The 144,179-nt window shown below is 37.9% G+C and overlaps 1 protein-coding gene across 1 annotated transcript; it reads left to right on the top strand.

Annotated features, from left to right (window-relative positions):
- Positions 1-56,512: 56,512 nt before the first annotated feature.
- PDZRN4 (PDZ domain containing ring finger 4) lies at positions 56,513-116,880 on the top strand. The gene is made up of 8 exons (XM_063309344.1): positions 56,513-56,557; positions 61,576-61,829; positions 69,977-70,079; positions 93,404-93,502; positions 95,014-95,076; positions 105,646-105,747; positions 108,746-108,862; positions 114,969-116,880. The coding sequence occupies exons 1-8, from the start codon at positions 56,513-56,515 to the stop codon at positions 116,481-116,483; spliced, it is 2,298 nt and encodes a 765-aa protein (XP_063165414.1). The 3' UTR covers positions 116,484-116,880.
- Positions 116,881-144,179: the final 27,299 nt, after the last annotated feature.

Below are 144,179 nucleotides of genomic sequence, written 5' to 3'. Positions count from 1 at the left end.
CATTCCTTTTGAAAATATATTTCTAAGTATCAGGACTGTTTTTTATGAGTAAATCTAAATCTTGTTTTTTTTCGTTTATCATGCTTAAAAAGTGAGCTATCAAGAAATTGGATAAAAGTTTTTGCTACTAAATTACTAAATAAGTGGCACAGATATGAGAATTATTATTTTTATATAATATTTTATATAGTATATAAAATTGTAAAGTATTATAAATATTAAATAACATTTATGTGATATTTATAATATTACATTATCAAATTAAGTCTCAAACCATCCCTTTAAAAAGTTCCTAATGACAGTACCTGTTTAATCTTCTGTTATAGTGATTATAGAGTCATCAGGATGTATCATTAGAAATAGTCACTAACGTCAGAGCCAATGCAAGAAAACAGATTAATAAAAGTTATCAGGTGGCTTTATGGTAACCACTGGGTTGTAAGTCCCAATGGTTTGAGGAATTCCTATGACTTGCTTGTAGAACTCACTATGGGACTAGATAGTTTTGTGATTTAGGAGGGCCTTCCTCAGTACCAGAGGCTGAAAACAAATTATATGTTACTTCAGGTCTTTTATCTTTTTATGCTTCTTTTTAATGACTGTATCCATCCCCTTATGCTGGTCTGCAATAAAAATTGATTTGATCTGGCTATGGTCTATGCCTTAATCTCCCTGTGGATTGACTTTCACCACACAATTGGCAGGAAGTACCACTATGTTGGGTCTCCTGAATCTCTCAATTACTTTTAATAGCCTTGTTCATGTTATATATCTGGACTGTTTAGTGGAGTCAGCTGGAGGGCTTTATAAGAGCTGATACTTTGAGGAGGAAATCTGAGAGCATTGAAAAAATAATATAGAGTTTTTCAGTATGTAAATGGTAGATAGCTCTATTTCTTGTTTCAGTCAAAGGAAGGCAATGGGATTCTTAAATGAGTGTCTGACAGAGAAAGCAGTTCTGAGCTGGAGGTTGGCAAGCAAATCAAAATTTAATCTAGAAACCATGGAGGTAAGCTTAATTTGAGAGATATTAATCTGGAGGTGGTTTTGGATAGAGTCAAGAACAAAGAGTTCTGCAGTTTGGATAAAATACCAATGTTTTGATGGTGGAGCAATGATCCAAATAGTCATAAGGATTTCAGTAGTCTTAGGTTGTTTTTAGCATATCTGAAAAAAGCAAAATTGCTGGCTTCTCCCAAAATCAGTTGTCTTCTCCTAGCCCTACTTGCTGTCATTCCTCTGTTATATTTTTATGTATAGCATTCTGTTTCCAAAAACAGCCATCCAGTAGCAGGATAGAACACCTCCTCATTATTTACCCTCAGTATTTGTTAATCAGAAATACATTTGCTTCAACAAATGGAAATTTCCATCAACCCATCTGACATATTGTATTAGTACTCATCTTCCAGGTGCCCCCCAGCTTAAACACCTGTAAGCTAAAAGCCATTACTTCATCTTCTAGCAATTAATTGCATTACTGAATTATTCCTTAGATGAACGTGTATTCTAGAATAATATATAAGAAGGGAAAGCTAATTTGTTTCTACAAATTTGCTACTTTATAAGCATCTTATATCTCTGTCATCTGTTCTAGTTTTTCCTCTAAGCCAAAAACACACACAGAATCAGCTGGTTTAACATTTAAAATTGTACAATAGTTGAGTTTCTTGAAATAACATTTGAAAATCTCAGACTGATATTCCCAAACAGTTAATTGCATTGGTTGTGCATCTGTTTGTTTTACACACTGAATGTGTTTTCTGTTATAATGAAATATAATTTTATGTTATAATTAAACTTAAAAATCATGCTACAGTGGAGAGAATTGGTAATTATTTAAATTCCCTACTTACCTGTTTTTGTATAAAACTTTTTATGCACCTGCAATTATAGTTAAACGTTACTGTCTTCATTTGGGAAAAATGTCTTGTTAGTTGGTAAAATTGGCAGTGGAAGAATACCAGATTTATTTCTAAAAGTAATACTCTCCTTGAGGATATAAGAAAGACTGTGGAACTCTGTTAAGCAGGAGATTAGGATCTACAATTGGAGCCAATGGAAAGCTGGATGCTGAAGGATTTTCACATGGATCCATTGTAAACTTTCAGTTAGAAGCTATTATCATTCCAGCTGCTACCAATGCTTCTGAAATGCATTCACCTTGCCATAATTTTAATGAGAAATAATCTATGTTGACAACTCCTAAGCATAGCCTTTATGTTCATAGGTGCTGAATTGCAATCTGCATGTTTTCTTGTCGTATTACTTCATGCCACTGCCTAAAATCTGCAACATAATTCATAGATTTAATAATTGGATTTTGAATAGTATGATAGGCATGGGAATTACTAAATTCTTTCAGAGCCTGATTTACTTAGAACGTTACCCAAATTAGGTTCCACTCCATTCTTTTTTGGGGGGAGGTGTATTTCAATCTTTTAATTATTTCCCAGAGCCACCACTTTATCCTTTATATTTTGCTTAGTCCCATCTTTCTGTTGCTGCAGTTGTGAGGGTTTTTGCCATGAACATTGACTGACTGATTATTTGAAACATATAATTACTTAATTCAGTAGTCCATTGGTGAATAATGTGTTAGTGGGAAGGCAAGATTTTTTCAATTTACATTATTTGATTTCTGGGCAAGAGGGAAAACTAATGAAAATGAAAAAATGAAAAACTAAAGAAGCATGGCGCGGTACTCTGTTAATGGCCAATAGCTGAGCACTGTTTGGCTGAGAGATGTTTGCCTATTGGCTAAGCAGGTCATATTCTAATTCAGGGTTCTCCAAAGTGGTCAGTAGTGACCTCCAAGGGTCAATGGGATTATTCAAGGGGTCAGTGTTGTTGTTGTTGTAATCTACAGTTAGATTCACAGTCTAGGACTGGTGGAAACTTAATAATTCAAGTCCTAACCAAAGACCTAAAATTATTAAGACAGCATCTAAGAATATAGGCAGTTCCAAGCAGGGTGGTTTTTTGTAAAATTAGGGTGTTCAGGTCCAATAAATTCAATATTTCCAGATATCAAGGGAGTCCTTTAGGTATTGCTCTGAGATCCCCAATCATTATTGGTATAACAATGGATTTCTTTTTCCATAAGTGTTCAACTTTGATCTGCAAGTCCCAGTATTTCATAATTTTTTCCAATTGTTTTTCCTCAATCCTAGCATCTCCTGGTATAGCAACATCAATGAACCAGACTTTCTTCTTTTCAATAACTGTTATATCAGGCATGTTATGAACAAGATGCCTATATGTTTGGATCTTAAAGTCCCATAAGATCTTAACCTGCTCATTTTCCAAAACCTAGATTATTATTTGTAGTATTATTAGTTAAAGTAGTATTTATTATATTTATAAAATAAATGTTTGGAGGTCGATGAACAATCTGAAACTTGATGAAGGGGTTGATGAGCTGAAGAGTTCGGAAACCCCTGTTGTAACTGAATGCCAGATGGGGTCTATAACATTCTGATGACCAAAATAGTAAGAAGAGCCCACTGAAGACCTGCTTCATTTTAGTTCTGAAACAGAACATTGGTTAACAGAACAACTGGTCACCTGGAAGTGTCTTTAATCAGTTTTCCTGTCCTCTCTCCTTTCCCCCCTCTCTCTGAGAAAAGATGTATGGATAACAATTGCAGAGTTCTCCAAAAACTTCCACATTTTGTATTTGTATAGATCTGTGAGGTCTGTGAACCCTATGCAGTGTCAAAAGACAGATGGCATCATGTGGACAAAGAGTGAGGCTTTGGACAAAAGGGTTAGGAAGAGGAGAGCAGATTTTGTGACTTGGCAGGTCATTCCCATTGCGCCCTGCTGTTTCTGATAAGAATGCTTTTGACAGTGGCTGAGACCGCTGTTGACACACCTCTGTGCTTGCTGCAGACTCACTGAGCTTTTGGAAAAGAATGATAAGAAACATAAAGAAGAACTAACAAAGCACCTATGATGAATACAGTCATTTGCATTGCAGCACAAAATAGCTTTGCTCCTGATGGCAGAATGTTGTGCTAAGTACAAATATTTAAAAATATAACATCAGTGACATCTATTTGTAATGGAACAGTATGGTACAAATAAATTTCTATTTCTTCTGTTATTTCAAATATATCCAGCATAAGGAATTCTTATATTAAACATTTCTTGGTTATTTTTTAATTTGATAAATTAGTATCACTTATTTTGTGAAATTATCCCTTTGTTTGCTTTTATGCCTTGTACACCACTCAGACTCACTTTTTGAGATGGGCAGCCATATAAATTGTACATATAAATAAATACATCAACAAACAGTTTTCACAGCGTTAAAAAAAAACCTAACCAAAATATGCAACAGTGTAGACTATAATAACTGCTGTGTAACCTTGATGTTTTTGTAGGTCTATTGTCTGGACCAACTGGAAAACAAAACCTTTTTCATTCATAAGCTATTTTGAAGTCAAGAAACATGAGAGTTCACAAGTTATACAAGCAGAACAACCAAACTACTATAAATCAGTTACATTATTGGATATTCATATCAAAATATATAGCAAACACATCTGTTTCCTCTAATTTACTTCATTTTTAGTCTATAGTGTACATGTGAATGGGTGTGCTGTAGAATGTAGCCTAACAAAGTAGTTAGAAAACTAATCATGCTCCTGGTTTGTTTGATGGGATCTTCACTGACTATGCTCTGGCACTGCATATAAATGCCTGTATATTTTGCAACAGAATTGTCTACCTGTACATTATTCTTCTTCTCAGGAAGATTTTAAGAAGAGGCTGAATATTCTGTCAAAAATATTGTAATTGGTTTCCCTCACACATTGCAGAGGGTTTGACTAGCTGATCTATATGGTCTTTCCAACTCCAGAATTACATATTCATATAGTCACTCAAAGATGGAGATAATTTGGCTACCAAACATTCCTTTTGATCACATATTCTGGAAATAAGTAGCATAAAAATAAGTTTATTAGTCTCTTACAAAAATATCATTAAGTGATGCTATTTACTCAGAGTAAGTATAATAGTTGCCTCTCTATGGATTACACTGTACATAATCATATAGGGAAAGACCAGTTTTTACTGGCCTTTTCAACATTTCCAGCATATCTACTGGCCACCAAAACAAGCACTAATTCAGTAATCCAACTTTCTCCAACCTGCTAAATACTTTGGATAGGCTATCTGAAATAAAGAAACCAAATAGAGAGTCCCCCCCTTTGGGGGAGATGGGCAGTAATAGAAATTTGAATAATAAATAAAATAAATAGTTTATTTAATACATTCTGTATGGTTGTTGCTGCTATTATTTGTTGCATGTGCATAATTCAATTTAATGTATACTTTTGTATCTTTTAAAACAATTCTGCACATACTTTTAATGTTGAAAAGCTTGTGTACCCAATTTCTAAAGTAAACATTTAATAGTGGATATTTCAAAAATTGGTAATGTTTTCATAAAAGTTAAGCGTTTTTCTTACTCCATTGATTCCAGTTCCAAATGTAAGCATATATTTATACTATTCCCAGTTGAAATCAGTCAAATCATCAGCAATTATTGCTGTGTTCCTTAGCATTCCTCGAATGATGCAGGAAAAATAGACATCAATGAAGGTTATTATTTTTTAAAAAAATCAATTTTAAATATTAAAAATTAAAAATATTACTTCTATCAGTTTCATTAATAGATTCTTATGTTACTCCAACATCCATCTACAGTTGTTGTTTATTCGTTCAGTCGCTTATGACTCTTTGTGACTTCATGGACCAGCCCACGCCAAAGCTTCCTGTCGGTCGTCAACACCCCCAGCTCCCCCAGGGATGAGTCCGTCACCTCTAGAATATCATCCATCCATCTTGCCCTTGGTCGGCCCCTCTTCCTTTTGCCTTCCACTCTCCCTAGCATCATCATCTTCTCCAGGATGTCCTGTCTTCTCATTATGTGGCCAAAGTATTTCAGTTTTGCCTTTAATATCATTCCCTCAAGTGAGCAGTCTGGCTTGATTTCCTGGAGGATGGACTGGTTTGATCTTCTTGCAGTCCCAGGCACTCTCAGAATTTTCCTCCAACACCACAGTTCAAAAGCATCAATCTTCCTTCTCTCAGCCTTCCTTATGGTCCAGCTCTCGCAGCCATATGTTACTATAGGGAACATCATTGCTTTAACTATGCGGACCTTTGTTGTCAGCATGATAACTCTGCTCTTAACTATTTTATCGAGATTTGTCATTGCTCTTCTCCCAAGGATTAAGTGTCTTCTGATTTCCAGACTGCAGTCAGCATGTGCAGTAATCTTCGCACCGAGAAATACAAAGTCTTTCACTGGGTCTACATTTTCTCCCTCCATTTGCCAGTTATCAATCAAGCTGATTGCCATAATCTTGGTTTTTTTGAGGTTTAGCTGCAAGCCAGCTTTTGCACTTTCTTCTTTCACCTTCATCATAAGGCTCCTCTGTTCCTCTTTGCTTTCAGCCATCAAAGTGGTATCATCTGCATATCTGAGATTGTTAATGTTTCTTCCAGCAATTTTAACTCCAGCCTTGGATTCCTCAAGCCCAGCATGTTGCATGATGTGTTCTGCGTACAAGTTGAATAGGTAGGGTGAGAGTATACAGCCCTGCCATACTCCTTTCCCAATCTTAAACCAGTCTGTTTTTCCGTGGTCTGTTCTTACTGTTGCTACTTGGTCGTTATACAGATTCTTCAGGAGGCATACAAGATGACTTGGTATCCCCATACCGCTAAGAACTTGCCACAATTTGTTATGGTCCACACAGTCAAAGGCTTTAGAATAGTCAATAAAACAGAAATAGATGTTTTTCTGAAACTCCCTGGCTTTTTCCATTATCCAGTGGATATTGGCAATTTGGTCCCTAGTTCCTCTGCCTTTTCTAAACCCAGCTTGTGCACCTGGCAATTCTCGCTCCATGAATTGCTGAAGTCTACCTTGCAGGATCTTGAGCATTACCTTACTGGCATGTGAAATGAGTGCTACTGTTCGATAGTTTGAACATTCTTTAGTGTTCCCCTTTTTTGGTATGGGGATATAAGTTGATTTTTTCCAATCTGATGGTCATTCCTGTGTTTTCCAAATTTGCTGGCTTATAGCATGCATTACCTTGACAGCGTCATCTTGCAAGATTTTGAACAGTTCAGCTGGGATGCCGTTGTCTCCTGCTGCCTTGTTATTAGCAATGCTTCTTAAGGCCCATTCAACCTCACTCTTCAGGATGTCTGGCTCTAGCTCACTGACCACACCATCAAAGCTATCCCCGATATTGTTATCCTTCCTATACAGGTCTTCTGTATATTCTTGCCACCTTTTCTTGATCTCTTCTTCTTCTGTTAGGTCCTTGCCATCTTTGTTTTTGATCATACGCATTTTGGCCTGGAATTTACCTCCAATGTTTCTAATTTTCTGGAAGAGGTCTCTTGTCCTTCCTATTCTATTGTCTTCTTCCACTTCCACGCATTGCTTGTTTAAAAATAATTCCTTATCTCTTCTGGCTAACCTCTGGAATTTTGCATTTAATTGGGCATATCTCCCCCTATCGCTGTTGCCTTTTGCTTTCCTTCTTTCTTCTAGTGTCTTCTAGTGTCTCAGCAGACAGCCACTTTGCCTTCTTGGTTTTCTCTTCCTTTGGGATGTATTTTGTTGCTGCCGCCTGAACAATGTTGCGAACTTCTGTCCATAGTTCTTCCGGGACCCTATCTACTAAGTCCGGTCCCTTAAATCTAATCTTCACCTCCGCTGCATATTCCTTAGGGATATTAGTGAGCTCATATCTAGCTGATCCGTGGGTCTTCCCTAATCTCTTTAGTCTGATCCTAAATTGTGCAATAAGAAGTTCGTGATCTGAACTACAGTCAGCTCCAGGTCTTGTTTTTACCGACTGTACAGATGTCCGCCACCTTTGGCTGCAAAGGATGTAGTCAATCTGATTTCAGTGTTGTCCATCTGGTGAAGTCCATGTATAAAGCCATCTCTTCGGTTGTTGGAAGAGAGTGTTTGTTATGCAGAGTGAATTGTCTTGGCAAAATTCTATCAGCCTATGTCCTGCTTCGTTTTGTTTTCCCAGGCCATGCTTACCTGTAATTCCAGGTGTCATTTGACTGCCCACCTTAGCATTCCAGTCTCCCGTGATGAAAATAACATCTCTTTTAGGCGTGTTGTCCAGTAGGTGCTGCAGATCCTCATAGAACTGCTCTACTTCAGCTTCTTCAGCATCTGTGGTTGGGGCGTATATTTGGGTCACTGTGATGTTAGATGGCTTGCCCTGAATTCGAATTGAGATCATTCTATCATTTCCATCTACAGTACAGAAGGACAAATTAGGTATACTGGGGGTTAATTACAATTAAAATTAACTTTGCTTAGTCATCTGCTTTGTTAATTAGCAATGATAAAGAATCACAGAAACAACTTCAAGAAGTAACTGGACTTACTTAATCCTGGTGGATTTAGGAAACTGGATAGGCACCAATGAAAGACTCCTTTCTGTGAAAGATTAAAAAGAATTTCAAATCATGACAATGGCTCATTATCAAACCTTGGTAGAATTGCTGCAGTCTTCTTTAAACTTTATGTTCGCTTCAAAGGCTCCCAAGCACATTACCTACTACTTGGTTTCATATGCTGTATAATGGAGAATTTTTCAGTATTTATACATAACTATTTAAAAAAACACAAAAACTGTATCTAGGCAAAGCACACAATATAAAAATTGGTCTACTGGTTACTCTATTATGGTTACTCACTGACATTACCAGAGGGTAAAGAAATTAATATTTACAATCTTAGATCCTTCCTTAAAACTTGTTTTAGAAGTTTGGAAAAAGACTGTATTGAATGTGTTCAATATAAGAAATGGGAGGACTGAGGAAATGATAGAATTAGACTTCTTTATAGTAAATGGAAACTCCTCTGCTGTTGAATATAACTTGCAAAAGAATTAGAGGTTCCATTTTGCTTTAGTTTCAGATGAATCAAATCAATTAAAACAATTAACATTGGAAGACTGTGGTGCATCTACTTCATTTAATGAAATCTGAGGATAACATGTTCTTGGCATTTATTTATGATTGTGGGAATATGATTTGGAATGGAACTTACTGGGACTTTTGTGATATAGAATCCCTTTTCAATCAGTTTCAGGAAGGTCATCAAGAAGTGACTACAATATAGTCTATATAGACTACAGATAATCTATAGCTGCCAGAATGCCATGTTAAAGTTATACAATATTAATTATGAGCTTATTTATTTATTTGATTGATTGATTGATTGAGAGGCCAACTGCATAAGACTATGGGCAGATCCCAGCATTAAAAGGTAATAAAACAGTAAAACAGCAAAAAACATAAATCATGCTGAGTCCAAACACGCATTTGTGTCTGTACCCAAGCAAAGCACATGGGTTTAAGTCTATATACAGACTGTCTGAATGTGGCCGTTCTGTGCATGGAACATTTTGCATAACCCAACTTTCCATATTGTTTTGTCACAGTTGTAAGTAGACTGCTATGTATTTTTGGGAGCACTGTCCAATTCACCAGTCATTTTGATTAACTGCTTTCAAGAAATTGAAAAGATCATTAGTCCTTCACAATGAATCCTTTATCAACTTTATTTGTAAGACATATACCTTGATGACATGCCAGTTAATTGATTCAGGTCTCCCCCCCCCTTTTTTTTTTTAATCTCAAAGCCTGGGAAATTAATATAATATAACATCAGTGAAATGTGTGGTATCTCCCAAAAAGAAGAAAAATTAGAAATATAATTCATATAGTATATTTAAAAACATTTCATATAATAAATTCTATTAATAAAATATATCCAAGGCCATTCTTCATCCAGTATGTCATAGTTAAGGATTTCTTCCAGTTTTTCATATATTCCAGTTTAGTAAAATACAGAGTACTTGTCAGATCAATTTTGTTAGTTGTAATTCATACCTTAGAAATTTCAGTGTGAGCAGACTCAGATTTATTAAGAAGCATAGAAGGATGTGTGAGATACAATCTAGGAGCATTTCTCAAATAGACGGTAATAAAACATTTTAAATTAGGCAAAAAAAAAATTAATGTATGAGAAAACCAAAATGCTATCCATCTCACTATTTAATAGGAGGACTAATAGATTACACACTTTCCATTATAATTAATGGAGCCTGTCTGTACAAGAGGTCTAGTTATTTCAGTGAGACTTGGAGAAGTTTCTGTAAATTGTTCATTCTGTTTCTTATTCTGCTTCCTTTAATGAGAACCAGAATCTGTCACCTGGGGTACCCTCATCATTCTTCTTCCAAAAGAAATGGCTGAGCTAGGCTTTTCTTTTCTAATTCATATTGTCTATACAGCCATGAAAACCTCTATTTAAAGAATTCATACTCTTCAGAACACATGTAAGATACTGCAGTCATTCTTTTGTGAGATAGTCTGTATGGTATGTACCAGAAGAGTACCATTTTATCCATTCCCTTTCTCAAAGCTGAGCATGCAGAGCTCCTTCAATCTAGGCATTCATTTCCAACTGCCAAATCATCATCATTATCCTTCTCTGAACCTGTTCCAAAATCCATTAATACTTCTTAAAGTGTAATGTCCAATATTTGAGACAGTATTTGAGGAGGGGTCTGAATAATGCAGTTTAAAGATGAGCAGTTATTTCTCTCATCGAGAAATAGTTCTTCTTTTAATGTAGCCTAAAATTGCAGTTGCTTTTACTTTCAATGTGAACACTCAGTTTTATTAAGAAGCATAGAAGGATATGAGGTTTACTTGCAACCACATTTTACTGCCTATTGACTCATACTCATTTGAAATCAACCACTATTCCAAGATCTTTTCCACAAGTACTGTTGCCAAGCTACATACTCTGTACATTTGATTTCTGTTTCTAACTGAAGAAGCTGTATTTGTCTGTCTTAAATGTTATTCTGGTCTTTTCATCTTATTTCTTTAATCTATTGTAAAGGGAAGAGGGAATGGTCTTGAGGGAAGAAGAGCCACTACCAAGGCAATGGTCAAATAAAAGGGGCCTGAGTCCGGGGCAAGAATGTAGCATGAGTAAATATCTCAGCCAAACATCTCCCTAGTTCACATGAAGATAAACAGAGGAAGGGGAAAAGATGTTCAGGCTTGCAAGAATCTGCTATTATAGCTTTACTGTACAATAAAATACATGCTTATGTGGCATTGGTTTCCTAGTCTGATCTATCCTGAAGGGCTGACATCTATCAAAGATAATTTTGAATGTTATTTCTGTCTTGTATGGTAATAGTTGTTCCACTTAGTTCGTTTCAGTTGCAAATTGGATTAGGATTTCCTCTCTTTCTTCATCCAATTTATGTTGAAGAATATGGGCCCAGAAGTGAGCCTTGTGATATCCTAGATCAGTGTTTCTCAAACCTGGCCACTTGAAGATGTGTGCACTTCAACTGCCAGAATTCTCCAGCCAGCCATGCTGAAGTCCACACATCTTCAAGTGGCCAAGTTTGAGAAACACTGTCCTAGATGCTTTACTCCAGTTCGATGAGGAACTGATAACACTAAAGCTGTATGTGAATTTACATTAATACTAGAATTGTTCTGTTCTTGTTTACTTTTAATATGGAATTTACTGTAAGACCTGACAAGGAAAAGGAAAATAGGTTATGACATTTTTTAGGTCAGAAATTACAAAAAGACTCTCTATCTCTTGATGATAAATGGGAGCTGCTTGTCTTAACCAGTTTAGGTTGATTAGAAAACCTTTTTCACTTGTGCCCTTGCTGAGTGAAGAGGCTTTTCAGCTGCATGAAGTATAATTGTTGTACAAATGACCACCTATTGATCTCTCATTGACAGATTTAGAAATACAGTGAGCTGTGAATTACTGATGTGATGCAGCATACATTTAATTTATTAATTTATTTTTTATACTGCTACCTTTCAAAGTGACTCCTGGTGATTTATTGTATAGTAACGTAAAGCATAAAACAGCCAAACCAAAACCCAACTTGGCATCCTTAATTGATGGCAATAGCTGCTACATAACAAGGCTCTGCAGAGCAGTTCAAAATTGACAGCCTTCCAAATGCAGCAGGAAGGTGCCATCCAAATTTCAGGAGTGGGGGCTGTCCATAGGAGACAGACAGCAACAGAAAAACTGCCTTTATTCCTACCTTCAAACCTCACATATGGAGGGGACCTTAAGCATCTACATCCATATAAATGGACAGGATGCCTCAGCTCTACTCAAAGGTGATGTTATTTGAAAATCAATCAGTCAAAAAGAGCTTTATAAGTTTAAACTGGCACTTTGGATTGTATTCAAAAGCCTATTCAGAGTGAATGCCATGCCTGAAAAATCAATGCTATATGGCTGGAATGGCAGCTGCAGTTTCTAGGCAGCTGACAATCTCTACCTGCATTTTGGGCAGTAGCTGTGGGTGCCAGTAACCCCTCAAGTCTGGAACCAACTCCTTCATTATCTAGACAAAGGCTACTTCTGTCTTGCTTGTTCTGCTTCAGCCTGTTCAATCCTATCCACTTCTTCACAGCCTCCAGGTACTAGCCAAAATTTCCTCCACTTTTCTGGGCTCAGCCTGGAGTAGGTGAGTAGGTAGGTAGGTAGACAGAATTATCATCATACTAAAGATATCTCATTAAGGCAGCCAGTTTGGTGTAGTGCTTAAAGGCATCAGGCTAAAAACCAGAAGGCTGTGAGTTCTGATTCTTCTTTAGGCATGAGGCCAACTAGGTGACTTTGGGCCAGTCACCTTCTTTCAGGAAGAAGGCAATAGCAAATGTTCTGAAAATGTTGCCAAGAAAATAGCATGGACTCATCCAGGCAGTCACCAGGAATCAAGACAGAGTTGAAAGCATACTCTGTGTGTGTGTGTGTTTGTGTGTGGGGATATGGATGGATGGATGGAATAGATACTTCACCTGAACCCAACAGATGACCTTTTCCAATGGCTTCATAGTTTAAACAGTAGAAGAGAGTAGCCAGAAACCAGCAGAATCCCCAATAGGAGCAATCTCTCTCATCCCCACTGGAACTGTTCACTTGGGTAGGAGTAGAACTCATTGTAATATATTATGTCCAATCCTTGTAGGCCTCCATCAGAAAAAAAATTATGGTTCCCATCCCATGTCCAGGCCTAAATGCTGCCTGAAAGGGATCCAAATACTCTGCTTCATCTAGGGTGGTCTGCATTGAAAACCTACCATTTTCTTTATAAATGTCTCCCCAAACAAAGAATTAGAGATGAGTTAGAAGGCCATTTCAAGAAGATGTATGCCACTGCCTCACCAATGAATCATTGACCACTGCTCGGAATCAGTGATTCACACAGAGATACCTGTGGCAATCTGGATGAGAAAGGTGGGGTAGAGTTCATGTTGCAGAGCTCCTATCATATTTTTTGGAGCCAAGAAACTGAAATATGCTGTAAATTTGGCTCCAGTTTTGGTGGAGTGGTGCTGAAGAAGCTGCTATTTTTGGGAATCTGATATCTACTGTATGTACTATCTATAATTAGTATTTTCTTCCCAACAGGGATGTCAAAGCATAATAATCATAATCATAATCATAATAATATTCTTGCAATAAAAAATATAAGGTAAAAACAAAAATGAAACATTCTCTAAAACAAGTCAAAACCATACTAAAATCCTTTAGAAGATCAGTGAAATTAAACAACCTTATTGCACGTCTAGAAGTCCCTAGGAATGGCATCTATCTTGGGAAGGGAGTTCCATAGGTGGAATATTACTTTAGAAAAGAGTGTATCTGAACCTATCATTACATCTACTAGAGGTATAAGCCAGGCAATCTGATTAATATATATTGTGTGCAGATTAATACAGAAAGATTGATTCATGGCCATTTCTAGAGTTCCTTTTTTTTTCATTATGAATTTTATTAAGTTTGAAGAGAAAAATAAAAGCTAGGAAAAAAAACTACAAAAAAAAAAACGAAGAAAAACTAAAAAGGTGTAAAAACACAAAAGAAAATTTTTTACAACATTACAGAAAGATGTGACTTCCGACTTTTAACAGCAAGGATATACAAAAATTTTCCTTTATTAAATAAAGAAAAGAAATTCATATAAACCTCCTAAACAACTTCCCCCTGCCAAATAACACTTACTTACTTATTCCCTTCATACTACTATTCTGTACATTTCTGTCTACTATAATAAAAGTCAAATTAAAAGCACATAAATTGTCTGCCATTATACTAAATACAACAGTTTTAATAATCTTAATAAACCCCAAAAAGAAAAGCAATTTGAGACAATGACATTAAATCAAATTATTTAAACCATCAAAATAAACATTTTTACCCTAATAATCTTAATCCATATCCTTAAAAACAAATAACATCAGTCAAACCCTAAAAGTGATCCAGATAAACGTTCTTTAATCCTTATCCCACTTTAAAATAAACCAAAGCATTTACATATCCCCACAATGTGCATAGAGCTTTTCTCTTGAAAAAAATCAAGCAACCCAACTGCCCCCCTTAAAAATTCCAACTTCTCTTCAGAAAACCTCCTATAATGACCCCTTTTTTCCATGATTTTTACTAATTGCTTTTTTCCATGATTTTTACTAATTTCTCCAGCTCCGCTATCCAATCTTCCTCCAGCATCTCAACAGAAATCCCAGTCTCATTCTTAGAAGAAACATTTCTATCACTGTTGAATTCCTCAGTTTCATCCACTAATTCCCCAAACAGATAACACATTTTAGAACTTATATTTTCCACAATGTCCTGAATGTCTTGTATAAAAACTTGATAGGAGTCAGAAAAGTTCTGTTTAAAATCTTGGTGGCAATCAGGAAAAAAATCTGTTTAAAATCCTCCATGTCTCACGCAGTGGATTATGGCACCCCCTAGGAGCTTAACCAGCAAAAGTCAAAGATATGAAAAAGTTCCAAAGTATATTTACACAAATTGAAAGTGAGATAGACAGTTCCCAAGGGAAAGGGGAAACATGTAGCTGAAGGTTTAAATCAGCCGATTCAACATGTAGGAAAATGCTAATATCTTCAAATTTAATATCAAAATAATAACAGGAAGACAAATATTTACTCTCAATCCTCCTTTGTATTTGGAAGGAAATCAAACCAAAACTTTTTAAAAAACCAAAACGTTTTTAAAAAGTAATCCCAAAAATAATGATAAACGCCAAGAGAACCCACTTCTCCTTGCTGTAGAAAACCTCTCTTAGGGTATGCATACTTAAAAATATGTATAAATTTGGTGATTTAGAAGTGGGGTGGCTGGACTTAGTGTCCCTTTAAGGCTACAGTGCGGCTTGGAAAATGGTGATGTCCTAGGCTCCCAGCTAGCTCTTACCATTCGAGTGTGAATGCTGGTTGCGATCTTCTGGCTGCAAGCAGCTGTCTGGAGGGCAGATGGGGTGATTCCTGGTGTTTTCCTTATCCGGAAAAACACTCCTGCGCTTCAGGAAAAACTGCCTGAGCCTGAAAAATATCGCCGCATTGTCAGTTCCTCCTGCTGAGCCTGCAGGCACAGCTGCTCAGTCCACCATGTCCCCACCAGAAGTCTGCCATTTCTAGAGTTCTTAATTGCATGGTATCCATTAGTATATTCAGTCAAATGCAGCTTATCTTCAGATCTTCTAGGTTAACATAGGAACTAGCAAAGGTTATATATCTACCTTCCCTTTGTAATTAGAATCTTATTGCCTCAAGAGGGCTATGAGAGAGAAGCTGTGAGATAACACATCTTATTTAACTTAACTTGTTTTGTTTTAAAACACCGACACCTCTACAGGTATTCTTTCCCAGCTGTCATAGATATTCAGATTAAAAAAAATATGGGCTTAAATCATGCTATTCTCTGGGGTTTTCCTGAAGGAAAGATTGGAACTTTAAACCCTCAGGATTCAGAAAATTATGCCTTTCCTTCCTTATATAGTATGGAATTCCATATTCTCTTTCATGGCTCACCAATGGAGAATGACCACTACAAAAGCCTAATGGCTATGTATGGCTCAGGGTTTATTACAAAAATCAGAAAAAGCGAATGCAGTCTCTGAATGGCATTCAGGGTTGGTTGGTTCTGCAGTGTAGTTATTTTCTGTGTTTCCCTGAACTGTGCAAGAGGAAAATCAGCTTTCATCCAGAACCTTTTAAAAATATTATTATATAGAACGCTACTTCATCTGGTTAAAAGCATGGGCCAAAAGAGCGTTGCCAGACAATTATAAAATCATATGAGGATGGCATGACCTTGGCAACTGCACAGCATATAAAAACTTTTTTGTAGGTCAAGGACATTAAGAAATAACTTCAGTAAACCTAATTTCAGTAAAATGAATGCAGTTGGAATTACAGGGTTCTTTCATCAACCTGGTAATGAAGTCTTTTTACTAGCTGAGATTTCTGCTAATAAATGAGAGTCCTATCTGACTGAATCCCCAAGGCAGTACCTGTGAGTGCCACTGCACATATTCACCTTTACCAATAAGTGTATCTGTCATCTTTTTTTGTCCTGTGTAAATGGATCAATATAAGAAGTCAGAGGATGAGCTTCTTCAGCCTGTCTTCCATTTATTTTTGGGATGGAGAGAATGTTCCAACCTGTACAAGTCAATTGATTGGTCTATGTATGCCAATACTGTGCCATCTACAATGGCTGTTGGACTCAATTCAAAGTGCTGGTTTTGATCTTTAAAGCCCTAAACAGCTTAGGACCAGGTTACCTAAAAGAGTGCCTTCTCACATATGTATCCACCAGGAACTTAAGGAGATCTATTGAGGGCCTCCTCTAGGTCTCCCCATCAAAGGAAGTGAGGTGGGCCACTACAAGGGAGGGAGCTTTTTCTGCTGTAACACCCCATTTATGAGATTTCCTCCCCAGGAGGCTTGACTGGTGCCCACATTAGCATCACCATGGCACCAGTGAAGACCTTTCTATTTTCCCAGGCTCTTTAATTTGCTTTTAATTGTATTTTAATTTACAATTTTAAAGATTTTGAATGACCACCTTGCTGATGCCTAGTTTATGTCATATTTTCATTTTGCATTTTATTTGATTCTATTATATATGTTTTTTATTGAAAATGTATCTTTAGTGTGTTTTATTGTACACTGCCCAGAGAGCTTTGGCTGTTTTGGTACTTTAAAACAAATAAATAAATAAAAATAAATAAATTTTAATTAATTGACTTGAATGAGGGATATACTAAAAATTCCCTCTCTCTTTTCCTGTCACTTTCTGTTCTCTGTTCCTCTTCTCTGTTCGTCCTCTTCTCTATTCCCCTCTATTGCGCAGCATGTGTATTTATTTGCCCCCTTCTCTCTCCTACACTTACCGTTCCTTTGTCTTTCTGCTGAGTTCAGGTGAGGTACATCTGACCCTCCACCATCACCCCTACCACCACCACCACGTTTACTTGACTTCTCCATCGCCCTACCTCTGTTTCTTTAGCTATGTTTTCTCATCATTTTTGTTAAGAGAAAAACAGAATAAGATTGAGACCAAGTGTGTTCTCAACTTCTTGTCACAGCAAGCTGATGACTAACCATATCTTTCCAAAATGTTAGTGAGCTATGGTACTTTTAAAAAATGCAAAATGTGATTAAAGGCCCCCAAAGTATAGTATTGTAGTAATATTTTCATTGTTTCTTGCCAATACTTGCTTTACTGAAGATTTGCAAGACTGATTTTTCTTTATAATTTGAAAGCCAGAAGGATTGCCAGAAAGAATCTTATCCTGTGTGAACTTTGTGTTAAGATTACTCATTAGAAATTCACCAGCCTTGTCTAGAAGGTTTTATCTTTATTTCTATTTGACTATTGAGGCATTTGGGCAGCTTCACTTTAAAGTGTTAATTGCTTTGCCTAAAGCAGGCTTAAATCTTAAATTAGTATTGAGTGTCATGACTAAACATGTATCCTCCAGTAACAAGAACAACTTGAATTTCTGGAATAATCTATTCCTTTGAGCTAATAGTTTCAAATTCAAATTCCATCAGCTTCTAGTTTATTTTTTCTGTTTTGAAATGATTTCATTAATTTAATTGAGCTGCTTTGATATAATAGTGTTTATGTTTTTCTACATTATACAAATTTGAATTTTAAAGAACTTAATCTTTTCCTACAGTGTTTGTTGAAGAACGTATGTTACCTTTATTTAGGCAATAATTCATTTTAATACCTGTGTAAATCCCCCATTGTCTGCAGTCTACAATGAATTGGTTTTTTCCAGCATATTTTATTTGCATCCTAACCTTTTTATTTACCCCAGGTGGATTTTTTTGAAACAACGGATAAACCTAAGTTAGATCCATATTTTATTTTCATCAGAAATGCTAGGCATGGTGGGGAAAACAAAGAAGCTTCACCAGCAAAAGAAATAGATGAAATCAATAGTTTCCAAATCATAGCTTTGAAACTGAAACAAAGAAATGAAATAAGGGTTAAACTGAAGGCTGAAACAAGGAAAGGCTTTTCCTTGCTATCACAGGCTTGTTGAGAGATCAATTATGAAGAACAACTGATTCTCACCATAGGCTAAATCAATGCAGATCAGCCCTGATTCTGTTTGAAGAGGGTATGATTCAGATTGGTATATTCAAAGGTAAATACACACTTATACAGCTGGTGTTAACTTTGCAGTTGTGTAAACCTTGCAAAGGCCGCTTTAAAAGTTTGAAAACAAGGCATACAGACCATTTGGCATATGATTCAACTGTCTTGCCTTTGAGAAAAAAAAATCTATCTGCTTCCACTGGTAATTGGAAAGATCAGTATGAGTATCAGGGGATCTTTAAAATTAGAATTAACTGATATTCTCATATATGATATATTCTCTTAAACTAATGAATGATAACTAACATTCAGTTTTAATACCAGAAGCCAGAATAGAAGTAATTGTGTGTTACAACAGGAGGTTATAATTAACATCTTTATATATGTAATAAAAGCAATTTTCCAGAGCTTCAGTACTCGTAATCAATACATACTTTTTATGACCATGTTCTTAATTAGTCCATGTTTATCTAGATTGCCCAATTCATAAGCAGTAAATGGAGCATGTCACTGAATTCTTTCCAGTATTCAATGACAAATTATGAAATGTGAGAAAACAGAATATATGGTTTCCTGTCCAACACACTTAAAATACAATTTTCGAAAGACTTGGAAAAAAAAAAAGAACGTTAGGAGAATAATAGGAAAATAACAGCAACTGTGGCAACTGTACACACAACCTTATAAAAAGCTTTGTGTTGCATGTTACTTCTAGTTCTGTTTTCCTTATTTTTACAATTGAAAAAAGTAAAGATCTGACAGTATCTCAAAAAAATACACCAAAATGAAGAAGTCTTATATTGAAGGTTTTTTTTTTTTTTTAATTCAGACTCTTGCTATAAAATAGTAAGGGGAAGTGTAATAGTAATGAAATAGCATACGAAATCAGATGTAATACCTTTCTTTTAAATACGGTTAGAATCAGCTGTTCTGTTATAGGAATATATTGTTGTTATTGTTACTGTTATTTTGTTCCTCTTGGAATCAGTTTTGGTATACTGTTTAGGTTCCCATTTTACAGAATGAACCAATGGGATACGTGTCCTTGCGCATTGTCAGAATGTAACAAAGATCACTGTATGTCAGATCTAGCTTCTATAAGTATACTGGAAGCTGCAATGTCATTGCTGTACAAAGACTGAGAATTACTATCATTGTGAAGATATGGGTCTCACAGCATCACAAGATCTCTAGGCGGCTAAAAGCTGCTTTTACAATAAATCTTTTAGACAGCTTTACATGCAGTTTTTGAACTTCTGGCTTGTACTTGACATATGATAGCTCCATGAAAGGACCAATCTGATAATTGAGTGCAGCTACTTTTGAATATAGCTTTCCTGTTATTTTAGGAAATCAGGAACTATTAACAAAGAAAGCCACAACAGAAAGTCTCTCCATCATTTGCTGATGAGCAGAATAACAGAACTTAACCTCTGTCAAAGGAAAATAAAATGTTCAACAGATTATTTGATTGGTATAGAAAACACTGAATATGGAATATAACCCAGTTGTTTGTTTATAATTTAGACTCTGACTTTGTGTTTTAGTTTAATATAATTGTACAAAATGATCCCGGTATTGGTTTAACAAAACTATATGATGAAAGGGTGTGAAACCTATTGGGGTGCCTTCTCTGTTACCAAGTTGTAATCATGAAATTCTTAGCTGATCTCATTAGCAAAGGCCATTCTGGTTGCCTTCTTTTGTAGCCTTTTAATATTAGGCTGACATCAACCAGAAGGGTCTATTTATGTGCCTGACACACCTTCAGACAGAACCTAATCTAATAACCTCTGAAGCCATGGAAGTGAGGCTGACCTTTTAACTGCATATAGCTTCTCCTAGCAATTCAGACGGGCTTCCAGGAAGAAGGTGGTTTATGACAGCAGTATATGAAAAGTAAATTGACAAGCCCAAGCACCTTAATGGTTCCAAACTACCTGGTAATAATTGTAGAGCTGGTGCCTGCCTGGCAGCTTCAGCTACCCATTAAGCATCTGCTGGAGCTGGAAGCTTGGTACTTAATTGGAAGGAAGGAGATTCAAAGCAGATATTATTATTATTATTATTACTATTACTATTATTATTTTGCTGACCCAGATTTATCAGTTAAGCTCTGCCATCATCCATTGTGTTGTCTTCCCCCATATGTGTCTCTAACATGGAAAGTAAAACAGACAAACCAGGACATATGGAATAGCTAGCATTAAAGACCTTTTGCTGACCCTGAGTCTCAGGACAAAATTATCAGCTTCTTTATCCTGTGCATCTAATCCCCTTTTTGCCACCATGTATTCACATTAAGATATATTGTCTACCTCACAAAAATAGATCAATTTTCTGTTATCTTTTACCTAGAACTGATTGTTTAATTGCAGATTAAAGATTAATGCCAGTATAATTATTCCATGAGGATACTTCAGAGAAAAGCACCCTGGTCAGGTAACCAGCATCCATTTTTCAATTTGTCCATAAATTTGGCTTGGAATTAAATAGTAAGGCCCTCTTATTGCAATACTGGTCTCTGAAGGCACTCACGGGAATGAAAATAAATGAACAGGCTCTCAAATAAAGCATGCTTCATTATGGTTATTAGTGGACCAGTCCTCAGCAAGATTGAAAGTAAAATTGTCATCTCCAAGAACGTTGGCACATGTCTGCAGAGGGAAAGGTATGGAAAGAAACTAGAAAGTTTCTGTGAAATCGCCTCTGCAGATGACAAAACTGTTATTTTTTTAATTGTCTGGCCTTCCATGACACAGAGCAATGTGTATTTCTGTATGTAAAAAATAATTTCAAAATCACTAATTATTTACAGAATAGTTAATATATACAGGCTTTGCAACTAAAAAAAATCTCACCACTCATAATAACAGTCAAAACAATGAGCCTTTGTTCGGTGGTGCATTTAGCGCAACACATTTTCATGATAAAAATGTATGAAAGTATCAAAACTTTGGTATTGTATTTTTAGGAAAGATTTTTGGTGGTTAGTTGATTTTTCTTTTTTCTGGCTTTCTGTTAAGTTTCTTATATATTAGTTTTCTTCCTGGCTATAAAACAGATCCAGAGACAACAGAATTTACCATAATTTCTGGACTCTTAATCTCATATATATCTTATAAATTCAATATAAACATCCATTTTTCTACTAGCCTGCAGTCACATAATTATCTCATTTTGTGGCATTTGACTGAAGAGAGGTCTTTCTGTTGCTAGCATCTGTATGAAATTTAGAATGTCATAGCAGTTCTTTTCACTATGTTGGGAAGTGTGCTTCAGATTATCCATTGATAGTGGTGCTTTGCTTTGTTTTCCAAATGGAGATGTTCAACCAGGGAGTTTGAAAGTCTGTGGGCAAGCAAATAGCTAGTTGGCATAAAAGATTTAAATTCTGCAATCAGAATTGTACTTGAGTAATTTAGAAAGTGTAGCATGAGTTCTCTGATAGATACTGTTGTATGTACAGTTTAAGTCTCTAACACCTTTCCACTGCATCATCTATGCAACTATATAACAGCTTCAGCTAAATTTACACTAGTCTATCACGTAAAGCTCAGAAAATAATAAAATTTCAAAAAGATAGGAAATTGTGCTCATGATTTGCTCTCAAAATTTCAAATGCACCAAAAGGTTGAAGATCTCCTTATTATGTCAAAGTAATTTCAGATTCAACATCTGTTATGGTAGATAGACAATGTGCTTTCTTTCTCTTGAAGCGCTTAATTTAAATGTAACACATTCACCTGAAAAAGTAGGATATCATCTGTCTTTCTTGTATTTGGGTCAGATTATACATTGTGAGAAACTGATTTCCCAAAAAATATAATAATGACCTTAATTTATTTCTCTGGATATTAGAGTGTTTTCCAGAACATGGTCACCTGATATGACCTCAGATGCAGTTTGGAACAGATCCCACCAAAATAATCAATCTTATCTAAGAATGTCTGGAATTTAGTTGTAAAAACACATGTTCAATTGCCTTTTCACAAATGGGAGATTGAAGAATTGTCAGTACATATGAAGATATTCTTGATCACCTATTTTTCAACACCAGGATTATAAAGCATTAGTAACTGCCCTCAAAGAAGGGGTCATTCTTTTAATAGAGTCTAATTAGCTGTTATGGGAGATGCTCAAGAACACCTACTGTACATCTTTTAAGGCATTCTTCATGTTCACATCCAAAATTTTGGAATTGCTACAATAAGACTTCTCTGGACTTCTCATGATGTTGAACATTTAAAAAAGAATTTAATAATTTGATTTTTAAAATGTGTCATCAAATAATGTAATGAGAGCCTATTCTCATATTCACCATATTAGTTTGTTAATCTGCTGTATCAGTAAAATTCTATAACTAGAAGAAAATGAAGATGATGAAACTTAAAGAATTTTCAGACATCTACTCTTCAGTAATTGTAGTGTCCATGTTTTGGCTATTAGAAGCATTTTATTACTTGAAAGCATTTAAATTACATAGTTTTAATTATGTAATATGCTGTTTCTAACACTTCCTTTATATCCTCTGACCACTAAGGCCATCTCTGTGTCCAAAAAAGCTGATATCAACAACTAAAACTTACCCATCACAAATGGATCAAACGACGATCAGAAGAGATCTAGTATTAGATTTGCATAACTTTGACATGAAATAAAAATATATGTAAGCAGTTTTATATTCAATGTATGTCACAATTTGATCATTATTTATTTATTTATTTTTCTATTCTGTCTTTATTATTTTTATAAATAACTCAAGGTGGTGGACATACCTAATACTCCTTCCTCCTCCTATTTTCCCCACAACAACAACCCTGTGAGGTGAGTTGGGCTGAGACAGAGTGACTGGCCCAAGGTCACCCAGCCGGCTTTCATGCCCAAGGCAGGACTAGAACTCACCGTCTCCTGGTTTCTAGCCCGTTGGCTTAACCACTAGACCAAACTGGCTCTAATAGGGATAGACCCCATCCACCTGAGATGGGAAAAGGATGCACCATTGCTGATCCCAGGGTTTCTCCCTACTACATGGTCTTTCTGCACACTCTTTCCCCAGTGGTAGCAGCAACGCTTACTTGCCATCCGGTGAGTCTCCAGATGATCACTCTATAGGCATTGCTTGCTTATTTATTTATTTATTAATAAATAAATAAATAAATTTCCCTGGAGCTGATACTAGAGAGAGTGGAAGGCAAAAGGAAGAGGGGCTGACCAAGGGCAAGATGGATAGATGATATTCTAGAGGTGATGGATTCGTCCCCGGGGGAGCTGGGGGTGTTGACAACCAACAGGAAGTTCTGGCATGGGCTGGTCCATGAAGTCACGAAGAGTCGGAAGCGACTGAACGAATAAACAACAACAACAAATTTATAAATTTATTCACCTCCCATCTCTCTCCAACAGGGGGACTCTGGGCGGCTTACAATAAAACAAGATTAAAATATAAAACCATTACAATTAAAATAAAATTAAAATATAAATATAAATATAATAAAATCTGCATGGCAAAGAGATCTTAATCAGACCTTCAGTGTGATAGGTCCCTCCAGATCACCTCATGGCGCTAGCCATCCCCAGGTGTAATTATTTGCCCTCCCATTCCAAGCCTGTGTACAAAACCAGGTCTTTAATCTTTTGCAGAAGTCCAGGAGCGAGGGGGCTTGTCTCACCTCTGGGGGAAGGATGTTCCAAAGGGCGGGAGCTACAGCAGAGAAGGCATGCTTCTGAGACCCCGCTAGATGGAATTATTTTATAGATGGGGCCTGTAACATGCCCTCCCTGCATGACAGGGTGGGGCGGGTAGATGTAAGAGGGATGAAACAGTCCCTCAGATATCCTGGTTCCATGCCATGTAGGGCTTTAAAGGTGATAACCAACACCTTGAATTGGACCTGGAAGCAAACTGGGACCCAGTGCAGCTCACGCAACAGAGGTGTTATGTGTGCAAATCTTGGAGCACTCAAGAATGTCCGTGTGGCCACATTCTGGACCAGCTGTAGCTTCCAGATATTTTTCAAGGGTAGCCCCATGTAGAACACATTACAGTAATCTATATGGGAGATAACCAGGGCATGAGTGACTGTTCGGAGGGCCTCTCAGTCCAGGAAAGGGCGTAACTGGCGCACAACATGAAGTTGCACAAAGGCCTTCCTGGCCACGACTGCCACCTGCTCTTCGAGCAGGAGTTGTGAGTCCAAGAGGACCCCCAAGTTACACACCGGATCTGTCTGGGGCAGTGTGACCCCATCCAGCACTGAAGATGACAAGTTCCTGGGACACGAGGTGTCATTAATCCACAACCACCCCGTCTTACTAGGGTTCAGCCGAAGCCTGTTGTTCCCCATCCAGGCCCCTGGAGCCCCCAGACACTCGGAAAGGGTGGTCACGGCATCACCCACTTAAGTGTGTTCTTAGAGGGACACACTATTTGATACCCATGGGAGCTAGCTTATAATGTATCACTCTGTAGACCTCTTAAAATAATACTAGAGTGGGTGGCAAACTTCCCTAGAGTCATTCACCAGGTGTGGTGAGTGACTGATCTGGGCAGTGGGTACAGAAATCAGTAGGTAGGGATCATCTTGGTATCTGTGTCTGATGATACATTATGAGAGACAGATAGGGACCTGTTTGTCCTGGTCCGCTGGTCTGCTGCTGCTTCATTTCACCTAATAGTGATGACTTTATTTTATTGAATAGTAGAACCAATTAGTATAAAGCCTCATTCTAGAAAATCTACATTGACCATCCAGAAAATTTTCATTGAGTGACGCTATAAAAATATATTATAAATAGCAAAACCACTCATTGTATACAAAGTGTGTAATAACCACACACACTGGATCCATAAGTTATTAGGCTTTTTTCTAGCTTTCACTGTAACCATAAAATCTTGAGCTGACCTATATCTGACAGCTTTAGCTATGTATATTAAAATCCTCAGAACAATCATTTCCCTGGTATAAATGTCCCTTTAAAAAAAACAAACTACAGATATCAAAGCAGAAAGAAGATGTTCCATCCCCACTGATATTTTTTATTATCCTTTTAATATGTCTTAAAATTTAAACAGGACAGAAGAAAATAAGTTATAAGATCTAGATAGAGGCAAACCAGTGTGCATTATGTTGGTATACTGGCATACTTTGACAACCTTCTGTTCAGTTGTTCTGTGAGGATTGACTTTATATCTGAATTGCTGTATGGAAGTGCCTGTAAAGATAGGATTACATCTACTGTAGAACAGAGTTTAAATGTTTGTCTTGCATTGGACAGGATGCACTTCAACACAAGTTGGTTAGGCCAGCTTGATTGAGCAGAAGCATCCTCATAAGCAGGATTAGCTAGGTCCCTACCTAATGTGAGGAGACGGCATTTTCACGATCAGTTTTTACACTGCTTATTGAAAGTGTATATTTCATGATTAAGTTTAAATTAGTGTGAAGAATACAGACTCTGTGAAGTGTTCTTGAGAAGAATTACATAAATAAGTGTATAAAACCTAAGGCAGATTGTTCCTAAGCAACAAGGATCATATTATTGCAGAAACTGGAAAAAAAAAAAAAAAGAGTGAACTTGGCAGCTTTTTAGATAAAGCTGGTGTTTGCAAACTGAAAATGATATCTAATTGGTGCTGTAAAGTGGGTAGCCTGTTCAATTAGGGGGAAAAAGAACTTGTCAGGCTGGATATTCAGGGAAATGGAGATTTGTAGATATGACCATCAAGATGTTTGAAATAAAGCTTCACATATTGCCCACTTCTACCAAGTAAAAGGCGTTTGCCTCATTTTTTGGCTATAAGGGCTGGAAAGGATGTGTGTGAATCAGACCTGTTTATTCTGGACACTTCCTAGTGTAGGTAACCAGGGCAACTTACCTACTTAGCAAAATTTCAGTGGCAGTCTTTCCAATTCAGGGAACTGAGCTAGATAATATTGCAAACCATGTCCAGAACAAGAAGAAAACATTGATGAGCTTTCTTTTAGTAATTAGTTTGCTTAAAAAATTTTATATATATATATATATATATATATATATTTAAAAACTGCAATCAAGACAGCTAGATAAAATCAATAAAATTATCTAAAACACAAATACAGTACAAGACAGCTATAAATCTATTATTTATAGAGCATCTAGCTAGATAAAAACAATTCACTAAAAAGTAAATACTCGTGCCAAAGTTTGCTTTAAAGGAAGTTTTTAAGGAACTTGTGAGGGCCAGAAGTTGGTTTTGGGTGTTGGGGGTGTTCCAGTGCTAAACAGACCTCCTTTCTGTTTCCAGTGTGGACATTTCAAAACTGTGTAATACAGATTGCTGTATATTCAGGAAAAGAAACAGTATATCAAAAGTTAAACTTAGTATCAGTACATTTTATGTATTAAATATTTGATAGCATGAGCAGTAACTGGAAACCTGGAAAATATCATGTACAGGAGAGGATTATGTATGAATGAGAAATAATGGTGGCTCTCTGTGCCCCTCAATTAAAGTTGTCAGGGACTGTAAGTTCTGCCAATATTACTGATCAATATTCCTCCAAATCACTAGGAAAGCTCTTGTTATTCCAAATATTGACATATAGTAAGTTCTTATTATCAGTATTACATAGTATTCCATCTTAAATCATGGTGTTTTTGATTAGTCTGTGTTTCTTTAGGCTTGTGAGCTTGAGACAATCAGCTGCAGATAGTTTTCATGTAAAGTAAATTACCCTACAATTTTTGATCATGCATAAAGCTTTCTTTTAAACAGAGGAAGGGACATGGAAGGGACTATGTTAGAAGCAGCTGCAGTAGAACAGGAGGCATGTCTGGAATGTCTGCATGTCTCAGGTGAACAATACTTGCTTACTAGCATTCAACCAGAGATAACCATACCAACAGTATTACCTAAATTTCTTAATTAAACTGAAGAAAGCAATGAGGCATGGATTCCTGGATTAGTTGATTCAGAAATGTTGTCTTTGTAAACTAGATGAGTAGGAAATCTGTATCATTAAGCAGAGAGACGAAGGCTTATGGGCACTGGTGCAGCCACCTGCTCTTCTTTTCTCTTAGACGACAAAGCTTTTGTTGTCTAAATGAATATGTTTTATTCTAATAACTTAAGGTGAAGAAAGGAATAGAAAGAGAAACTCTTTGATCACATGTCTGTCCTAAAAATAAATGGCTAGGAAAGCAGGGTCATATGTACTTTCACTTCACTTAAGAATGTGTCTTTTCTTCACCAGTACTTTTGTTTTATTTGTTTGTTTGTTTGTTTGTTTCTTTATTTATTTAATATTACCTCCCATCTCCCCTGATGGGGGACTCTGGGCGGTTTACAATTAAAATGTTTATATATTCTCCATGGATAGGATCTCAAAGAAGCTGGTTTCAGAGATACAGAAATTATAAGCACGAAGAATGCTGTGACCCATCTTCTGCATCCATTGCTTAGTTTAGCTAGAGAATCTGAAGTAACTGGAAAGCAGCAATAGAAGTTCACATGATCAGAATCCATAAACAGATTCTTGATAACATGGAATTGTGTATGGTTACATTTCTAGTTGAGATTTTGGAAATGGGGACACTGGGTCACAACCCATATCCTCTTTATGCTGCATGCATACAGCTTTTGAATAGCAGCATAGGGCTTCAATTAATTGAACTTGCTTTCTGTTGAAGCCAATAGGAACAGACTTAAGTGATGCCTAACTGATTCTGTATGTATCTGATTCATCTAACTGAAGCTAAACTTCAGGGGAAAAAAATCTCTCCAAATAAGATTTTCTACCATGATTTATTATTTATTTTTGCCTGCTGCTGAAGAACCACAAAGCACCTAAATGGACAAAAAGAAGAGAAATAAAGTCACAGGTCCCATATTTTGCATTATCCATATGGTTCAAAGGAAGAAAGAAAGAAATATGCTTTTGGGTTCCTGTCATTCCAGACAACTTCAAAAAAATCTAATATTACATATCCAAGAAAGCCTTTGAGCAGAAAAAGGCTGCAGAATCTAGACAGAATATATTTTCCTCCTTGAGAGCATTGTTGCAAAATACATAGAATTATTGGATAAGATCCTGTTTGCAGTGATGTTTTAATATTCCATTTGAATTCTTTTAGCCTTTTGTCTCAAGATTAGCAACTATTGCAAGAGGGAAGAGCATAATCTGAGTAACTATTATTTCAGAAACCAGTTGCATTATTACTGTTAATAGTATTTGTCCACTGTGGCCAAAGCCCGCCCCACTCAAACTATCCTAAAGGTGACCCCTATCCATTACATTTTCTCTAATCCCTGCAATAAATAGATATAATATATTACTCTCTCTATATATTATGTGCACTGCTTCCAGGGCATGCATGCTAATTTCATGCTTTTTGAAGCTGAAATCTTGGAGACTTAAGAAATTCATAGCTTTGCTTCTTCAGTAGACATTTGCAGAACTGCATTTTGAGTGAATTTATATGAACCTTAGATTTTTTTTTAAATAAAAGCGTTTAAATAAATAAATAAATTAGAATGACTGCTTCAGTAAGCGTTTTTAAACGTTTGACCCAAATAAAAGCAATGTGAACACATAAGCCACTTCATCTTTTTTAAGTTGAAATAAAAATTCTATCAACTTCCCAGGTTTGCCTTAATAACTCATCACAGACAAACAACTTGTTGCTTCTCTGCCTATCTCTTGATAACAGTCAATGGATTGGCAAGAATCTCTCTTATAAGCTGCTATTCTAAGAGGATGTTTAAAATTGATTTCTGAAAATAGTGTTAATTATTTAATAGTGAAATGATCTTGACTCCAAAGCTTGGGCGGGATAATCCTTTTCAAAACCATCTGGCATTCTACAAATTACATATTCTGTTTCTCAGAACTATATATTTATTACCAGAGGAAAATAGATTATTAATTACAGCCAAAGGCTGCTTTGATTAAATATACAATTAATTAGCTATGCTAAGCCAATCCCAAAGCTCCTAATGTATTCAGCCGGGTGATTTTTCCAGTAGTTTTAATTAAAATTGTTCTTTAAAAAATCAGAAGTTAGCTGCATATGCACTTAAACTGAAGTTAGCTCTTCAGTATTTTGCTGCTTCCTGTATGCTACCCAATTAATCCTTAGTGATTAAATGTACATAAAAATCATCTGAATGGAACACAATCCACGTAGAGCTTATCTTCAGACTTGGCATGATTGTTTTATTGGTTGAAAATAATTTCCAGAGGCTCCAGATGTTAATTGAGGCAGACATACAGAAAACATACTTCCTGGCATCATCAGGAAACTACATTATTCAAGAAAGTACAGCACCTACAGAAGGCACCATGTTGGGAGGTTCAGTCCATATATTCATAATGTGATGGAGAGTTGGAAAAGACAATGGGTCACAAGGTATGGAAAAATATTGTTCATTCTTGAATCATTGATGCTGAAATTGTATTCAGTTTAGAACAACTCTCATGGTGGCAATATTAAAATAGGAATAGATGTTGCCAGCATGAATGTTAAGAACCTGATGTTACAACGAAAAGACTTGACCAAGATCTAGATGCAATCTATCCTAATAAGCTGGCAGTTCTAATGTAGATCTTTTAATGCCCTTACTCTTAAACAAGAGGACTTAAATTTCTTATCTGCATGACCTGCCATTTATATAATTCTTAGACCTATTAAGTTCAGTAATTCAGACTTCTGCATAGTATGCATGCATTCAGTTGAAAAAATTCCTGCAATAGTTGTGTTTCAATTAGAATTATGAATGCCACTAATTCTGCAATACAGTACCTTGACAATGTGCAATCTATTGTATTTTTTCTTTCTTTAAGATATATTCTCTTTCTTTAACTATCATATATTATAATTCATTGGTGTATAACCTGCAGCCCAAGGGCTGTATGCCAGGGAATCAGGTATGGTCCCTACATTTCACCCATATTCTGTTGTCTCCCAGCAAGAAAATCTTACCTTTTCACCACTACCTTTCTGGTAATTTTGCAACTTCCTCTGTATATTAGGTTTGTGAGTATGTGGATGAAAAGTATACACGAGAGAATAGACTTTTGGGTTCATATTTTAAATTTATTTTAACTCTCGAAATCAGTTGAAATATTAGAGGATGGTTATCATTAAATTATTAAAGGAAATAAAAGTATCAATATTAATATAGTATCTTATTTTTCCCTATTTGTTTTTAGAATTGCTTAAATATCCTTCCCTTCTGCAGCACAGCTCTTGATATATTGTTCAAAGTCACCGGCAGCCCTTGTTATATGTGTATGGCCTTGTGTATGGCCCTGTTATAATTATTATGCCATCTTCTGTAAGAAGCATCAGTATATTCCTCAAAGTGAAATCAGGAAAAATAATTTTCTGGTGCTATGGAATTGCACATGTAATTATTATAGAGTATTATATGCAGCCTTGTTTTATAACAACAACAACTCATATTTGTAACTGAACAAATGTAAATGCAGCAGTCATAGCAATGTGCACAGGTATTATTCCTATTCTGGATTGAGGGATAATTCTATCCTACTAACAAAAATATTCATAATTAATAGTATATGGTCTTGTAGTATTGCAAAAAAAAAAAAAGCTTTCATTGGGCTTGTATTAAGGATGATGGGCTTCTGAATGGGACTCAGGTGGTCTCTTGATTATAGTTTTCTAGCCTATACCAAAAAGGAATCCTTCCAGTTCAGCTAGAAGGAGTACACTAAGCTTGTATCATCTGGGAATTCATGTTTGCAGATTTCACTTTCTCCAGAAGCTGCATCTGGGACTTAGGTTCATTTGTGGTGCCAAGTTTGTCTGGTGACCAGAGACTGTAGTGCTTTTATTTAATTGTGAGAAAATATGGCAACATCAAGTATCATATTGTTGAAGCTGATTTTCCAGTGTTAAATAAGCCTCAGATACTAATACTTTAATACAAATCTGAAATCATGATGTTTTTGAACATCTGGATGATTCAGGCATTATTTTAGAATGTCTGTTCAATTTTTTAGTATTAATTTGGATTTTATGTCCATATGCCTATATAATAAAAAAGGCTTTGCATTTAGAGTTTTCCAACCAAGAATCCTTTTAAAAAAGTAGATGGCAAATCTGTGAACTAAATAGTTTCTTATGGATCTTTCCCTATAAAAATACCAAATGCTTTTATTTTGCCACACAGATGCACATGTCCCTTCTAATATACTTAATTTTTAAAGTTAAAATTAAAAAATAAATTCTTTGATACATATTTTTAAAATGTGTATATTTCTGGGAAATATACTCCCAAGCAGTTAATGTTTAAAATAATTAACAGTATGAACCTTTAAGTCTCAACTCAGGAGTAAGTTCCATTGATTTATGTACTATTATTACTATTTTTTTTTATTATTGTTTAATATATATTTTATGCCACTTCCCATACAGTTAGCTCAAAGCAGGTTACCAAAAAACTCCAAAACCCTATTTTAAAAAAATATATTCATAAAAAGGTGGGAAGCTGGGGAAGAGAATACTGCATCCAGTTCTGGTCACCACAATACAAAAAAGATGCAGAGGCCCTAGAATGAGTGCAGAGAACAGCAGCAAAGATGATAACAGGTCTGGAAGCTAAATCCTATGAAAAACAGCTAAAGGAACTTGGTATGTTTAGCTTAACGAAGAGAAGACTGAGAGGAGACATGATAGCAGTCTTCTAATACTTGAAGGGCTGCCACAGGGAAGAGGTAATTGATTTATTCTCCATAGCAGCTGAGGGTAGAACAAGAAGCGATGGATGGAAGCTCATCAGATGGAGATCCAACCTGGAAACAAGGAGGAATTTCCTGATAGTGAGAACTATTAAGCAGTGGAACAGCTTGCCTCCTGGATTTATGGGTGCTCCATCACTGGAGGTTTTCAAGAAAAGATTGGACCACCATTTGTCCAAGATGGTATAAGGAATCCTGCCTTGGGCAGGGGGTTGGACTAGAAGACCTCCAAGGTCCCTTCCAACCCTATGATTCTATGATTCTATGATGATTCTATGATTCTATGTTAATAAAACAAAAATAAAACCATTCATATATAACATTCATACATGAAAGGCCCTGGTGAAGAGGCGGATTTTCAGTAGGCATCTAAAGGATACAAAAATAGATGCCTTTCAATTTAGATGGTGGTGGTAGAGGAGTATATATGATACTTTGTCAGTTAAGGAATGGGCAGATGATTTTAGCAATAATCCAGGTCTGTAATGGGAAGGACATTAGGTTTGATGTAGTGCTTATACACTATATGATGTTCGTGATAATGGAGAACTGGATTCCATTAGATATATCTCGAAGTCTTCGTGGTTAGGATTGGCTCTTTGAGACACATTTCTACTGCAAGAAACAAGTGCATTTTACAAGATGGTACCTATACATATGTAAAGCAGGGATGGGCTACCTGAGTCAAACCTCAAAATTACAATGGCCAAAACTCAAGGCAGGAATCTGAAAACCTGTAATGTAATCCTCAGAAAAGTCTTAACATAGTTTATTTTTTTTAAAATAAAAATTAAAACTTCCACTGCTGAAATTGAAAAAAACAGAAAAGTATTATGAAAGAACAACAACAGCAACAACGAAACCTTGTGCCACTCACTTTGCATCATTGACATACTCATTATGAACTGAAGGGTTGCCATCCTTGTGAAAAGCAGGTGCTTCCATGATAAATTCATATAACTAAATATTGAACAAGATGACTTTCAGTTTCGCTAGCTTACATGTGCAATTTCAAGGAATGATACACCAATTTAATAAAAATAGATAAATGGTTTTAGTTACATAATACAGATATTGTAGACTGGATTTAGTTACCTTTGCTTTCTAGACGTTTTGGATTGGGAGTCTCAGTCGGCATAACCTATGATCAATTGTGGTCTAATTCAGCTGGATAATATGAACTATCTGCTTGTTTTGGATGAGATCCAGTGTTTGTTCCATCAGCAAGAGTACTCTGCCTGGTAGGAAAGGAAGAACAGTTTTCACTCCTTTCTCTTGTACAGGAAGTAACCATCAGTGCCATCTTCCCTGCTATTCTGCGGAGTTCTCGAACTCTTTGGAGCAGACTGGGTGGGAGTCTAAGAAGAGTTATGGGGGAGAATAACATTATTTAAAATCTTCTTGCTCATTATATGAATATGCTTGTGTGTGTGAGTACACATACACACATATACAGAGAGAGAGAGAGAGAGAGAGAGAGAGAGAGAGAGAGAGAGAGAATGATGATCTGACCAGCCTTCCTACTTCATAGGAAGCAGATTTGGGGTCAAACCCATTATTTTATCATTCAGTCCCAAATAGGACATCCATTATTGCTTAACTTCATTTACTGTCATTTAAGAAACTATATCTCAAGCCTACTATTCTGAAATAACAGGTGCAGTATAGAATTATTCCATGTACAAAAGCAATGTGTTCTTAGGCTACTTCTGAAGTCATACAAGTATTTATTACATTGTAATTACCTAACTTTATATAGGAAAAACAGCACATATGAATTTGCCTCAAGGAATTTTAGCCATAAACATATTGGGTAATTTACAGGTCATAGGGCTGTGTACTATTGAAGTGTCAACTGTACACCTCAGATCTAGCCACTTTTGTTATATTTCTCCCCATACTATTGCTTGTTGCAGGATGATAGAGGACTAAACAAATACTATCAATATTACTAGCTGTCATGGAGTCCTTTTTATTGAATGACATATGTAAATTATGAGGGATTTAAGTTTCCAGAAATCAGTTCTTCATAGAAAGATTGAACTTTTTTAAATAAAAAAAAAATCTCTCAGGCAATAAAACCCAAGGAAAGCAAGTACTGGAAGCCCATTGTAATGTAACATGAAACCTCTAGAGATGGTGTAATGATTGCCTTATCCCAACGAAGTCAGTCTCACCAGGGATTAGTGAATAAAACTGATTTATTGAAAGGATAGTATGCAAATACGAAGAAAGCTGAGAATAAGCAAAAGCGTGCCAAATACAAACTAAAAACCCTCGCCTCCAAGCCGATCCCGCCCCCCACCCCAACATCGCAACCACCCCTTCCCAGCGTTGGCAAGCGTCACACATCTGCCTGGGAAAGTAACCTTGAATACATGTCATAACCCAAACACACATTCCTTCAGGGCACAGAGATAACACCCTGGCAGGGCTGGAATTCCCCACCCCGCAGGTGATAGACACAGGTCAGAAACATGACATGCGAAACGTTACGATGTATGCAAACCATTGGAACGATGAACATGACATATCGCCCCCCTTAAAGAAACGAAACGAAATCAAGGAGCAGGTTTATCGGGATAAGCAGCGTGGAAATGGGCAACCAGAATAGAGGAGTGAACATCGTGGGCAGCAACCCACTCAGGATGGGGGAAATGCTTCCAGCGAACCAGGTATTGTAAGACAGAACGACATCGTCGGGAATCCAGGATTTCTCTGACTTCAAAGTGTTGCTGACCATCAATCATGATAGGCGCAGGAGGAGGAGGTTGTGGATGCCAGCGGGCTGATTCATTGAAAGACTTAAGGAGGCTGCAATGAAACACAGGGTGCAAGCATTTAAGATTTGCAGGCAAATCCAATTTAAAAGTAACAGGATTAATTTGAGCAACAATAGGAAAAGGACCAATAAATTTAGGTGCCAACTTTTTTGAAGGTTGTGTAGACTTGATGAATTTGGTGGAAAGATATACCTTATCACCCACTTGGAAAGATGGTGAGGTGGACCGTTTGGAATCTGCATGCCGTTTATAAGTGGCTTGGGCATCAGTAAGCGCCTGCTGTATTGTTGGCCAGGCAGCTGCCAGGCGTGCAGCCCAATCAGCAGGTGAAGAGGGGGGGGATGCTGGCTTAGGCAGTTCTGGGATCGGGACAAAGTCACGGCCAAAAACGGTATGGAATGGCACCTGGCCAGTGCTTTGATGAACGGCATTGTTGTAGGCAACTTCAGCAAATGGTAGGAGGTCAACCCAATCATCTTGCTGATAATTGACAAAAGCACGCAAATATTGTTCAAGTGTAGAATTGACCGCCTCCATATTTCCGTCAGTCTCCGGGTGCGACGCAGTTGACAATGCCTGGTTAGTACCCAGTAATTTCATAAATTCCCGCCAAAACTTGGACGTGAATTGTGTGCCCCTGTCCGTCACCAAGCGGGCGGGGCATCCGTGAATTTTGTACACGTGTACAATGAAGAGGCGGGCCAGCTGTTGCGCAGATGGGATGGAGGTACATGGGATGAAATGGGCTTGTTTAGAGAAAAATCTTTTACCACCCAAATGACAGTTTTCCTCTGGCTGTGAGGTAAATCAACGATGAAGTCCATAGAGATCTCCTCCCAGGGGTGGGAAAGATTAGCCACAGGTTGTAACAAGCCCTGGGGCTTTCCCACTTTTCGTTTAGAAGCAGCACATACTGGGCAGGAACTGACGTATTCTTTGATGTTGCGCCTGAGCGTTGGCCACCAGAACTGGTGCCTAACCAGATGAAGGGTCTTCCCAAACCCAAAATGTCCAGCCACTCTGACATCATGGGATCGTGACAGAATGGTTTTGCGTAACCCTCAGGCACATAGAGACGATCATGCTTCCATGCAAAAGCCTGTTTAAAAGTGACCTCGTTGAGGTTTGCTTGCAACCAAGTGTCAGTTTTCAGCTCGGACAGAAACTGTTGTTGCAAGTCTGAGGGAACAGGCAAGCGAGGTGAAACTGAAGCATCTGTTTGCTGCGCTCGAGTTTGGCTGTGAGTCACAGCTGCCAGACTCATTTGGGGCTCTGTCCAGAGAGTTCCCACTACATCTGGCACAGTACTGGCATCCTGAGGCTGGCGCGATAGTGCGTCAGCCAGGAAGTTGGTTTTCCCAGGTATAAATTTCAGTTTAAAGTCAAAACGACTAAAGAATTGAGCCCACCTAATTTGTTTTGGGCTCAGTTTACAAGACGCAGTCAGTGCCTCCAGGTTTTTATGATCAGTCCAAACCTCGAAAGGGTGGGTAGCCCCCTCCAATAAGTGACGCCAGCTTTCCAAAGCAGCTTTAACAGCAAAAGCCTCTTTCTCCCAAACGTGCCATCTCCTTTCTGTCTCTGAAAATTTATGGGAGAGGTAGGCACATGGCTTTAACTGTCCGAGGTTGTCCTTTTGCAATAACAGAGCTCCAATAGAGAAATCAGAAGCGTCCACCTGTACTACAAATGGTTTGTCAGGATCAGGATGCTGCAGAATAGGTTCGGACGTAAACAGCTGTTTAAGGGTCTCAAAAGCCCTCTGGCATGCGGGTGTCCATTTTAGCAGCGCTCCCAGATTTTTCACCCTCCGTGTATCTCCCAAACCTTTAGTTTTGAGCAACTCAGTGAGGGGTAGCGCTATTTCCGCAAACCCCTGGATGAAGGGCCGATAGAAATTTGCGAATCCAAGGAGACTTTGTAGCTGCCTACACGTGCGTGGCGGCTCCCATGCCAAAATGGCTTCAATTTTAGCGGGATCCATTTCAATTCCCTTATCTGAAATCCTATAGCCCAGATAATCAATTTGCGATTTATGAAATGCACATTTAGACAGTTTAGCATACAATTCCGCCTTTCTCAGTTTGCTCAGTACTTGTCTGACTAGATATACATGTTCTTCCATCGTTTCAGTATATATTAAAACATCATCTAAATACACCAACACCCCTTTAAATAGGTGGTCATGCAAGACCTCATTGATCAGTTGCATAAAAACTCCTGGCGCTCCCACCAATCCAAATGGTAGCACTTTATATTGAAAAGCACCCAAAGGACAATTAAACGCAGTTTTCCATTCATCCCCCTCCCGTATGCGAATACGGAAATATGCCTCCCTCAAGTCCAGCTTAGAGAATATTTTCCCCTTTGCCAGATGTGTTAGCATATCTTTTATCAGGGGCAAAGGATATTTATTTAATATCGATACTGCATTGAGCCCACGGAAATCGGTACACAGTCTCAAAGTGCCATCCTTCTTTGGTCGAAACAGTACAGGTGCGCCTACTGGAGAGCTGGCTGGTTCAATGAAGCCCCTAGCTAGATTTTTGTCAATGAACTCTCGTAGTGTTGCCAGCTCCTTCTGGGTCATAGAATAAATTTTAGGACTAGGCAATTTCACATTAGGAACAAATTCTATGGCACAGTCAGTTTTGTGATGAGGCGGCAGCCGGTCCACCTCTTTTTCACCAAACAAATCTGCAAAGTCCTGGTATTGCTCTGGCAGCCCTTCCAGCGGCTCGAGGACTTGCAGAGAAGTGGTTGCTGCCCGTCCCACCTCGTTGTCGTCTAGTTGGTCTTTAGCAGGGGCTTTATAAAATCCATCTGCGAACGTCACCGTTCGATGCACCCAGTTTATGGAGGGATTTTGCCGTACAAACCAGGGCATCCCTAAGATGACCAAAGGTCCCCCTACCGGTGCCACAATAAACGGTAATTTTTCCCAATGGCTGCCCATTTGCAATGCAACCATCCCGGTAGAGTGGGTAACTGGTTTCCCCCCTGCCATGGTCCCGTCCAACTGGGTAAAGATCATCGGCCGCTTTATAGGGAATGTGGGTAACCCCAACGCAGTAACCACATCGAGGTGCATCAAGGACTGTGAACACCCCGAATCAATCATGGCCCACAGTTCTATAGTTCGGGTGCTGGACCCCAACTTCACCCTAACGGTCAGGGTAGGGAAATCCCCACTCACCGAAACATGGTCGTGCCCATCTTCTTCTTCTTCCACCTGCCCCACGGCGCCCTTCAAAGCAGGTGGCTGGCGTTTCCCGCCAGCTCCTCGGTCTCCTGTCCCCTCTCTTCTCCAAAGAAGGGGATGCCTTCAGGTTCTGCCTCGGCCAGGGCGGCTTTCATCTTCCTTGATAGGGATGGCGATTTCCCAGCCGGTTTAGCTGGGCGATTCTCAGCTCGTCTTTTTGGGCACGCCGCCGCTCGGTGCCCTTCCTTCCCGCAGCGCAGACATTGCCCCTTAGCAAAGCGACGTTCCCTCTCCTCCTCTCACGAACGCTGGCTGGGTCGTCCTGAAGAGATCGGAACGCGGGCGCTTTTGATTGTTCTGCCTTGCTTTACTGCCTTGCGATGTGCAAAGGTTTCCAGAGCGTTTTCAGCACTGCCCACTAGTTGAATCCACCCATACAAAGTCTTTGGGTCATCACGCCCCAGAGCCCACCGAAGGACCTCAGTTTCTAGCCCATCTTTAAACAGCTCTACTAGGGTAGACTGGGAGCAATCCTCAACTTTTCCGGCCAGTGCTTTGAATTCTAACGCATAGTCTGCCACTGAAAGCGACCCTTGGGCAAGATTCTTCAGAGCCCATTTCGCCCTTTCTTGTGCCAGAGGGTCCTCAAAGTGTTGTTTTAGCGCCCACAGGAACTCCTCGAAGTCTTCTAGCTCTGGGGCCTCTGCTTGACACAGCTGGACGTACCAATCCGCCGCCCTCCCCTTCAACCTATTTGCAATGGCATTGATTTTCCCCCTCTCGGAGCGGAAGCTCTGCTCCCAGTCCTCCATGTAGCTATTAGCATTGGTAATGAAGAAAGACAGCTTCGTAGGGTCGCCATCAAACTTCACCGGAAAGGGGGGGGTCTCGCCACCTCCAGATGTTCGGCTTTTCCAGTAACGTCTAGGGTCCTCCTCCCTTTTGCTGACTGTCGGAACCGAGTCCGACCTCTTCCCTGCGGATATGGGGGTGGTGACTCAGGGTTGGCGCTCTGATCCCTAGTGCCCTTTCGTCTTCCCTCAGCCGACCCCGACTTCCTACGGCTATCCTTTAGCATCACCGCCAAAGACTCCAACTTCTCCTCTAAAGCCTTCATTCGCGCGGGGGTGACCGATTCTTTGGCCGCACCGGTTACCACTACCACTGTGGGTGACAACGGAGGTTTCCGGACCTCTTGGGCGTCCCCTACAGCGGAGTCCTCGTCCTCGTCCCCCGTTCTATATTCGGCCCCTGATGTGCCCGTCGTTTCCGACGTTACCAACTGCTCGCCAGGTTGTAGACCCAGCTGTTCTCGGCGTGCCGCCCTCTCTGCGCGGGCGCTCTGGGCCACCCTCACTGCCGTGGTGTCTGGCTCCTCTTCAATCCACTCGGCTTCTCGTAGTACAGACATCGCTAGCGCTCCCCGTCACAGGTAACCTGGCTAGGGGCTAGCGGGGTAATTTTTTTATGATTCTCAGCTTTATGTAATGATTGCCTTATCCCAACGAAGTCAGTCTCACCAGGGATTAGTGAATAAAACTGATTTATTGAAAGGATAGTATGCAAATACGAAGAAAGCTGAGAATAAGCAAAAGCGCGCCAAATACAAACTAAAAACCCTCGCCTCCAAGCCGATCTCGCCTCCCACCCCAACATCGCAACCACCCCCTCCCAGCGTTGGCAAGCGTCATACATCTGCCTGGGAAAGTAACCTTGAATACATGTAATAACCCAAACACACATTCCTTCAGGGCAGCACAGAGATAACACCCTGGCAGGGCTGGAATTCCCCACCCCGCAGATGATAGACACGGATCAGAAACATGACATGCGAAACGTTACGATGTATGCAAACCATTGGAACAATGAACATGAGAGACGGTGGCAGCTGAGCTTTTACCATAATGTTCTCATATCCTTGAATTAGTAGCTATGAAGGGATGGCATGAATGGGATGGGGGTTGAGCATTCATCCTTGCCCTACTTAACCTCTCGGTGGCTTTTGATACCATCGACCATGGTATCCTTCTGGATTGGCTCAGATTGGGAGTGGGTAGCACAGTGTTGTGCTGGTTTGCCTCCTTTCTCTGGGGTCAATTCCAGTCAGCGTGATTGGGAGGAGAGGTCCTGCCCTCGGCCCCTACTATGTGGGGTGCCACAGGGTTTGGTGCTCTCTCCTCTCCTATTTAACATCTATATGAGGCTACTGGGTAAGCTCATTCATCGCCATGGAGTGAGATATCATCACGCTGATGATACCCAATTACAGTATATATCTTTGCCCCTGGTGAATTAAGCAATGCTGTGAATGTCTTATCCTGATGCCTGGAGGCTGTGAGCGTCTGGATGGGGAACAGCAGGCTTCAACTGAACCCTGGCAAGACTGAGTGGCTTTGGGTTTGGGGGCCTTCTAGTTCTAGGACTATGCTATCTTTGGTGCTGGATGGGGTTGCCCTGCCTCAAACAGACCCTGTGTGCAATCTGGGGGTCCTCCTGGAGTAGGAGGGCATGGGAACGTAGCAGTGCAGGGAGTTATGCATGCTCCCAGAACGGCACTTGTCACACCTCTGCTCTGCAAGCTGCATTGGCTGCCAGTTTGCTTCCAGGTCCAGTTAAAGGTGCTGGTTTTAACCTTTAAAGCCCTTCATGGCATGGGACTAGGTTATCTGAGGGACCGCCTCTCCCTGATTACATCAGCCCATCCCATTAGATCTGCAGAGAAGGCATGTTGGCGGGTACCATCTCCCAGGCACTTACATTTGGTGGGTTCCAAGAGGCGGGCCTTCTCTGCCATGGTGCCCACTTTATGGAACATTCTTACCCCCAAAGTCAGGTTACCTCCATCCCTATTATCATTCTGGAAGTCCCTCAAGACCTCATTATGTCACCAGGCCTGGGGGTCCAAGGGAACCAATGATATTCTAAGATGGCTCCACTATTGTGGTTGATATAATCACTCTCTCCATGGCTTGTGGTTTGTATTTTTTAATTTTTAATAATATTTTAATTTTTAATAATGATTGTTTTATATTTTATAATGATTGTTTTTATATATATGTTGTTTTATTTGATTGTTGTACACTGTCCAGAATCACTTCTTGTGAGATGGGAAGCCATATAAATTTGATAAATAAATAAATAATCTATCTATCTATCTATCTTAGGGAAATTTTACAGAAATGTAAACCTGTAGACTAATGGGATCACCTAGACAAATCCAAATTGAAACTTGTCATTGACGTACTTCCCTATTTTATATATCTAGAAGACTCAGGACATACTCATATTTCCAGCATTAATAGTACAGATACAGCTTACTATCCATTCGGCAACCTCATCTGAAACAGACAGAACAGTTAGAAACTGAAACACACCTTGGGGGCAAATCCTGACAGACTTCTGTGTGATGCCAGACAAAGGTTTAACATTCTGAATGTCTTGATATGGTTAGCAAAAATTCCTGCTGTTTAATAAAATTCACATCCCACAAATAAATGCTGATCCAGAAGAGCAACATTCATCTTACTAATGCAACTGTCAACACCCCATGGAGGGTGTGGAGGTTTATAATCCGATTGGGAAAGAGTATGGTTGCTATGGGTCTGTACATATTTGTGCTCCAAGGATTCAAAGATGTTACTAGTTACTAGATGTTAGTTCAGTACACCCCATTGACACAGTAAGTTACTTACATTTGATGGAGGAGATTAGACATTATGTTAAGATTATGCTAGACATCTGCCTATAATTGGAAATGTATGCCATATTTAGTTCCCTTTGTTCCTCCGCAATACATAAAACATCTGTGATGTAATATCGTTTGGATATCAGTTGAGGATAGGTCTCCTCAATTGCTGAAACCAAGAAGGTTTGCACTGCTCCCATCAACTGTTCTTTTGGGGGGTGGAGGTCATCTGAAGACTCTAATCTGCTGGGTTGTGTGGCTCAGAATACAGCCTTAGCTGTATGCATGAACCTTCTGTACTTAATGGAATATTTTGGGGGGGAAGGACGGAAGTTGTCATAAGAATGACGGGTCTTTTGCCTGGCTGAGCTGCTGTGTTCATGTTCCTGGAGCTTGATATTGAGAAGTAAATGCTTCATTGTTTGATGATTAAATATACTTCATTGAATTTTCTACTTGCTATTTATAATCTACAACTTCTTTTGAAAAAGATTGGCATGTTTTCTCCCAAACCCTACCAATTCATTTACAAGAAATTAATATTAAGCTATGGCTGGAATGTCAGTTGTCTAAACTTATTAGAAAGAATATATGGATAAAAATATCCATATAAAAATGAAATTCAGTGTGTGTTACTTATGAGCAGGTATGCACTGATCTGCATTGTGATTGTATTCACCAAGTATATAAACAAAGTCTCCTTTATAGATTGAGCATATTTTTTCCTTTTGTTTTATGATGCCCTTTTTGCAGTGTTGCCTACCTATCTGTGCCAGCCTGATTACATTAAAATATTTACAGCCCACCTACTACCCTAAGAAGCTCAAAGCAGTTCCTACCAGGAAGCAAGAATCATTATGTGATTTCTCCTATGCTTCCCCATACCTCTTCTTCCCAAAATGTGTGTGTCAGTATAATGCATATACTTCCTAGTTGGTGGCATATGGCCAATAGTATGTTGCCATGCAAGGTAGTCTGGATTGGATATCCTAGTTTACAAAGAATACCCTGAGCATCCTAGGAGTCAATTGGGTTTTGGTGTTGCTAGTGATACTGTATATGGGCTAAAACGTGCCAAATCTGATTGGAACTGTATTTGTCATTAGCAGGGAATACTGCATCTGGCACAGGTGTGACTACCGCTGGTAACCTAATTTACACTTTCTTGTTAAAAGAAAGCTTTACTTAACCAAAGCCATTGTGACTGGGCTGTGGTCAACATCTATGAGACTTTCTAGTAATGACCATGGCATATGGAAAACTGTTTTAGAATGTAAGGAATAAGAGGAATTAACAAGTGAAATGAAACAAGTAGATACAGTATCTGTGGAATTAAGCAACAGGCTAGAAACCAGGGGGCCGTGAGTTCTAGTCCTGCCTTAGGCATGAAAGCTGGCTGGGTGACTTTGGGCCTGTCACTCTCTCTCAGCCCAACTCCCCTCGCAGGGTTGTTGTGGGGAAAAGAGGAGGAGAAAGGAGTATTAGGTATGTTTGCCGCCTTGAGTTATTTATAAAAATAATAAAGGTGGGATAAAAATTAGATAGATAGATAGATAGATAGATAGATAGATAGATAGATAGATAGATAGATAGATAGAAAATATTCCAAAAGAAACCTCTAAAGCAACCATGGGGCACTTAAATGTCTGGAAGCTGTTATTTCTGTCAAAGGGAGTATTAGAAAGAACTGGATGACAGGTGTCCTTTTGCATAGAATTGTATGTAAACACTGGGAAAAAATGGTGGTTGACATAGCAGGGCAAGGTGCAAAAGAGAAGTTGCCTGAGTCTTTGGGCCCCAACCTACTTTTTATGTAAAAAGTTTTATGAGAATACGCTGCCCTTTTTATTATTTCTCTATATCCTTGCTTGCCTGCCAGTACTTGTGCAGATAGCAGATATAACCTTCATACCGAGTCACCTAGGAATTGGAACAGATTTACAAATATCCTCCCACTTTGCCCAGTTTTGTGCTACCATCTGCACAATACACTGCACCATTACTTAGGTTTAGAATTTTTTAACATAGTATTTTATTTTGATTTTAGTATTTTTATTCTTAATTTTAGATCGTATCATACCAATTGTTTTTCTGATATACATGCATACATACATACATACATACATACATACATACATACATACATATATGATTGTTACTATTATATATTTGGATTGTATCTGGCCTTAGGGCTGTAATAAATGTGTTGTTGTTGTACAGATTTATGATTATGCCCTAAACACTATTTCTGCAACAGTAAAAGCATGATAGCAAATTGCCTGTTGTGTTGTTTTTCATTCTAGTGCAAATTTTAAACAGGGATGATTTCCCAAGAATATATTTTGGCCTGTGTTCAAAGTATTATGTTTTAATCAAACCCATCTAAATTATTTGACTGTGAGAAGAACTTGTCATATATTTTCCTTAAACCTCTTGAAGCCAAAGAAATAACCAAACTGAACTTAACCTGTATTTATTTTATAATCTTTGTAATAATGGTGGGCTTAGAGAAATAAAGCTGTCTGGTTGTGAAGAAATAGACTGGTTTCTTCAACTATTAACTGATCATTTTCTGAGAGGGGCTTTGAAAATTGTAACAGGCTTATGGATGTGACACATAATAAAACCATCCCAAGGTCTACATACTGTTGTTGTTGTTTATTCATTTAGTCGCTTCCGACTCTTCGTGACTTCATGGACCAGCCCACGCCAGAGCTTCCTGTCAGTCGCCAACACCCCCAGCTCCCCCAGGGACAACTCCGTCACCTCTAGAATATCATCCATCCATCTTGCCTTTGGTCGGCCCCTCTTCCTTTTGCCTTCCACTCTCCCTAGCATCAGCATCTTCTCCAGGGTGTCCTGTCTTCTCATTATGTGGCCAAAGTATTTCAGTTTTGCCTTTAATATCGTTCCCTCAAGTGAGCAGTCTGGCTTTATTTCCTGGAGGATGGACTGGTTTGATCTTCTTGCAGTCCAAGGCACTCTCAGAATTTTCCTCCAACACCACAGTTCAAAACCATCGATCTTCCTTCTCTCAGCCTTCCTTATGGTCCAGCTCTCGCAGCCATATGTTACTACGGGGAACACCATTGCTTTAACTATGTGGGCCTTTGTTGTCAGTGTGATGTCTCTGCTCTTAACTATTTTATCGAGATTTGTCATTGCTCTTCTCCCAAGGATTAAGCGTCTTCTGATTTCCTGACTGCAGTCAGCATCTGCAGTAATCTTTGCACCTAGGAATACAAAGTCTTTCACTGCTTCTACATTTTCTCCCTCTATTTGCCAGTTATCAATCAAGCTGGTTGCCATAATCTTGGTTTTTTTGAGGTTTAGCTGCAAGCCAGCTTTTGCACTTTCTTCTTTCACCTTCATCATAAGGCTCCTCAGTTCCTCTTCACTTTCAGCCATCAAAGTGGTATCATCTGCATATCTGAGATTGTTAATGTTTCTTCCAGAGATTTTAACTCCGGCCTTGGATTCCTCAAGCCCAGCTTGTCGCATGATGTGTTCTGCATACAAGTTGAATAGGTAGGGTGAGAGTATACAGCCCTGCCGTACTCCTTTCCCAATCTTAAACCAGTCCGTTGTTCCATGGTCTGCTCTTACTGTTGCTACTTGGTCGTTATACAGATTCTTCAGGAGGCATACAAGATGACTTGGTATCCCCATACCGCTAAGAACTTGCCACAATTTGTTATGGTCCACACAGTCAAAGGCTTTAGAATAGTCAATAAAACAGAAATAGATGTTTTTCTGAAACTCCCTGGCTTTTTCCATTATCCAGAGGATATTGGCAATTTGGTCTCTAGTTCCTCTGCCTTTTCTAAACCCAGCTTGTACATCTGGCAATTCTCGCTCCATGAACCGCTGAAGTCTACCTTGAAGGATCTTGAGCATTACCTTACTGCCATGTGAAATGAGTGCCACTGTTTGATAGTTTGAACATTCTTTAGTGTTTCCCTTTTTTGGTATGGGGATATAAGTTGATTTTTTCCAATCTGATGGCCATTCTTGTGTTTTCCAAATTTGCTGGCATATAGCATGCATTACCTTGACAGCATCATCTTGCAAGATTTTGAACAGTTCAGCTGGGATGCCATCATCTCCTGCTGCTTTCTTATTAGCAATGCTTCTTAAGGCCCACTCAACCTCACTCTTCAGGATGTCTGGCTCTAGCTCACTGACCACACCGTCAAAGCTATCCCCGATATTGTTATCCTTCCTATACAGGTCTTCTGTATATTCTTGCCACCTTTTCTTGATCTCTTCTTCTTCTGTTAGGTCCTTGCCATCTTTGTTTTTGATCATTCCCATTTTGGCCTGGAATTTACCTCCGATGTTTCTAATTTTCTGGAAGAGGTCTCTTGTCCTTCCTATTCTATTGTCTTCTTCCACTTCCATGCATTGCTTGTTTAAAAATAATTCCTTATCTCTTCTGGCTAACCTCTGGAATTTTGCATTTAATTGGGCATATCTCCCCCTATCACTGTTGCCTTTTGCGTTCATTCTTTCTTGGGCTACTTCTAGTGTCTCAGCAGACAGCCATTTTGCCTTCTTGGTTTTCTCTTTCTTTGGGATGTATTTTGTTGCCGCCTCCTGAACAATGCTGCGAACTTCTGTCCATAGTTCTTCCGGGACCCTATCTACTAAGTCCAGTCCCTTAAATCTATTCTTCACCTCCACTGCATATTCCTTAGGAATATTAGTGAGCTCATATCTAGCTGATCTGTGGGTCTTCCCTAATCTCTTTAGTCTGATCCTAAATTGTGCAAGAAGAAGTTCGTGATGTGAACTACAGTCAGCTCCAGGTCTTGTTTTTACCGACTGTACAGATGTCCGCCACCTTTGGCTGCAAAGGATGTAGTCAATCTGATTTTGGTGTTGTCCATCTGGTGAAGTCCATGTATAAAGCCGTCTCTTCGGTTGTTGGAAGAGAGTGTTTGTTATGCAGAGTGAATTGTCTTGGCAAAATTCTATCAGCCTATGTCCTGCTTCGTTTTGTTCTCCCAGGCCATACTTACCTGTAATTCCAGGTGTCATTTGACTGCCCACCTTCGCATTCCAGTCTCCTGTGATGAAAATAACATCTCTTTTAGGTGTGTTGTCCAGTAGGTGCTGCAGATCCTCATAGAACTGCTCTACTTCAGCTTCTTCAGCATTTGTGGTTGGGGCGTATATTTGGATCACTGTGATGTTAGATGGCTTGCCCTGAATTCGAATTGAGATCATTCTGTCGTTTTTTGGATTGTATGCAAGCACTGCTTTAGCCACTTTACTATTAATTATGAAGGCTACTCCATTTCTTCTGTGGTCCTCTTGTCCACAGTAGTAGATCTGGTGGTCATTTGATGTGAAGTGGCCCATTCCAGTCCATTTCAGTTCACTGACGCCCAAAATGTCTATCTTTAATCTTGACATCTCACCAATAACCACATCCAATTTGCCCTGGCTCATAGATCTTACATTCCAGGTTCCAATGGTGTGTTGATCCTTAGGACATCGAATTCGCCGTTCACCACCAGCACCGTCGGCTGCTAGCCGTCCTTTCGGCTTTGAGCTAGCTGCGTCATCACGTCTGGGGCTAGTTGAACTCATCCTCTGTTCCTCCCCAGTAGCATTTTGACCATCTTCCGACCTGGGGGTCTCATCTTCCGATGGTATACCGACGTATCTCTGGTTGTACTGATCCATTTAGTTTTCATGGCAAGAATACTGGGGTGGGTTGCCATTACCTTCCCCAGGGATCGCATTTAGTCTGACCTCTCTGTCATGACCTTCCCGTCTTGGGTGGCCCTTCACGGTTTAGCTCATGGCATCATTGAGGTGCTCAAGCTCCAGCACCACGACAAGGTAATGATCCTTTGCTGAAGCTACATACTGTACTTTGTTAAAACCTACCATAAACTGTTTTTCCTTGAAAAGAGCACCATATAAAATTTATGCTAAATCTCATCGGTATGGTGTGGTATATTGCTGGCATGAAAATTATTAAATGAACCAGTTGAGCTATGAGGGAAGACGGTACAAAAGTCCATGTTCAGTCAAATGAAAGTTATATTCCATCAATTTGTTCCCATTATGGGCATCTGGGAGGAGTCAAAATCTGCAAAATGGTGGCCTTTGTGATTGAAGCTCCAGCCATTTTGTATCTGTGTGTGACATCACCACACATCCCAAAGGAGTGGGTTTTATCACAGTACCATGTTTACCATCTTGCAGATTTTGACTCAGACATTCTCCCATGGATGCTGAGGTTCCCATTGTGGCCAGCTAGATACTTCTGAAAAGCCCATGAGTGGCCCATTTGAGGTCAACAAACACCCTTTTTTTCCTATATTCCAGCAGTTGGAACTGAGAGACCCATTACCTTTAATACTAAAGGTGATGCCTAGATATCATGACTAATGGATCGTAGCAGCCTTATCTTTACTGAATTATTCTCCATGATCATCGGCTTCAAAATGTGCACCACTATGTGGCATTAAATGATTTCTATATTGGATCATGAGGTTTTATTTTATAAAACTTAAGTGAATAAGAAACAAGGCAGGACTTTATTTATGACTCTTTAGTAGGTTTTTACCCTCACTGAGAGATGGAACAAATTCTGATTTTTTTTCTTTCTGTATCTGGGCTAATTGGTTTCTTAAACCTGAAGGAACAGATTCTTCCTGGCTTTGAAAGAAAGAAAGAAGAGCTTTGAAAGTAAGAAGAGCTGATTGCATTCAATCATCTGTTCCATCCAAAATGAGATCAACCCAGAGGCCATTAGGCTTTTGAAACAATTTGGCTTTTCCAAGATCTGCAAGTCACTAAGTATATCTTTTCCAAGATCTGCAAGTCACTAAGTATATCAAGGCTATATGGCCTTCCAGATGATACTGAATTCTGATTCCCCTCACTCCTTTTCAATATGGCTCATAGTGAAGGATACTGAAAGTTGCAGTCCAATATGTGTCATGCATGCATTGCTAAATTATAACTAAAATAATGTTCATTTTTCTCACATTCAGCATTTAGCTACATATTTACTTGTTTAAAAAAATCTCCATCTGTTTGGGAAGTAATGATGTGATTCCCCATGAGATGAAGAGGAAAGACATCTGTATGAAGCAACAGTATATGCTTGAGTCTCCTGGCATCTGCTTCACCTTCCTCTGCTGTTTTATGATATTTAGATGGTGCTTGTTTCTTTCCTTGCAAATATCCCTATAGGAATGGATTGTACCATACACTCACTGTTTTTTCACAGGAGGGGACAGAAGATTAGTGAAGAAAATCTAGATAGGCCTTCTTGTTGCAGTGTCTTGTTCCTGGTATGTTTGTTCTTTATAAAATGGCTAAGACTTTGTATAAACAGTTAAACAATAGTAGCTTAGTTTATTAAGAATAACAAGAATATATAAACTTCAGTCTAGTTTCTCCTTCTCATATGCTGGAAATAAAGGTACAGACACTTCAAACTTCTTGCCTCTTCAAACTCTATGACCTTTGCTAAAGAAGACTTGCACACCTGAATGCTTTTGCAAACTGGTGTTTAATTGATTTACAATCTCACAGGCGCTTATCTGTAATCTGATGTAGTTCAGGAAAAAATCAGAGCCTAGGCAACTTGTACATTCATGGAGACAGAGGATGATGGCAGGTCTGTAAATCAACCTAGTTAATATTCCACCTCCCAGATTCCAACAGCCCTAACATGGAATTATTTAGCAAGAAAGATCCTTGGTAAGAACTTTCAGAGGCCAGGCTCTTTGTCAAGGTAATGTCTATCAGACAAACCTGAAAGTTTCATGTCAGTGTATTGGCCACACATGAGACTTCTTTTTCAGCTGTACTAGCTTGTCACCTTAGCCTTCATTTCTAGTGTATCACTATAACAACGTCATGCCCTTTCTTGTAAATATGGATTGCTCCTTAACCTTGCCCAAATCCTTCCTTCTCAGCAGCGGTTGATAAATTATCAAAGCCATGCTGTAGTGAATCAATAATTATCTGCGTAGTGGCCAGCTTTCTACTCATTCTACTGCTGACCCACAGTAGTCTTGTGATTTGGTGTGTGTTCTACCATATATGGTATTAGCTACTCCTCCTAACTTGCTCTTTTGGGGCACCACATTATTACATTTTACCTATATAGATATATTGCTTTTTTTTTAAAAAAAAAAGCTCAATTATTTAAGCAAAATTATTTCTTTTTGAAATGACATTTCAGAGGGCAGTAATATATATTTTCTGACCCTAAATCATTGATAAACAACTTGCTTTTCTTCCACTTTCTCATTTAGTGTTTTGATGTATTGCCATTTTTAAATCAATTCAGCCTTGCTGAAAATTGTTCAAAAATTCTTCTGCAGTATGTATGTTAACAGACCAAACACAGTAGTAAACTCTACTGCAAAGGAAATATATATTTGGTTATATATTTGGTACATAGAATTTAAAGTAGAATGAATTCATATTCTAGATGAAAACCAGAACTGGTATTATTTCACATAGGATGTATCCATAGGCATCTTTAGAAGTAAATATTCATAATGTTGTAGCTTTTCAGACTTTTTCTATGTACTTAAAGGACTAACACCTCAATTTCACTTCAAACACATGCAGTACAATACATTAACCAGCAGGAAGTTACAGACTTTTATAATGAGCCAGGAATCCCTGCTGTTTAATGTATTTGCTTTATGTGTGTAGAGAGAATAAAAACATGTTATTAGCACACTATCTACCTGACTAAGCTCTCAGTTCTAGTGTTTTCGACAGCAGGAAAACACTACCATTGTGGGGTTCACCCTAGCACTCTTGTTCTCAAGCCTGTCTCTCAATTCTTTTTGTGCCAGTGGATGGGTGGCTTTTTAAGAACAAGGGGGCTTGGGGATAGGAGGGTGATGCTATCTACCACCATGTGCAATAGTCCTAGTGAGGCTTTCCTTGTACATAGAAAAGATGCATTTCATCACTGATCTGTCTCCAGCAATCACTGACCTTTGTCCACTAGTCATATCTAGGTCAGATTTGCCTTTGTAATTGGCAGTTATCTTGCGTTGCAGGTAGACTTCTTTTCCTGCTACCTGAGGTTTATGTTGCTGCAGATCCCAGTTCATTCTAACCAGTGGCACAGATCATGGGTCCAGGCTGCAATTGAACCCAATTCAGCAGCCTGCTAGAACCACTGAAATGGTGCCGAGCTTATAACACAGATTAGAAGCTGGGACAGAAAAAGAAAATTATCTTAGATAGCTTCAATGAGCATGCCAGAGAAACACAGGTTATTGTTCTTACACATTCAGCCCTCCCAAGCATAAAGAATCACATGCTTAGACACATTAGGTTAAGAAGTAAAAAGAAGCTTACTGACTTTATTCTCTGTTGCTTCTGCTACATCCATCTTAGTGGAAAAAGATGAAGTTCCTTTGTTCTTCTTTTCTTTCTAATTACATAGTTTGCTCTAAACTCTCAGCCATACAGCTGCCAAGAGGTGTGTGAAAGAAAGGGCAGAATCTCTCATCAAGGCCCAAGCACATGGCCCTAACGAAGAGAGCAGCATCCATGCTGCCTCTCCCTGGATGGAGAAGAGAAAGAGGAGAAACAGGAAGTGGGAGTGGCAACAAACAGCTTCCTCAGAGTTGCATTTTGGGCAATTTAATTTACATGTTAATGAGGCATGCTGGATTTGCCAAAACTTCCAACAGCAATGAAGGGCCTTTTCATCAAGCAGACCTCTTCATTTTTCATGCACCTTTTCTGCTTAATATGGGTAGAAGAAAGAAGGCAAGCATACTGAAAATGAGCACAAAATACAGTAAATATTATAAGTTTCTGGAATGATTTTAACCTAAAGAACAATAATAAAATAATAGGTAACTTGTGTTTTTCAAAGATTGATTGAAATCCTCAGAAGGGATCATTTACAGTAGACACTCCAGTCTCGTGCAGAGTATCCCTCTTCTGCTTGAACATGTCTGATATTTGGGAGTTTGCTACCTCCCTCATTCATATTCAACTGGAATCTGCCAGTCTTTAATTCAAAATCATACCTTATACTCTGGAATGATAAGGAACAGATCAAGGGGTTCTTCTGTGTGACACCTCTTCAGACATTTGAAAGTATTGTCAGTCATCTTTTTCTCAAACCTAATATCAAGATTCTCCAGCCTCTATCAAAGAGACCTAAATGTAAAGTTGAAAGAGTCACACTGCATCCTAGCAGTAGTCCAAATGTAAAATATGAATGTTCGTGTCTTATACTACTTGTCCAACAGTGTTTCAGATCTGGTTTCTGAAAATAAACATTTTAAAATATCTGTTTAAAAGTAATAACTGAATTTGTTTAAACACTGTGTTATGGAGTAGGTATCAAAATATTGTTTCATTGTTACTGAAGAAAAGAGAGGGAGAGAAGAGAGATAGCCAGAAGACTTTGTAAAAAGGCTGCACATTATTATGCTAAGGATGAAAAAGAGTACTTAGGGTGATGAAAGAAGGAGGTCATCTAGTTCACTTTCAGATGTTGAGGTTGCCAAATTTCCCTGGTGGCCTGGCCTTTTTACCGCAGTTCCATGTCAGTGACTAAGCCCAACAAGTGCCAGGGCAAAATCAAATACCAGAATTGATTGTCGAAAATGATTTATATACTTCTACTTCTCAGGTGTGAGATATTTGCTTATATTTTGCAGTGTCTCTTATATACACTTCCTTGTGGCAAAGCTCTGCCTTTCAATTTAACATCTTTGCAGCAAGAATCCTCAGTTATAACATTGTACATTGAGCAGAACAATTTATGGAAGAAAATTAACAAGAAAAAAAAATATTTCTAGTCAGAATAGAATGTACCTGATTTTTTTGTGTAGCTTTTTTGTCATCAGAGTTTCATGAAACTGAAATATGATATTAGAATTTCAGCAAAATCCCATTGTTTCCCTCCACCCTGAATGGATATGTTTTCACTATCTTGTTCTGCTTACTACCTTCTTTTACCTGATAAATGTCCTTAAGAGATTTCTATTACTATTCAGAGCAAAATAAAAGTGTCTGAAAAGAGTGCTAACATTTCTTATCTAATTTTTAATCATATGGTGACATAGTTCTCAGCTCCAGTCATACGTTCTCTGAAGGTTAGATCTAATATAACTCACATGAGCTTTCATTAATATAAGAAAACCTCTTGCTCTTCATCTTGCTACGCATTCCCAAATCCAGAAATATTTGGGAGCATACAGAAGGCACATGATTTTCATTCCATTCATGGATGGACAACATTGGATTCCATCTTTCCCACGCAAAAACTTTGTTGAACTTAATAGGACTTGCATTCAACATAGGATGGCCCTTCAGATGGCCCTTAAGCAAGACCAATTATGAATAATTTTCTGTAGAGATTCTGATGTTTGTAAAAGCCTGAGCATAAAGCATTTCTGGTGTGGAGTTTCATATAAGGAAGAGTTAAGAAATTTGGGTGAGTACTTATATGTACATATCTTAGCATTAGCAGATAGTACTGCATGTGCTGTGGATATGATTTAGGCTGTTAATCTACACCTTCTCTATATTAAAAAACAACATTTAAATGAAAGCCCTGATTGACCAAAGCCATCATAGCCAGTGAAGAACAATATTTGTGGCCCCATCAAGTGATGACCACCCCTTGTGGAGGACTGTAAATGGTTAACTGCATGAATTGAAGGAAAGGAAAGGAAAGGAAAGGAATTCTGTGTTTTAGGGAAACCAAGAGCTGGTAATAGTTGCATATTAACTCTAGTGAAGGTTGAGAATGGAAGAACCAAAGATGAGTTTTGGAGAAAATTGTGGAACATTCCAAATGAATGTGATCTGAGGGAGAAAAAAATATTCTGCTAGGTGATGAAAGGATGGTAAAATAAAACGAGAGAGTATAGAAAAAAGTTCAGAAACCCAAGATTGAATGAGAATGGTGACTGGTGAATACCTGTTTTGAATGTGTGCTTTAAGCATAAATCCATTCTTATGTATGCATTTATTTATTTACTTTTCAAATTTCTATTACCATCCATCTCCCCCAAAAAGGGGGACTCTGGGCAGTTTACAGTAAAATCAACAATTAAACCATTAAAATATAAATTACAGTATAACAAACAAATAAATAAGAATAAAATAGATACAAAATCCAAGGGGTGAAGATCTTATTCTTTGGGGAGAGATCTACGGTGCTAGCCACCCCCAAGAAGAACTGTTGCCCCTCCCACCCCAGGCGAGGTGGCAGAACCAAGTTTTCAAGTTCTTCCGGAAGGCTGGGAGCAAGGGGGCCTGCCTCACCTCCAGGGGCAGAATGTTCCAGAGGATGGGTGCCACTGCAGTGAAGGCCTGCCTCCTGGACCCCGCCAAGTAGAATTCCCTTACCAGTGGGGTTCGCAGTATGCTCTCTCTGCATGACCAAGAGAATAAATATAAAATCCAAAAGGATGATTGATTTAATAATTCATTATGGAAGATTGAGAAAATCAGTGAAAGATTCAAGAGATAAGAATTCCTGAATAGGGGGTAGGATCAAGAGAGGATTTGGGAGAAAGGGATGTTAAAAAAAGAAATGAAAGAAAATAGAGTGGAAATAGAATAACAGCAGGAAAAGAAGTATGAGAAGTCGTATGAGTCCTGAATGAAAAAAAGTACTAGAAAATAGATTAATTTCTGACAGAATGAATGGAAGGTGTAGGAACTGCTTGGAATAGAGTGAAAATATGGTATATAGTGATGCAGAAGTATGTGGAGTTATGCTACTGGGAAGTGTAAAAAAGAATTCTTGATGAAATGATGAAAGAAGCTCTAGATGAGAAAAGTTCATATAAAAGAATGATCACTGCAAGTGAGGAATCCAAGGCTGGAGTTAAAATCTCTGGAAGAAACATTGACTATTCTAAAGCCTTTGACTGTGTGGACCATAACAAATTGTGGCAAGTTCTTAGTGGTATGGGGATACCAAGTCATCTTGTATGCCTCCTGAAGAATCTGTATAACGACCAAATAGCAACAGTAAGAACAGACCACGGAACAACGGACTGGTTTAAGATTGGGAAAGGAGTACGGCAGGGCTGTATACTCTCACCCTACCTATTCAACAATCTCAGATATGCAGATGATACCACTTTGATGGCTGAAAGTGAAGAGGAACTGAGGAGCCTTATGATGAAGGTGAAAGAAGAAAGTGCAAAAGCTGGCTTGCAGCTAAACCTCAAAAAACCCAAGATTATGGCAACCAGCTTGATTGATAACTGGCAAATAGAGGGAGAAAATGTAGAAGCAGTGAAAGACTTTGTATTCCTAGGTGCAAAGATTACTGCAGATGCTGACTGCAGTCAGGAAATCAGAAGACGCTTAATCCTTGGGAGAAGAGCAATGACAAATCTCGATAAAATAGTTAAGAGCAGAGACATCACACTGACAACAAAGGCCCACATAGTTAAAGCAATGGTGTTCCCCGTAGTAACATATGGCTGCGAGAGCTGGACCATAAGGAAGGCTGAGAGAAGGAAGATCGATGCTTTTGAACTGTGGTGTTGGAGGAAAATTCTGAGAGTGCCTTGGACTGCAAGAAGATCAAACCAGTCCATCCTCCAGGAAATAAAGCCAGACTGCTCGCTTGAGGGAATGATATTAAAGGCAAAACTGAAATACTTTGGCCACATAATGAGAAGACAGGACACCCTGGAGAAGATGGTGATGCTAGGGAGAGTGGAAGGCAAAAGGAAGAGGGGCCGACCAAGGGCAAGATGGATGGATGATATTCTAGAGGTGACGGAGTTGTCCCTGGGGGAGCTGGGGGTGTTGACGACCGACAGGAAGCTCTGGCGTGGGCTGGTCCATGAAGTCACGAAGAGTCGGAAGCGACTAAACAAATAAACAACAACAAAACATTAGATAGATTGTATGATACAACAGTGAGTATGGATCTCAAATTAATGTATTGTATTAAAGACCAAAATATTGTGTTTCATAGGAAAATAGAGTGAACAATTACAGGTAGTCCTCAGGTTACAACCATTTGTTCAGTGACTGTTCAAAATTACAACAGCACTGAATGAGGGGAACTTATGATGGCTCCTCAGACTTCTGGCTGTTGCAATGTCCCCACAGTCATGTGATTGTGATCTGGGTGCCCAGCAACCAGGTCACAATTATGACATCACAGTGAGCCACAGTCATGCGATCATGATTTCTGACAGTCCCTGCCAGCTTCCTACAAGCAAAGTCAATAGGGAAGTGATGTCATACTTTATGACTGTGTTGTTTAGTGATAGAGTTCTCAGTCCCAATTGCTGTAACCTGAGGAACTCAGGTAGTCCCCAGTTTAAAAATGAGTTCCGTTCCCAAAGTCTGTCCTTAAGTCAAATTTGTAAGCCAGAACAGTATTATTGTATAATACTGTATAAGTAGTATTGTGTAATTAACTTGAACCACTGTATATTTAACTCAAATCATTGTGTATTTAACTTGAAATTTGCTACAGTACACTCTGTTTTTAACTATGGGTTGTCCATAAACTGAACATTCTTAACCTGGGGAATGCCGTTTAGACAAAATATCAAAAAACTGGAACAAGTTGATGAGGTAATGATGATGATTAATTACATTTATATCACATAAATATCTTGACATTTAACATAATATAAAAAGGAGTTTAACATCCAATGTAGGAATAAAATCAGCATTAAACAACATTATGATAAAATAACAATTCAATAATAAAACAACCCAAAGACTAAAACAGATGACCCAATTATAACACCCACTGGAACAGTTCTGTTTTTAGCATCTTAATACAATCAGGGAGGAGACCAGGCAGATTTTCACAGAACTGGTGCTGCTATTGATAATTTATGTACCTTGGATAATGTTGGTATAAGCTACTTTTAGCTATCTTTCCTTTTCTTTTTATGCCTTTAAGTTCTTTGTATACTGTTTCTTACCCCTTTTCTGCACTATGCGTAACATTGCTTAACATGAAGGGAAATAACATGCTAGGGGTGTGTGTGTCTGTGTGTGTAGGCATGTGTGTGTGTGTATTTATATATAGAGAAAGAGAGTTTGGTCTAGTGGTTAAGGCTATCCCAGTCTTAGGCACAGCAGCCAGCTAGGTGACTCTGGGCCAGTCACTCTCTCACCCCTAGGAAGAAGGCAAGGGCAAACTACTTTCAGAAAAGTTGCCAAAAAACCTGCATGTACTGAATTATATAATATAATAATATATACTGTGTTATATAATATGTGTAACAGATGTACAGGACATTATTCTATGATACAAATTTATACAAACAAACCATAGTTTAAAGAGGAAACATAGTTAATGGTGAAGTCAGATGGAAATGAAATATAGGATCTATAAACACTGATAAATGGCTTCTTGAGAGCAACTTGTGGAAACATTCCTGAGATGTAATACTGCTTATTTGATTTTGTAACTTGACCACTAACTTTATGTTAGATATAAGGAAATTGAATAAACTGATGGAGTCCACTATACAATCCCTATGCCATAATAACATTTGTAATGATTTAATATACTACAAACCCTTTGTTTTTTTGCTGTAATATGTTAACACAACTATTTTTTTCTAGAAGATAAAACCACTCGGTTAATTCTTGGCTAACATGAAATTTCAACAGTGACTTTCTGACTCACTACCAAGACTTCCAGCTATTAGGTCACAATCATTGCTTTAAATGTTCTTTTACATATTTTTGTGTTGCTTTGTTTGGGGGAATTCATGCTGTTACTCTTCTGATTCTAACATGGCCAAGGGGAACATTCACAGCACTGACAGATGCAATGTCTACTTCAGGAGCCTCGCCGAACATGACAGCCCTTTCACTAGATATGGATATGCCCATAGCTAGGAAAGCACTGTCTCTTAGGATTAGATGTCCAGAACTGGCAGAGGAAGCTATTCTTGGTGCCAAATAATCTTGCCTAGCTGTTGGCAATGTTTTTGCCTTTTTGATGTCATCTCACATCAGCAACATGGAGCGTGTGTATCTGTTGCTGTGCTTGATTGCTTCTAAATTCTCAGTTTGGATAAGTATTTCTCTTAAAAGAGAAAGGGTGGTAGGAGGGGGGAGAGAAGAATCTGTCTCATGCCTAGCTACACTCTATAAATGGCTAATTTAAATAATGTGCCAACAGCAGCAGTTTGAAGTAACTTGACAAGTAGAAAGGTCACCATATCCATAAGTTACCTTACCATTTGATCAGTGGATGCTTTTTTGAAAGACTTTAAGTCTCATTATTCACTGCATATAAAGTCACAAGATATAAAAAGACTTTTTGTAGTAATGAAAGAACTCCCACAATTAGCCAGAAGGCAACCATCTATCTTTTTAAACTGCTCAGTTCAGAGAAGACCTGGAGTGTCAAGCATTGGTAGAGGATGAGTTGTTATGACAGTGATAAGTGGCCCATTTATTCCTCTCTGCTAGTTGTTGCTGTGTGCCTTGTTGGATCTTTTTTATTTTTTAAGGAAATGCTTTGGAAGAAAGGGAGGGGGGCCTGTAAATAACAAGCAAGTAGAAAACTGAGCCATTTATTGCGCTGAAAATATCTACCTCAACAGAGGTAAACTTTTAGCTATTTTTCAAAGTTATTATTGCTTCCCTTACATTAAAACATTAAAATATGTGTATAGGATAAAAGAGATGAACATTATAGATTTCAGTACTTCACCTACAATATGCAGGTGAATGATTTGCAAGCAAAATAAACATTTTTAAAGTTTGTAATAATTAACTGAGAAATTCTAATTAGGCTAAATGATGACTTCATGTATTTTATGTGTATTACAACTAGGTGAATATATATCACCATCAGGCAGAATTACAGTAATTAAAAATCAGTTGGTCAATATAACAAGCAATTTGCATATTAAATTCACTCCAGACTCATTAAGTCACCATCTGGGAAAGCCTCACATTTTGATTATCATCTGGATGTCGTATATGCCGACTGTATATATTCCAGATTCTCAACAGTTCATTTTGTTTTGTGACAGCATGAGCATCCAATAGAGTATCTTTCACTGTAGGGTGGATATTTTGAAATGGCACCTTGGAGATGAAGATGAATTAGGAAGTTTTCTCTGTCCTTTTTCTCACTGTTGATTTTAAAGTCAGCAATGACAATAATTAATTAATTAACCCTGTTTATATATAATATGCATATTCTGAGATTTCTTTCAGGTATAGCATTGGTAATAATCAAAGGCCCTTTGATTATTTCCAGACATAGTTCCTAATAAAACTCAATGCCAAAAATATAAAATTATCCCTGAATGAGTACTGCTGCATTTTCAAAGGTGATTTTGTATGAATGACTGTAATCATAAAAGCTCTCCCTCATGTAACGTAATAATGTGATACTTGATCATCTACATTTTGTAAGCATAGTTCTTTGTCTATTTAATTCTTATTGATAAAACTAAATATCTGTAAAGGCAGTTCATTTTTCCCAGGAATAACTAGAATCAGTAATAACCAAGGTTAATTTAACAAAAGAAAACAAAAAATGAGTGTGGTGAGTCAATCATGGGTCTGACATTCTAATCATAGCCATGTGGACAACCTTGTATAGGTATTTGCTATGGATTATATCAGTTTACAACCTAGCCTTCCTTCCCTGTGTTTCATTCCACAAATCTGATTTGTGTTTGGCAAAGCCATTGTGTAGTATAGGGCTGTCTTTGAAAATGGCAGTCTGCCAATGTTAGTTGGTTGTTTAAACTAGCATGTGGATGTTTGTGCATTAATGACAAAAAAAGCTGTTTTCTTGTGATATATATATATATATATATATATATATATATATATATATATATATATATATTGTATTGATGAATGTGTGCCTGTGGCTGGATTTAGGGAGTTAATCAGAGAGTGGTGGCACTTTTCCAAGTGGCAGTCACCAGCCACTCTGGGGAACTTTTTAACAAGTGGCCTAGGCTTCACAGTTTATCCAAGAGGCAAAAGGAGTTCATTAAACAAAAGCATTATTAAACAAGGCAGTGATATGGTCTCTATGTGAAGAAATATGTTCTTCACTTAACATTCACAAGTTGCTTATAGATTAATTATCCCATCTGTTCCAACACATGTATTCCAATCTCTTTTTTGAGATCAAAGCAAGCAATGGCAGAAGCCAATATCTCTAGAATATTAGACTGGTTGATGACAAGTATATCTGCCTTTTACCTATCTAATCCAGTGGGTGAATAGGTATGTGTGAACTGCACTGTTCAGAGGATAGTCTAGAAGTGAGTGACAGTTCTTCTTCATTATTAGTGGCTATGAAACTATGAAAACCAAGATTCTAATCCTTAATTTTTAAAATAGTTTTTAATGAAAAGTTAACCCACTTAGCTGTCATTATATTACAGTTAAGCTGTGTAGCTTTTCTGTTGAATTGTACAGAATTTATAAAATGTGTGACCTTTACACAGAATAACTAACTGTGTTGATGAACTTCAAGTGATGATTAAGAGAAGAAGGACTATGTCCTAAGTGTTTTATATTTTACAAGGAAATCACATGAGGATGAAAGAACTCTAAAGGTCATGATTTTTATTTTTAATTTGGGAGGGAAAAGTTCAGTGAGAATTTGACATGTACTGTGAAATGAAATAATTTTCTTGTATAGTATCTTGTATATTCTGATTGAAACAATAGAATTTATGGGGAATCCCAACCTTAAGAAATTAGCTGAATCTTAGCAAGTTGCCATTAGACCTTCTGTGTTCTATAGGGCAGTTAGTTAGGGATCTCCTGCTATATTCTGTAATCAGAAAGTTCAGATTGTTTGAGAGGTAGTTACTGATATTTTCAGTAGCCACATAGAGAGCTTTCTAAAGAAGAGCAAGATAAAATAAACAAGTGAATACATAAAATATAGTTACATTTTTAAGCAATTATCATGCATTCAAGCTGACTATATTATGCCCATTTCAGATGTTGATAGCTGAGACTAATTTGGCTATGTTTACAAAGTGATTGTATATTAGATCTTCTTTTAAACCTCTCTTTTCACATTTAGTGAATGTATTTACAGATCCCTATAGTAATATAGACTTAAAGGCTTAGGAGGCCTGATTTAAGGTATCATATTAGTAATTCATTTCAGAGGAAAGAAACAGAACCTTCTTCTGTTGATAACCAACTGAGTATTTAACACAACATTATCCTCATCAGATACAAAATGGGCTATGAATTACTGGAAAGAATGAGATTAGAAAAAAGATTTGCATCAGTTTCTTCAGCTTCATGTCTTGTTCAGTATTGCCCAAGAGTGATAGTTAAGTATAGATATGGATCATTTCAGTTTGAATATTTTAAGACTATGGGGCCCATCCAATCACATCTTATTCTTTCTGAAAATGGAAGATAACGTTGATTGTGTGACACAGGTGTTACATATTTTGCTTTTTAGTTATCCAAATATTTATATCTACACCCAGTTTCTAACTGTATGTTATTAGTACAAATTATGAAACTATGATTATCACAATGTTCTACCTCATATACACACACACACAAACACACACACACACACACATACTAATTTATGGAACCTTTGTTTTGCTTAGGTCAACGGGAAAGATCTATACAAAGCTACTCATGAAGAGGCAGTGGAGGCTTTTCGAAATGCAAAGGAGCCCATAGTAGTCCAGGTTCTACGACGAGCACCTATTATTAAAACATATGGGAGTGCACAAGATGTTCAGCTCATGGATGCTAGCACACAGACAGATATTACGTTTGAGCACATTATGGCTCTGGCCAAGTTAAGGCCATCAACACCTCCAGTACCTGACATCTGTCCCTTCCTGCTTTCTGACAGGTATGGAACAATATTTAGCTATCAAACTGTGCAAGAAGTCCATATTACCACTGATTTATCATAAGAACATAAGACTCTGTCTTATACTGCATAAAGCAATTCATGAATCTAACCAAGTTTTGTCATAACTGATTGGCTGTAACCCTTGAAGGTTTCAGGTAAGATTTTGCCCAGCATTACGCAGAAATGATATAAGCTGGAACCCAGGACAATAAAGCATTTGTTCCACCCCTGACCCATGAGTCTTCCCAGTTTTGGAATTCTCAGCTGTTCTCCTGTTCAGACTATGAGGCGGCCAGACAGAATTATTATCAAAACTCTTTATTTAAAACAACTACTTACAACAGTAAAGTCCTGGTGAATAAATAAGGCAAAGCAATTTCAGTCAAGGCCACCCAGGCAATGATGGATGAACAGGCAAGGCTGCAGGATCAAACTGTGGCAGAACAGCAAGACAGAATTCAGCTAATTTTCTGATCGAAGCTGTCAGGCTTGGTGAAGCTAGAGTGTATGGCAAGGCAGAAGCTGGAGCCAAGGTTCTGTGAGCTGGCACGCAGATAGGACTGGGCTGACACATGGAAGCTAGGCAAGACTGGACTGAAACCTCTCAGCAAGGCTTGGCTCTGGAGGCAAAGCTGAGCTGGACTGGAGGTGAGGCTGAGAACTGGAAGCAAGGCTGGACTGGACTGGAGAATCTAGGCGAGTCTGAGGTCTGGAAGCAAGACTGGACAGGACTGGAGAGTCTAGGCAAGGCTGCAGACTGGAAGCAAGACGACTGGACTGGAGAGTTTAGGAAAGGCTGAGAGCTGGGAACAAGACTGGACTGGACTGGAGCTCTAGGCAAGGCTGCAGACTGGAAGCAAGACTGGACTGGAGAGTCTAGGCAAGGCTGCAGACTGGAAGCAAGACTGGACTGAACTGGAGAGTTTAGGCGAGGCTGAGAGCTGGGAACAAGACTGGACTGGACTGGAGAGTCTAAGCAAGGCTTGAATCTGGGAACACACCTGAATCATGCTGGAGCAATGCGATGAGGCCTGGAGCTGGACACAAGGCTGTACTCAGCAGGGATGGCAAGGAGAGGCTCTACTGGAGCAGCTTGTGCAGAAGATGGTTCTACAGTGGTAGAAGATACTGGCGCTGGTTCTACTCTGGCTACAGGCAAGGCTTCCAACACAGGTAATGGCTCTTCTGCAAACGCTGTGAGCTCAAAGGATCAGTTATCTCTGGCAGCTTGCTCCTTGCACACCTGCCTTTTAAAGTGATACCTTTTGCGACTTTTGTCTCCTGCAGCCAATCGAGCTGCCTTCTGATTCATGCGCTTCTCAGCTCTCCTGTCTTGAGCGCTGATTGGGGAATTCAAATTCTCCTCTGGAGTTTGTCCAGTCTGTGTTTCCAAATTCTCCCGCTCTGCTGAGTCACTTCCTGGTTCAGCTTCTCCAAAACTCTCCTGGTGAGTTTCATTTTCCCCTTCTGACTCCATATAACTTTCATTGAGTCAGAAGCAGGCTCAAACCCCACACTATCCCCTTCCCCAGAATTCCCCTTCCTCAGGAATTTTGGTCCTGGTTTTTGAGGGTAACGTAGGTGGAATTGACACACTTTTCTTGGAGCATGAACATCTGAGGCCACCTCCCAAGAGTTCTCTTCAGGCCCGTAACCCTTCCATTCAACAAGGTATTGAAGCTTCCCATGTCTTCTGCGGGGATCAAGAATTCTGGAAACTTCATATTCTGGTTCACCATTGATATAGATAGGATGTGTGGCAGGTCTAGATATTCTCAGCGGGCTTGGAGGTGCAGTAGGGACAAGCAAGGACTGATGGAATACTGGATGGATCTTCATGTGCTTAGGTAGTGTGAGGCAGAATGCCACTGGATTAATGATTGCCTCTGTAGGAAAAGGCCCCATGAACTTGTGGTCCAGTTTCTTGGAAGGGAGTGCTGAAGGCAGGTGTTTAGTTGATAACCAAACATAACCCCCCATTGCCAATTGGTAGCCCTCCTTCAGATGGCGATCAGTGAAACATTTATAAGTGTCTTTGGCACAATCTAGTTGATCTCGAAGTGATGACAGACTTGGAGTTCTTCCAAAAAATGGTCAGAGGCAGGGACCAAAAAATGTGGTTCCAAGGGAAACAGATGTGGATGGAATCCATATGTGGCCATAATAGGCATTGTCTTGGTGGATGAATGTACAGAATTATTTTAAGCAAACTTTGCTAAGGCCAGTAGCTCAAACCATTTGTCCTGTTGATATTCATGTAGCACCTTAAATATTGCTCTAAGATAGCATTAACACGTTCAGTCTCCCCATCTGATTGGGCATGATGAGACAATGAGGTTTCCTGGAATTCCTAGACTCTGAAGAAGTGCCTTCCAAAATTTAGTGGTGAATTGCACATTGCAATCTGAAATCACTCTCTTGGCTAGCCCATGAAGATGGAAAATATTTTGAATATACAATTGTGTGGTCTCTTGGGTGGTAGGGAGTCCTGGGCAAGTGATAAAATGCACCATCTTGGTCATGCTGTCTACTACCATTAGAATGGTCATGGCTCCATTGGATTTCGGAAGATCAGTGATAAAATCCATAGATACTGACTCCCATGGTTTCTCTGGCATAGGAAGTGGCATGAGAATGCCTTCAGGTTTGCCTATCTGATGCTTTGCTTGACAGCACTTAGGACAAGACATACAGTATTGCTTGACATCGTTCAACATGCGAGGCCACCAAAATTCTTGAGACAATAGATTAAGAGACTTGGAAAACCTGAAATGGCCTGCAGCTGGATTGTCATGACACCAACAAAGTATCTTTTCGCGAAGTTTTCCAGGGGGTACATAGTAGCGACCTCAGAAACATAGCAGTCCATGAGCCCAACTCCATAATGCTGCTTGCTCACCTGGAAGTTGTTTTAACTCACTGTTCTGTTTCTGCATGAATGGGTCATTTTGGTGCTGATCCTGGAGCTGTTGCATTAGGTCTTCACCGAACTTGGCTGCTGCGAATTTCTCTGCTGGAATTATTGGATGAGGAGGTAGTGGAGGAGTACCTCTTTCATATTCTGGTTTTCTAGACAGAGCATCTGCTCTTTGACTGTGATCACAAGGAATGTATGTGACTCGAACATTAAATCGTGAAAAGAATATCAATCAACGAATCTGTCATTGATTCAAGTTGCACACTGTTTTTAGGTATTCTAGGTTCCAATGGTCTGTTTTCACTTTGACTGCATGCCGAGCTCCCTCCAAATGATATCACCAGTCTTGGAATGCTACCTTGATTGACATTAGCTCTTTCTCCCAAATGGTGTAGTCACCCTCTTCCTGCGAGAGTTTTCTGGAGTAATATGCACATGGACACAATGTCCCAGTTTTAGCATCCTTCTTTAATAGAATGGCTCTGATTGCCACCTCTGAAGCGTCAGTTTCCACAAAGAAAGGTTGACTAGGATCTGGATGTCTAAGAATGGGTTCAGTCATGAATGCTGCCTTGAGTCGTTGGAATGCTTGCTCCTCAACTTTGCCCCAGTGGAATCTGGATCTCTTCTTGTGCAAGTCCAAGAGTGGAGAGGTGAGCTTGGCAAACTGTGGAATAAAGGCTCTGTAATAGTTAGCAAAACTTAACAGTCTCTGTATGTCTTTAGCCCTCCAAGGAGATTGCCAGGACTGAAGGGCCTCTATTTTGCCTGGCTCCATTGCCAGTCCAGCTTGAGATATTCTATGTCCAAGGAAATCTATAGTGCTCTGAGCAAATTGACATTTTTCTAATTTTGCATACAAACAATTCACTCAAAGATGTTGCAACACCATGCATACATGCTGATAATGTTCAGATAAGGATGAAGAGAATATCAAGATGTTGTCTAAATAAATTATCAAATTTCGATCCAGCAGGTCTTTAAATATGTCATTCATGAACTGGATGAACACTCCAGGAGCATTAGATAGCCAAAAAGGCATTACTGTATATTCGTAATGTCTGTACTGAGTGCAAAACTCAGTTTTCCATTCATCTCCTTTCTTTATTCTCAGATTATATGCCCCATGCAGGTCCAACTTGATAAAGATTCAAGCTTCCTGGTTCTCTCCAGGAGTTCAGATATTAAGGGCAAGGGGTAGCGATTCTTGATAGTTAATTCATTTAAGTGGCGATAATCACAGCAAAGATGCAGCTCACCAGATTTTTTTTTTTTTTTTTTTAAAGAGCACAGGAACAGCTAGAGGAGATGTTGAGAGTCAAATGAATTTTTTTTCAAGTTTGTGTCCAGAAATTCACATAAGGCTGGTCTCTCTGATTTAGAAAGGGAGTATATTCTTCCAGTGGGAAGCTTGGCACCCTCCACCAAATCGATGGCACAATCGTACAGTTGATGAGGCAGCAGCTGATCCACTCTTTTCTCATCAAAAAAGACGAGAAATCTTGCAGCTGCGGAGGAATCAAGGAATTCTGAAAATTGACTTGACTGGATGCTAGAGTAGTGACAAGATGAGAAGAGCATCACTGACCTGGGAAGGTTACTGCGGTTCTGGCCTATTCGATGTGAGGTTCATGAGTTTTCAACCACTTCATCCCCAATATGATGGGAAATTGAGACGTGGCAGCCAGGAGAAATTCAATTTTTTCTGAATGTTCCCCTATTTGCATGGTCAGACTACAGGTTGCACTGGAGACAGAATCACAGTTCAGTGGACAGCCATCTATAGTTTCCACCAACAATGGAGGATGGATGGACTTCTGAGGAATCCCCCACTGCCTGGTGAATTCAATATCTGTGAAATTCATGGTGGCTCCGGAATCAATCATGGCTTGAGCTTGGATAACTGGATTTTGAGGTAGATGTAAGATAACTTCCACGACTAAGTGTCTGGAAGAAGAGAGGCAGGACAGCTGATTTTTGCCTGAAGCTGCCCAACTTAACTGTCACTTTAAGTTGGGTGGGACCCATTTCCCGACAGCGACTGTGGTTTCTGCTTGACTGGACAATTCATGGCTAGGTGACCCGGACCACCACAATATAAGCACAGTCCTTCTCGTCTTTGCCAGTCCTTCTCAGAGTCCATTAGTTTCGGTCTTGCTCCTCCCAATTGCATCACCTCCTCCATGGCAACAGAATGCCCTTGGTGAGGTATTGGAGGCACCCCGATTCCGGCGTGATAGAAGGCTTTATGTTGCTGCAAGCGCACGTCAGTTTTTAGGCACAAATGCATTAAGGCTTGTAAGGAAGACAGACAGTCCGTGTGGGTGAGCTCATCTAACATTTCTGCTTCCAGGCCTTGTTGGAACTGGTCCACTAGTGCATCTTTGTTCCAATTAAGGTCCTGAGCAATTATACGGAAATCACTGATGTATTCCGCCACAGTTCTTCTTTGCCTTAATTATCGCAACTGCCTACTGGCAGTCTGTACCTTAGCGGGATCGTCACACATCATTCTCAGCTGTTGGCAGAACCCATCACAGTTGTCCAGTAAGGGACTTTACTGTGTGATGATTGGTGAAGCCCATTTTGCTGCTGATCTGGAAAGGAGACTGATGACAAACCCAACTTTGTGGTGGTCAGATGGAAAGTCCTCCGAATGAAGGCTCAAACATAGTTGGCACTGCACAATGAAAATTGGAAAGTTCTTCAGGGTTCCATCAAATTTTTCTGGGGTTACTACTGGGCGTTTATGATGAGGTGTGGTGGCTGCAGCAGCAGGTTGCTGGTTCTGCAGTTGGTCTATTTGGGCAGTTAGCAGAGCAACTTGCTGCACCAGTTGTGTGTTGTCCATGCTGGCTGCTTCCTCTGGCAGGAGACAATCTGTCCTGTTCAGTCTATGAGGAGGCCAGACAGAATTATTATCAAAACTCTTTATTTAAAACAACTACTTACAACAGTAAAGTCCTGGTGAATAAATAAGGCAAAGCAATTTCAGTCAAGGCCACCCAGGCAATGATGGATGAACAGGCAAGGCTGCAGGATCAAACTGTGGCAGAACAGCAAGACAGAATTCAGCTAATTTTCTGATTGAAGTTGTCAGGCTTGGTGAAGCTAGAGTGTATGGCAAGGCAGAAGCTGGAGCCAAGGTTCTGTGAGCTGGCACGCAGATAGGACTGGGTTGACATGTGGAGGCTAGGCAAGACTGGACTGGAACCTCTGGGCAAGGCTTGTCTGGAGGCTAAGCTGAGCTGGACTGGAGAGTCTAGGCGAGTCTGGGCAAGGGTGCAGACGAAGCAAGACTGGACTGGACTGGACTGGAGAGTCTAGGCAAGGCTGAGAGCTGGGAACAAGACTGGACTGGACTGGAGAGTCTAGGCGAGGCTTGAATCTGGGAGCACACCTGAATTGCGCTGGAGCAATGCGACGAGGCTTGGAGCTGGACACAAGGCTGTGCTCAGGTGGGATGGCAAGGAGAGGCTCAACTGGATGGCTTGTGCAGAACATGGTTCTGTGGTGGTAAAAGATGCTGGCGCTGGTTCTATTCTGGCTACAGGCAAGGCTTCCGATGCAGGTAATGGCTCTTCCGCAAATGCTGAGAGCTTGAAGGATCAGTTGCCTCCGGCAGCTTGCTCCTTGCACACCTGCCTTTTAAAGTGATCCCTTCTGTGCCTTTTCTCTCCTGCAGCCAATCGAGCTGCCTTCTGATTCATGTGCTTCTCAGCTCTCCTGTCTTGAGTGCTGATTGCGGAATTCAAATCCCCCTCTGGAGTTTGTCCAATCTGTGTTTGCAAATTCTCCTGCTCTGCTGAGTAATTTCCTGGTTCAGCTTCTCCAAATCTCTCCTGGTGAGTTTCGTTTTCCCCTTCTGACTCCATATAAGTTTCATTTTTGGAGTCAGAAGCGGGCTCAAACCTCATAGCTGTGACATAGGGCAAACTAGCAGGACCGTAAGGGAAATGCCAGCCCTGTTTAAGAAAAAGTTATTCCGATGTCTTGAAATCCTCCTTAAGAAAGATTAGACAAAGATGGAGGTAGATAGATATTAAAGATATGCTATATTCTAAAAATGGATGGTGAGGAATAGTTGTGGAGGAGTGTTTCTCCCTTGATACCACAAGACTTGGAGTTAATTTCTGCAAGAAACAGATTGTGAGATTAAATGAACCTTTTGTCTGATCCAGCAACCACCTTCTTAGGTTCTTATGCAGTGCTGAAAGTTCCTAGTTTTTCATACATAAGTATGAAGGTTATAATTATGTGGAAAATATATAGTTGTAACAACACAAGCATTTTCTCGGTTCAGATGCCTACACTATTAGTTACTCCTGCAATTACCCATCTGAATTTAAATTATCGGTTTCATTAATTTTACAAAAAAAGATGTGTTCGTGTATGTGTATGAATGCATGTATGTATGTATCCCAATTAATTATTTAATTCTTTCTCTTTTAATGTGGTTTATCTGTACCAAACTGAAGAGAATAAAATGTTTCTACCCCTTTAGTTCTTTCTTAGTGAATCTTCCTCCATAGAGTGAATTGTTATCGTTTCTTCCAGCTGTTACTCTTCTAGGCATCATTTTTAAGTGCCAAGAAAGGTACATTGATTTTATCTTGCATGTGCTTTTTTTTTTTCATTCACATCCAGGATGCCCTTTAGCTTTGCAGCCTTAAAGGAAGAAGTATGAAGAGCCCTATTTTTGCCCAAAAAGATAAATGGAAGAACAAACTAACACTTTCATCTTTTTCTGAAGGTCCATCCCATCCTGCCAACTATCTATCCAAGTGATACTCCTAACTACTTTTATTCACAAAACAGTGTGAAATAGTCATAACAGAGATATACACATCCATACAAAACCTTTCAGCAACAGCTAATACAAGCCAGGGAAGTCAACAAAATCTCATAGTACTCCTTCAGTCCACAGCCAAATACTTTCTGCACACTGTGTATAATTATTTTAAAATATAATTTGCCCAAAATTATTTGGTCTGCTCCATATTTGAAGCAACACTGAGATTTAATCTCCCATTTTCATTCAAGATGGTGGCCACAACTGTACAGTTGAAGCCCTGCCCCTTTTTAAATGCATGGTATATAAAAGGAGGTGGGGCTGCATTCACTATTTGGAACACTTTTATATTCCAAATATAAAATAGCTTATTCACTGGTTTTGAAAATATGGTGTTGTACCTGACCTGTTTTTCTGCTATTTTATTCCATGTAGCTGCCATTCTCTTCATCCAGTTGAGCATGAATTCTATGAAGGCAGTGAGTATCTATCCAACCTGCCTGCTGATGTAGACAGAACTGGGGACTTTGAGTATGAGGTAAGAGAATTGTTACAGCCTTCCATATATACATATGAAGACACATACAGAAACATATTATTTATATATATATATATATATATATATATATATATATATATATATATATAGAGAGAGAGAGAGAGAGAGAGAGAGAGAGAGAGAGGTATGTGCTTATATCTACGTACAGTACAAGGCCTCTTTTTTCTCATAACAACTCTGAGGTAGGCTGGGCTGAAAGAGAATAAGTGGTGCAAAATCACCCAGTGAGTTTCTATAGTTGAAGTCGACTAGAAAGTGACAACATTCTGGTTTTCATGCACACATGCATTTACATGGCATTTTACAAAAACCATAAAAAGCATAAAAAAGAAAACAAAGTATTTCATATATAAATATAAATATATATAAAATCCCTTCTCCCCTCTATGGGTGGGATGTGTCTTTCTCAACCTTGGATCCTCTTCCAGAGGCCTGGGAGTTTGAGGGTTCTGCACAGTATCTTAGCTGTTCCTAGCATTGCATTGTTCTAGACAGAGAGCTTTGATCTCCTTCCTGGGATCTGTTGGAGCCACTCTCCCAGCTGAGGAGTCACAGCCCTGAGTGCTCCTACCACCACTGGGACCACTTTGGCTTTCACTTTCCACATCCTCTCTAGTTCCTCCTTCAGGCCCTGGTACTTCTTCAGCTTCTCATACTCCTTCTTCCTGATGTTGCTGTCACTATCACCACTGCTATCTTCTGGTCCTTGTCTATTACTACGATGTCCAGTTGATTGGCCAGTATCTGCCTGTCTGTCTGGATCTGGAAGCCCCACAGGTTCTTAGCCCTGTTATTTTCCATGACCTTCTATGGAATCTCCCACCTGGACTTGGGAGGGTCTAGTCCATACACTGTGCTGATGTTCCTGTACACAATGCCAGCTACTTGATTGTGCCGTTCAGTGTATGCTGTTATATCTATATTATATATAGATATATAATTTTAATAAAACCACATATTTCTGTTTGGTTTCATTTACATATATGCAGTGAATCAGATCTATTTGGGTCTGGCAAAGAGTATATGAAAGCTGAATATTGTGAATACTGGGTGATGGATTAATCAGGCTGAATCTAAATACAAAATATAAAGCTTCCTTGGTTTTATAGGTTGACCAAAATATATAACTGATTTAGGTTTCTACTCAGAAGCAAGCCCCCTTGAATACAGTAAGGCTTATTTCCAGGTAGGTAGATAAAATAAGATGGCAGGCTTCAATATTTGATTGCAAAAGAGAGTAGAAAAAATATTTTTTCCTTGCAATTGTAGCTTGATCTTGCAGGAGCATGAGTTCAGTTCACTCCGGATCAAGGCCCAAGAGCTTGAAAATGTCTTTGTCTAGTTCCTTTGTGTGAAAATTCCTGAATATAGGACAATGGGAACATTCAAGCAGAGCCATGAATATCTTTATCTATTGTGTATTTGTTATATTAAGGTGGCTGTGTGAGCTGTTTAAAAAAGCTGTGATGTATTGTTCAAATAACAATATACTTTTAGAAAGGTTTTCTCTTTATCTGATTTTCATTTCAGAATCTAAAATTCTTCCTTACCTTGTCATTCAGTCTATTAATTTTAAACTAGTGGCAAAGGGACAAGTATCCTCTTTTATTATATATATTATATACCAAAATATTGTATGTAATATTTTTAGTATAGATTTGAACCGCAAATACGTAAATTTTTTTTTTTACTATTTTTCATTAAATAGATTTTATACTGTGGCACCTGGAAATAAAAGGGATGGGGGAAGCAATTTATGTTTCTAGTGTTTGTCTTACCTTCAAACTATGTAATGAAACCTTGCTTGATATTTGGAAATCAAATAGACTAGCTGAACCTTTGACAAATAAGAAAAGGAGTACCTTTAATGGCAATCCCTTTAGAGAAGACCAGGATGCCTACAGTTCTTCCCTTAGTACAAAGGAAAATAAAATAAAATACTTTTGGCTAGAGTGTACACAGGATTAAATTTTATTTCTAACTTCTGAAGAACTCAGTACAGCATTGGTAAGAAAATAGATTGTCCCTAGCCTGGTTTTAGAAGGGGGGGTGGGGTGGAGAAAACAACTTTTTTTTTCCTTGGTTAATATCGTTTTAGTGGTTTACTGAGTTAAGTTGTTTAAAAGTGTACGTACATAAAATCAGTTGCAAGACAGCAATGGTTTATAAAAATCAATTTAAAAGTCCAAGCCATACAGTTAAAAATGCTAAACAAGCTGTTTTCCATTTAATCAGGATATTGCTGATACATTAAAAATGCAACCAAACTGTATATAAAACAGAGATAAATACTGTAATCAACCTCCTTTATAACTATTATTAATCCATAATAATATATTATTATAATAAGAGCTAGCATAAGTATTGTAACAGTGGTAAATGGGCAGGTATGTTTTCACTAGCCTGTAATCACATTATCATAATCATTAACTTACTGTTGGCTATGATTCAATAGCCCAAGGCAAACTCACCAACTAACTAAAATAAAACATATTTCATATGGATTTTAAATAAGGAAGCAGCTGTCTGGCTTGCAGTAATGAAAAAATGTTCCAAAGAAAGGAATATTTATCTGACCAATTAAGATCAGAAAGATGGCTTTTAAGCCTTTGAAAAGAGGAGCTCCTATTCAGGCTTCTCTTTGGTTTACCCTAAACTTAAAGACACAAGTTAAACATGTACTAAACACTGCAGAATTAAGCACTGCACAACTGGGTAATGCAATTTGGTGGTGGTGGGGTGTTGGCTTAGCACGGTGAATCCACTCCATTATACAAACTTCCTAAGAGTGCCTGGTCACTGTCCAACAGTCTGTTGAAGTTGATGGTTCCGATGGCTTGAATGCTTTACTGCACTGTTTATTATTTGTTGCATCTATGTACATATATACTCCCTCTTCCTAGTCCGTTTACAGAAAAAAGTACAATAGAATGCAATGAAACTCATGAAGCAGGGAATGTAAAAGGCACTCACATTATCAAACTCAGGTGAACAAATAAAATCCCAAACAAAAATGGCAGCCCAGCCTCACCACTAAAATTCAAATGCTTGCTTAAACAACATTGTTTTAACCAACTTGTAGAAGGCCAATAGCAAATGGGCCAACACACGTCTGATAGCCACCAAAGAGAAAATCTGCCTTTGGGTTCATTTTCCCCTTAGCTTTCATTGGGCCAGAACCTTAAGCTTCTCTTCCCTTGCTAATTTCATAAGACGCAAGAAAGACAAAGTCTATTTGAAGGAGACAGTTCCTACGCTAACCCAGGGACATACCATACAGTCCTTTATAAATTAAAATCTGAATTGGCCTGGAAAGCTATTGGCAACCAGTGCTGTGACCCAACCAATGGTGTTATACTGCAGCAGCAGCAGCAGCAGCAGCAGCTCTTCCCTCCTAGCAATCTGGCTGCTATATTCTGTACCAGCTGTACTTTCCAAATAGTTTTCAAAGGCCTCTTACAGTAACCTGAAAGTGCTGTGATAAGGACATGAGAAATCCAGGTTTCTAGCTCCAGGAAAAGGTGAGCAAATGATCCCCAAGCCACAGCCTCTGCCTGCTGCTCCTGCAAAACTCATCACACCAGGAATACTCACAGATCAAGGATCCACTACTTCATAAGGAATATAAGCCCATCTAGAGCCATCACCATAACTGAGTAATTGTTCTAGGCACCTATTATGTTGTTTCATTTCCCTGAGCATTTCAATAAACCAAAAGACCTAGAATCAGCAACTAGAGCATGGCCACATGTGGGCTGTCTGGTCTAGCACTTTGGTAATAACCTCCACATTCTGAGAAACATCAACATTAGGCCTTCCAAACTGTTTGTTCAAGTGAAGTAGTTGTCTAAGGCAATTAATCTAGTGGGCAAGAAAAATAGAAGGTCTGCCCTAAACCCTATTATCCTAGCTTGCTTCCTTCTGGTGCAATGGAGTATGCTGTCCCTGCACTGGTACTGAATGAAGATCTGCTTCATCCTCGTTAGCTTTTGTATGTGCAAGGAAGAGACGGTTTCACCTTATGCTCACCTTAAAGCAGCTCTGCCTTCCATGATTGCACTTTGTCAAGGTTAAAATAAAGCAGTGGGAAGCTGAATGCTATAATGGCTCTACCAACTGCTCAGATCTACTGGCTAACTGCATATGTAACGTACACAGCATGCAAACTGTTCTAAAGTCTTCATTAATTACTTCATTTTGCAGTGGAATTAGCTGCAAAATTAGATATTTCCAGATTTACTCAAACCATCTTTGGTTTCATTTTTCTTGATGGTCTGTCAATAAGTTCAAGGTAACTATTTAAAGCCTTTTTAAAAACAGCTTCCAGTGAACCTAACAGACTGTAACAGTTCTGTCTTATCTTGTGGATGCATATTTAGAGTCTTTTCAACACATGGGTTATTTGCCCACTAGACCAAGGCAGATTTGTCTATCTTGTAAAAGACATGTTTATGGATTTTTTACATAGAAAGATTACTAAATTGATAGTCTGTAACTGGTCCTGTCAGAGCCCTTAACCTACTCTTTGCAAATGGTGCAGTTGGTTTTATAAATATGGCTGTGCTTCATTTATGCTTGAAACATTTTATAAATTTACATCTGATAAATCAACTTCATATGAAAAAAAATAAGTAATGCTAAAGTCCACCCTTACATCTACAAAGGGAATAGCCCACATTAAGTTTAAACATGATTCAGCATGTATCTTTTAAAAAGTCACTGTTTGTCAGCTGGGTGGCCACATAAACCTTATGAATAAATACTATCCAATAATGTGATTGGCATGGACCTCAGCCTTGCTTCATATGGCAATTACTAGTCTGTAGGCTCTGATCTATGTATATAACATCTTCTTTACTCAACACAAGTTGGGGTTTTTTTGAGATTCTGTGGCTATATTGTGTCAGCTGCTACCATTCACAGGCAAATTGGTTTCCCTAATCCAGAAATTCAGAGATCTAAATTTAATACCAAAGAGAAGCAACAGTTGGTGGTTGAAAGCAAGCAAAATAATTTATCTGAGCCCAATATATATTTACATCTTAGCTAAGAACTACTGTTACTACTATTCCCCATATAAAGCTTGATACAAATCAAGACACCCTGAGCAACTAAAACTCAGGTTCCAAATTCTGCAGCCACCAGGATTAATTTAAAATAGAAAGACCTGAAGAAATATTGGGCTCTTTAACTGCAGTCATAATAAAATATATATTTGTTGTAACCCAGACCAGTCTGAGGTATGATCAGAGTTATAATTTTCATTGCAATTATACCTAGAACATCAGCAGAGAAGGGAAGGAAATGGATCAATATGGTTAGGGCAAGGAATATGTAAGAAAACTGGAACTGGGTTTTGTGCTATATTCAATGTAGGTTTGTAATGGAAGAATAAAACTGTTCCTGAATATTAGTGTTGAGTATCTTTAATTGGATGGTATAAGATGCTGCACCAGAATAACTGTTCATAGATTAAACTGATAAGACTATATACAAATCTATTGGTCATTCTTAATTCTGTACCAAAATAATAAATGTCTTCTTTTTGTTTTAAAATGCAAATGTATTTTACAGCCATCAAAGCTGTAAAGCTTCCTTGTGTGAATTAGCCATCATTTCATTCAGGTTGCTCATTTGCAGAGACCATGATTCGGATGGAGGTTGCACTTTGAAATTTGAGGGTAAACTGAATTGAATTATGGGGGGAGTGAGGGTAATTGTTATAATAAGGAAGTTTAAATTTGTAGCTGCTTTCTTTTTTGGTACAATGGGGTAAAAATACACGGGATAGTAAACTTTTTAGAGAATATTAACCAGGTCAAATGTCAACCAGATATCTTCAGGTGTCTCAGTGCAATAAAATTTTGGAATATTCCCCTGCACTTTTTTTTGGAGGTACAGTTAGAAGGGACAGCATAGCACCCCTAAATTATCCAGCAAAGAGCCTACTTTGTGCTGGTTGAGCAAGTGCAGAAAATGTCCTCTTCCAACTTAAAAATAAAACTTTTTGAAAACTATAAAAAATCAAATATTTTGTTTTCACTTGCTTGTCAGGCTTGGAGTTGCAATGAAGAATACCACTGCTTTGCCCTTGCAGGGTGGTTTAGCTGTGCTGCTTCTGATCCCTGGGCTTTCTGGAGTGCCAGGAAGGTTGTTGACAATAGTTGACACGGGTGGGGTGGGGTGGGGTGGGGGGGAGGAACCTTGTCAGTGGAGTGCAGACTGGCAGAGGAAAGGTTGGCCTCTTCAGGCTGGATTCATTTGTGTTAGACTCGTGAGTTGCTGACAATATTGTTAGCTTGCTAGCTGGCTCAGGCAGCAGGAGCAGTCTGGCCCAGGGCAATGAAACGCCACACAGAGAGGCTGACCACAGAGAAAGCAGCCTTTGCAGCGTTGCCCTTTCCAGGATAAAGGTTGTCGGGCTTTTGTAAGCATTTCCCTGGGACCTATTGGCTTACTATTGAGGGACTTACATAAATACTGAGATTTATGTATGTATTTATTAGAGTTCTACTTTGCATTTGAGGTGAGTTGGGCTGAGAGGGAGCAAATGGCTCAAAGTCATTCTGTGGCTAAGGGGAGACTAGAGCCCGAGTTACCCACTCCTGGTCCAACACATCAATTATTAATTATGTTGAATTTAAGAGTAAGGTTTGATCCAAGAGCGCATACTGGTCTCCTCTGTGTTGAGCCCATATTCAGTGCTGAGAGCTGAGCTGAGGACCCAGTTGTGTTGGCCGGACCTTCCCTGAGCAAGGCAGAGTGAAATTGAAGCTTTTCACTGGGCACATTGTAGGAACTGAGAGCTGAAAAAGTGAAAGAAGCAAGCTGAAAGCAGTGTTGACTTTCAATAGAAGAGAATATATGTAGCTCAGGGTTGAACTGGGGAGCACTTGGTGCTCTCTGAGCTTGGTTGTTTGCTTGCAAACAACCAAGCTCAAGAGCACCAAGGACTCCACAATGTTTACTGTGCCACACCAACAGAGTTGGCCAAATATTTGTTCAGTATGAGAGAGCCCATTATGCCACTCAGCTGCTCTTCACATTCTCCATGGGTGAAAGTGAAATTGCAGCATTGTATATTATCTGTGATATCACAGAAGGAGTAGAAAAGCCATCAAATTTGTGAACTGCTTCACAAGATACTCATCTGCTTTGCGGCCACCTGATTCAATCCATTGTTCAAAGCAGGTATCCTCTTTGATTTGCATAGGCTTGATTAATAGGTTTGCATATGCCAGCATAGGCTTGCATAGGCTTGATTAATCAAAGCTTTCTCAAATTAAAGCATCTTTTGGAAGCTTGGCATAGGCTTATTGGCCAGCATTTCCAATGGTTCGAAAAGCTAGGAAATGTAGTTCGGTAACATGTGGAGATCAGAGGCTCCCACCCTCTTTTGTAAACCAACTTGGTAATGAATATAGATAGCCAATTCTCCATTCTGCTTCGTGACATTTTTTTAAATTATCTGGACATTAATGAATCACTGAGGTGAACCAGAGTAAACTTAGTTTGCATCATGTGTGCTTTTTTCCCCTTAATCTTTGTATTTATTTAGAAGTGGTCATCACCATTTGGGGAGAAGAGCCTGGCATTCATTGGTAGTTGTCACAAGTAATGAATATCCCAATTTATGGTGCTTGATACAGGAGTATTAGTGATGGGAGCAAAACAACAGCAGCAGCAGCACAAAAATTGGCATGGGTCCATTTATCTGTACCATTACTAATAATTCTGTTGCTCTTACCGCAAAGTAGGGAACATATCAAGCTACTGAAGCTCATTTTGTTTGACTGATTGCTAAAACAAGTACAGAGGTGTTCCTTATTTTTACTTGAGAGATAAAGAAATTTTCTTTATCTGCATAAGGAAATGAAAAAAAGTGAATTTAATTTTGGAGTAGCTTGTTAAGCATTTTTATGCTACCTTTATCTGTTTTTCCATGAGGAAGATGCCTGCTTGCTGCACACTCTTCTGTTACATGAAAGAACAGGTGAACTTCATCCAGTTTTCTGCATTTACTTTTAGCCTACCTTTATAGACTACTAGAATAGTTCTAAATCCACTGAAAGAAGAGACAGTTTGTAACATGAATTCAATAACTCCAATAAATATAGAGATTAGTAATAAATGAATTGTGAATGAAAACAGTCTCTATTATTGAGGTATAAACCCCAATGCATTAGTACTTTGGAAATAATAGGCTTTAGTGACAGTATTCTCACACTGGTATTTTCATTTGCACTTTAGGCAGATGTAGTTATGCCATGAGAGCCAATGTGGTGAAATACACTGGGCTAGTGCCGGCAGACTGTTAGTTCTGGTCCTGCCTTAGGCATGAAGCCAGCTGGATGACTTTGTGCTGATGTATAGCGAGTAGGGAATGGCCTTGGAGGACAAAGAGCCACTACCAAGGCAATGGTCAGATAAGAGGGACTTGAGATGGACCAGGAAAATAACTTGAAAAAGTGTCTGAGACAAGCCCCTCCCTAGTTTACATGAAGATGAAGTGACGGAGGAGGAAGCACATTTGGACTTGCAAGACTCTTGCTATAGCTGTTACAATAAAAGTAATCCTGACCTATATGGCATTGGTGTTAGTCTTATCTATTTGTGTTAGGGTGATAGCCAGTCACTTTTTCTCAACACTAGGAAGAAGGCAATGCCAACCACTTCCGAAAATCTTGCCAAGAAATCTGCAGGGACTTTTCCAAGCAGTTGGCAGGAGTCAAGATTGACTTGAAGGCATGCTCACACACAGCTATGCCACAGAAATGCTAGATAGACATGAGCAGTGATGTAGTCCTGATTACTGAAATGAAAATGTTATGCTTGCCATGCAGAATCCTATCCCATAAAAATGCTTTTGAGTGACCTCTGTATGGGAGCTATAAAGACTGAAATGGTCATTAGTTGGGCATTTTCTCAGCATTAGGCATATGTGAGTACTCTAAACTGCAGATCAGGCAAATAAGCAGATTTCTAACAGCTGTCAGGTATACAAGTGCTGTGCTATAACTTCACTTAATTAACATACTGAAATATTTTTTCACTGAGTTTTAGCTCAAAAATGTTCAAATATGTGGAACTACAGCACCTGTAGCAATTTTGAAATTGCTGTTGTGTTCCACAAGGGCTAGAAGGCTGTTTCTCAGAGCATATGCATCCACATCTGTTTACATCTCCTGCAGTTTGATTGGATGGCTATGATGCTATAATAAATTGATAGATCTTCTTTTCTTTAAGCCAAAGAAGCTCAAATGTTATTTGATCAGTAAAATAGAGGACACAAATATTGTTGGATGATCATATAAATGATGCCTTCTATTATTATACAGTCAATACATGGTGAACATTGTGCCAAGGTAATGGTGTTAAAGATAACTACCACATAAATATCCTGTATAACTAAAGATCATTGCTTATAAAAGGACAATACAGTAAGAGCTGTGGTTTCAAATGAATTATAAATTTGAAAAAGAAAACAAGAGTTTAAATATTTTGGAGTATAGTGGCTAAAATACAAATCACTAAGTTCCATATTGTGCTATGAATTCACTTAAATTGTTTTCAGCTTCTTCTTTGGTTCATTGTGTGCAGCTGATAGTAGTAACTGATCTTCCAGGGCTGTTGTAAGCTTGATAAAATAATACAATATTTTGTGGTATGTTTACATATTTATTGCTGTATTTTGAGCACATTTAGGCATGCACTTTTGATTATCTGCTCAGAATTCAACAAATTTATTTCCTTTGATAACTTCCTCATTTATCATTTATGTATTAGATATTAGATATGTTTGCTACCTTGAGTTGACCTGTGTGTGTGTGTGTGTGTGTGTATGGATAAAAATAAAAATAATAATTTTTTTAATCTGTTCAATTGTGTCCAATTCTCGGAGACTGCCTGGATGAGTCCCTGAAGTTTTCTTGGCAGGTTTTCCAGAAGTGGTTTACCATTGCCTCCTTCCTAGGGCGAAGAGAAAGTGAGTGGCCCAAGGTCACTAACTGGCTTTGTGCCTAAGGCAGGACTAGAACTCAGATCTCCTGGTTTCTAGCCTGATGCCTTAACCACTACTCCAAGCTGGTTCTCTAAATAATAATAATAATAATAATAACAATAACAACATAATAATAATAATAATGTCAAGAATTAGAAATTATTAGGGTTAGGGTCTGCCTAGGTTGTTCATTAAAACTCTACACACAGTACTGCTACTGTCTATTGGTGTGTTGCTTCTCCTTTAATGAACCTATTAATCTGCATATTTAGAAACAATTTAATACAAAAGTCTGAATTTCAATCAGCCACACATGGCATAAAGGGACTGTTTCTTGTACTGCACAGGTTTTGGAAATTAAAATTAAACCTAACCTAGTAGTAAGATAGACTATTTGAAGGTAACCAAAGAAAAATGGGTGACATACTTCAGAGTATCGCAAGTACACAAGGTTTGAATGGGGAACCCAAAATGTCTCCAAAAATTTAACAAAATTATATTGTTGAAATGAAAAAGGAGAAAATTATTGAATATATGGAAAGCACTTGCATTAATTGTACTTAAATGATTTAGTTATATTTATATTTCAAATAAATTAAAACAAAACTCTTTGTCCAGATTATACTTTTGGGAGTATTGATCACAGTTTGCCACTAATGGCTCTTGTCTCAAAAAAAGGTTTCGCACCTGTAAATTATACATTTCACTGTTCTCCATGGCTGCTGAGTACCGAATCCTGATGTCTTGCCAGGCAGAATAATGGAATATTCTGGCAGAATCTAGTATAGAAACTGAAGTCAGCACTCTGTGAAGACATGTCAGCAGTGAAGCAAGCTTGTGCTCCAGCTGTTTACTACATCAGTCATAATAAAATTCATCATCTTATTGTTGGTTTCTCTCAGTTTTATCCACTTAACTAGTAATGGGAAAGGAGACCTATTATAAAAAGTGAGTAAATATAAATGATTGATAGCAATAGGATAGCTATGTCCCATGATCTTAGAAAGATTTGTATTGTCCTACTTATATTTATAGTAATATAAAATATGTTGATACTACAGAACAGCACATTCTGTGTGCTCTGAGTGGTTATTCTAATATTTATTTATTTATTTAGTAGAGAAGAATGATGCATGTGTCTTTGGTACAGAAGATCATTGTTATTCTTGACTTAGAAGCAGGACCTAATAACTTCAGTAGGGCTTATTTTTGAAATAAGCTACACTGTGCTTTATGTGAGAGCAGATATTATAACTGTAACAAAGGGAGGTAGCAAGGTGAGAAGATCTGTCACCAGCAGCCACTAAAGCCTGCCAGACCCTTCCATGGGATCTCTATCTTCACATCAGCATTCCAATATTCTGGTGGCTATGTAGAAAACCCCTTCCTGAGTGATAAATTCTGTAGTACCATTTGCCCATCTACCATCTTGTCTTCATGTATTTATTAATATATTTGTTCATACTGTTCTTTCATTCCAACATGTAGGAGAGGAAGTGAGCATGGTGAACAGTGTTCATCACCAGTCCTATACCAGCCTACCAATTCTTTCCACAGGATCACCAATCTCACATCTCCTTCACTTGAGCTCCAGGGTGTCTGGGAGTAGCAATTCTTCCAGGTGATACAGTACTACCCAAGCAGTTAAATATGATGCTACCAATTAGTGTTTGAATGAGTTTTTAAACAAATGACTTCAGTTTTCCCCTTTCGGTGAATGTTACAAGGCCCAAGTGATTTTGGTGTGCATGCACTAACTTATGAGTCCAGTACCTGAGTAATTTTTAAAAAAGGATTTTTATTTGAACAAAAGAAACATAGTAGGGATTTGAGAGAATAGTTTAACTGGAACAAACTATACTGTCCAGACTCTATATTGATTGCAGTGGTATATAAATACTGATAAACAAACAAATACATGAGATTTCAAAACTTGTATTCCAAGACCAGCATTCCAAAATCTTCATGTAAAATGAGGCAAATGGAGAAATAATGAAATCCTCACAGAATTAAATCAATGTCTTCTGCCAACTGTACCTTACTGGTTCCCATTCTCTCAGAGTTTTCTGAGCTTTCAATCTGAATCCTTAGGCCCAGTTACATCAAATCTACCTGCTTCACACAGGGTCCCCAAACCAAACTTTCTCTCAGAATATTCGCCACATCCTCTCCCTGACTCTTATTGAGGAAGAGAGTGTTTTGAGAATGGTTCAAAGTCCAGCCAACAGGGCACCCAGAATAAGACTCTCCTTACTCCATTACAATAATTATCTGGGGTATTGTGTTATATTAATTAGCACTGGAAATGTTAGAAGAAAAATATTTGAATTTGTTTTAAAAATGAAATTATAAGTTTTGATTATTTGGGAAAAAGTTAAAAAAAATTCTTTTGTCAAGCACATGAGCTAGCTAATCTCTCTGAGAGGGCTGCATGAACTCACATCCATTTCCTGTCTTTGTTCTTCACATTCTGTGTTTTATGTAGGTGGGAGACAGATTACATTACAGTACATATCAATCTGGTAAATGTTAAATCAAGAGAATATAAGACAATCCAGCAATGTAATCTTATAACTGTTTCCTCAGAAGTATGCCCCGTTGGGTTCTTCTTTCCAGACAAGTGAATTTAAGGTTGTTGTCTAAATAATAAGTATGAATAAGGTAAGAGATAGCAAAGAAAAAAGACAGGGATGAAGCTTTAAAAAAACACAAAGGATTTACAGAAGGGACGGGCAAGTCTTCAGTGGCTTCAGTCTACACTTTTTTATTTTGGTTTGTATTTTTGGAGGCAGACTGGGGCCACAGTGAGTGGAATAACAATGCTGTGATGTCTCACAAGTGAGGTGGGAGAGTTGCTTTTGTTTCTTTTAGATACAGTAAGCTTTTCCAAAGCCTTAGACACTATTTTGGTTTTATAATCATCAAACACCGTCAGGAAATCTCATCCCCATTTACTAGTGTTTTGCTGCCTAACTTTGTCAGTGACCTCAGTGTCTTAAAAGAAGAGTTTGGGGTTGCATGTATGCAATGCATGAAGTATAGGCTCATCAACACTGGTTTAATATCAAAGTTGTAAAGACACTATTTTTCAGGCTGTTTTATATCCTTCCAATAAGTTAAGAAGCTTATCTTGTACCAAAACACACTGTGCTTAGATGGGTGCAATCATTCATACGTTATCTTTCTTCAAGAAGTTGGAAATACACTACCAATAAAAAGAAGAAAAAATGGAGTTCAGCTAGCTATAGCTTACCAGAAAATGTGCTGACAGCTGTTGACATTTTTGCAGCCAAGAAGTCTGTAATCTTTAAAGATTTCTTTTCTTTGTTTGGTTTGCTTATGAGATGTGATTGCTAAAGACTCTACTGGAGCTCTATAAGCTTGAGACTTAAATGTGCTTAAAAAGCACATCTCAGCAAAGCCAGACCAACCGGTTGACTTTTCTGCAGGCATTAATGTCTTGTGTGCTCACACCCCATTAGCCTAACTGTATAGAAATCTTGTAGTAATAGCTCACTGCACAAAGTAACCAATACATTCCACTAGAGAAACTCTTGCATTTTACAAAACCAGGCCTTCTCAACATTGCTTGTGAACCCTCTTATGGTATTCTGCAATTTGCTTTCAATCTACTTATCATTTCCTATCTCAGAAGAGGGCAGATGTGAAAGTTGTGGTTTTCTTTACTGAGACCTCAAAATCCACCAATCATCATCTAGGGCAAAATAAAGTCCAGGGAAAATGGTGATGGGAAAGACAGATCAATTTCTGCAAACATAAATGTTCTTACTTTCTGTAGCTTACAAATCCTAAAATTGGCTAGGAAAGCCAAAAAAAGGCTGAACAAAGGCAAGTAGGGCACCACTTTTTATATTGCATTTGAACTGGTATTGTTGAAATATTGAGCCCAGAAACTCTTACTATCATCCACAGTAATACTAGTACAGGTTGGCGTTATGTAGGGAAGACTCTGTGTCAGCTGGGCTCACATTGCCTGAACTTTGAGCTCAACTCAATGTGAGCCCTGTTTTTGGAATGTCTTTTAAGTAGCATTATCAGTCTTTACCAGTATTCTAGAATACGTAAAAAGTTTAATCAGTTTTGTAGTATAATATTTTAAAGAAACTGTTGTTGGACTCTTCGATACTACTAAAATCTTACCAACCAAGACATGACAAGTGATAGAATTTTAAAACATAAAAGAAAAATCCCTGGATCATTATATTACATAATGTAACTCTGTAACTCTCAAGTTCTTTTTCGTCATTCATCTCTAGTCAAATGGCTAACTAATGGGATTTGTCTTCTTTGGTTCTAGATATGAGATGCCACAAACCTGTTCTGTCAAAATGATAAGTCTAAAGACAATGGTGAATGCAACTTATTTGGTTAGCAGCATAGCTGCCAGCAGTTTCCTTTGTTTCCATCTTGGTTGTATTGCTCCATGGCTTTCTATTTCCATCCAAATATCCACAAATATATTGTGGGTAAGATTTACTGTGTAAATTTGTTCTAGTTAAGGCTCCAGGATAGAAACTAGGAGACTGAGAGGTCTAGTCCAACATTAGGCATGAAAACTGGCTGGGTGACCTTGGGCCAGTCACACTCTCAGCCCAACTCACCTCACAGGGTTGTTGTTGTGGGGAAAATAGGAGGAGGAAGGAGTATGTTCCCCACCCTGAGTTACTATAAAAATAATAAAAGTGGGATAAAAAAAATGTAAAATTAAAAAAAATCTGCATAACATAATATACTGGGGGTGTGAGAGAAAAAAGGGAGGATTGCTTCATTAAGTTGTTTTCACAAGCAAAGAAATTCACTGGTTTTAAAAAGGCAAATCTTGAAGTTTGCCAATTCTCTCTACACATTTTGGCAGGATAGATTGTAAATTCTGTGAAAGAGAAAAGCTCAGAGAGAATGCTGATAACATCCCAAGATGCTCATTACTTCCCACAATGAAAATGACAAAGGGATGGACATTCAGTACAACTTTTAGGAGAAAAATGGATGTCATTATTCACAGAGTTAACATATAAGAAATATGAAAGCATATAACTTTCTATAGAGCTTGATTATTAGTTTCTTACCTTTGTATCTATATGTTAAACTTCCTGTACATTCTGAGGTAAAGTCATGATCTCTGAGTTTAAAAATACATGTGCTAAGAATTAAATTACACTTTACATTAATTAATTGCTTTCTTAATTTCCCACTGTGAATGAGATGAGATTTAATCCTTCCACAGCCATTTCCTTCACAGAACGTTTCTTACAACACTGCAATTTTAAAAGGATGGAAAGTTTCAATTATTGCCAATGAAGGAAAGGTTTTGTTTTTTCATCTTTGAATGTGGCATGCTTGGGGGTGTAATTCAGGAGGCATGCAGCTGGGATGGAAGGATTAAGCATTCCCTCTCTACAAATGGCAGTCCAAATTGAATCAGGGCCCTGTAGACTTACAATAAAGAAAAACATGAGATAGAACTACGTATTAGATAGTTAATATAATGGATAGCTTTACCATTGGTAATATATGGAAAGAGAAATTGGTTTGGGTTTTGTTTTGTTTGTTTGTTGTTTTGTATGCCAAAGTATGATTACATACATTAGGATGATTGATGATGATGATGATGATGATGATATTGCACAAGCAAACTATTTAAAGTTAGGGCAGATAAAGAAATTTCTATAAATTCCTATCTTTGCTCTAACCATTTGCTGTGTTTATATTTCATGGTTATAAATACATAAAAGAATTTGACTCAGTGCTTTTATAGAGGCATTAGTTCTAAACGATAACAAGTTTGTTGTGGCAACACCCTGGACAACTTAATAATCTTAAAACTCCATTATACATGATGGCGATGACAACTGTAAATCTACACTTTGTCATAGACAGGAATATTTATACAAGAGACATGCTGTGGCTGCTTACAAATTTAAATATTTTAGATTCACTGAAAATAAAGTTGCCAGAGTTTCAAACAGAGGCATTATCCAAATGTTGGTGGGAACTGAAGAACTTGATTCAGCATTTTTTCTAGTATAAAAATGACTTTAGTAATTGTTTGGGTCATTAAATTGGCTTGTCTAATAGCAGGAGGTATATTCCTTTGGAAATAAAGAAGATAAATACATAATTTTACAATGGAAAAATTCATCGTTAACAGTGTAGCTTTCATTTCATCTTTCTAAGCCAGTCTTCCTGACCCTGAAAAACAAGCTTGGAAATGTCTGAACAATGTCTGATGATTTCAAATGATGGGAGAGAGAAGTAAGATTTTTTTTCCTTGTGACTAAAAATCAAAATGTAAAAATAAGCAGGTAGGTGTAAATGCATCTAATTTATCCTAGTTAATATGCATTTTAATCAGAATAATATTCCATCTGCCAACTCTGATTGGCAGTGGTTTTCCTCATTCTCAGGAAAACATCATTCTCAATCCTGCTATTTAGTATCTTTTTGTATTTTCTATTCTGTAGCTTTGAACCGTAACCTTCTCCATGCAAAATCTGAGCTCTACTGAGGAATGACCCATGACTTTGACAGTGTAGTTCATTTAAGCAGCTCTAGAATATTGAAGAGGTACTCAGTGAACAGTGAAAGTCATAAAGATATTCCTCACAAAAAAGCTCTAGAGATTTAGCTGTGATACCATAATATAAAAGTAGACCAGTAACTAATATAGATTTTCTGTTCTACTCCACAGATGTACTTCACTACAAACTAATTGGCTATGTTTTAATCTTGTTTGAAGAGAACGTATTGCCAATATGCTAATGACTTTTGTCTAACATTAGTTTTACATACTTCATGGCACTGGCTATTGAAAAAAGATCATACGCAATATCACAATAATAGTTCCTCAATTTATGCATGATTTTGTTTTGTTTTGTTTGAGGTTGGTTTGGGGTTTTTTGCCTAATCTTTCTTATACTCAAATCCACAATGTGATCCAAAGGCGTAACAGCTAATGAAATGTAATAAGCCTATTGGGAAATGCTTAACATCCAAATATGGTCCAAATTCTTCATAAATGCCACTGTGCCTATTCTCTCTCTTGTATCCCATTACCTGTGTTGTTGTTCTCTTAAATGGATCTAAAAGGTTCCTGACCAACAATGAGGTTTTTTTAATGTGAGAAATTTCTTTGATAATATAGGTTCTTGAAGGGTTTTATTAATTTTACAGGAAAGCTAGTAATCTATGAAAACTATTGCTTTTAAGGAGATTAAAGACTTCTGTAGTAATTAAAAAGCAAATGCACAGGATCCAAAACAACTTCTCTTAAATCTTTTTTTTTCTTTCAAGAAGTAAGTAAAACGAAAGTTTGAACAGAATGCATGGCATTTACAGCCTACTCTTCTATCAACTGAAGAAATTGCAATATAAACCTAGTTGCTGAAGGGAATAACTACTTTTAACCTGGTAATAGAAGGTTATAGACTTCAGCCCACTATTCCATCATCCTGGACATGAGCAATTTAACCTCTTCTCCTCTTCTTTGAGAGTATAACCTCTTCTACTGAACATACTTTCTGAGCTCATAAGGAAAATATAACCTTTACCTACTTTTCTATCCTTCACAGTGTATGTCATTGTCATTTAATTGTTTCAAAAGGTCATTTTGGTGGCAAAATATTGAGAAAACCATATTCACTGAACTGCATTCAGAAATATTAGAAAAGCCAAAGATGGAAAAAACATTTTACTTGTCATGGAAAGTGTGCTATTACCACATGGGCCAATTGGGGAATAAATCCAGACTTATCATTCATTCATTGTTCTTACATTCCCGCAGGAGGTAAGATATGATTTTGTCTTTGTTGTTGTTGTTCAGTCGTTAAGTTGTGTCTGACTGTTCGTGACCCCATGGACCCGATTTCAATCTCACATCAGCAGCTCTGTGAGAAAATATGTGGTTGAAAGGATTGAAATTTACACTGTTATAATCTTAAAGAGAATTTTTATAAAACGATGTACCATTGGTTTTTGTCACCAGAGAAATTGTCTAGAATGTATAAAGGCACTTCAAATTTATGTTGGAAATGTGAATAACAAGAAGGGACATTTTATCATGTTTAGTGGACTTGTAAAAAAGCTAGAAAATTCTGGACTCAAATACATACACTGATTCAGAGGATTATGAAGATTAACATACATTTGAGACCAGAAGTTTTTCTTTTGAGATTGATGGACAAACAATTGGAAAAAAGTTATGAAACGTTTTTGTACACAATAACTGCAGCAAGGTTATTATATGCACAAAGATGGAAAGATTCAGCACTACCCACAATGGAGGAATGTTTGGTGAAGATGATGGAAGTTGCTGAGATGGCTAAATTGACTTCTTTGATCAGAGAAAAGACAATATCTACTTTTATTGCTGACTGGAAACCTCTTATAGACTTTTTGCATGAAACAGAAAAAAATGAAATGATTTATGGTATTGATAATTAGACAGAATAGATTATAGAAAGTAGAGAATTATGTTGTAACAATAGAGTAAGAGGTAAATTTATAATTGTACTTATAACTGCTGTAAAGAAGTTCAGAAGCTACTTCTTGGTATCTTTTTTCTTTTCTATTTTTTTTAATTTTCCCCTTTCTTGTACTTTTAGCTTTCCCTTTGATTTTTCTTTTTTTCCCCTTACTTTATATTAGTTTGTATTATTTTTATCTTCCTATTAAATTTGTATTAATTTTTATATTCCTATTAAATCTTTAACAATATACACATACAAACACACATAAACACACACAAACACATACAGACATACACATTCTCCAACAGATCCCAGGAGCAACATCAGAGCATTCCATCCAGAAGAGGGCAGTGCTAGGAACAGCTAAGATACTGTGCAGAACCCTCAAATTCCCAGGCCTCTGGTAGAGGACCCGAGGTGGAGGAAGACACATACCACCCATAGCGGTGAGAAGGGATTCTCATTCATATAATGTGTGTTTGTGTGTGTGTTTCTTTTTAATGCCCCGTCTCTTAACTGGCAGGTTGGGTGTTTATTTCTCACATGGCTAAGGAATATACAGTTATCTATTAATGTTTTTCCAACCATCTTTTGAATCTTTATCAGCTATGAACAGGCCCTCATTATATCCCTCAAGAAGCAATTCCATAAGATAAGGTATGTTCCACCAAGAAAGGCCCAGTTTCTGATGCCTTTCTGTCTTACAGACCTTGGCAGAAGACCAATGAGTAGAACCTCCGACAATGTTATCGAACTGTACGTAAATTCATTACAGGTATAAATAGCCCTTGAAATAACATGGGTCAAAACATATTTAGGGCCTTAAATGAAAAAAAAACAGCAGTTTGAATTGAACTCAGAAATGCACTGGCAACAAATAGAGCTGTTACAGGACGAATGTGTTATAAACTGACCGTGCAGCCCCAAGAAGTACTCAAGTTTCTAGGATATTTCAAAAATAATCACACACAGAATACTTGTACAGTACCAGTCTGTTCGAATGTAACTATGGCAAGCATAATGGAAGCCAGGGACACATTTACTTCATAAGGGCTGATGTACATTTTATCTTCTTTGTACAAAGTGGAAAAGAAGACAACTCTCCTCTACAATGCTGTGTTCATCCTTTCTGTGTCATCCAGATCATGGGTGCCACATGAACTGGATGGTTCTCAGTGGCCATACTCACAACTTAGGTGACCAGCAACACTGTTAGCCATCACCAGCACTGCAGACATTTGGTCACACAGAATTACTTACTTAGCTAGGAACCAGCCTCCAAAGGCCCTAGATCACATGTCATCTCAGTGAACCATCAGGGTCAATTTTTCACCCTCTCTTTTCCTCCTCCAAGTCTTTCTCCAGCCAGAGCATCACTCCACCATCTACCATTCTACTGCATACAAGCCAGCTAAACATTTCACTGGTTCCAGAGGACACCAGTCAAAATCTGCAGAGCCCCCTTCTGAAACTGTTGTTTCTTAATTCATTACTCCCACCAATGTCCTAATCAAACTCTAAAATCCACCACAGAGGTAGCCCTCATTCAGTTACACTTTAAAAAAAAGGCCATGGTATGTTCCATATTCTGGCATAATTTACACAGTCAAAGGCCTGGCCACAATCACTGAAGCAAAGGTAAACCTCCATCTTGTATTCTCCCACTCTTTCCCTTATCCACATTTTTTCAGCAATCTGAAATCTTCTTGCTTATTCTGCATTTTTTAATTCCTGTATAACTTTCTTCCTTGTAAGAGCTTCAGCAAAACTTTGTTCATGTGAGGAAGTAGGGAAATGGTTCAATAATTTGGGTATTCGCTTGCATCTCCTCCATTGGTATAAATTTATATTCCAGTCTTTTCCACCTCTAGATCATTGCTGTCTTGTTCCATACTTATCAACACAGAACTACTAACATTTTAACTGCCACTTTTCCTGCAGCTTTAAAAAGTTCAGTGGTTACTTCATCTGTGCCTGGTTCTGTTTGACAGCTGGTCTATTGCTACCCATTCCTCACTTGTTAGTGGAATCAGTTCCTGAGCATATTCTCTCTCTACAAATGTTTCTGTCACAATTTTATCCAATTAGTAAAAAGGCTTCAGTATGTTATTTCTATCATCCTTTACTTCTATCAGTTCTATTCCTAATGGTGTAATTTTTTTCTGATTTCTCTGATCTTAAAAAGATACCTCATTTCCCTTTTCTTCTTATATTTCTCTATTTGTTAACATTCTTCCCTGAGATATATTTTGTCATTTTTTTGCTTGACTTTGGAAGTCTGCCTTCAATCATCATATATCCTTGTTGCCCAAGGCTTTCATCCTTCATCTTTCCCTGGCTGTCTTGACTGCTTGTTCTGAAAGCCATTTAAATCTTTGAAGTTTTGGGTTCTGCTTTGATTTTCACTGTGTCTCTTATCTCTTCCTGTTGCTCCTCATATTCTCTTTTTTATAAATTAAAAATACCAAATTTGTTCACTGCTTCTATATTCCAAGTATATGTTCCACAGGTCATATCTTGCTGGCACTCCTACTGTCATTAATTTTCTAAGTTCATCCTTTATATTTGACACCATAATCAATGGGTTTTTTCCCAATCTTCATCTGAAGTGTTCAGCTGACTAGATTATGCTTCATCATTATTATTTCCTCTTCTTTTAATGCTGCAATGAATAACATTCCCTTTTCTAACCAACAGTTCTCCTCCACTGCTGGATCTCAACTCTCCCTATTTAACATTTCTCAACTGCACCTTCTCACTTCCAGAACATTGTTGTCTACATGCTGTAGGACATGCACTCCTGTGGGAAATGCTAACAAATAGCTAAATGACTTTGGTAAGAGGCAGGCAGAGACTGCTTCTCACATTATAAAATCTATGAACACACATGTGTTACATATCGTCAGGTTATTAAATGCATTTTATTGGTTTCAACTTCGTCCATATATAATGGCTTGGTATAGATCAATGCTTGCTAGTAATTGACTAAAAGTGGTGTACGTTAATATAACTTAATATAACTTCATTCCGAGCAAAACAGTCTGCTAGTTCCTATTCAGAGCAACAACTTTTCCTAGCTAAATGATAATAGTGAATGATGACATGGCTGAAGAGGGGGAGATAAAGTGTTGTAATGGCAAAGAGAGTTACTCCCCCTTTTCCTGTACTGTTCCGTCAAGATGCAGAACATTATTTCTACAGACTTAAGAAATAGGCATGAAGTGCTGCAGTTCAATACTAGTTTTTCTGGTTCAATTAGGTGGCAAAAGTATTTGGAATTCAGTGGCAAAATCACACAAAGCTGTTTAATGTGAAATGGTTATCAGTTTGTAATAGCTTAGATTCTTTTTAATAAACACATGTTCCCAATAAATACACCTGTCAATGGATTGTGCTGCACATTTATTTTGCCATCTACAATTGTATCCCCATGAGTATTTTCAGGAATTCTGATGGCCTGTAGGGACTAGTGACAAGGAATGACTACTTCATTTTGGAAACAGGCTCTTTACAAAATAGGACTCCATCTACTGCATACTGCTTTTGAGAAAGATGGGCGGGGGGGGGGCATTGAGGGGAGGTTGCATTCGAGGCAGTATTGACTCCTGGCAACTGCCTGGACAAGTCTCTGAAGTTTTCCTGGCAAGATTTTGCAAGTGGTTTGCCATTGACTCCTTCCTAGGGCTGAGAGAGAGTGATTGGCCAAAGGTCATTCTGCTGGCTTTTTACCTAAGGTGGGACTAGAACTCACGGTCTCCCAGTTTCTAACCTCGTACCTTAACCACTACAAACTGCCTCTCTTTCAGGAAGTTACATTTGTTTTATTTTCATGAAAAAGTCTTATGATAAGAACTTTTGGGGGGAAAAAACTCATTCTAGAGGGGCAAAGTTACCAAAAGCCTGTTTGTTCAACTTGCTTTCTGAAAAACCAAGAGATTAGAATGATGTTTGACACTTTGTTTCTCAGCTAAACATTATGATTTAGCTTAGATTTAGAAATAGTTACTGTCAAAAACCCATTAAGTTAACATTTGAAGGTTATATGATGTTGATCTTGGTCCATATCCAGCACTGTTAAGTCTGAGGACCTAATTGCATTAAGCTTTCAGATTATACTAGTTATTTTGAAGTATAGTATCTCAATGACTTTGTCAATTCATGGACACTGTATGTAATATTCAATCTAGTTCTAAGTGGGTTAATCGTTTTTGCATCTTTTCATAGCTAATTTTTGTAACACATGAGAACTTCAGAGATAAAATATCACAAACTTAGCTTGTAGGAGTTCCTGATGCTTTTGATTATTATTTATATTGCACCTAACAATATAGTGCACCCTTTATGTGATTTGGCAGGTAACACTGATTTTGGTTTATAGTTTAAATGGCTGATGGAAGGCTAACACTCATATGTGACTGATTGATTGATGAAAACTTTGCCTTTCCCCTGTCCAGTAAATCAATAGTTGACTTTATAGAAGTAAAATGACTGTGTGATATATTGTCAACCCTTCGTTCTTGATTTCAGTACTGCTGAAAACGTGCCAGCCTTGCCTAATAGCTTCCACTGTAGTATGTGTGGGGAATCTTTTTTAAAAGAAGGGTTTTGCCAAGAAAACTGTAATAAGGTATATTGAATTAAATAGGTCTCTGTATAACTAGGAAGTTTGACTCTGAATCAAATAATTGAAGTGAAATGGTCAGACAATTTAGCATGGTAGAGACAGAATTTACAAATGTTATTGTGAGTAACAAAGAAAATTACTGATGTCTTGAGCAGAATTTATTCTCAAAATAGGCATTTATATATTTCTGCAGGAAGTTGAACTTTGTCGCATTAGTAGCCAGGAAAAATTGGGATTAACAGTCTGTTATCGCACGGATGATGAAGAAGACACAGGAATCTATATCAGTGAGGTAAGGACATGGGGGTCGCAGAAACCCAGAAGAATAAATATAGAGAAGCATTTTGAAGCATGTTTGCAGGAAATCTGGGTAACATTTGTCCCCAAAAGTTAGCAGGCTGGTTAAATTATGTTGCCCAAGCTATGCAATTGTTGTTACAGGCAATTGTCTTTAATGTAAATGCTTCAGATATGAAGTTACCATTAGGAACATTATTGTCTAAAATTGTTATTAAATCCCAAATGATTATGGAATATTCGGTGATCTTTTCTACCTCTTTACTAAACTTCTGAATATTTGGAATATCCATAAACATCCAAACACAGGTTGTCATCAGTTTGATATAATATTGTTCTGTTCTTAGCTTACCAAGATTAAACAAGAACCCCACATATTTTATCCATGCTTATATTTTTAAAAGCAACTCCTTTCTCTTATTTAGAGTTTAGTTTTAACTGTTTATGCTTTTGTTTTATTTAAGAGGGTCTGATTATTCTCTACATACCTGATTAACCATTTTACCATTTCCAGCAATACACAGGGTGAAAAAAAACACCCTACCATCTGTGCAATATGTTACTTGCAAGTGAAATCTGATGTTTAAAAATGTTTGCTTTGAAAAATAGCTCTTGGAATGATAGCACAAAATAAATGGCTGAAGATAACCGTTGGAGAAAAGGTGATAGATAGCTCTGCCCCATGAACATTGGTCATTATTCAAGGAGTAGTATTTGTAACTCTGATAAATCTTTAAAGTATCTCATAATACTTATTTAGGATAAAGTAAAGGGAACTGATTTCAGTTAATTTTGCACAGTCTTTCATTTTCCATTTTAGTTTTTAATTATCCATAGAGAAAATTAAAGGGAAAGTACTTTTTAAATATACATACAGAACATCTATTAGATAGTAGTCTTACCTGTTCATTGTAAAATTTCCAATCCTTCTTACTTCCTCATACCCATATACTTTTTGAAGTTGTCCCCGATTCCTGTTCTCCCTTGAGTCGTCTGGTAGGCACAGAATGCTTTGAATCATAACTTATTCATTTCTTATTTGAGACAAGGAGAACATAATAAACAGTGAGTTTTTCCTGCTGCTTAGAAACGACTGCAGCTGTTTCTTACCTGCTTGAAAACTGCATAGGAAATGAGATCTCTGGAATGGGAATTGCTAGAGGGTTTGGTGTACATGAACTTTGTGAATTGGCTGGTAGATTTGGATAAGTATATCCAAGTATTCAGAGATTTATACTTGATTCTACAAGGGTTAAATTGATTGCTACCCATTCCCATAATGGGATTAATTTGAAAAAAGTATGTATAGTGATCTTGATGAATATTGTAATTTTATGAGGACAGATATTCATCTAACAAGGAAGAAATATTTATATAATTCAAAATTCGATTAAATAATATATTCTCTAAAGGGACAGTGAGACATCTCCAACAATAAGTGAATTCAACCTTAAATTTGTTTTTAACATTAATGCTAGAATTAAAACAAAAATTTTCACGATATAGGTTGACCCACACAGTATTGCTGCTCGAGATGGACGGATCCGGGAAGGAGATCGGATTTTACAAGTAAGCCACTAAAAACCACTTTTCATTTTTAAAAGTCTATTATTTGTATAGAGTTAAATTTGAATAGGAGGTTTTGTTCAGTATCTAAATGGCACCTTCCAAATCTGACTCCATATAGTTTGTGTATAGCCTGTTAATTCCTCCCTCACAAAGAGCCATGAAAATCCTTGAAGTTTGTTTGCGAGCCTTGCACTGTATATGAAGTCACCAACTTCTGGAAGGGTTATTAGCAGGAAATGATGGTTGTCAACCATGTGAGTCAAGTGGAGAAGACAAAGCCGTAGCATTGGAGTTAGGTTCTGACAGCGGTGCCAGTCTAAGAAATGCTGGGAAAGGAATAGAAGTAATAAAAGGGGGGAAATTGCTAGGAATTAAACAATTGTGGTTAGAATTTTTTTAGTCAAAATATATGTTCAACTAAATTTTTAATAAATGTTGAAAATTGACATTCTGTCTCTGAAAAGTAGAAACAAGTTGACATAAATGGTGAGTGACCCTTTTCAGCTGGGTTTCAAGCCCAGATATAGGACAGAAACAGCTTTGGTCACACTTTTGGATGATCTCTGGCAGGAGTGGGCTGGGGAGAGTGCATCCATCCTTGCTCTTCTTGACCTCTCAGTGGCTTTTGATACCATCGACCATGGCATCCTTTTGGGTCAGCTCAGAGAGTTGGGGGTGGGTGGCATGGTTTTGCACTGGTTCACCTCCTTCCTTCAGGGCCGGTCCCAATCGGTGTTGATAGGGAGCGAGAGATCGAGCCCGCAGCCCCTCCTTTGTGGGATGCCGCAGAGGTCGGTACTCTCTCCGCTCCTTTTCAACATCTACATGAAACCACTGGGTGGGATCATCCGTTGCCATGGGATGAGGTATCATCAATATGCTGATGATACCCAATTATACATTTCCATCCGGGTGACTTAAGTGATGCTATGACCACCTTCTCTCGGTGCCTGGAAGCTGTAGGGTATGGATGGGGAACAACAGGCTTCAGCTGAACCCTGGTAAGATGGAGTGGCTGTGGGTTGGGGGCTCCTCGACATCCAGGAACTTACCATCTTTGGTTCTGGATGGGGTTGCACTGCCCCAGACAGATCTGGTGCAGAACCTGGGGGTTCTTCTGGACTCACGACTCCTGCTCAGAGAGCAGGTGGCAGTCGTGGCCAGGGGAGTCTTTGCCCAACTTCATGTTGTATGTCAGCTACGCCCCTTTCTGGATCAGGAAGCCTTCTGATCAGTCACTCATGCCCTAGTCACCTCCCGTATAGACTAATGCAACATGCTCTACATGGGGTTACCCTTGAAGAACATCCGGAAGCTACAGCTGGTTCAGAATGCAGCCGCGCATCTTTAGGAGCCCTGAGCTGCATTGGGTGCCAGTTTGCTTCTGGGTCCAATTCAAGGTGCTGGTTATCACCTTAAAGGCCCTACATGGCATGGGTCCAGGTTACCTGAGGGACAGCCTCACCCCCATTACATCAACCTGTCCTACCCAGTCAGGCAGAGAGGGCGTGTACGGACCCTGTCCATGAGAGATTGTCAATTGGCAGGGTCCAGGAAGAGGGCCTTTTCTGTCATGGCCCCCAACCTGTGGAATAAGTTGCCTCCAGAGATGAGACAGACCCCCACTCTCCCAGCCTTCTGAAAGGGAGTCAAAATTTGGCTGTGCCACCTCGGGTGGGGTGGGAGGGGGGATAGTCAGTCATGGGGGTCATTGGCACCTTGATGAGACCCTGGGAAATTTTATTGAGACTGTTGTTTCACCATCTTGGATTTTATATTTTATATATTTTATATTTTGATAATATGTTTTTATGATAGTTCAATCTTTTATTATCTTAGTTTGATTGTAAACTGCTGAGAGTCGCTTGCCAAGATGGGTGGTGAAGAAATGTGATAAATACATAAATAAATGAGTACTAGTGTACTAGGACTAGTATAGCAAGGTGCATTACTGGCATGAAGATTCAGTGCCAAACTATACTTAATATTCTCTGGGTTTTCCTCCTATACATGTTTTTCACTAAAGATGGATGGATGGATGGAAGACAGACAGCCTTACCAGATAACTATAGTAAATTCTTACAGTTTAATTTGCAAGAAATGTTTAAAAAGGTTGGAAGGCATAATGTTACCATATTTATGATATTATTTTAGAGATACAGGAAATCCCTAATATCTGTCATGCAATATTCAGTGTAAACACTGTTACCTTCAACATGTATTTAAAAAACAAACAAACTAGTAGACTGTATGGGGGAAATGCAGCCAAGATATGAGAGAGCACTACAAGATAGAAAAGCAAAATTTATGCTTGCCAATGTTCATAAGTACCTATTCACAACATTCATGATCATAGAAACATGTTTTCAAAACATCAAATCTAGAATCCTTAACACACATGCATTTGAATGTGCAGTCAAAGCAATGATCCTTTTAATGTATTTTATTCAACTATTATCACCTTGTCCAGTGATCCTTGATGAAAAGTAAGTTGTTTATAATACTGTAACTGCCAGGCATTAATTCAATGTTCATGAGAGTCTGCTGAATGTTACAAGTCTGACTGTATCCTATCAGTCCTTTCATTTCCTCAGGAAACATCTTTGCTGAAAAACAGCTTTATTTCTTACTCCATTATCAGCTCTGAGAATCAAGCAAATCTTTAGAACACAATAGGATCTACAGCTGCTTGACTAAAAGGGTTTTTACTCTGAAGAAATATAATAAGCTATAGTTCTGTATCAGGACTTGTACTTGGCTATCTGTCTGATACACAATATGAAAGTTTTTAGCTCAGTGCACAGTCACAAAATACTCATATCACAGTACCTTATTTTTACTTGGATGCCAAAGTGATATAAATGGCAGACAGGGAAATAAAAGGTAATGGGGCATGTAAAACATACATACTGTATATTAAACCATCTTTTATAAATTGAAAAACAGTACAAGCTTTTATATGATAGATATTCTTAGGTAATGTATTCCTTATGAGGAAAACAGAATACTGTGTTAGATTATCCAAGATTTGTTTCAGGAAAATCTGGATTACTGAACCTCAAATAATTATGGATTATTATGCAATTATAATTATTGACAAATACTTGTATCTTGTACATAATATATTTGTTTCTACTAATCAAAGGGAGAGGTTATTTCGTCAAGGAGAGATGACACAGGATACATGATATTGCTAAGTAATCCTTATGATTTTTGTCATAATGTGACTGAGTGCAATGGATTATGGGGGATGTAGATTTCCCAAGAGTTCTCCAGTAGCAGGTGAGCTATCCTCCTGCATTCCACTGTGCACCCTAATTTAGAGATAGTTTGAGGTGGGGCAAAGTGAGGGTTAGTAACAGAGCCCTGGAGTTTGGAATGGCTAGATATGTTAGTGAAAGAATTGGGCTTGGCAGTGGTAGCAATGGGGGGGTCAAAATATCCAGTCTCCAGGATGGCCTGAGAAGAGCAACCATGTTGGGAGTAGATGGAACAGGCCTGTGGATGAGAGCCAAAACAGCAAAGGTGATTTAGGAGCTAGGAGCTAGGTGAGACAGTGGAGACGATGGGACAGCAGTGCATTAGATCAGTCGTTGGATGGCTGTGGAAGTGGCAATGAGTGCTTGTCTAGCGGTGATGTCAGCTATAATCAGCTGCTTGGTGGTCATGGTGGTGGTCGTGGTGGTGGCAGACTGGCTGCTGAACTTCAGTTGCAGTGGGAGTGAGAGGCCCACAGACAAGTTGAATCCTTAGTTCTGCAGCTTCTGTGGAGTCTTATCAGCCTGGGCAGCAGGCATCTTGTCTTTTTCATATGTTGTTGGGTCAGCAAAGAGGAGGGATGTCAGCTGCTGGAACTTTCTGCTGGCATTTAATGATGTTTATATTTGCAGCAACAGAAGAACTTGAGACTAGGAGGAAGAGGGTTTTTGAACTGTAGATTGGAAATAGATGTTTTCTCCAGACTAAGATGACTGAGGTGGACAGTGTTTGTCTTCCTTCTGGGTGAGATGCAAGAGTGGGCAATAGTGTTCTTCTCAGACTACCCCAGTCTGTGGATTGGTATTGAGGATGTACACCCAAAAGTGTGGGTGAGTGGGTGGGTGGGTGGGTAATATGACATATGTAGGAGACAGCAGCTGGTCTGTCTGGAACTGAGCAGCTGCTGCGTGCTGAGACAGAAGTGGTCTCGACGATTCTGGCAAGCTAGCTACAGAGGGCGTAGGGAATGGTATTCAAGGACAGGAGGAAGAGCTACTATCTAGGCAACAATCAGACAAGCATGGCTTGAGCCCATTCCAAGAAACTACTTTGAATAAACATCTCAGACAGGCCCCTTACTAGTTCACATGAAGATAAAGTGAGAGAGCAGGGGAGCACATTCAGATTTGCAAGATTCTGTTACTAAAGCTGTTACAATAAAAGTAGTCGTGACCTATGTGGCATTGGTTTCTTAGTCTGGACTACATTATAGAGCTGACACTAGCTGGCTAGGGGTTGGATGTTGAATATCTGCTAGCTGAATGGAGCCCTTGAGCCTGGGGGAGTGATAGCAGGGATCAGGAAGAGTTGGTTTGATGCTGGGGGGTGGCGGCAGGCAGGCCATAACATCTTGGGCCAATGAGCAGAGGAAGATCTGGTGGGAGATGGGGTGGGCCAGTCTTGGGAAAGGTGTACTCAGTATCCTGTACCAATTTCATCTTCCAACCCCTGATCTTAATCCCAATGCCTGATTATTCAATTCTCAGTGATCTAGGTCTCCAGCTGTTGTTACTAGGTGCCAGATCAGCCTATAATAAGGGTTTTCTGATCCAGGATTTTATCATTGATAAGAGGGCTGAGCTGAAGTGTATGGCTTACACCTAGATGGAGATGGAAGAGGCATGTTCCCTTTTTGGAAATGTGCCTACTTGGGTGTCAAGTTTGAAGCAGCTGCAATCCCAGTACAGGGATGATGGAGTGGGCTATTGTTTTCTGGGAAACTATGATAGTTTTCAGAAGTGCTGCTCTGCAGATGAGTGGTTGTGGGACTGTTTGTGAAGTTGGGTTCTACAAAACAGAAGGGATTATTGCTGACACTGTCCGTTGCATAGTGGCTTCCTGCTTGAGCTGCTACTTAAGGAACTGGGAGTCTTTAATTTGCTCTCCTTGGATGTGGAGTCTGAAGCGGGTCAGGAGTTCATGGCCACCATGTACTTGATCCAGATTATCAAGGACCAACACACAGTGGGGTTCACATGTTGGATCTGGTTTTTGTCTGAGGATAGTGGCAATATGACTGGGATTTGGGAGATAGTAGTATCTGTCCTTTGTCATAGTCAGATCACTTTTTGATTGTTTTGGAATCTACTGTCTGCAGCTGCTCCTCAATTCAGGAAGGTAGGCCCTATTCTTTTAGTCTGCCCCAGGCCCTTGGTGGACCCTGTCTGGTTTCAAAGGAAGCTTGGGAAAGCTTCTGAGGCTTTGGTGCACAGTTCAACTAAGGCCTTAGTCAATGCCCAGAATGAGGGAGTAGCAGTGGTCTTAGATCAGATTGTGCCTGGCCTTTCTTTGCACATGGTCCCCAGAGGGCAACCTGCTTTTCAGAGGAATTCTGGGAAATAAAACAGCAGAAGATATGCCTAGAGTGCACTGGGGAAAAACAAAGAGCGAGTCTGACTGAACATGGGTAAGAGCCTTTATTAAGGACTTCATTGTGGCGATAAGAGCGGCAAAACATAATTATTTTTTCCGCTCTTATTGTGTCCACAGATTGGCATTTGGCAGCCCTCCTTAAGGTGACCTCTTAGGAAAGAAAGGGTCAGAGGAACATCTGAAGGGCTGCTGTGAGGATTATTCAAGGCATCAGATGGATAAAATCACTCAGATCTGCTCTGAGTTGGACTCAGCTGTGTAAGTCCTGCTGAATTCTCTGAGGTATTGTTTGGCTTGGTTATCTGGGAGAAGTTTAAGCCTACTGGTCTTGATGAAGTTGACAGGGTTCTTGAGGCTGTGAGTATGGCCATCTGTTTACTAGATTCATGTTCTTCCTGGCTGCTTAAAGCCTTCTGGGGGATGACATGTAGTTGGGTAAAACAGTGGTGAATTCATCATTGAGTGAGGGAGTGGTTTGCTTGCAATTAATGAAGGGGTAATCATCTCTAGACCCAATAATGTTTGACACTTTCTGGACTGCCTGCAAACTCTCTTTTTTTGGGAAGGATGTTGAGATGTAGGTCAGGCTGCAGCTTCAAAAGCCCCTGGAGGAAGTAGATTATCTGGACTCCTTCCAGTCAGGTTTTAGCTGTAGGCATAGTATTGCTTGTAGATAATATGTGATGGCACTGGGATGGGGGTTATTCATCTTTCCTAATCCTCCTTGATCTCTTGGCAGTCTTTGATACCGTTGGTCATGGTAACCTTCTGGACTGACTCAAGTGGTAGGGAGCGGGGTATGTGATGTTGCAATGGTTCTCTTCCGAATCCTAATCCACCAGTTCTGGGTGGTATTGTGGAGATTTAGTACAAGGCTCTTGCTTTGTGGGGTGCCTCAAGGCTTGATTCTCTCCCTGCTCTAATATCTACATGAAATCACTGGGTGATATCTTCCATCAGTGTGTGTTTAGGTATCATCAGTATGCTGATGATACCTAATTACATATCTCAACTCTAAGCTAGCCAAGTGACTACATCTATTTTCTGTCTCAATGCCTGGAAGTTGTGGAGGCTTGGAAGGGCAGGACAGGTTAGGCTCAACTGTAGCAAGGCCAAGTGGCTGTGGATTTGGATTTGGATCAGAATATGTTCCATTTTTCTGGTTGAGTTCATTTGGTGGACCTCCAGAACTCATGGCTCCTGCTTGAAGGGTCTTTGCACAAATCCATTTTGTCTCCATTCCTGCGTGGACACTCACACTGTCAAGCTTTCAATATTTTGTTATTATACCCTATAACAATAAAGTAACATTCCAGTAGTTCATGCAGTATTTGTTTCCTTACCTGGCCTACCTTGATGGGCCAAAACAAGCCTTGGCCACCTCTCATGTGGATTATTGCAACACACTCTACGTGGGGCTTCCTTGAAGACCACTCAGTGGTCTTCATAATTTAGTGAATTATGAACACTGAGTCAGGAGGTCATGTGAGTCTGTTTTAAGTATTTGAATTACTTTTAAGTATTTGACATTACTTTTATTTGTTTGCTGTTATTAGCCTTTTGTTAACCTCCCAGAGTTGTATGTTGGCCTGGCAGCCATATACATTTAAATAAGTGTTTTCTTTCTGTCTCTCCTGCAGCAGCTACTTTTGTGTAGAGAAGAGAAATGAAAATAGTAATTCTGATGGGAAAACTATGGTGAAGAGTTAAAATGCTATAGGCAGGCTATCAGAAAAACCAGGCATTTCTTTCTAGCTCTGAGAGGAATATCAGAACTTAATAGAAATGTTGTAGGATTTGGGAACTTGCCTAGGATTGTAGACAGTCCTAAGCACTGTAATACAGTTTGTGTGGAATTACATTCTATCTCATTCTACTTTGGTGGCTGAAAGTGAGGAAGCCTTAAAGAAGGTGAAAAATTCAAGTACAAAAATTGTCTGATGCTCACTATATATGTAAAAAAACAAACCCTGAGATTATGTGAACTTCTAGCATCAGTCCAATGCAAACAGGTAAAGAAGCTGTAGAAACAGTAACATACTTCATCTTTCTAGGCTCAAATATCCACAAGGATAGTGACTGTAACCATGGAATAATGAGTTGTCTGCTTCTTGGGAGAAAGTCTATAACAAATCTAGACAAAATATTAAAAGGGCAGTGACACCACACTGCCCACAAAAGATACATACTGCCAAGGCCACAGTTTTCCCATGCAAAATATATGGCAGGAAAAGCTGGCCCCTCAGAAAGTTTGTGGGGGGCGGGGGACACCTTTGAACTGTAGTGGCAAGAAAATTATTGTCCAGCAAGAAAAATAAATCATTCAGTACTAGATCAAGTAAAACCAGACTGCCCAGAATATTAATTTAAGCTAAAGCTTAAATATTTTGGACATATAATTTGGAAGCAAGAGTCCTAGAGAAGATCCTGGTGCTTTGAAAAATTGAAAGCAGTAGACAAAGAGGATGGCAGAAGGCAACATGACTCGCTATTATCATTGATATCAAGAGCATGACTTTCCAAAAACTCAGGGAAGACATTTCTGACAATTAAGGCAAACTCTTCTCATGAGAGAATTGGAAACAACTGAACATGTCCTGTCTACGAGTTGGCTCTCAGTGTTTTCAAACTTGGCAACTTTAAGATGTGTGGACTTCAACTCCCAGAATTCCCCAGCCAGTATGCTGGGAGTTGAATTCTGGGAGTTGAAGTCCACACATTTTAAAGTTGCCAAGTTTGAAAAGCACTGCTGTAACTGGACAAATTGGAAACGTCTTGCATTTCAGTGCCAATATAACTGCTGTTGTGATTTAAACATTATAATATAGATTATAATTAGAAACCTTAGAAAAATCTATGATATGGGAGTAATAGCACTGCACATGTAGCAGTGTTTAAATTTTTAAAACCACTCAATAGCCAAGGCTCTCTGTATGAGCTAGAGGCTTATCATTAAGTTTAAAGCAGAATAAATGTGATTGTCATAGAGAGTACCTACCTTCACAATGGATTCTATATCACTCTAATAACAATAACTTATTGATGTATTATATCATTCTCCACAATAATTACATTACTGGAATATTATGTTGAACTTTATGGAAAAAGCTTTCTATAGGCAGTTTAGGATGCACACCTGCTGTGTTGTGTAATTTTTTACAAATCATTGCCCATAAAAAATTGCCATTAGCGATTATTTTTGGGTGGAGAAATATAATTTTTGTACATATTTGCATCATGGTTTTGAAAACTGCAGTCCATTAATGAATGGTTGGAACTTATTCCTATCATCTGATTTCGTGTTGAATTCTGGGAGTTGAAGTCCACATATCTTAAAGTTGCAGGTTTGAAAAACCCTGATCTAAAACCTTAAAGACTCATAACAAGAGGAAAAGAGAAGCTGTAACAGCATGATCCTGAGAGGTTAGATAATCCAAATATCACTGTATCATCTCTGGTTGTCTAAATGTGACATTCACCTGAGGCTTTGCAGTGGCCCAGTGCCTCTTCTCAGTTACCACCATAAAAATGGAAACAGTGTGAATTACTGCAAAGGTTTCAAGGTAAACAGCACTGTTTAGTTTTAGTATGTCCTATGTGAATTTTCTGTCTTGGCTCTCTCCAGTGATGATGAAAGTACAACTTCCAGAAACTCCCACCCAGAGGCTACAGAACACTGGGACCAGCAGTCCCAATATATCTGGTGTTAAATATGAGTTTTTAATCTGCCAGGTTTGGGGTTTTGTTTTGGGGCTTGGGGGCTATAGGTCACCCGCTGCTCTGCAATCATTTCCCTGAGTATTCCTCATTTGATGGTGGCCTTCAGTATGCTAGGCAAGATTGAATGGGATCCTCAGCTCAAAGAAATAGGCCACAGCTATTTAGTATGATTCCACTCACCACCAATTACCTGAATTGTGCTGTGCGGATTGGGAAGAGGGCTATCTGTAATGTTTCAACTACAGCTAGTCACATCCAATATAAGACATTACTAAATGTATAGGTTTTGATTGCAGATTTTTATATGTTATATTCCTTTGCTTTTCTTGCCCTACAATTCTCAGCAAAAGAAAATGGATGGATAAGATTCAATGTGAGGAAGTATGATTATACAGCATAAAGCTACTATGATTGTTTCCTGCTAATGTATCCAAAAGGCATATAAGTTGTGTTTCTGAGCTGGCAACATTTTCACTGGTTGTCTATATTTGTTGTATGTATCCGGTCTTTTGTTTTGGCGTTAACAGCTTTGAAACTGGAGTATAGCTGTTTTGTTGTTGAAAGAAATGCCACTTGAAATCCCCTAGCATTCAACATGGCTTTCCAGAATAATCATACTCACTAAAAGTCTCAAGCATTTAGTGAAACTTACTCCCAAGTATGAATGCTGAAGTACAAATAACTGGTACCCAGTTATTTGTGCATGTGGGTACACATACAAATATTACAGGATGCAATAAAGGAGCAATCATCAGTAGCCGGTAAGTATGGCCTGGTAAAAGATAATAGTACAGATCTCTAATTGGCTCTTTTTTGTGCTTGCAGTATGACTGATTCCAGCTTTAGTATTACCAGTCTTGTTTCCACCAGCTCTATTATCTCAGACTGACACTTCCATTACTCTGAAGGGAGAAAGATGAACGTCACCTGTCAAGGGCTGGTTAATTGTGTTGCTAGATGTATGTTGCCAGGCTGCAGGTTGGACATTTATGAACATAACTGCTTCCTCTGATGTCCGCCATCCTTCAACGATCGATACAGCTCTTACAGTAAGCGCATAATTGAGTGAAGGCACTTACCATGGAGGGGGCTGAAGATGAAACTATTGTGTGAGCTTCATTGTCCATACATTTGCCACAAATGAGCTAGTATTTGCTCTATATTATGTGTTGTGTTGTGGAAATGGAAACTAATGTGCCACTTCCATTTGTTTTCCAGATAAATGGCCAAGATGTCCAGAATCGGGAGGAGGCAGTGGCATTGCTTTCCCGTGATGAATGCAAGAAAATTGTATTGCTTGTAGCAAGACCAGAGATGCAGGTTAGAATAAATGGATGCACTGAGAAGGGATGATCTTCATCAGTGAACACATATTCACTGTCATACATAAAGAATGAACAGCAGAAAAATAACAATATAGTGGATTGTGTCAAAACGATGAAAATGATAATACAGTGTCTTCAGTATCTAGTGGTATAAACAAAGTTAATGAGAATGTAATTGTTATTCTACCCTCTGAGTAGTCTTTAAAACCCTATATATCTGTACATATGTAGTTGGTTATCTTGTACTAATAATAGACTCAAAAACAAAGAACCATGTAATCGCTTATTTATAGAAGGAAATTTCTTCACTGACATAAAATGGTACAGATTTTGATTGTGTATTTGCAGATGCAAACACATTTCTATACCATGTAGCAAACCATTATATCTGGATTTCAAGATTTAGTTTGGATACATATATTCTGAAGATCTATAGCAGGGTGTGGGTTTTCTTTTCTTTTGTTTCTGTATTTGTCCAGTAAAATGATTCCATATGAAACTCGTTCATATTTGTGAAAACAGAAGTGCAGAGCAGACTAATAAAATTTTTAAAATATGGAAGAAAAATACTAGCTGTGCTTCCTTTTGTATTTCTTTTTATATCCTTCTGTAATGTTAAAAAAAAAAGACATTCCATTGACACTACTGTATCCATCTATTACTGGTTTAGGTAAAGCTGCTTATGTTGCCGCTTGTTTCCTATGTTATTGATCTGATATTTTTCAGAGTTGGTAACTGTGCAGAGTCCCTATAAATTACACTGAGTAAATGTAATTCAGTGTCACTTGAAATCCTTCCTTGACTATAGCAGTAATACAGGATCATAGTTTGAAGCATGTATTTCCTTTATAGTCTTATACAATCTAAGTGGCCCTGAAAGAATAAGCTGTATGGTAGGGTAGAAGAAAGCAATTCACTTCAGGTTTATATAGTTTGGATATGGGACTTGTAGACTTAGATGACTTTCTGTAACTATAAATGGCTTGCTGAAACATTCTGCCTATAGGGTCTTAAGGAGGTTTATATCAGTGATGAATCTCTCTTTCTGGATACAGTTGTACAACAAACAATGGCTACCTGAGGCTACCATTAGTCTGTTCCCCTCTTATGCAGTTGAAGTGGCCAACAGGAAATATTTGATATCAATGTGTAACTGATCTCTAGGCACTAGTGGCTCTTGAATTTCTTGGTAGACTGAGGAAATTGTTAAGAAAGGAATGGCACATTCAGACATGGACTAGATACATCCTAATTATGGCTTAGTCACATTAAAATAAATTAGAATTAAGTTAACCTTGTCTAATCTATCATGTTATCTTCAGTGAGACTACAGCATGATTCCTATCACACTTCAACCCATTATGCATTGTGGCTATTCAGGTGGTGAATTAGAGCTAAAGTAACATGAAAATTGTACCAAAAACTATATTTGTTTCTCTTACCAAGTTCTGTATGGTCATGACATTTATAGCTGATCCAAATAGCAATGGTATCTCAGAACTACTGAAGTTGAACTATTAGTGCTTTGAAGTTTATCTGATTATGATTTGTTCGTTCAGTAATAACATTGTGGCGAGAAGCAGCATCTGGACAAATGTAGCGTGGTATTAGAAAATGCATCACACACACATACACACATGCACACAGACTTTGTGCTATTCTTTTTGGGATCAAGCGATTTTATGTGTAGTGCAGAAAAGAAGTAAAAAAATGTAAAACTGGTAAAATACACAGGAGCACATTACGAAATAACAAATATATGAAAATTCTGATAAAAATAAAGTTAATCCAAAAGGGGTCATAAATGCATACTTAACATTTTATAATGTCTTTAGAGGCCTCCTAGGATCCCATTCTTCATCTAGTTAAGAATTACTGTATTTCAGGAATAACCAAAATGTTTTCTGTCCCTCAACTTACCAGATGTATTGCTGGAGCAAGGGAGCCCAACATACTGGCACAGCACTCTGACATCTGGTGCTTTGGGACATTCAGTTAAAGTAAATTGTGTTGGTATTTCACTTACATGATTAGGCCAAGCCACATGACTGGTCCTTGCATATATTAAATCTGCAGCATCAAGCCTGCAGGAGCAGTTTTTCAGTATCTAACATATAAGGGCCATAATAATGGCATGAGAAACATGCAGAATTCATACATATACCTGTTGAAAAGTAACATTTACAATAGAATATAAATTTTCCCCTTAAAATATATTAATCTTAAAATACCTGTCGATATAAAGAATTTTGGCAATGATACTTCTGTATCCCATGTTATGACAAGTATTATGGAGCACTTATTCTACACCACTTACTCTAGAAAAACATATATTCATATGAACGTGAGATTTGTATATGGAAAATGTTCTATGAATAGCCCAAAATAAGCCTTATTCTAGTTATGCAAGTTGGTTTTCAAAATATTTTACTTTCCTACTTTTTACTCAAGCATCTCCAAGGAAGAGCTGAAAAACAAAACATGCCTTAAAGGCACCTTGTCAGTCAATTATTCTTGTGTTGTTGTAGATCCTGTTACTGAGAGTTTACCTGAGAAATCAATAAGAAATGTGATTGAAACACACAAAGAGGATTCCGTTGAGGTTCAGGCAGGGAGTCACAGCCTTGAGTTGGAGGTGGTTAAGCAGGAAGAAACCAGTTGTCTCAGGGCCATATTTTAATATCTTTTAATTCTTAAGAAAAACCGCTACTCCTAGAAATAAAGAATGTAACAGTTCAAGGATTATGCAGGTATTTCTTGGGTACATTTTGAAGGGAAATGTTTTTTATATGTGATCCCCTTGTTATAAGAGAGAATCACTGCTATAGATTCAGCAAGGAAAAAAGGCTCAAACCATTGTTTGGTGATCAATTTAGTCTGCCTTTTTAAGAGGCACACTCCAAGACCAAAGACAGTTATTATTATAATAAGAATTAGATACTTCTGCCATTTGGGTGTACCGCTGGAATAATGCACTACTGTATTTTTCACAGTTGGAAGAAGGGTGGCTGGATGATGAAAGGAATGAATTCTTAGAGGAGTTAAACTTGGAACTGTTGGAAGAACAGCATGATGAAGCAGTGCAATACACAGGCAACGAAGTGGAGCAGGTAGGTTTGACATACAACATCAAAGTACCTGCTTTTCATAAAGAATGAAATGATAAATTCAAAGATACATTCATGAGAACATTGCACTGACGTATCTCAGCCGGTAACAATAAAGCCGTGGAAATATTAGAGGGAGGAGATTAGAAGCCATTCATGCTTGATTTCCTAATTCTTTCTGATTTCTCACCAAGTTAATTTTGTTTATGCATTTCTTTTCTCCTAAACTAATATTCCAGAATAAAGGTAATGTTTCCTTCAAGTCACATTAAAGAGATTTTGTGAACTCCTCCATGTAGTTTTCTTGGCAACAGTTACAAACATGGTTTGCCACTGCTACCTTCTGCGATGCTTTTTAACTTCCCTATCTCCTTTTGAAGTATTGATCTGGTTCAATTAATACTTGCTTAGAATTTTAAGATTAGCCATTATTTTTTTTTATTTTTATTATTATATGTATATCTTGCTTTTGGCTTATATAAGCATTCAAGGTGGCTTACAGCAATGAAACGAAGTATCATTAGATTAACATGGTAGGAAGTTAATCTCAAAAGGTAGAATACACAATCACTGCCTAAAAGTAAATGATGGTTTATGTTTTATCCATTCCCTTCTTATGGGCCAATTCTGTGCTTAGATATTTTTCTTTATATATTTTATACGGTAACTGCATATTCCATGTCTTCTGACCTTAAACAGCATCTTTGCTCATATATTTGTGTGCTTGTTTTTAAACAAAAACCACCTTTCTTACCATATATGTATGTAAGCATCAAGGCAAGGTGTCAGACTTCCTTCATGGTTTCATGAAACCATGAAGGTTTCAGCTGGTCAGGCCTACTTCCATCTTCAGAAGGAAGGAAAATATATTAGTGGCTGCTTGGCAAAGAACATCTTGTTGTCACCATGAGCTGTATAAATTTCAGCGACTTATTCACATCCCTGAGTCTTGGGGAAAAACTTAGTAATACCTGCTAGTTGGTAGGCAGAAGTGAAAGGATGACAACATGGAAGACCATGGTAAACGTTGGAAGGGGAAGTGAAGAATTAATTCTGATTCCACATAGACACAGGGCTATTTCATCTGCCACTTTATAGATCTGAATGAGATTTCATTGTAAGACTCTTTTGTAACCTACTTAGGGCTATAAAATGGAATATAAAAATAAAAAATGTAATGGTACTGAACAATTGTAATGTATCTATGGTGCTAAGGAAAGGAAGAGGAAGAGGTCACACCCTGAGGATCCAGGGACACAAGTCACCCTCCAAAGTCTTCAGAACAGCTTAGAGCCCTCAGAAAGTTACAATTAAATGCAGTGTTTAATATGACTGTCAATATAATATAAATTTTTAAAGAAACACAAAGGGAACATTGTTACAAGTGTGAATGAAGAGATATGAATTGTTTTTAATTTTAATTAAATGAAGTGCTAATTAAATGAAATTAAACTTTGTTTTTTCCCCTGGTCCAACTACATCTTGGAATTTGGCCTCCAACATGCCACTCAAACAATCAAGTGCAATTTTCTACCCAGAAAAAGGGTTTCACTTGTGTTGTGGAGACTCATAAAAACAGCTGTTGGAATCAAAGACACAGTTTGTATGAATTGATCATTTTTTTCCGCATTCCTTCCATATTTTTTACTTACTGCAAATAATCTATTAAGGAGGGAAAAGAAATTAGTGCACAATACCTTTTGATGGGTAGTCCTGGGAAACTGCCTATCTGGAAGCATTCCCACTAAAGTGTCCACATGAAATATAGCAGTTTCCCAAAATCTGTACATTTTTTCAAGATACTCTTAGCAAACATATTGTCCAGATCATTTCAAATGAACCATAGTCCTGCATGCCTCCAACTAAGTTTCATAGTTTGGGTTGATTGATTAATTAATTAATATGAAACTTTGCAATTTTGGCTCATAATTAGCAATTAATACAACATGTTCTTCATAAAATTCAGTTTGAAGAGAGAATGTAAACAACTGCTTCCACACTGTCAGCCCTTCGAGGTAGTCCAGACAAGAAGCACAATCCATGAGTACTAACACTACCTTTATTGTAAGGTTACAATACCAAAATCTTTCAAGTCTGAAAGCATTTCTCCCCTCCTTTACTTTTACTTTCCAGAAAACCAGAGAGGGTCCCTTCTGAGATGCTTCCCACACCCCTTTTCATTCTGAGGGCTGAGATATCTTTTGCACGATGGTTGTCTAGGCTGCAACTCTTCCTCTTGTCTTCAAAGGTCATTCTCACATACCATTACACACAATGAGAAATGATTCTCACCATACAGTGTTACTCTGCCATACTAATGTAAATGCATGCCAGTGAGATTAAGTTAGATTTAAAATTAATTAAATTCAATTAATTTTAAATTCTGCTTTGCTCTATGTTTCTATCACAATCTTTATTCCCATTACTCTAGGGTAATTTACAGTACTTATAGTATCTTAATTTTTTTAAAAAAAATCTTTAAGCTACTCTCTAATGTCAGTTAGATAGCCTGTGTTTCTGGGAGAATTCAGAAAACCTCTGTCTTTCACAGCCTGTGAAGAATAATCATAGAGTAGATTATGATGAATTCCAGAAATGGCTGTAACAACCAAGAAGAAACTCATTTAGTCTGAACTGCATTATATGAAGTGTAGACTTGTACAACATGGAACATACCTACTTTAATCTATGCGCTGCCTGCCTCCAGTGTATCAAGTTCATGGTCAAGCTGTCCTATGATTAGAGTTCTGTTAGAATTTATATGGCAGATTCTTATGGATTGTTCCACTGAATGGTATATATAAAAGGTACACTCCGATAACTGGAGAAAGAGCCTAGTTTAAACTACATGACAATTGTACCTTAATGAGCTATGCAGCACCCACATTGTTTTATGCTAAATTTACAAAAATTAGTTTCACTGACCATATGCAAAATGTATACCCCACAAGGTAACGTTGCCTAGGAGGGAGAGGCTAGGATTTAAAGACAAACTTTAGACCCAGCTTTTCATTAAGTTAGTAAATTAGAAACTTTAAGACCCAGTCTTGCTTGCTGAAATGGGAGAACATGACAGATACCTTTACATATCAGAAAAAATGATAATTAGGCTAGGATATTAGCAACTTTATGGATATCTGTCAAGCTTTTAAGCTGTCAATAGACTCACTGCTAACTCAATGCAATGGCTCAGAAACAGTCAGGTAGACACTTCCGTTAGCTTCTTTTATTTCATTTTTAAATTTAGCTTACACTCCAACACACTTTAATTATATTTATTCTAACTGATGTGACCTATTGGCATCAATTTCTTATAACAACTGTGCATAAAAGACCAACTGGTGGGCTTCTGCTCTTGAAAGTAATAATAAGGCTTTGTACATACGTCCCTAATTCTGCCTTCCAGTTCCCTGCATGTCCGTTAGTGCCTGTCTCAATAGAGAAAAACAGCAATTACTAATAAAGCAGATTCATAGAATTTTGTTCCCTGTTACCAGTATGCTTCATTTTTTCCCATCACATTTTATTATTACTAGCCATTATGCTTAATTACATAATTATACCTCTTAAAGGAAAAACAACATTTCCCTGGTTCTATGCGCACTTAAATTTATTGTAAACAGGCTACATGCACTTTGGATAATAATTGTGTAAGGAAAATAGAACAAAACACTTTCAATACCAATATAGTTAGAAAAAGAAAAAAGAATCACTTTGGTGCTCTGGTAAATAATGGTCTTTGCATTAGAGGTGCAATAAATAAGTGCAATTAATGGTGGCTGCATTAGATCTGTTGAAGCGCTTGACAGAGTGCCCAGAATTGATAGACATTTTGATTTTATTATCTTAAAGACTAGAGTTTAACCAGACATTTTCCATGGCAACACTCAGTGGTGCACATATATTGTAAACTCCCTTTGTACAAGTTTTCAAAACAGGGACTGTTCATTTTCTTCAGTGTTATTCAGTGATAAGAAGACAAAAAAAAATAACATTAGCTGGATTAACAACCATCAGTGACAAATTGTACTCTGCAAATCTAGAGGCAAGCTATGCTGTTAGCCTCTCAACCTATGATGCTCAATTCAGTCTTAGAAAGTTAGTGTCCACACTGTCCCGCGATTACATTTAGCATTTACATTAAAGTTTCTTTTCAAGAAAACTAAGTTCTGTGCACGTTTCTACTGTTACTGTGCCCGGGCAAACACAAACATTTGTTACAACACGCAAAACTGCACTTCAGTGTTCCTAGTACCATTGCACTTTATTGTTGATAGCATTTTAGTTTGGTGTAGTGGTTAAGATGCTGGGTTAGAAACCAGGGAGCCGTGAGTTCTAGTCCCGCCTTAGGCATGAAAGCCGGCTGGGTGATCTTGGGCCAGTCACTCTCCCTCAGCCCAATTCACCTCACAGGGTGGTTGTTGTGGGGAAAATAGGAGGAGGAAGGAGTATGAGGTACGTTCACCGCCTTGAGTTATTTATAAAAATAATAAAGGCGGGATAGAAAATAAATAAATAAATAAATAATGAATAAATTTCTAATAGGGCTGTGGAACTTCAAAAAAGTGGTTTAGAATGCTTCAGGCCTTGTAGAAATGCAGCACCTCTCTGCTGTTCGTTAAAGCAGATTTTTTTTTTTTTGGCCTGTTTCCTTGTGAGTCTGCAAACAAAAAGTATGGCTGCTGTAGGAGTCACATTACCTTTAATGAACAGACTCTTTAAACCAGCTATATCTTTTTCAGGCTGAAATGAAAGCCTGAGAAAAGAGGGACTGCTTTAATGATTAACAGAAAAGTGCTGAGCTCATATGAAGCCAGAGGTATTTATTCCAAATAATTTTCAGTTCCAAGTACAATTTGAAATCCAATGGTAACCTGTATGGCAATACAAAGGTTCAATTTCTGTTATGATCATCTTTTGCTGGAGTGAAAATTACCTTAATTTTTTTTTGCATATTTAAAATTGCTTATGCAAACTCCTGCCCAAACAATATCAAAAGTGGCAAATTCAAAGCATGAACTTGCATCCAGATGCTTATCTAAGTGTCTACACTCTTCTAGTTTTCAGTGAGCTCTGGATCCTCAATGTACATTTGTACATTCCTTTATAGAGCAGCTAGTCAAAGACATATACTTGTCCATTGCTATAATGCACACCATTTTCTACAACTGCCTCTTCAAAAGAGAAAACAAAATGCCCAAAACTCCCAAGTTGGGTTTTTAAATTTTCTATTAGATATGCCCTACAACAAGCCAATGTGCATCTAACAGTATATGTATGCACAAGAGAGGTTTAACCAAATTTAAGCAAGAATGGTTCCCATACATACAATACATCACACAGCATGGCAAATATAATCACTTACAGTCTGGCTTCTAAGCGGGCTTAAATGTCTACAATATGGTAAATTAGCAGATGTACAAAAAAGGGGTAGTTAGAAACTCAAAAGGTCTTTTTATTTTTTATTTTTTATTTTTTCCTTTTTCCTTTTTGTTTCTTTTTTCTTTTTTTTTTCTTTTTTGGCATTTTAATCTTTACGTGTAATGTTACAGTTATTTGGTAGGAGAGCCTTTTCTGCCACAGCACCTGCCTTCTGGAACATCATCCCTCCAGAGATGAGGTTAGCCCCAATCCTGCTGGCCTTCCACAGGGCCTTCAAGACCTGGTTCTGTGCTTGAGCCTGGAGCTCTGGCTGTGTGACGGAGCCTGTTTCCTGACTGTGGTGGCGGCGGCTTTTTTTATGATTCTCTGTTGCTATGTGCTTTATCTCTTGTTTGTTTTGTATTTGTATATATTTGTATTTGTTTTAATGTTGTGAGCCACCCAGAGTCATGTACTGAGATGGGCAGCTATATAAATCAATAATGATCAACAACACATGTATTAATGGCATGCTGTATTTTTTTTAGATTCCATGAGTTAGTCTGTGAAGAAATAAAAGAATCCATAAGTAAGAAAGGATCCAGTTCCCTTGGATCCAAATTTAATAGTATTTCCACATTGCACAATGCCATGCTGATTTGCAAAAGCAGAGTTTTCTCCCATAGCTGTTAAGAGATAATACTGTAAACTGTGATCCATAGTAACAATGAGTCCATTGATCTTACAGCCCAAGAAACATGAAGAAGAAGATGGTACCACAGATACCGCTACCTCATCATCCAATAATAATGAAAAGGATAGCGGAGTGGGACCCACAGATGAGAGCCAGCGCCATGATGAGAGCTCAGAGCAAGAAAATCCCCCTGAGGAGCAGAAGACCGAAGCCCTGCAGACTCAGCAGGAACTCGTACAGACTCCAGACCCTTTGGAAGGCACTGAACTCCTATGCAACCAAAGCCTAATGTCTGGAGAATATATTGAAACAGATTTTGTTGGTAACCAAGAAGAGGACTGTGAAAGGTTTCACCAGCTATTGGAGCTCAAGTGTAAGATCCAAAATCATGGAGAATATGATTTATATTATTCGAGTAGTACAATAGAGTGTAACCGAAGGCAGAAGGATGGTGTCGAGCATGAACTGCAGCTGCTCAATGAGGAACTGAGGAACATTGAGCGTGAGTGTCAGAACATTATGCAGGCCCATCAGCTTCAGAAAGTAAGAGATCAGTATAAAGATATTTGGACACTGCATGATAGTACATTCAGGAACTATAACACCACTATAGATCTTCAAGGAGAAAAACTGAGTGAGATAATAGAGCATCCAGAGAAATCTGACAAAGACAGTTCCAGTGCTTACAATACAGCAGAAAGCTGTAGAAGCACTCCACTGAATTTAGAGCGATCTCCTGACAGTTCTCTTCAACGAATGGTTAGCATTACCAATAGAAAAAATCTCAGGAGTACCATTGTGGCAAACCAGTTGTCATCAAGGGAGGCATCTCCAAACAAAACCAAAGTTTCTGAACAAAATTATTCAGTTGAGGAAAAGGAAATAGTTTCAGAAAGCAGCAAACCAACAGAGAAGGAAAAACAAAGCCCTGAGCACATTCCTTACCTGTCCCCATACCATAGCTCTTCATACAGGTATGGGAACATACCTGCCCATGCTAAGCGTTATCAAAGCTATATGCAGCTGATTCAACAAAGATCTGCAGTGGAATATGCCCAAAGTCAACTTAGCCTAGTGAACATGTGCAAAGAGTCACAAAAATGTACAGAGCCCAAAATGGAATGGAAAGTGAAGATAAGGAGTGATGGGACAAGGTATATCACAAAGAGACCAGTAAGAGACCGAATCCTGAAGGAACGTGCCTTAAAGATTAAAGAGGAGCGCAGTGGAATGACGACAGATGATGATACGATGAGTGAAATGAAGATGGGTCGTTACTGGAGCAAAGAGGAGCGGAAGCAGCATCTGGTGAGAGCCAAGGAGCAGAGGAGACGTCGAGAATTCATGATGCGTAGCCGGTTGGAGTCTCTCAAAGAGAACCCTCAAAGTGGCAGTGAGGCCAAAAAGGAAATTAACATAATTGAACTGAGTCACAAAAAGATGATGAAAAAGAGGAACAAAAAGATCTTGGACAACTGGATGACTATCCAGGAACTTATGACACATGGTGCTAAATCTCCAGATGACACAAGTGTGCACAATGCTTTTTTATCCGTTACTACTGTATGAATATGGTAGTATTTATCTATGTTCAGTGATTATGATATTCTGGGAAAAGCCTACTACCACGTTCGGTAGAGTATATTGCCTCGTTCAAAGTGGCGTTTTTATATATTTTGTGACTGTTTATATTTTGACCTTTTTTGTAAGCAAATTGTTCGGTAATTTTACATTTGCTTTTCATACAATAGTATTTTCTTTAACAGTAATTTTACAATCTTTCTTTACTCTGCAATATTTATGTAATATTCATTTCTATTTAAAAAACAAAAATCAAAAGAAAAAAATTGAAAGGAACGATTACTGTCATATGCAATTTTAAATATGGGATGTTAGAACTGAGTCTGTTCCTGTTAAATTTCTTTTATAACGCTTTATTAAAACTATGATGCCAAAACAAAACACTTTATACCTTATTTTTGCTTATTGGCAAGTTAATTTTTTTAACATTATTATGTTCATATATATGCCACATCTTTTCATAAAACTTAATAACATTTTGTCTAACAGCACATTGTATAGTTCATTTAATTTTAAAATTGCAATGGTCTTTGTCAATGTAAAGTGTTGGTGAGGAATTCCCTGTGATATGTAATGGCATTGGTTGTGTGGCTAGATAATATGTAGTATTTGTGAAGATCAAAGAAAAAATAAATTATTTCATATCTTTAAGAAAAATGATCAAGTGCGGCTTTGAGTTTAATTTTCATTCCTCTTACATACATGTTTAAAATATTTAAGATGTGAACTTATTTATACATTATATATGTTCACATTAATATCTTCCAATCTAAATCTGAAATGATTCAGTATGACTACTGAGTACCTTTATGTGGATTCTGGTAGCAATAACAACAATAAACGTTATGATCTTTCTCCAAAATTCTCTGTGCATTTTCCCCATTTATCTACATCATTGTTAATATAGTTAAGTCTTACCAATAACGTTCAATAGTTCTGACCATTATTTTCATTTTTAAAAATGTAAGGGTATTATTGCTACAAGACATCCTGGGGGTTCTTACTGAAATTGGAAAGTACATAAAAATCTTTGAACAGATAAATATCCAATTAGGCATATAATTCTTTATGCAACAAAAGAATATTTTGGTTGAAAAAAAAAGTTAATAGAAGGAACAATGATCCAGTTCCTCCCCTTGTCTCTCCTAGCACCAACTACCACCTTTCGGTCACCTAGAACAAAGAAACTGATGAATTGCAGGACAATAATTCCCCTTCCTCCTACAACAAGAATTTCAGGAGCTACTATGGATACAATCCATAATTATATAGTTAATAAATATATAAATTATATAGTTAATAAATAAATAGCAACTGATTACATGGATAAAGTCCTTGGCTTATATGCCTGGGAAAAGTCATGTAACTCACTGTGGCTTGCTTCTGAATAGCTACCACACTGTAGAAGGAATAAACTGGGCATTAGATGTAAAAGAATTTTTTTTTTCCTTTTGTATGTGGATAGAAGCATGTAGTCTTACACTGAGATATTTGTTTCTTTCCTGCATCAGCTTTCCTGTTTTAAAAATTACCATCATGGTATTTCAGGAAGAGAAACCAGCAGATAATTTGAAAAAGAAACAGGTCATGTCAATCTTTTTAGATCACAACCAAAGGTAATGCTCTGAGCCACAATAGGATTATTTTTATTCCTATAGACACAATATTTCCTCTAGTTTATCGCATGCTTCAGTGGAATAAATGTTGGTAAAATTATCAAAATTTAAAACACCCTGTTCTGATTTTTCAACATTTTTTACAGTTAAAATCTATTGCTAAATATACTGATATGTCTTATTCCAGGGTTTAGCAAACAACTAATATTCACCTTAAATGTTTAAAAATTACTGTAGAGTTAGAATCATCCCGAACTTGTTCCAGTGTTGTTGTTAGTTGCCATCGATATCAGTTCAGGGTGACCTTGTGGATAATTGTCCTGAGCTAATCATTGCTAGAGTAGCTAACACCTGTTGCATCAATTCATGACATTGCCAGTCTTCTTCTTTTGCATTTTCCTTCAACCTTGCCAAACATTATATCTCTCTCTTTGCATGATATGTCCAAAGAGGAAGATCATCATCTAGGTTTTCTTCACGCGGTCCTGCTTGTGTGATTTGTTCTGCATGTAGGTTAAACAGATCTGAGAAAAATATGCAGCCTTGCATGCCTTTGCCAATTTTAAACTATTCTTTTCCTCCTTGTTTTGTCAAGACTGTTGCTTCCTGATCAACTAAATGATTGTGAATTGGAATGGTCAGGTGTTCTGGTATACCCATCCTTCTTAATGAGGCTGAGAGTTTTTCGTGAGTTATGCAGTCAAAGGCTGTGTTGTGTCAATTAAACACATGTAAATATCCTTTTGTCTTTTAAAGGGCCCATTTGCTTGTTCCTCACCCTTTCCTAAAGCCTGCTTGCACTTTAGGCAGTTCTTGCTCCAGGTAAGATTTTAGTCTGAATGATATAGGGTAGAATCTTGCTTGTATGTGGGATTGTGCAATAACTTCCAGAGTCAGTTTGATCACCATTCTTCAACATTGGCATGGATACTGAACTTGTCCAGTTAATTGGCCATGATATTGTCTTCCAATGTCCTGGCAAAGCCTTGTGAATATTGTAACAGTTGCTGTAGTATTTCAGTGGGAATGCATACATTCCAAATGTGGAATATATGCCCAACTATAAAGCTGAAAGTAAGGAATTTTTAAAACCACATCATCATCAGTCCCGTTTCTTGGCTAGATTAACATCTATGCATTGTTTACTTGGCGACCATATATATTTATTTTGTACTTTTGCTTTTAATTATTTTAACTGTTTTATGATTGTTATGGTTGTAAGCTGCCCAGAGTCACTTGTTGAGATGGGCAGCTATAGGAAATAGATAGATAGATAGATGTCACTGCTGTAATCCAGAGGGTTGTTCTTCCCATAAAATATTCTTAATATTTTAATCAATATCAGTTCAAGTTGGCACTGGAATCCATCTTCCCTATGTTTGTATGTATTAAGCTCATCTTCAGAGGATCTACTCAGGGTATGATGAGAGGCTATTTGTGTAGCCTCCAATTTTGATTGCCCTTCATAGTGAGGCATACTTGACACCATTGTGATTAGCTTTTCACTTCCAGGCAGACACATCTTTGTTCTTCCAGGCCTTATAATAATCATGCAGCTGTTATATTTTTACCTTTTTAGTCCTGCATTTACTGCTACTGTTCTATCCTTTTATTGCTTATTTTGTATCACACAATGTTTAACTGCATGATTTTGTTTTAATTGTCTTAAATATTAACTGTTTATTGCAAACCACTTTGACCTTTTTCCAAGTAGGAGGTAGTGTGGAAATATTTTAAGTAAATGACTAAATAAAATTTAGCTGTACCCACGTCAGGGAAGCAAAGAACTATGCATGCTACCATCCAGCTCCCCTTATAAATGATGCCTTAAGGTGGTATCTCAGATGACAGGACAAAGCAGACGATTCACTTCCAGATAGAGCACATAGCCCTACCACTTTGGGAGTTATCCAAAAGGTGGAGTAAAGGATATTTGTCTAAATGTGGGCTAGGCAAAGAATGGATTACTACCTATGCTGCACCACTCCTTCATAGCTATGGTCAACAATATGGCAGCCATCCATATCTAAGAAAATTATTGTGCTACTTATATTCACCCTTTTTTTCATCTCCACCTCCATACCATTGGGCACAGTACTGGAACAGTCAGAGGTAAACATCAGGATAAAACAGCAGTGTTAAAAAATGAGTGACTTTTAAATAATGAAATTAAAAGAGTGTAGGGGGAAATTATATACAGTATGACATTGAAAAATATTGTTTGTTGTTGGGTTGGGTTTTGGAGGAGAGCGTTCTTTAAGGGCTTTGCTTATGGACTTCTAATGCACATCTGGTTGTCCACTGTGGGAAGCAAGATGCTGGAAAAAGAGTCTTCAGTTTGATCCAGCATGGCTCTGTTCATGTACTTATAACCTGTGAATATCTAGAAATGTTACGTTGTAGTACAAAGTCATGAATTTGTATAAACCAGATTTCAACATATTTTTAGTAGTCTTTTGTATTTCATATTTTGCTCATTTTTAAACATTATTTCTGTAATCTGTGAGGTTGATCCATCTGCAACAGACTCTAAGGATGTGTCTTTGTGAAAAATTGTAAATTGAAATGTCATACCTTGATGAAAGAAATCTTGTCATTTTTTCATAGTTACTCACTGATAATTGGTAATATAGGAAACATAGCCACATGCCCTATTTGGGGGGAAAAAGTATTTCTGAAACACAGCAAAGGTGTGCATTTCTAAGAATCAGTTGCTTTGGATGCAGGGACATCTAACATGAATTCTTCAATAATGGCTACCAGTATAAAATCCAGAAGATAACAGGGCTGTGCATGTTGCCATGCCCCTTACTCTCTCCAAGTTCCACATATTCATGCAGGAAGTCTGAAAGGGAGCTGCATTTGTGTTCATTTCAATGCAATTACAATGCCAGTGCAATATGGAACTCTACTTGGAAGGCTGTGCTTAGTTCAGGTGTCCATGACTATGGTTCCCCTTCACACAGCTGCCCTAAACATGTGCAGTTTGTCAGGAGAGTGGAGATGGGCTATATGCATAGCCCCATTTTCTCTCCAGTTTCATAAAGCTGTCTGCAGCTCAGGTGAATGAACATTTGTTCAAACCAGACAATATGTGGGCCAGCTGTACTTCCCCTAGGAGACATTTCCAAGTTGTTTGTTCCCCTTATGCTCAAGAGGCAATGGAAGCTTTATTTTCATATTGTTGCATCTTAAACAAGACTATAATCTTTTTAACTCCCTCCATATACCTTTAAAAGGTACTGGAAATTTATTGCATCAAGAATTAAAAAATCAGGTTCATGTTGCTTTGTTTATAAAATGTCCTTGTATAAGTCAATAGGATTTTTTTTTTTTTTGCATTTCAGTAAAACATTCTTCCTGTTTTGTGTTTGGGATTTCAATTTCTTTTATAAATGTTTTCTAATCAAGACACATACATGGCAGGTATCTTTTAATATTTGTTTTATTCTATTTCTGCTCCAGTTTATTAAATATTCTTTTTGCAATAAATAATTATTTGGCTTCAATGAAATAAAGGAGTGGCTTCAATCTAATCCAACTTGAAAATGGACTTGATCATGTCTATTAATAAATATGATGGATTATTAACTAATGTATTACAAGCTTTTCATTTCATGTAGTTAGTAAAGAACAGGCTGTTGTTTTTCTTTTGGGGCTGTTTTATATTTTAGCAACAAAGATTGAAGAAAAGAGGAAAAGAAATGTCTCCACTCACTAACCCTAAAATCTCGTCAAAGAGCAAAGATCTAAGCACACCTGGCATTTTTTAGCATCCATCTGCATGGAATGAAGTTATCTGATTAATCGTGGTCTGCAGTAACAGATGTAGACCATGGGGGCTGCTTTTCACATTTTAATTCTGAGGTTTGGAACTCCTTGCCAATTTCTGTTTCTAAAAAAGAAAGAGACAGAGAGAAAACCACACCATTTATTTTCATAGTAAGCAGTGTTACACAAAACAAAAATACTAGCAGTAGTGAGCAAATGAAATTAAAGACAGGGTATAAAAAGGAGACATACCTTTCTATTACTGCAAATCAACTTTGCTTCTGTCATGTCCATACAGCAATTCCTACACAGGCTTTTGTTCTTTAACATTTCCACCTCCTCCTTTTGGAGATTCTCATCAACTCCAACTAACCACGCCTTTCTTTACCTTCCTCTCAGTCCATTAACTCTTCCTTAATATATTTGTTTTGCAATATGATCTTCATTTTCTATGGATGAGCAAATAACTTGGTGTACTTTTCTGCATGGTCATTCAGTTTTGTTTCCAGCCACATTAGTTCAATAACCATTCATTCTTGACCCTTCTAACTCTGCTTGTTTTTCATAATTCTTAAGAAACTGTTCACTTTTAAGTTTCTCCTTACATATCCACCTCTCATTTCCATATAACCTGCTCTTATACTCAACTATTTTGACCCCTTTCAACAAACATTCAGTCTGACCAAGAGACCACACACCTTTCTATCATCATTTGCATGTCTTAAATATTTTTCTTCTATTACCCCACTTTTAGTGAATATTCTGCCAAGATACATAAAATGCATCTACTTGCTCTACTTCTTTTTGCCATTAATGCATAATATGAAATTAGTCACTGCACCATGACCACCACCAAAGCTCAATTTTACCCCAGGCATGCTCAGGCTATTCTATACAAACTTGTCTCTCTAGAGCATTGTTTCTCAACCTTGGCAACTTTAAGATGTGTGGACTTCAACTCCCAGAATTCCCCAGCCAGCCATGCTAAACACTGCTCTAGAGACTGCTTTGAAAGACTACTTTAAAAGTAAGAGAGACTACTCTGACTACAACACTGCTCTAGAGACTACTTTGCAAGGCAACATACTATCAACTCACCAACTAGGAGGTAGTAGAGTATACCAACACACTCAGGATATGGGAAAATTGTGCATGTGTGTGCCCATGCATTAAAAGTAAAGTAATTAGTTTCGTGTTTTAAAAATATGTTCACTTTTCACCCATCCACTATTGGCAGCAGTCCCCAGGATACTACAGGGTTGTAGTCCACAGAGGGGAAACAAGACTCCTTAATCTTCTGGACATGCTCGCATGCTTTCAGCCTTACCAGGTGGACCAGACAAGAAACACAACCAGATGAACTAATTCTCCTTTATTGTAAGGCTATATTAACAATCTTGCAAGCTTGAAAGTATAATTTTCCCCCTATCTCCTTTACAGCCCAAGAAACTAAGGAGGGTCTCTTATGAGCTTCTTGCCCAACCCACTATCCAGCTGTGGGCTATGATGTCTCTTATCTAACCATTTCCTAGGCAGCCTCTCTTTGCCTCCAAGGTCATTCCCACATACTATCACACGTCCAAATGTGATAGGATTCTAGCCTTTGTCATTATGGACTGGCCTGGAAATACAAATGTGTGTAAGTAATTTTTCCATAGGGTTAGTTTGAATTAGAACCTGCTAATATGTAGGTTGACTTATCTGTCTTTGAACTCTCTGGATTCAGTGAAAAAATACAGGTTTCAGTTGTGAATTATAGGCAGTTCTATTATAGCAGATCAGACTAATTGTTTCCTACCAGCCAGCATTTTACACTCTTAACAGCAGGTGTTCCTTATGATCTCTTTTCCTTTTTTTAAATTAGATGCCAAAATTAAACTTGGGATCTTCTTCATGAATATACAATATATGTGCATGTACACATACAAGTTCCACATACACTCATACAGCACTGTTGCACAACCTCTACACACACATGCATGCACCACTATGGTATTATCATTTTTACCACCTCCCCTCCTTGTAACTCAGCTTAGGTTTAATTAAGACCCTCCCCCTTGTATCTCTAGGTATCTTCAGTGTGGGAAGCTCTTAAGCATAGCTCAGCTATGTAAGATTTTGGTCATTTTACTTTCCTGTCTCCCAGTTGTCAGAGCTGAATCTTTTGTCTTAATTCACAAAGCGGTGAATTCAGATAAACAACATGCAAATACTTTTCAAACCACATTCTAAGTGCTAGCAGCAGGATAAAGTAAATGGCTGACAATGTGCAACAGTGAAAAAAAAGCATAAATGGGGAGATAAATGTGAGAAGTGTTCATTTCAGCAACTGTTGTTGTTTTTCAAAAGAAGAATTGAAAGTATTCAAAACTGCTAAATACCTTAGAGTCACTGATTGGATCCAGATGTAATCAAACTTAGAATACTGTAAAAATTAATGGGAATTCATTTTGATCTGGCTCACTTAATTCCCATTAATTTCAATGAATCTTCTTTCAACATGATTAAGTCAACACTGAATCCACAATTTGAAGCCAGGAAAGTATACCCAGAAAAGTAAAAGTCAGAGAGACCAGTCAGAATATCACAATGAGTTTAAGCAGAGTTCAACATCTCACTTTAGCTTGGCAGGTTTGTGTTTGTTTCTGCTTCATGATGCATTGTTTATTTGGATCTTGTTTTGTTGCATTTTGAATGCATCCCTACTTGTAATAGTTTGTTTAATACTGGCAATTAATAAATACTGTTGATGGCATGTGTGACATCTTGCTAATAGGTGAAATAGGTGCTCCACAATGAGCAGTTTGATCCAAACTAAATGTGGTTTCTCTCAGCTGTTCAGCTCACACACACACACAAAACTCAATTCCAGGGGGCAGGGGGACTAGCTTAGTTCCTTCCTGTTCTCTGCAGGATTGTTACTTGACTGCCTTGTTATAGAAAGAAAATGTCCCCTAGAAGATGGTGTGAGGTTCAGGTATGAGAAATTAAAATAAGAACTCCTCTAACCTGACAGTTTAATTTACTTCTCTTAAGCTCTTTAATACCAAACTTATCAATTCTCTCTGTTAGGCATTAACTTGTTAAATGAGTCTTAATTATACATAAGCAGATGGAGGTTTGAATTAAAATTACCTTACACTCGAATAGCTTTAGTTCATTATAACATATCTCCCTTTTAATCATTTAGGCAGTCTCATCATCCTTCATATAGAAAGTTATTAAAATATTCCAATTTCCATATTTCTTCTGATATATCCACTATTAAATGGCAGGCAGTGCACATTAGCTGGTGACTTATACCATGCAATAGTTAGTGAATTATTCATGTTGATAACTATTTTTTATCCTTCTCTGTCATCTGTATGATTTTGTTTTAAATGCATTATATTTACTTGATTCATGGCATGTTGCCCAATTTAACTGTGGCTTCTAGTGCCATGTGATTTTCTTAGGGCTAATGGCACTTATTTTACACTGGATCTCATTGAGAAACAGAGGATGCAGATATAAAATGCAGAGCTACCCCTGTTAGCTGTTAAAAAAGCAAAATCCCAAGTTTCATAGTTGGATAATACCTTAATTGGAACCACTGAGACTTATACAAAACGATGTGTAAGCTTTCTAGTTCTCCAGAATAGTTCCTCAGGCACAATGCAACAAAATGCAGCAGGTGGGAAGAATTCCTAGAATTATTCCTGTGAATAGTGAAATGGAAGTAAGATCTCCCTTGGGTCGTGTTCATTCTCAGTAACGTTTTGTTTCTGGTTTCAATGTTTTGTTATTGCATTCTTCTTCAGTTGCTTTGTTTTCAATGTCCTAGTTCTATATCAATCGTAAGACTTCCTGGACTTTTTCAGAACTGATGATTCCTTGAGTTGGATGCAGGTTTAATGATAAGGTATACCATTTGAAATCAATCACATTCAGGTTGTTATATCTAAGTTTAATTCATTTAAATGCTCCACTGTAAGTATGGCTTAAGTATAGGTATACATTGGTTAAAGTGGTCCATTATAAGTATGGATATAGCCCATCGTTATCAACAATTTATTTGAGTAAGTGTGTCAATAAAGGATAATAGTTTTTAAAATACCAAGCCTCTTATTTAGATCTTTTATTCTCCAAAATTGAAACGACAGCACATTTTAAGAAATAGGACTAGTGTGTTTAATGCATATCTTTATATCTTTGCTGTAATTTTTCAAATGTTCGACCTTCTCAAGTAAGAAAGAATGCCCTTACACTAATGTTTCATAATTCCTGTTTCTCAATAGTTACGGAATACGTAAGTTAGAGTACAATGTATAAATGTACTCTTTCATAATCCAGCACTTTAGTCGATGTCAGCTATTCACCTCCAGAGTAAAATCAGTGAGAGCTACATAAAGTAATGAATAGTTTTCTTGTTCCAGTTTGCATTTTGCAACCATTCAAATAGAAAAAAGTGATGAAGTAGAAGGATTTTGGTATCCATCTATATTTGAGAATTGTATTGGCAATTCACATTGTGCCCCCTTTTTAATGTTTTGTCCTAAAATGTAACATATCATTAAATGAGACTATATTTATGTTTACGGGAATGAATTGTAATTTAGTTTTGGTTTATGGATGGATCTGATCCTGACTGATGTCAGTAAAAGTTTTTTTTTCTTATAACTAAGCCTTTTTGCCCATAGTATTAAGGGTATGTGTTATTCATATAGCTGGTCCTAAAGACTCTGGCAAATGCCAGTGACTGTGTGAGCGGGTACATAAATAGCCAGACAGCCCAAGCATTTCAGCATTTTGTTGAGCTGGTAGAGACCAGTACCAAGCATAGAAAAGATCTGTTTTGCACTAAGCTATTACTTCTCAGATACAGTATGAAATGCTTCTTCTCATCGTCTTTGAAATAGACTTTGCCTGTCCCATTAGCTCCATACGTGGAGCTGTAGGCAACATAATGTCCTGGGTCAGCCTTGAGGAGGAGATTAGCTCTGAACCTTTCTTCCTCAGGGCAACGGTATATCTGCTCAGAATTTTTGAAGATGATAAAGCATTTAATCCCTTGAGTCCCATCAATAGTCTAACATGATAGATGATACCCATAAATTTCTCATCATATTCGCTATGTAAGAGGACTAAGTCCAAGAGAGAGGCAACCTGTGTTCGTTTTCTAATTCAAGATAACTTTTCCCCCCCATATTCAAATTATAATGCAAAGCCAAAATTAACCAAATTAATGTCTTGATAACAAAGTGATATAAGCTGCTGCTTCAAATAATGTATTGCAGGTTAGGGAAATCTTGCATTTCTGAGTTTCCAAATCTTCTTCTTCTTGCAGATTTGCTCCTGAAATTGAACATTTCCTCTTTAAGAAAGCAGATGTTCCTTTACTCAAAACATTCTGTTGAGTGTACAGTATTTTACCTTCTATCTTTAAAAATTTTTCCCGTATTATTGCCAAGAAACTGCATGGATGTATCCATGTAGTCATTAGGAGCTTGAGGGCAATTTTGCCTAACTTTACTTTTAACATCACTTTTGAACCCACCTCATGGGCTAGCATAGCAGTTCCTTGTAAGCTGAAGCCCTTTGCTGCTCACATTTATAACTGCTCCAACACCCTGCAGTACAGAATCTGACATATATTTCCATTAAAGTCCTCTTAAAGGAGAAAGAAATACTCCAGGTATAGGACAATTAATCCTTCTTACATGACTGATCAGATTGCAAAAACACTGATCCTTTAGGTTTATCCTCCGTAGCCGCTTGAAGTCCTCCAGCTCTCTATATCAGCTTTTGCTAAAGCTAATTAAGTTTTCTGCTCGCTACCATTGAAAGCATCAGTCAGACATAATTAAAACTGAGTAGCAGATGACAGCCATGGCATTTGTCAGAATCATCCAGTGGTTCAAATACCAGTTCTGACAGAAATGTCAAACTGATTGCATTCCCATCTTCCTACCACTAGACAGAAAAAGGCAGGAGAAACACCTCTAATAAATGCCTGGCTGATAACCTTTTATCAACCCCATGGCACCACCTCCTATACATACATTTCTCTTTGCATATGAAAGCATTCCCCTGCTAGAGCTGCTTTTGTTGTTACTGGGGTCTTGAGAGAGGCATGGGAAATAGGCTGATTTCATTCTGATGCTTTAGAACAATTAGGACTCCCTCTCTGCATTTGCTTGCTCTTGCTCATGCTCATGATAACTTCATATAATATGTAAAGGCCTGAAAGTTCTCATGGCTGATCTCATCCAGTCTATTCTGCTCCTGGAAAAAGATCTCAAGGCACCCCTGGCCTTTCTTTCAATCTTTCCTTTGAAAACATCCAAGGAATGCCCTTTTACAACATCCTTGAGCATCTTATTCTATTGCTCAACAGTGTTTGAGGAAAGGCTGCAGATCAGTCCATATTGATAGTATTGTGGAATTTTCTTCCAAACTTGAGGAAACACAACCAGAAAGAATGAATCTGTGGCTTATTTTACTTTACACTGAGAGTTTAGAATATTCTCCTATACCACATGGAGCCTTAAAGACAAAGAAAATGGATTCTCCATTGATATGCTATGGAATCTTCTGCTCCTTGCTTACATCACTTGCCATATGGTCATTTTGAATTAAATTACGTACTTTATAAGGTATACCTAGGATGGCTTTTGTTATGTTAAGATTGGAGAGATCACATATTGTAAAAGCAGTCAAACTTAAAATCCCACACATGTGTAAATTACTTCCCACCTGGTTAAGGACAGTTAATAGATGTTCTTATATATTCTGTTGTGATTTGGCAAGGTCTACACATTCTTGTTTGGAAGAGACATACTACCTTCAATGTAGTATAGTATTTCTGGTGGAATGTGCAGGCAAAGGTGCTAAGCACAAAAGCTTTTGCATAGCAACAGCAGCTTACTAAAGTGATTCTTATAAAGAAAAGAGGCTATTATACAAAATACGTTTATGAGAAAAAGATTTTCTTCAACAACAGGAATGGGTTCTTTATATGTAAGTTAACTGAAGCCAACTTTACTTACAGAGCTATCCTCACTGAGTTGAATAGTCATTTTCCTCTTTGAAATCCATTTAGAATGTGAGTTCATTTGTCCCTTTCCTTTAATCTTTTACTATCTGTGTAATAAAAACTGAACATAATGATGGGATTTTTGTTAAGTTCCAATCTCTAGGTGGCCAAGGACAATTTTTAAAGTCAACAAGCACATCAGAGGGAAGCAGCTGGATCATCCCTATGCACTTGGTTGACTTTGCCTCAAAAGATTTTACTTCCAGATGAGCTGCCTTGACATATTGAAGCTGGTTTGCTAAGAAGAAAAGGAGAGGAGGAAAATGAGTTTTGGGCAGGAGAAAAAAAAGAGACCTTCGACCAAACAAGTCCTTTATTCTAAAATTAATTGTGATAGTAGAAGGAAATGTCTCCAAGAACCTGGGGTTTTTCCCCCACCATTTTTCCAGTTTTAAATGTATTGCTCTTTGTCACTGGGTTTCCCTTGTTTACCTATTTATTAAAGCTATATGAATCATTTGGAGGGGCAATCCAGTTGCCAGGGAAGTACCAGCCAATCAGTCCTGTGGAACTGTCTGTACAGACACGTGTTTGCAGTGACAACTGGAAAAGGTGTCAAAGCAGTCATGCTAAACTTTAGGAGAAAGTGACCATCCTGATCCTTTGAAGAACAGCATTTTATTTACTTACTTGTTTATTATTCGTTAAATATGATTGATTATCAGATTGTGTATGTGCCATCAAGTTGGTATTAACTCTTAGCAACCAAAAAGATAGATTGTTTTTCCAGTAAGATCTGTCCCCAACTTGGTTCTTCGTGTCTTCCAATGATGCACCCATCGCTGCCATAATTGAGTCCACCCACCTTGCTGCTGGTCATCCTCTTCTTCTCTTTCCTTCCACTTTTCCCAGCATTGTAGACTTCTCCAGAGAGCTCAGTCTTCACATAATGTGTATGATGCATGAACATTTGGGCCTGGTCATTTGTTCCTCAAGTGAGAACTCTGAGTTAATAGTTCCATGATCCATTGTTTGTTTTCTTAGCTATTTTAAAATTTAGATTCTAATTTTTCTGAGAAGCCCAAGATACTTTACATGGGGAACTCCCTTTCTTTTTTCCACAGCAACAGCCTGTTAGACACATTGGCCTGGGATTGACTGGCCCAGTCGCCCAATGCATTTCCATGGCTAAGGGTGGACTTCACTCTCCCTGGTCCTAATCAACATCTTAACCAAAACATAGGAAAAGCAACACACTGTGAGTTCAAAGAATTACTTTTCCATTGCATCATCAGCTTTTATTTTATCTACCATGTGTGAAAAATTCATTATGAAAAATCCTCTTAATCCATTTGCTGAGATTCAGTGCATACAATAAATAATATGATGGTTGACACAAGTTATTTCCTATAGCTTCCATGTAGGAAGCTATCCATATATATAGCATTTAGCTCAAATCATGGATTTAGTCCTTTTTTTAAATCCATGCCTGCTGAAATTAATAGATTGTTCTAATCAATCTTTTGAGTAGCAGTCTTGTACAAACGTTTGCTATTATGCAATGGCCCATGTATGAGGATTCTATAAATTGTTTACATTTTAGCACTACTCTCTGTATTGTCATATTCAGAGAAAAATTCTAATAAACCTATTAAAGATACCATTGCTTTATTTTGTTCTCTTGACTCTTATTTCTCTTTTATGATACCATTCAAAAGTAGAGAACACCCAGGTAACTTTTTATCAGAGTACTTTAGATACATGTCTGCAAGTACTGAATGTCTCATGGTTAAACTCAGATTCATCATACTCAACTTTGTGGCAATCCAATGACGGAATTAATATATTTCCATAATTTCTTCCAAATAAGCCTAGCTGGGATGTAAAATTTTCTGAGGAAGGGTGACTTGAAAGATTACACTCTATCTGGCTTTAGAGTAGTTTTTCCTTTTCTTTTTTTAGAAATTACACAGTAATTTCTTATTTTCAGCTTCCAGCTGTGCCTCCAAATTCCATATTCCATTGGCAATTTCTATAAGCCTATCAGATTATAGCAGCATTGTTTTGTTTGTGACAAGCATACATTATTTGAATTATAACAGCCCAGAGAAGTCATTTTTATTTTGCTAACTTTAAATAATCACACGCAAGTTGTTTATTACAAATCAGCAGCATACACCGTTATATAACCACACTCCTTTTTCCATTCTTTGGTATCAAACTATATTTTACATTGGCTTGCCCACCTCTCTAGATTGTAATAACAGGGATGTGTACATATACAGTATGTCTGTCACTATTCAGAGCAGAAGCAGTGGCAACTCATTACGACACATTCAGTGTGGCCACAACAAATCAGCATAGCAGCATTCCAGCTGACATGGGAGGATATTTTAACATTAGCTTTCAAATATCCTAACCAGAGGTGTCCTTGCAGGCAGGGATCAAAAAAATCAAAACGCCACCACTGTGTGTGTCTGTTGCGTGTCTGTTGCGTGTGTGATACATGTAAGAAAGGGGTGCGGCTTTGATCATGCCATCATGGCTGCCACTTTGAATTTTGCAATCCATCCCTTGGACTCTTGTGGTGCTACCATCAAAATAATTGCTGCTGTGCAGGGTCTTTCCTAATCTCCCTGTCTTAAAGTAAATTAAATTAAACTGGAGAGCCAGTTTGGTCTAGTGGTTAAGGCAACGGGCTAGAAACCAGGAGTCTGTGAGTTCTAGTCCCACCTGAGGCATGAAAGCTGGCTGGGTGACCTTGGGCCAGTCACACTCTCTCAGCCTGACTCACCTCACAGGGTGGTGGTTGTGGGGAAAATAGGAGGAGGAAGGAGTATAAGGTATGTTCGCCACCTTGAGTTATTTATAAAAATAATAAAGGCGGGATAGAAAATTTTAAAAAAAATTAAGAGCAAAAATACAACAAGGTTTCTCTTGTAGTAAATACAACCAAAATGTTACATTCTCTTTCAGAGGAGGCAACTCTATCAGGAGTATTTGAAAGCTGAATATTTTAAAGGAAGAAGAAAATCAGAACTCTGTTTTCCTTTCCACTGCTATTTATGTGCTCAAATTCCAAAGGAGAGAAGGAGAAGGGCTGCTATATGTCAGAAGATAATTTCAGGAACCTAGGAAGTGCTGGTACATCAATGCAGAGCACTGCTCCATCTAGCCTAATATTCTCATCTCTGACAGTGATTCTTCAGCAGTGTTTTTAAGCCGAAGCTATGCTGGAGATGTGAGCCTTTTTGCCTACAAAGCTGGTGTTCTACCACTGATTGACAGTTCCCTTTTTGTAAACTTTTTTTTATTATTCCTTCCTTGCAAGATCCTTTTCTTTTTTCTTTTTTTTTAAAAAGCAGACATCCTTGTAAAGGAACTGTTGGGTATTCATGTAAGCTATGCTACATGATGCCTTGGGAGAATACTGAATTATCACTAAAGCACAAATAGTTTTCTTTAAGAAAAAAAAATGATGTTCACAGCAGCACTAGGGAAACTCCAGATAAAATATAGGATGTCAAATGTCCTGTTCCTCTCCCATTTTTTTAAATACTTTACTAAAAGCAAGCTGTCTTTCAATTAACATAGTAATCACCCATTGTCACCTGTTACTATGTTAATCCAAAGCTGGTATGAAATTACTTTATAATAAACACTATGGAGTTCTGACTTCCAATTAATTTTTACGTGCTGCGCTTAAATCAGATTACCTCTACCCCACCCTATCCACCACACAACATAATTCCTTCTCTCTAATATAGTGGCAGATTAATTTGCATGAAGCATATCTGTACACATTTGCACATAAATGCAACGACAGGCATTATACCACATTTGCATTGCTCACAGCTCTAATAGAAACTTGGGAAGATTATTAAGTTTTGTGTATTCTAGAATGTTAAAGGATGTTCCTTTCTAAAACGAAAAAAGAAAAGAGCAATCATGTTTTTAATAAAGGGTGTGCAAAATGATGTGGCTTACTAAAGTAATTTTCTCCCATCTACTGCACTGCAACATACCCAGGTTAAGAGTTCCAGATATTCTAGCCTTTTCTTTTAGGGAAGGTGTTCAAACCTCCTTGTAATTTTAGTTGGCTTCTGCTGGCTTCTCCAGCTCTATTATATCCTTCAAGTGTGGCAACCTGAAATGTACACAGTATTCCACATGTGAGTGTCCCATAAATTGATATAAGGGCATTATAACATTGGCATTTTATTTTCAATTCCTTTTCTAATGATCCCTAGCATGGCATGTGCCTTTTCACAGCTGCATGGTAGGACAGTTAGCTGGAGATACATAAGAAAGATAAGCTTGTTTCTTGCCACCATAAAAGCAAAGCATAAAAGTACATGGTTTATAAATCCTTTGTGGTTTTTCAGCATGAAGTTTATCCTCCTGTAGTAGGTAAACATTGAGCCACAAATTATTATGCTAAACAATATTAATTCCTCTTTGGCTCTAAAAAAAAATAGTCATCCAAACAGTTGGATAAAGTAAAGGGATATTTTGACACTTTACAAAGTGAAGTTACAAAATGATCATGCCAGCATCTTGAACATTACGGTGACAATAAATTGACTGAAGAATTGTTTTTACAGGAATGGATGGCTGTTTGCATTGGACACATATGTTGCAGGTAACTACAGGATTCAAGGATCTGGATTTAAGATGCAATGTTATAAATAATTCCAAGTAAAAATGCAGTGGATTGTGCTGGAAAGTTATGTAGCCAGGTTCTCCAAACATTGTAGGGCTCAAATGTCAAGTCAAATGACTCTGGCTCAGAAACCTATGGATTGTAATCCAATAGTACTTGGTGTAATGGTATCTCAGAAGCTTTTCCCTGATTTCCTGAAAGTTTTCTTTTGTCTTGCAAGAAAGAATATTATTTTTCTCCTACTTTCTCAGGGTGCTTTAGAATTTCATTAAAATTAACTTTTCTTTAAATTTATCTGATTTTGTGAGGTTCTGCTGTTTCGTTTAAATAAATAAATAAATCTGTTTCATCTCTACTATTTTGTAGCCTTCCTAGTTTCCTGCTTCTGATCTGAAAAAGCTCCAACATAGGTGTCTCTTCATGGTATTTTTCTTATGAGAAAGCATGAGAAGCCAGGGATGTTATAGACTACAGGCCATTGGAGAGAGATTTATATATACTGAAACACAGAATACTCTTAAACACTTCTGCCCTCAAGTAATAAATATTTATTTATTTATTTATTTTGCATCAAATGTTTCTTTCTCCTTTGGAAAAAAATTCTATTACCTTAAATTAAAATGACAATTCATGCAGAAGAAATTTTCAGCATGGCACTCATTTGTAAAGACATCTGTCCTCTGTCCCTTACTCTATATCCATCCAGCCATCCGTCCATCAATCAGTCCATCCATCCATCCATCCATCCATCCATCCATCCATCATCTCTCTATAACCTCTCTATCATCTCTCTATATCTGCCTCTCCCAATCTGGTTTCCTCCAATATGCTTGACTACCAATCCACTATCTCTCAACAATATTCGTCAAAATGTCTGGGGAATGATAGCAATTGGCCAGCATGAAGTTGGAAATTGTCACAGTAATGAGTTACGTTGGCCACATTTGGAATTCTGAGAACATTTTATGGGTGCTGTCACAAAATTACTGCTGTGTTGAGCTTAGTGGTAGTCGTTAGAATGCAAATTGTCCAGTTTCTCTTCACCACCTTCTCCCCTCTCCAGAGTGTTCTCTACCAACTCAGCTTATCTTTGATTCTTTTTTCTGGTTAAGTGGGTTATGTTCCATACAAAGCCCTGGACTGTAGCCCTATATCAGTTTTATTTTATGCTTCTAGAATCCACATGAAACCCAAAGGCATAATTGGAAATAAACATGATGCTTGAGTCTGGCACTTTGCTTTATAGTATTCCAGTTTTCCTTTTATTTTTTTAAAAATTAGTTTAAAAATCAGGTAAGATATGGAGGCTCACAAGCACTAAAAGATATGTTATTGGGCATACTGTGGCCAGAAGGCTCCACACTTGTGACCCACACTTTATTCAAGTTCAGATACATTATTTCAGGAAATGCCTTTTATCACAGTGACCTCTATAAAGCTTAGCATCTGCCTATGAAGTTCTACTTATATTCCCTTACTTACTGTAGCCAACTTTATCTTGAAATAAGCACTAGATTTTGAGTGACTTTCCCAAAATCCTTCGAGCACAGCTAAGCCCATACTACCTATTTTTGGGCTTGTAATTGCTTACTAATGTGTGTTTGTTTGTGTGTGTGTTTAGGATCAGTATAAATCTTTTGCAAATATACAAAAAAAGTAACATTTGGTTAAATAGGCTTGTCTTCAGTTAATTAATTGTTTTGAGCATAATAGGTTTAATTCTGTGATTCTGAGACTACTGCATATGATAGTGGCACTTATACTGAAATCAATAGGAGTAAAAAGTAATCATATGATGACACTGTAGCTGAGGCATCCTTCAAGTGCTGCATTTGTGGCATGTCTTGGAGATGGTCCTTTGTCTCTTGTACATAACAATACTCTATTATTTGAATAGCAGAAGTGTAGAATAAAACAATAAGGAAAAGTAGCCATTAACTGCAGCAGAAGACTGGCTGCACAAGAGAATAATGATGCTGAGATTGGTTTCAGGAACAACAAATGGCAGATTCATCTATGACCTGATCCAAAGCTTCACTGCTCATAATAGTCACTGAGCACTCTGTGGAAAACCAAATTATTTGAAACAGGTTATGTGAACATTGAGACAAATCTGTTAATTCTATTAGAGGCCTTTTGGCATCATCTGTTCCAAGGCTTGCTGATGAGAAGCCTGATAATGCTGAGAAGCAAGATTGCAAAAAATGCATTCTGTAGATGCATCTATGATACTTTTCCATTCTAGATTTAGGTGATAAAACATAAATACAAATCCTTCTGACAAATTGCAGTTAATTGCAATACCTTATAAAAGCAAACAGACTTTTAAAAACAAAAGTGAACATAACATATTTCACTTGTAAAATAGGATGACCCCAAAAGTATTTACCACTCCCCATCATGATTGGCTTATTCCACATTCATGTCAGTTTTCACAGGTACAATTATGTATATATAAACTCTTCTCTGCAGATTTTCAAACTATATGTGCAGATCACAGGAGGAATCATATGAAAAATGCAAAATAGGAGCAAAACTACCATGTGTTTGATAACAATAATAACTTTTGAAGACAATTTTATTCCTGATAAAATGAGTGTTCCAGCCTCAATAACCAAGGACTTAGGATTCTGTTCTAAAGAAACAAGGGAGATAAGTTGGCTAAAAAGTAGAGTTATAACCTTGACATGGACTTTTATTCCAGAAGCATTCAGGTCCTCTATAATGACTTCAGAGAACTGCACTGACTCATTTCAGATGATGACAACGTAACTATTCATTTAAACTTAATGAGTTTATTCCACCCGGTATAGGATGAACTCTAAACAAATAGTGCCACTGAATCATATATGTCAATAAATCTGAGCACTAAACTGATTCGAGGTAGCAAAGGTAATGATGAAAAGAGAGGAGAGAAAGCTGTCTCTAATTAATGAAAATGCCCTTTGTATTTTCTAATGGCTGAAACATTAATTTGAAAATGGCTTTCTCTGCAATAATTTACAGACAAGCACTTCATAATGGAGAAACAATTCAAATTGATGTGCACTTGAACAGTGATGATCTGATTAACTTTATTAGATTCTTGTTGATTCTCCAGTCCTGATGAAGTGCACCATTTTTCATAGATTTCTTACCTTACGCTTTTAAGTTTTCATATTATCAGACTTCAGGCTTCAGTTGCTGCTGAAGGTCTTTCTCTGGGACATCATCTGGCTGAGAATGGACAGAACAAAAATCCCATAGAATGATTTCATTTGTCTCTTTCCATTAATTCCAAAGTTATGTTCCTTTCCACCTTGGAGGAAGAGTTGATTAAACTGAGATTAATAGAAGAATTCATATAGTGAGAGTGCTATGGATTGTAACCGAAACAGTATGAAATACTACAGAGGCACAACTCAAAGTAAAATGAATGAAGCCCAGTAGGAGATGGAGTGAATGTTGGACTAAAGTTCAGAAACCTTTTGCTTAAATCCTATCTGGCTTGCAGTCATCAAAGCTCATTCTTTCCTCTGAAAACACAGAGAAATTGCTGATGTACAAATCAGCCATCAAAGGAAGAACATTAAAAAACAGTACCAGAGAAACTTACCTGGCCTGATTGGAAGTTTATTATCAAATTCCAATAAAATGTCCAAGATTTCTTATATTAAAGACAGCCAGGGCTATCAGGTATGTAAAATAATGAGAAGAAAGTTACAAAAATGATATTTGTATGGCATGGGACAGAAGTACTTATTCAACAAGTAGTTAAAAAGACTGTTAGTAGGCCCAAAGAGTTTCTGTGCATCCTAGCCAAAATAATACTGCAATAGTAATATTTCAATCATTACTTTGGGTGAAGAAGGGAGTTAGAATATTTGATTTGATGTGGTTCATTAAATTTGACTGAAATACACATACATTTCCACATACCCCCCCAACACACACACACCCCAACAACTCAGATTTGCTCCAGAGTAACCCACCAGCATTCTGGAGCAAATCTGTAGGAAATATGGGATGACGATATAAAGAGTTAAGAAAATAGTTTCATCTGCAGTAGGTGAAATTAAATACACTCATATACATGTAAATGTGATGAACATAAATGGAGATGGAATTTGATTTTGTCTAGATGAAAAATGCACATCTATGCAAAACCTATTCAGTTCTGCAATGTTCAGCCAACCTAAGTTTATAAGCTAAAATGCTAATGACCAGCATTGTTTTTCTGGACCCAATCAGGTCTGATTATATAACTTTGATATGTTTTTTTGAGTTTCCAAACTATTCCAAGTGCTGACAGTAATGTTAGATGCAGTTAATCTAATCAAAAGATTAGATTAATTATTTAGCCTAGGGTTAACACAACATATACTGGGGTAGAAGCTGTGAAAACAAGGAAAATGCAAAATCATAGAATACTTCAAAATCCATTAGTCACAGGGTTCCATTCAAACAAACGTAATTGCAGACTATTATTAAGTGAAAAACTTGATTGAGATGTTCAGTGTGAAAATCACACTGAACCTCTCAGCTCCACAGGTTTTTGATAATTTCAGGATTATAAATAATGCCCTTGTTTAACTCATCAAACCTTAACGTTATTTTAAACATCCTTCCATTTCATTAGAAAAGTATAAACTAGGCATTAACTGTTTCTTCTTCTATGACATTTTTAGATTAGTGTTCTCAGGGAAAACTTACTCCCAGTGCACTGAAGCCATTCATATTTTTGCATGGAAGTTACTTAGACTACTTTTACCTGCAATTTTATAGTTATTATGCTTTAAGGGCAATCTGTATAAAATCAGATTGCATCTAAAATCATATTTTTATGGCACTGTTATGATATACAAATCAGCCATCTTTGGAAAATAAGGAAGATGTAGTGGAAGTCCTACCAGTCTTAATAAACATAGTGAAACTGAAATTACATCATTAGCATGGAATAAATAAAGCCTCCAGGGTTCTACCTAAAGTGCTAGTAGGCCTATAACTTTATCTGTAATATGCTTTCACCCATTTCTATTAGGAAATCATCCTCATCTTGATGTGTATTTATGGTGTGGATGAATTTCAATACTTACATGTAAAAACAACATGAAAGAAAAATTGATTGGCAAACAGGAACTTTTATCAATTAGATTATTTCGTCTGTTACTTCCTATGTTCCAGACAGAATAGAAAACCTAGAACTGCTGCTGTGTCATTTTTTGAGTTGGATCTTGGAACCCTGACTTTGTAGAATTCCCAACTTATTTAGTACACTCAGAGTTCCATACAGAGGATGGGCCATCTCCATTCAGCTTCCACATCCAACTGCAGCAATCTTACCAACTAGTCACATAGCAATGATAGCTTGTAACTGACATCTAGTGAATCCATTCCAGATCAGAGATGTCTGCATGGATTGATACAGGGATTGGTGAGCTAAGCAGATTTTTGGAGCCTGAATGAGGGAGTTCCTGTACTTGGAATGTATCTGATGAGAGTTCAACTTTCTTCTTAATAGTACAACAGACTTATTTAGACTTGTACATTAATAAGATTACAATATTCTGACAAACTTTGCTTTTCCTACTATTTTAAGAAAAGTATGCCTGTGCTCATTCAATGAATTGTGTATGTATGGGATATATTACAATCAGAATTTGGGAACTGGATATATCATTTTAATTAACAGATGCATGTTCAGGATGTATTACTTAGATCTTACCTGACTACAGTCCCCACTTCTTCCAATCTAATTGCTGTAACAACATATAACCATTGTCATAGCTATTGGAAAAATGTCCAGTTGCAAAATCTCTGATATATTGTTATTCACAAAGGAGTATTTTTTATGCAATAGAGGTTTGGTGACAGGGCAGTTGGGAAGCTTCAGGTGTTTCAATCAATTTGTTTACATTTTTCTTCCGAAGCAACCTTCCCTCACGTAGCTTTCTTCATAGTAGCCACTTTGATTTTACTTTGTCTGTGTATGCATGAAAAGATTTTTGTTATTCTACAAATAGTGGTAGCTCAGGAGTGTTCTTTTCATTTATCCATTTTTCAGCTGGAAGGATGGAGAGTTAGCACTAATTGGCTTCTAATGTTTTCTGAGAGGACTAGACTTGCAAACATAAAGACATGACAGTGTTCAGCACATTCTGCTGTAAGCAATAATCTGTAAACAGAAGATGACTGCAGGTCTGATTCAAATAGCTTTGTGAGGGATTGTGGGGTAGAAATGCTGGTATTGTGGAACCACACTATGCTTTTCTCCTCACCTTAGGAAAAAAAAAGATGAAAGAAGTGACAGGAAAACACAAGGATTCCAAGAAGATGTCAATATCTGGGCTGTCTCCTTCATCAGTTCTGTGCATGAGGCTGGATGACTATTCCAAAAAAATCCTCATCTGGAAGCATTCCAATTCTCTTGTATACAGGCAATTTTGTTTCTTATCATAGGAGAGAGCAAAAATTAGGATTTTGATTATTTTTCCCTTCTTTTATGAAGAACACAGATGATATTTAAATGCAGGAAGTATTTACTGATGAGAATTTTCAAATAATCATAATATAGAACAAATTATCAAAATGGCATCACAGAAAGGAGGCTTTTTTAATGGGGAACAGCAATGGCACTTAGTAAAGGTTAGTGGAATTAGTTCATTAAAGTTGGTATGATGGCCAAGTGCATGGGTTTAAGAAAGTTACTAAGTGTACCTGAAGAGACCCAAGCAACAGCAGCAGCAGCTCTGGCTGCAGAGGTGATTGTGAGATGAGAAGCCACTGGGAGTCCCTGTCTGGGAGTGGTTTGGTTGTCTGCCACTAAACAGTAGCTGAAATCTAGGCAGCTTGTGGTATTGGCAAATAGCTTTGCCAGGCTTTGACCAGAAGATGAGGATTCTGTAGGATGATCTGGAAGGTAGCTATGACTGGCAGATCAGGATTGTTGGTGGAGAGATGTTCCATGGTGATGACTGCAGCCTGCAGGAGAATGGGTTAGACTGTGCAGCAAGGTGAATTCCTGCCCAAAGTCTGTAGTTGCCTTGATGACACTAACTGTTAGCTGAGGCAGCTGTCCTATTGTTACCAAATAGAGAAGAGGAGAAGACAGCTATAGGGCATTTGGAAAGTTCGTCTAGGAAGAGCGCTAATTCTGGGCTACATGTGAAATTCTGGGCTGCTATGTAGGTCCTGGACTGTTGGTTTGATTCTGAGTTCTAGGATATCCATTACTGCAATGTTTCTCAACCTTGGCAGTTTTAAGATGTACGGACTTCAACTCCCAGAATTCAGCCATGTGTAGTTGAAGTCCATGCATCTTAAAATGGCCAAGGTTGAGAAACACTGCCTTATTGGACTGAGAACCTGGGAAAGGGGTTATTATTTCCTGTCCTAGTGAGAGGGGGAGGGAATTGGGCACCCTGCCCTTAATCATGTTTTAGTGAAAGCTCCTTGAAGACCTGAGGAGAGTGGGGTCTGAGAGATCTTTTTCTAGTCTGATTTTCTTACGAAACATTAAAGCAGCAAAAGATTTTTAAAAACTAAATTTAAGACTAAATTTGAAAAAAAAAACCCAATTAAGTTTAATAAATCCAACATTTACAATCTGATGGCAATCTTCCATTTGATTGGATCAACCTCTGAAGTGTTTTTTAACTCTAATACAGTACAATCTCTATTTAATATAGCATGCATAATACTATCAATGTACTTTTAATTATCTTTCATCTATAATTTTTTTCTCCAATTTGGGATTGCTAAAGGGAATCTTTTCAAGCCATCAGTATTATTTTGATCTGTCCAAACACCATAATCCCAGCATTTTAAAGAGGTACAGATCTTGTTCCTAAGGCTTGATATCCTAATATTCAGTACTGGATTAATTCAATGGTTTATAATTAAAGTATTGCACTGTTAACTGTACAGTTTAGATTCTACAGACATTTAAACACTTTGGAAACTTTTTTTACAATGTAAATATATACATATGAGAGCAAGACATTGCTAGCCTTATCTCCAATGTTACATATTCAACTGACCCCATAGCTTCGTTTATGGTGTAAATCCATAAGTACAAGAAGAAACAATTTTATGGAACAACTGTAGAAGCACAGATGTTCTTTTTCAAATTTCTGAATTTTCTGTATGAGGGTCAGGCCAGCCTTTCTCAATGAATACATTGCATGGTTGGAGAAGAGCAGAGAATGATGGCAATTGAAATTTATGGACTAAGAACCAGCTTTTATCTATATCCATTATCTGTTAAATGGTCTCCATGTGTAAATGAGCTTTCACAGTTCAATTGCTAGACAGATCTCCTCTAGCATTTAATGTCAACTCAAACATGACCCAACAGAGACATGCATGTAACAGAGAAACTTCAAGTGTTAAGAAATGCATGTACATTTCAAATGATTGGTTTTCATTGAGCCAAAGAAATACAATCTGTTGCATACATGATTGCTTCAATCTAAATGCACTGGTTTAGTTTCTAATGCAAAAGAACAGGATGAAATTCATGAATCAATGCATTTATTTATTTATTTATCTTCTATCCCACTTTTATTATTTTTATAAATAAGGCAGCAAACATACCTAATACTCCTTCCTCCTCCTATTTTCCCCACAACAAGTTGCCCCCCCTGAAAAGCATTTGGAGTTTTAGGAGAACCCACCATTCAAATAGAGAATAGTGGAGATAATATGACGTATGACAGCAATAGAGAAGAAGAGATTGAAACCTCAGAGATTCTGACTTCCAGTGAAGCCATGGTGAGCTAAACATATCTCCACGGAGAGCAGAGACAATGACCAAGGCAAAGACCAAAGAACCGGTGAGTAGAGTGGTTTTTTGGAGCCTCTCTGGACAAGAAGATAATGGGAAATCACCCACATGTGCTCTGAATGGCCGCTTCTCATAAGGAGACCACAGGGCAGTGGTTTCCCATGGGTTTGAGTACTGGGAGATGAAGGGATTAATCATCAAGCTCACAACCATGGTGGACCATTTTGAAGGACATTAAGTTTGCTAATCTCGCTTCTAATCACTTTCAGAAATTGCTTATCTAACCATCTTAAAGCTGTTAGAGATCTTCCGAATGACAAGTTTGAAAAGCCACCAAATGAGTCTACATTTCTGAACAAAAGAAAAATTAACTGTAAGTTTAAGAATGTAAAGAACTTGAAATAAATGGCAAAAAGTTAAATAAGATTTTGAACAAGAAAGTTATAGACAAATTAAGGGTCGAGACAGATTTGGAATATTCAGACTTTTACTATAGATTTTGGAACTAACTATTATAAAATAAACAGCTTTTCATGGGAACCAGCATTATTTTGTCCACTGTAAGTCATAACAGAGATTAGAGACCTTATGATTTAAACTGGACACTAGAGGGGACTAAAGATTCTAGGCAAAAAGAAAAAAAACTGCCTTTGGTTTTGATTAAGATTGGGATTTACAAAATGACACAAATACTATAACATTTGAACTACTAAAGGAGATCTTTGAAGAATGGGGCCAGAAGTTAGTAGCTACAATATCAACAATATCAGTAGCAATGTCTGCTTCTATGGATAGTCTATGTTTAAAAGATGCTAATGAAGGAATGACAGATGTGAAACAAATCTTGCTTGATGCAAAAATAGTGGAATCAGAAATATTGGATTAAAAAAAATGTGGATTACAAGACAAGAGAAGATACTTAAAGTAGAAATACAAGTGACAGGCCAAGAAAATGACCTAGATAAGGACTCTTTACTGGATATACAAAAGAAGCTGGCTGAAGTCTTAGAAATTAAAGAGGAAATGCAAATGATAAATCAAGAGAATGACTTGGATAATGCCTTTTTATTGGATTTACAAAAGAGGCTTGTTAAAACCTCGGAGAAGCCTATTCAATAGGACAAAGAAGAATTGAAGAGAAATCAAAACCTACAACAATATTTGAGTGAAGGAAAGATTAAGATTTTCAGAGGTAAAAAGGAAGGAATATAAAGTTGGTTTATTTGATCAAGGTTAAAATAAGACATGTTTTTATGAAATTCTGGCAACCTTTTATGGACTTTTTGCTAACACCAGGATTAAAAAGTTGATATCTTGTAGATTTGCTTATAGATAAGGAATGGGTTATGGGAAGAAAAGTTATCTGTTTGTAACCTAATAGGGGGTGAAGAGCTACCAAGCTTATTTATACTTGTGATGAACATTGGAATTCGCTTCTTTAAATATTTCTTTTATTTTTCTTTATTTCACTTTTTCCTTTTTCTTTCCTTCCTTTTTTCACTTTTTACTATCTTTTTACTTTCCTTTCTCTGAGTTTAGTTTCCACTAGTTTTTATTACTGTAATTAAAATCTTCAATAAATATATATATATATATATATATATATATATATTAAAAAAACCCAGAGATTTTGCCATCCACTTTTTATAAACAAAGTTCATATGTCATATGCACATGAATATCCAGCTTGCTGCCTAAAGACACTAAAAGAAATAGAAATCCCACCAATGCAGAAGTTGCAATGAGTTTTCTCTTTAGATTTCTGTGCAAAGAAAAATAACAATGTTTCATTTGAAATTGATAAAAAATCAAGAAGAAATCCCAAATGGAATATGATTCAGGACAGCAGTATCTG

Source organism: Candoia aspera, chromosome 7 (assembly GCF_035149785.1).
Source record: "Candoia aspera isolate rCanAsp1 chromosome 7, rCanAsp1.hap2, whole genome shotgun sequence".
In the NCBI taxonomy this organism is placed as follows: Eukaryota; Metazoa; Chordata; class Lepidosauria; order Squamata; family Boidae; genus Candoia; species Candoia aspera.
The sequence above is the reverse complement of the archived record's forward strand: the minus strand, read 5'-3'. Positions and strand labels throughout refer to the sequence as shown.

Excerpts from the sequence above, each read along its gene's own strand:
- PDZRN4 (XM_063309344.1), top strand. The coding sequence starts at position 56,513 with ATGCCGTTTAGACAAAATATCAAAAAACTGGAACAAGTTGATGAG. Across the intron at positions 61,830-69,976 it reads CCCTTCCTGCTTTCTGACAG|CTGCCATTCTCTTCATCCAG; the intron begins GTATGGAACAAT and ends TATTCCATGTAG. Across the intron at positions 93,503-95,013 it reads CAGGAATCTATATCAGTGAG|GTTGACCCACACAGTATTGC; the intron begins GTAAGGACATGG and ends TTCACGATATAG.